Source organism: Sinohyriopsis cumingii, chromosome 18 (genome assembly GCF_028554795.1).
Source record: "Sinohyriopsis cumingii isolate HCF-2022 chromosome 18, ASM2855479v2, whole genome shotgun sequence".
Taxonomy (NCBI): domain Eukaryota; kingdom Metazoa; phylum Mollusca; class Bivalvia; order Unionida; family Unionidae; genus Sinohyriopsis; species Sinohyriopsis cumingii.
In genome coordinates, this window is record NC_142978.1 from 58,746,919 (window position 1) to 58,866,235 (window position 119,317).

General features: G+C 35.3%; 3 protein-coding genes and 1 long non-coding RNA gene across 9 annotated transcripts in view; all 4 read right to left on the reverse strand.

Annotated features, from left to right (window-relative positions):
- Positions 1-1,181: 1,181 nt before the first annotated feature.
- On the reverse strand, positions 1,182-60,712 carry LOC149776738 (CCR4-NOT transcription complex subunit 1-like). Of its 2 annotated transcripts, none has more exons than XM_089941276.1 (17): positions 60,389-60,712; positions 50,523-50,637; positions 48,034-48,210; positions 42,860-43,005; positions 39,173-39,380; positions 38,700-38,767; positions 35,122-35,359; positions 34,679-34,915; positions 33,847-34,010; positions 31,120-31,237; positions 24,168-24,269; positions 23,627-23,884; positions 21,249-21,317; positions 19,249-19,417; positions 17,518-17,650; positions 10,204-10,338; positions 1,182-6,265 (listed from the first exon to the last, which is right to left on the reverse strand). In XM_089941276.1, the coding sequence occupies exons 2-17, from the start codon at positions 50,598-50,600 to the stop codon at positions 6,115-6,117; spliced, it is 2,451 nt and encodes an 816-aa protein (XP_089797402.1). In that variant the 5' UTR covers positions 50,601-50,637; positions 60,389-60,712; the 3' UTR covers positions 1,182-6,114. The 2 variants fall into 2 exon arrangements, with proteins under 2 accessions (XP_089797402.1, XP_089797403.1); XM_089941277.1 differs by having other exon boundaries at positions 60,351-60,712.
- Positions 60,713-81,016: 20,304 nt separating this feature from the next.
- Positions 81,017-82,535, reverse strand: LOC149776739 (uncharacterized). Its single transcript, XR_016416103.1, has 2 exons — positions 81,733-82,535; positions 81,017-81,166 (listed from the first exon to the last, which is right to left on the reverse strand). It is a non-coding gene; the product is annotated as an uncharacterized LOC149776739 (long non-coding RNA).
- Positions 82,536-94,765: 12,230 nt separating this feature from the next.
- Positions 94,766-117,569, reverse strand: LOC149776740 (calcium-binding protein LPS1-alpha-like). Of its 2 annotated transcripts, none has more exons than XM_089941285.1 (4): positions 117,472-117,569; positions 112,547-112,733; positions 106,661-106,746; positions 94,766-98,807 (listed from the first exon to the last, which is right to left on the reverse strand). In XM_089941285.1, exons 2-4 carry the CDS (start codon positions 112,706-112,708, stop codon positions 98,615-98,617), a joined length of 441 nt encoding a protein of 146 aa, XP_089797411.1. In that variant the 5' UTR covers positions 112,709-112,733; positions 117,472-117,569; the 3' UTR covers positions 94,766-98,614. The 2 variants fall into 2 exon arrangements, with proteins under 2 accessions (XP_089797411.1, XP_089797410.1); XM_089941284.1 differs by lacking the exon at positions 117,472-117,569 and adding an exon at positions 117,312-117,349.
- Positions 117,570-117,762: 193 nt separating this feature from the next.
- LOC149776741 (uncharacterized) overlaps positions 117,763-119,317 on the reverse strand; it is a 94,798-nt gene continuing 93,243 nt past the window's right edge. For all 4 annotated transcript variants that reach the window (XM_089941283.1, XM_089941281.1, XM_089941282.1 and 1 more), the window contains one exon: positions 117,763-119,317. This exon is cut by the window's right edge and continues 228 nt beyond it. The gene's annotated coding sequence lies outside the window, so the exon portion shown is untranslated.

The following is a 119,317-nucleotide window of genomic DNA, read 5'->3' on the forward strand; positions in this document are numbered from 1 at the left end:
GAAAACCCAGGGAAGAACCACCGACCCACGAGAAGCTACTGGCAGGCTTTCCCACGTACCCACGCTAGCCAAGCCTTGGACTCGAACCCACGCAGACAGAGGTGAGATGGCAGTGATGCGGAACGGTGAGCGCTTTAGACCACTCGGCCACTCGGGGCCCCTTGGTTGGTTGGTTGGTAGCATGATAATGTGACTGGGTGGGACATGATGCTACATGTCTGTGGCATGATGCCCCAGTGCTAAAAATCACCATAAACAGCCACACTGCAGACATAGTAGCAATATGACTCAAATTATTAAAGCTATGTTAAAAATATGGAACATGCATGGCCTGTGGGGCACCAGTTTCATTTAAGATCAACACTCAACCTCACAATATAACTGTGTGCCAAGTTTCAGGACTTCCAACAGTAAGCTTAGGAGTAGCAATAGGCACATCTGGACAATGTTAATTGTAGCAAGTTCCAGATATGCTTTCAATCATCTGGGCCTTAAACTGTGGGACATATTAAGGCTTGTAGGTATATAAAACAATAATGCTAAAAGCTATTGAAACAGGAAGAAATTGACAACAAAAGTTAACAACTATACCACAAAACTAATGTGTACCAAGGTTCAGTGACATATCTTGAAACAGTTTTTGAGTTTACTGCAGAAACAAAAGTGAATGATGGATAGATGATGTTTTGGATTTCACTGCTCATCAACACAATAGCAATTTAAAATCTAGATTCTAAAAATGTAAATAATACAAATTGCCAAAATATGTTGTGGGATATACCATTTCAAATAATAAAGGAAACACGTACAACCAGATAAAATATTTAAAGTATGTAATATAAAGGTAATGGTAACAAATTTGAAAAATAAATGGTCAATAATTTTTTGTGTGGCAAAGCAAAATAAATAGTATATTAAGAACAAAGGTGATTGGACTAAAGGTAACCAACTCAGGCTAATCATATGTTAGGATCTGAACATGCGCCCTTTCAGTCACAAGTCCAGCATGCTTACCACTGCTCAACCATGCCACCAACTCCCAGGATGGACGAAAATAAAAAATGTAGAAAATGAAGAATTGTGAATAGGAAAAGATGCATCTTTAACCACTTGATTAACAATTGTGTTATGTGTTTAGGCTCAAATAAACAGCAACACAAGAAAGAGTGAAAACAACAAGCTTTGAAAAAATATAATAATTTATTTTCCTGGAAAAATTCTGTAAACATGAAAAAATATGAACTTACGGTTTTGATAATCAAATCCAAAAGTAATCCAAGAATAATCCATGAATAAAATTTTTGAAGTCCCAATAACAAAATGTTCTAATGAGTTCAAGTTCGCATCCCAACGAAAAATCCAAGATGGAAGACAACGATGTATGCTGTAATCTGTAGTGTTGAAGTGTACAGCTCCATGCAGAAACAAGAAATATCACTCTAGTTTTGGTAATCCAAATAAATTTTTATATGAGCTCTCTTTGCTCAGGAATTTCATATGAGTACATATATTTTCCTGGAAAAAAAAGAATTAATCCTTTGTGAATCCAAGTAATTTGAAACAACTCCAAACAGCACAACATAACAACTTCCAGTGTAAGAAAAAGCCCAACTTGTACTGAGAATATCTCTCCAAAACAAAGGTTATATCGTATTCTAAAACATAAAAAGGGGGTCAAGTGATCATGTTCCAGAACCTCATAGAAATTATGTACTTGTTAAAGATCACGTACATCCAGTGTGGCCCTGATGAAAACCAATCATTTTACTCTTAAGAAATAAAAAAAAATTACATCTTAAATCAGTAGTCCCATCATGACATTGACAACAACCGATTATTTATAAATAAAAAACTTATTTATGAGGTTGCTACTAATTTTCAATCAAGGTCAGGATCTAGATCAACACCTAGTGTTTACTAAAACAGTCATGGTCAAACTATTTTCTGGAAAAAATATTATCTCCAGTGAATAAATTTACATTACAATAGCATGTAATAAAAAGAAAAAATTAAAACTGACAAACAATTAAGTTGAACTAAATATATATTAAATCAGATATAATTAAATCAAATATACATAACAAATGTACCATGGCTTTTCATGGCAATATCATGAACAATTTTGGATTTATGGACTGGAGTAACAGCTGAATGTAACCCATTTCTACATTCCTTGCAAATTTCACTGCAAGGGACAACTAAAACTCCAACAGCCGTCTACCATGACCTAAGTTTGCATCCCAACATGTGCATGCATATCAACTTCTGTGAGAGCACACAGCTGTGGTAGCTCTGTGGTTTCCATGTTGGATTTACAATCAAGAGGAAATGGGTACAAATTATACCATGGATCAGCTACCATAGTATGTCCCTAGGTAAGGTAATTATCTGTTACTAAATACAATTCACATGTTGTCATAAAATACCAAACCAATCCAATATCAGAGCACTTGTTGTTGTTGTTGGGTTTAACGCCATTTTTCAGCACACAATAGGTTATACATGGTGGCCAGTATTAATGGTGGAGGAAGAACCCGGGAAAACCCCAGAAAGAACCACCGACCCATGAGAACCTACTGGCAAGCTTTCTTACATACCCACACTGGCCAAATCCGAGCAGACAGAGGTGAGATGGCAGTGATCCATAATGGAGAGCGCTTTAGACCACTCGGGGCCCCGAGAGCACTTGTTACAGTGTGGAAAATATTTTTTTAAAACAATCTCTAACAACAATGCTATTAGAGTATTGCTCAAGTTCTGCATTTTTGTACATGCAAGCTTGAATATAAAATTACCGTTGATCAATTATCATTTGCAGTTGATGAAATTCATTGCAGGCAATGTCTTAAAATTTTCCATGAAGAAATTATGTGCTGACTTGAGATGTACTCATTTTCTGAAAATATTACTTCCAGGAGTTGGTAGAGCTATACCCCAAAATTACCTGTAAACCCTGACCACACAAGTTAATTTGGTAGTAAAACATCAGGAAATGTCATAAAGATTGCTGGTACAACCAATCCATAACTAAACCACCAGTCGTGTCATACTATTTTCTGTTACAAACATTCCAGCTTACATTATCTGTTTAATAAAATGGACAAAAAAAAAAACTTTCATGTCTTACACCATACATTCATCAGAAGGAGCAAAACTTCCATGGTAAATAAATAAAAAGGTGTGAATAACCTTGACATAAACTACAAAACATGGATAGCAGTAACCTTATTGTATTACAAAACATCAAACTTTGTTTTACACCATCATAAAGCATCCCTACTGGATGTCACACTGTTTTGCACCATCATAATTGTCAAAAACATTCTGTCATCATATCCCTTTTGCAATTCTCAACCTTGTACCTCAAAACAACTTTTACCTATAATAATAAATGAGTTCATAAAACAAATTATATAATTAAAAGAAATAAGATACATGGCTTCTAATTCCAGTTTTGTGTCTTCTCATAATATTTTTCAAAAGGCACTCATAATGGTTCCGCTAAGCAATGGTATTATATCAAACTTGAATGACAAGCTTATTTTTCCCTTAATAATCTAACCACTATAAATCATGCTGGTACATTTTACTTTTGCAACAAAGTCTACATTATGGGAGTAAAAAGTGGGTTACTGTTTCAAGAAATGGACATACAATTTACAATTCAACTCAGCATTGTAGAAACTGCACAGGACAAAGTTATATCCCTGATGACAAGTACTGATATCTGCCACAAAACACATAATCTTCACAAAAAAGGGAGACAACTGTAATCCTTGCAAAGATTCCACTCGATTTAAACTTTAAATTACTTGTCTAATATAATTTTTTTTTTTTAAAGAACAGTGACACAGTATTTACAATACAATCATGATATACTTTGCCAAACTGCATCTACCCCTACAGTGTCCCTAGGAACAACAAAACTTTACTCATCACAGGTAAGCTGTTACATTTGTCAAAATCATGGAAACATTGACATCTACAGGTAAAATATTTATAACCAATTAAACATATATATGCAATGCAGCTGATATATTCACATTGCTATAAGATCTTATTTACACAAATTATAATACAATGTTATCAAGTTATTCGGTGGCTTTTGAACACTTTCTGATGCAAGTCAGGCCTTTTTTCTCAAGTTTAGAGCAAAGAAGAAAAACATAATAAATCACAATGAAAACTATTTTGATATCATAAATCTATAGTATATATAAACAATTCAAACAACAGTTACATGTATGAGCCATGATGCCAGCATCATGAGAAATAATGTAGGCAGTGAGCTGCACTTGTTAAAATGGAAAACAAATACTGACCAGGGTCTGACAAATTTCAAAATCACATGGCATCTTGCATTAACCATGACAGCTCCTAGTTACCAAGCTCAAATTCAGTAGCCTATTGAAAGCACTAAAAGACATGACTATTGCTTTCCCAAACAAAGATACAACTGACAACACAGAGGATTATCTCTCTGAGCACACAATTTGTTGAGCTCTATGAAAGGATTTGTGCCCATTTTTTTTCCTCAGATTTTTAAACATGAAACTTGTTTCCATATGGCATACTTAAGAAAATGTGAAATAACCTGATCTAGACTGATTTACTTGCTGTTATTTATCCATCAAATTTTTTTCTCTCAGAACAAATGAAGAAAGCACAAAACTGATCTGATATGGAAAAATGTTTGGAAATATCTAATATATATGGATTTTTCATATGCCAAATTTATTCTTCTGAAGTCTTACATGCAACTCCTGTAATGCCAAAATTATTTGGTCATCAATATTTTTATTGGTAATGAACATTATTCAATGTAGCACAAAGAAAAGTTGGTAACAATGTAAAAAGTTCACAAGGATAATCACTCTGATTTCTTGTAACCCTGTTAACAATAACATACACTCTCATGACTTTAATACATATATCCTCTCATGATAATGGGATTACATATGGCCTGATAATTAATGATATAATCCCAAATTAAATTATGAAGTACTCTGTAGGAAGATGGACAAAAAGTAAAAAATATTCTAATTCTGGTCTTATCAGACAGCACACCCATAATGAATGAATATTTCATGAAAGTTAGAGGAACTAACCTAAAAAGATGTGCGACACTCTGTAGGAAGATGGACAAAAAGTACAAAAATATTAGATTTAATAATGAAAGAATATTTCATGAAAGTTATGGGAACTAACCTAAAAAGATGTGCAACACTCTGCAGGAAGATGGACAAAAAGTACAAAATATTAAGATTTAATAATGAATGAATATTTCATGGAACTAACCTAAAAAGATGTGCGACACTCTGTAGGAAGATGGACAAAAAGTACAAAATATTTCATGAAAGTTATAGGAACTAACCTAAAAAGATGTGCAACATTTTCAAAGGATGACTCAGATCTCCCTTCATGTTGCTGCAATTCCACAACTTGTATGAAATGATTTTTAACGTAGCTTTAACAATTTTTCAGTCTTATCACTACGATGTCTGCAGTGTGCAGTTTAAAGTGATGTCTAGCACTGGGGCATCATGCTGCAGACATGTAGCATGATGTCCCACCCAGTCACATTATCCTGACACCAGGCCGACTAGTCCTAACACTAACCTCTTAATGCTGAGCACCAAGTGAGGCAGCTGTTAGTACCATTTTTGTAAGTCTATGGTATGACTCGACTGGGGATCGAACCCACAACCTCCTGCATTCAAGGCAGACACTCTAACCACTAGGCCACATGAGCCGTTGCGAAAAAATTAAATGAAAAACGTGTTTAACAGATCTAAAATACTTTTAGAAAGTGCAGGATCTCTTTTCCTGGGACAAAATAATAACTACATGCATGAACACTGAAATATCCTTCTATGTATTTTAGTAAAAATGGGACTCCTCAGAAACAGCATTAAACCAATTATTGTGACACATATGCATAACAAAAATACATTTGTTTACATTTATAAATTCTGGAAGTATATTCAAGCCCATACAATTATTTCTTAGTACAATCTCTATTACTACTTCTTTTCAATCAATGCCACTAAAACATCTAGCCAAGTCCCTTTCTATCTCAGCTGACTCTGGTTCATGTGTGTTAGGATTTAGCTCTCAATGCATTTCAACCGACTCTGGTTCATGTGTGCTAGGATTCAGCTCTTGCTGATTCTCAGGATTTGATTTGGATTGTGTAGACATTGGTTCATGCATGGTAGGATTTGATTCTTGCTCCTTGTCTAACTGTGCCACAGACTTGAACAATCTGCAACAAAAGTGGGAAATGTCAAACATTATTTGCCATACATTTAGTGTGTACATATGACAAATGCTGGAACTTCAAAGCCAAATGTTAACAAGCCTTGACAAAAACAAAGGGTTACAATTTCCCACCAGTAATGCATTAGCTTCTGAAAATGTTATGGCCGATTCTAACTGCATACAGCTTATTTGATAAAACTGATTTTTAACAAGAATTTCATGAAAGTGACATGTTCAACTGGGCAACAAGAATCTGTCAGAACCTACAAACAATTTGTAATTTTTCTAAACTCCTTTAGTTTTTCTTAATTACTGGCTACTGAAACCATCTAAGATATTCTTGAGAAACTCCAGCATAGTAAATTTGGTATCAGAATTATTTTCTTATGCCTTTGATTTAATACATTCATATAAATTTGGTACAAATTTATTGTGATGGAATCTGATAGAAAGAAGAATTGTGAACATATTTAAGATACTACCCACATGAAAAGTTTGATCAAGTCCATAATTAATTTAAAAAAAGGGAAACCTGGCACCAATGAAGATATTCTTAAGAAAATTCTTTTAATAGTTGCATGTCATCATGCACACAAGTCACTACAAAGACATGAGCCAAAACCTTGAAATCAAAAGTGCTATCAACTTGTGCATCATTCAGGTTCACTTGTATGAGTACTTATAGGTTACTGAATTTGTATGGGAAAATATGAACGAGTTTTGGGATGGAATGCTGCACGAACTTGTGAGTGCAGTATATCCTTCCAACAAAACGAGTTCATATTTTCCCATACAAATGCAGTAACCTTTTTATTATATGTTCATTTTTTTGTTCTACCTAAGGTTTAATTATATAAACAAAATACACTACAAGAAACAATGTAAATGAACGAATGCCATATTCCAAACTAAATACACAAGCGCAGATTTGTCATTACACAATGACATCATTATTAATGCGCACATAACTCTGCCCAGATAAATTTGAACTTAGCCGCATGCTCGACATAACTTTTGTCACTTGCATGGTATTTGTAAGGACCTAATCTTCCGTCTTTTATATAATGTAGCTAGCCTAAATCTGTAACATTGTATCAACGCGGAAGATGCCAAAACAGCTGGGTTTTTTTGCAGTCCACGAAACATGTTTTAGAAACAAATTTAAACAACCACAACGTAAAGAACCTCTTACGCGAGTGTATATGATTTGTTTACAAATAAAAAGTGCTGTCGTCTACATCATTGTTTGTTTACAATAGAAAGTAATTCCTTTCTTCACGTGAATGCTATATGTGTATTGTTGTGCGCGTTCAGTATCGGAGAATATTGAACGATTCTGACAATGTAAAGTTAATGGGGAAAAAAAATAAGCACATAATAATGGTCGTTATTCATAGAAGAACAATGAATAAATAAAATGCAAGCAGTAAACTATGGCTTGACCCAAATGTCAAGTAGGTCTACTTTTCAAACTTATTCAAAACAGTGGACATGCTGATGATCAGAGCTGTACCATTTCCATTCAGGATGTGTTTTAGTAAATGACACCATTCATTCAAGAGGTTTAGAGTTAAATAAGATCAGTCATATGAGGTATACACAATATTAGAAAAACAAAACAAAACAGGAAGATGGTTCTAAAAACACTGATTGGACAAAATCAGACTGATGCATAACAAGTTCCATGAAGATTTTATGTGGCTGTGAAGATGCGAGATTGATGGATGGATGGATAGACAAAATTTGTAATATACAAGTCCAGGACATGCACGTCATGCCAAAGATAAAAGCATGTCAAGCCAAGGATATGCATGTCAAGCCAAGGATATGCATGTCAAGCCAAGGATAAAAGCATGTCAAGCCAATGATATGCATGTCAAGCCAAGGATAAAAGCATGTCAAGCCCAAGCTAAGAGCACTGCTGAAAAACTTTAATCAAAAGCGCATTTCATCAAGTTATCTCAAAGGATTCAAGATATATTTTGCAAAAACACTGACAGTTGGCTTGATGGATAAGGCGTTTGAAGTATACACCCTCCCAACCTTCAATCACTGGTTTTGGTCTGATTTTTGACCAATGAAGCTAAATATATCCATAAATTCAATACCAGTATAAAGACTTCAATTAATATGTAGCAAGAAAAGGAATGCAAAAAGCAGCTTTCAAGGTAACAACTAATCAACATTTCAAGGTAGCAACTAATACAATTTCAAGGTAGCCACTAATGAAACGAAAAGCCTTCTAGGTACTGAGTATACAGAAATGCAATCAGAGCTGAAGAACTACTCAGTAACTGAAGTGTATATTACATAATGGCTTATGTAATTGTAGTGTAGATAAAGATTACTTCATGGAGTATGAAGCAACTGTAGTGTAGACAAAGATTACTTTATGGAATATGATGGAACTTTAGTGTAGTTAAAGATTACTTCATGGAGTATGATGGAACTATTGTGCAAACAAAGATTACTTCATGGAGTATGATGTAACTAGTTTCAACAAGATTACTTCATGGAGTAACATGTAATCATAGTTTAGACAAAGATTACTGAATTGAGTATCTCATAACTGTTGTGTAGACAAAGATTACAACATGGCCTATTATGTAACTGTAGTGTAGACAATGATTACTTCTTGAAGTATCACATAACTGCAGTACAAAGATTACTTCATGGTCTATCATGTAAATGTAGTGCAAACAAAGATTATTTCATGGTCTATCATGTAACTGTAGTGCAAAGGTTACTTCATGGTCTATCATGTAACTGTAGTGCAAAGATTACTTCATGGTCTATCATGTAACTGTAGTGCAAAGATTACTTCATGGTCTATCATGTAACCAGTGCAAAGATTACTTCATGGTCTATCATGTAACTGTAGTACAAAGATTACTTCACGGAGTATCATGTAACCAGTGCAAAAATTACTTCATGGTCTATCATGTAACTGCAGTGCAAAGATTACTTCATGGAGTATCATGTAACCAGTGCCAAGATTATGTCATGGTCAATCATATAACCAGTGCAAAGATTACTTCATGGTCTATCATGTAAACTGTAGTGCAAAGATTACTTCATGGAGTATCATGTAACCAGTGCAAAGATTACTTCATGGTCTATCATGTAACCAGTGCAAAGATTACTTCATGTTCTATCATGTAACTGTAGTGCAAACAAAGATTACTTCATGGTCTATCATGTAACCAGTACAATGATTACTTCATGGTCTATCATGTAACCAGTACAATGATTACTTCATGGTCTATCATGTAACTGTAGTGCAAACAAAGGTTACTTCATGTTCTATCATGTAACTGTAGTGCAAAGATTACTTCATGGAGTATCATGTAACCAGTGCAAAGATTACTTCATGGTCTATCATGTAACCAGTGCAAAGCTTACTTCAAGGAGTATCATGTAACCAGTGCAAAGATTACTTCATGGTCTATCATGTAACTGTTTTGAAGACAAGGATTACTTCATGGAGTACGATGGAACTGTTGTGTAGACAAAGATTACTTCATGGCATATGATGTAACTGTTTTGAAGACAAAGATTACTTCGTGGAGTATGATGGAACTGTTATGTAGACAAAGTTGTCATGGAGTATGATGGAACTGTTGTGTAGACAAAGATTACTTCATGAAGAATGATGGAACTGTTGTGTAAACAGATTACTTCATGGAGTATCATGTAACTGTAGTGTAGACAAAGATTACTTCATGGAGTATGATGGAACTGTAGTGTACATGGATTATCATGTAACTAGTGTAGACAAAGATTACTTCATAGCCTTTCTCACTGACAAATGACCTTTATGACACATTATGACACATTAGTCAACTTACACATTCAATAATACTGCCTAGGCCATTACTGGAAAATCTTCATTAACTTATGTAATATCACACACATATAACCTATGTATTGTTATGTACTCACTTTTCTATCTCTGGAATACAGCGGATATAGTCACGACTCCAGAACTGAAAGATGGGGTTCCTTATGAGCTTAGTGACTGTAATAAGCAGGCCCCATGGATAATGGTGATTATCAACCAGCCTCTCCAGTACTACTCTGTTAGGAAAGAATGGAGATCTTATTGAACATCATATAAAGACAGACAATCTGATTCAAATATTGACTCATGGAAACCACAATTGTATTTTCATTTCAGAACTTCATGTTATTCTGTCCAAAAACTAAAATACAGCCTCAAATTATACGATAAGTGTATTTCGACAAGTGGGAACATAACTTAAAATATCGTAACTCAATGTTGGTTATTCTATCCTAAAAGTAAAACACTCCCTAACTTTTGTTATTTACCTGGCACATTTAAATGTTATAAATAACATATGTAATTATAAACAAGACACCCAAGTGGGCATATTATTTAGCAGTAGCATAAGAATTCATACTATGTCAACTTTTAGGACATCCCGATCTAGATTCTTTCTAAAGTTGAAGGCATATTTTTTATTGTTCATTGTCAAGACCTCCATTAACCCGTTTTATCCTGAATACGACTATTGTCGTACTCTACTACGTATGTGTGTAGTGTCTCTAGAAACTGGTGTTAAACATCACAAATATTTGTGTAGTTCTTCACCAACACAGGAAATGATTAAAGCATGCATGTGCAGTGAATTTTAAAAAAAGCATGGTTGGAAATGAGATTGTTGGCTTGAAAATCGATCGATAAAATGATGGACAACAGCTTAGATATAAATAAGGTTGTTGATAGCGAGGGTAGGGGCACTTTAGCTGACTTAAATGATGGGTTAAAATTGAATCAACTTGATGAAAGAGATAAGGTGTGAAAATATTTGGTTGCAGGGAATGCAATGTCCCTGTTCATACCGAATGCCAGGGAAAACACATTACAAGGTGTATAAATGCTTAAAAGCTGATGTTTAGACAACAACTGATGTAGTATTGGCAGTTCTTGCAATGTGATGTGGACATTTTTATTCACCATAAAAGTAATATTGACATAGTGATGATGTGGGCTTCAAAATTCAGACAAAAATTGTACTGATTAATTTCCTTTATCTTACTGAAAGATTTCTAGGATTAATTTGTGACAAGTTTTCATGAGAAACTGCACGCTGAAGTACATGTTCTAGAATATGAAGTAAACAAATTGTTCCATGTGTCACGTTGTCCAATTTTTGAACTTCAAACTAGAAATATAATCTTTATTTTAATCACATGCTATTAGGAGCATTTCATTCATCTTCATGAACTAAAGATTCACTGAACATCATGGTAAGTTTTTTCTTTTTCTTTCAAGTCATATTTCAAAAACACAGTTGCGAGCATGTACACTGGTAAATAATAACAGAACATATATTACTTTGTTGCAAATTTTATTACCTTTTCAGAGAGATACATATTTTTATATACTTTAAAAAAGAAATAACAGTGTTACAATTTTTAGTAAACATGGTAAAGGTCTTCACAATTTCTGCTGCATAAGCCAATGTCAAGTTTCATCAAAGTCAGATAAAAATATCGTTTCCAAAATGGTAATAAGCTCAGCCAATCAGATGCAAGATTAATGCAGTAATATTAATGCATGTTAATCATTATCAAACATGCAAAAGATCTTGATAATATAAGCATACCGTCCAAGTTTTTATCAAATCGGATTATAAATCCATCCTCCATGGTGGTAATAAGGTCATCCAGTAATATACAACATTATCTCATTCATATATCAATGGACCTCGCTTGTTATTGAAATCAAATATCTTAATATAAACCTATATTAGATCTGATAAAACCTGGATGAGAAATATGGCTTCCAAAGCGATAAGAAGCCTGGAAAATCAGATCCAAGACAGGGATGGTCCTGGCTTTTAAAAAGTTGTCGGCACAAAAAAATCACCAACCTCAATATTTGTCGCCATTTTTCAAAAAATCTCGCCAAAACAAGTAGTGATTATTTTTTAAGTCTATTAATGCAGTAGGCAATGAAAATTGAAAAAGATGGGATATTTATTACTTTATTGACAACAAGCAATACAGCCATAATATTACAAAATAAATAGAATGTCACATGAGTATCCACTTGTTGAATGCAGTTTTAAAGTCTATTTCTTCGCATCTGTACATGCTGATTTTCATTAACTTTTCTAGAGTTGAGATGACGAGTTTATTTCTGATGTAGGTTTTTATGAGGTTCATCCTACTGAATCCATGTGACAGTGCTGACAGGTGACACCAGTAGTCTCAGCAGCCACAGATGTGCAAGTATACTCTGCACTGGATCTCACTGTCAACCGAATAAAGTCCTTAACACCTCTATACACCTTACCATTCCAGAGAACTTGAACCCTAGCATAAGCTACAAAGCCAGCCAACTCCTGCCTAACCACTGACTACCTAATCCAAATAGGGATCAAACAACTTGGTTAAAGCGCTTAAAAAACTATCGAATCCCCCTCCTCTGTGAACCCTGCATTTAATTGTATATAACAATATCTACAAATCTGGCACAAGATGATGCAGCCTCTGACCTTTGCTTAGCATCATCCCTAACTGTATGACCTTTGTTCTCAAAAGTACATAGTCAAACCTGATGAATCTAAACTTGGTTCTGCTGGAATCTCAGAAAGAAACCTAGAAATATTAATACCAGACCCTGACCTCAGAACCTCAACAGTGGAGTGGTGATGGGGATTAACCTCGGTAAAGTCATTATCAGATGTCTGATAAGCTTGACAAAGAACTGCCAAATGCCTCAGAATGTCAGCCATATAGTGTACTGTATAAACAATCTGAAACAGGTAATTGGCTTATACAGTGCAACAGCCTTGCAGACATGTCTTCCAACAAGACACTAACTAGAGTGGGAAAATGATCAACAACTGCCTGCACACTACCATCAAATCTAGGCCACCTTGTGTGGAATACCTGATGCAACCGAGTGTGAAAAGCCTCCAATTCTGACTGAACAGCCTCAAGCCTACACATATTACGGGGTTAATATGCAAAATACTTGTACATATTATTCAGTATATCTTGAAACTGACCAGATATCTAACCTCGTCAGCTGCGGCACCTGCACAAAGAGCTAACCTATGTGTAATGCAGTGAGTTGCAAGCAAACCTTTCGTAACCTCCTTCAGCCTGGTAAAAACACTATTCTTGCAACCCAACATGACTGCAGTACAATTGTTTGACACCAACCTGATTGTCCAGACTAAAACCAAACTGCTTAATTAACCTAACAACTCCGAATATACAGATTCTGCATTTGCAGCTTGAAGCTGATGAATACCCAGAAAGTGTGTAACTGGTTCAACATTGCCAGCAAACTAGTCAAGTGCCTAACATAAACAACCAAATTCTGATGTACTGAAATATCTGTGTTCTCGTCAAACATGACACTGTAAACATGAGAGTCCTTGACCTCGGTAACCATCTAGTCAACTATTACATCGGCCAATGATTGCTGAAACTCACTGGTACTTCTGTGACTGTCATGTGATGTGTGCATATCTACTTTAAGCTCTGGTAGTTGGGTGGCACACTGAAATAGAAATAATAATTAATTTTTTATGCCACAAATATTTCATTTATAATTATACTTGTTCTGATTATGTTATAATTAGCAAACATTGGCACTATCCATCGATTTCATGCGATCAGGAATTAAATGCCCTCCCTCCCTTTTATAGCTAGCTTCACAAAGTATATCTCTGTCAACCAGGAGTTCAGACATTTATTTTTGCCATGCTTTACATGCTTTGCTTGTAGTGAATTGCTTCCTAAATCCCAAGAATGATCACTGAATGCTGTATTTTTTTTTCTCAATAAGCAAACTAGCATCTCCATTCCCACCAATGAAACTTACATGAGTCAACACCTGGCATTAATGTACCATACATATATATAAGCATTAGTTACCATCATTTAAATTAAAAGAAGGAATGAAGAAACATATCACAGAGCATATATGACCCCAAGAAACTAATTCAGAACAAATGTTATTTAGTAAGCAGTGTTATATGCATATATAATAAGGTGGGATATAAAATGTGGGAAATAGTTATCACATGTATGGTAGCTTGAGACCACATTTGTTATAACAAAAAAGGGCACCGTTTATTTGTCAATCACTTGCTAGTGCCAGACCTGCCAACCCTGATGAGTCTATCTCAGTAAGGCAGTTGTTTTTTTTTCTCCATAAGATTTACCAGTTTTCAGTAAGGTGTAACAAAATATCAATAACTACTATAGTAAAACTCAAACGTTAATTTAAGTTTGACGCATCAATGATAAACATTATTTTCAACTGAAAAGTTTGTAAAATATGTGTAGACTTTATTGACCACTAGTACAGTTGCATAAAACCCTATGCAGCTCAATGGCCTGTTGCTATCTCTCAACTTGACATCATTCTTGAGAAATTCTTTTCCATTTCACATGACGATTGCAATCATATCTCCCGCCATGATACATACTCATACTGGCATGTGATCTCCAATAAACGTAATGGTGTCCTTTCCAGCTTTTATTCACAAGAATCTGAATACTCCTTTTTATTCTTCTGTGTTGATTATTAACACTTTTCTAGAAGCTTATTTTCCATTTTGTGTTCAACATGCATAACTTTCTGGATGCCATTATTAAAACTTATAATCAACAGTTTGATCATGTAGATGCTTCGCATGAAAAAATATGTGCAGTTTACAGCGTCTGGGGTGCTGCTATAAAAGTTAGTCTGGTTCCCTGACTAATTTCACTAATTTTAAGATGAAACCCAGATCAATATAAAACACAGATGAACCAATTATCTAGATTTTTCAGCAATGATCATTTTTCCATAGTTTTTGCTAGTATGCCGTAAGTCCGTATTTTAAGTGTAATTTTCATAAGACTTATGGGAAAATCGTAAGAGTTGGCAGGTGTGTAGTGCTTTCACTTGCTGTAGAACAGGCGGTCTGATTGAAGTATGCTGAAGAGGCTTGAGTTTAACCTTTAGCTTTTGTGCAGTCTGGGCACAGATGACCAGAATATGAAATGGGGGCATGTTGTGTGGTGAAAATAATGCACTCCTCTGGGAGAAACAGAGTGTCCTTTGAGAATTTCGTGTGATTCAAACTCCCAACTTGGTTTTTGAAAAGATTTTTTTGTGCATGACATATTAGGATAACTATGTTTTAACTAACTTTATTCATAATTATTTGATTTCTTTGAAAATCTTTCTGTACATTTGAAACTTCAACACAGAAGGGGCATTTTTCGTTGGAATGTATCTGGATTTATTGGAACTATTGGAATTGAAAGGACTTCTAGGAAATAGGAATTCATTCACCATGATGTAAGTTAATTCTTTCACACCTGTATTTTGAGAAATAAATTATTTTCAACCATGCAAAACTTTTTTGTTTTGCTATTTCTTGTTACATAGTTTAAGTTCCTGGAATTGTAACACATGATTGATGGCAAAAGTAAAAGATCAGTGAGCAAAATTAACATATATTACTTACCCTGATTGGATTCATGTTTGGTGACAAACTCCTTCAAAATATCACAACCAGTTGTAAACGTATTGATGACTTGTACCATGATACATATATGACAGAACATCAGCTTCAACTTTGTATCATATCTCAGCCACAGATGCCCAAGTTTCCAGCTGTCAAGAAATTTTCGGGAACTTTTGACCTGTTCATCATGCACTTGAAGCATTACTACCATCACTACATGTAGATGATGTTGGATTGTCAGGTATAGCATCAAGTTCAGTGACTGTGTTGTCTGATGAATTTGCACTAAATCAAAATGCTGTTAATTTTAACTTACTCTTAGGATGAGACGATGAACACGCAAACACATTTACCCATTATAAAGTTGCACTGTTGACAGTATATAATTGTGATTGAGATTTTTTCCATTTATACACAGTAACTGGTACTTCAAAAATTTCTCAAAACTAATTTTATTGGTACATTTAAAAAAAAAACAGAGGGATTAGACATCATTCAATTAAATGTAGCTGTTTCTGTTCGCATCTTCAGAGGTTGGTCGACTGTAGGTATAGTCCGGTAGCATGACTCAGTGTATCACAGCATACAGTACTCAGACCAGATGTCAACATAAGATGATTATGATATAATAATGCACTGTAAAGATGGGTTTGTCGATATGAACAAAGCATTGTGCATTGTGTTTCCAAGTTTGTGGCCTCCTTTCATGGTTTCTTTGAATATCTCCACTCCAAATCCATGACTGTATGTACAAATTAAACAGCCAAAAAGGTTGTCGCCCAAAAAATTCCCAGATGGTATATTCTCTCGCAAAAAAGGAAAAAAGCTCACAATTTGTAACACTGGTGAATCCCAGGGTGATCCCTGCAATATCACCTCATTATTATGTGTAAACCTCATTCATTATTGAACTTGTCCAAGATTGGGATATATTCCAAGTCTGAAGCAAATCGGCCTCAGAGTGGTAACAAGTGAGGCAATAAGCTCAATTAGTTTTTACGTTATTGAAGTTGCCTGATATCTTAATGAGACAAGAATGGTATATGGTATCCAAATGCAATCACAAATATGACCTCAGTAATGAAATCAGCCAATTAGATTCAAGATCACCTAATATGGGTGGATTTTGGTCATTACTGAATCTTTGACCAAAATTAGATCAGAAATATGGTGTTTACAGTGGTAACAGGGTTAGCCAATCAGATGCAAGATCACCTCAATAATATTCATGGACTGTGGTCATTACTGAACTTGTAAGAGATTCTGATGGTATAAACCCATATCCCATAATTCATTTCTCCTGACTCCAGCAATAAATTGTTTATGATGCACACATTATAGACACAGAATTCGATGCCATACCATCAGCTCCCTTGAGCTTCTGGCCAGGTGAGTTTAACATGTCTGCTATAAATATCATTCTGCAAATTTAATGCCATTATTTTTTTAAGAATTTGTTTTAAAACAAAACAAGTAAAAAACAATACCATGAACATAAATGATTCACTTGTAACTTTGAATTTTGATGATTTAAACTACAGTATAGCTTCAACAGTTTGAGCTTATGCCTTATACAAAATAACATTATCTCCATCCTCAATGAATTCTATAAAATGCATGTCTGACTGGTTTACCTTCTAATAATAATCCTGTCTAAATTATTTCCTCACCTTTTTGACAACTTCAAATAATAATGACTGCATTTAGATTCAGTGATACAAGAAAAATTGGCAGTAGCTTTTGGAGTACTTGCCTGGTAATTTCTTTATGGATTTCATCTTTCATGGTGGCATTAAACAAGAGCTGCAGCAGGCAGCTGAAGTAGTGTGTGTGGCTGTTTGGGTATGTCAGCTGGTTACAGATGGCAGTAAGGAACAAATAACAACCTGGGGAAAAAGTTCAAATTGTAAAGAAAATTTTAATGCACAACTACAACTGAAAGCAAAAAGATGAAGAAAAAGTAATAAGTGGCCACACATCTTTTACTTTAACAATAGTAGATGAGAAAACATACACATGAATATGTTTCCTTAGGTGTCCATGAATTTCCTTCATATATGAAATCATCAGGAAATTCTTCAATTTTAATAACTTTGGTCTAACCAGGAACTGTTCTAAATCATTAAGGAGGAATCCAAATTTCGGAAACCTGGAAATTCGTATGCATGCTAAGACAAATACTAACAGACATACTGCCATGACTGATTAGCAACAACAGGCCCAAGTGGGACTGAGACTGCTCATGTGACATCTGCTTAAGAGCAATAAGTCAAGAAGTCAAGGTCAGGAGGATGCTTTTTTTGCAATTTCTTTCAAAACTTTTACTATCGAAACATGAACTAGGAACCAATATGAAATTCTTTATGGAAAGGAACCAATCACTATAGTGGAATATGTATTGCAGTCTCTTAAATATAGCTGGCTGAGGTAGCCAAAACATTTATTGACAAGTTGCACCTGAGACGACTGTAGCTTGCAACAATATTCTGAACACAAATTAAGGGATAGTGAAGGAGAGCTGCTGAGTCACCAAATATTGTGAGTGAGGAATTTTCCCTCCTGGAATCCTTGGGATGCGGATCAAAATTTCTTATGAGTGCATGTTTGCATGAAAAAAAGAAAAGGCAATGGTATGCGCACTTGTAAATATAAGCAAACAATACACCAACAACTGGAATCCTATACAATAGTTTCACATTCTATCTGTGACAAAGCCTTCAAAGAACACTATCTTGTGTGTTAACTCAATAACCCCTGGCGCCACATTTACGTGGAAGGAGGTAGTAGCCTACTGCCACACTCTGTAGTGTCATGGTCATGTATAATAAATTAAAGTAGGTGGTGTTATAGAAAGGTAGACAGATGTAGCTCTACAATGATACCAAATAATCTGGACGTTCTAGTTGCACTACAAAATACAGAGGGAAAAACCTAATTTTTTGGACCCGATTTTTTTCCACCTGAAATTTGCTCGTGGTTGGAATCTGATTTTGTGTCTGGATATTAGACCTTTTGGTCTCAGATCTAAGGCAGACCGGTCTCAACACAGACAGGTGAACCTTTGCAAAAAGTAGGATAAGATGGGCATTTTGAATAAAGAGTGGTCTTGATACGAAAATGATGATTTGGTTAACAAAAATGTAAATTAAAAAAAGGAAGTTTATCCCTTCTGCTCATGCGCAAGTAAAATAGCCATTGAAAAACGATGTTTTTAACACATCTAGGCATTAGGTTCATGGGAAATCTCTTGGAAGTCGATGTATTAGGATGTATTCAGAAAGAGCCCACAAAATGTGTTTCCCACTTGCATTTCAGACAAACATGACAAAAACCTCCAGGGCTTAATTTGTTAAGTAAGACTTGTTACACCTATTTATAAAAAAGTACAATGAAGATTATGCCACTGATAGAAAATACCTATTTCTTACTGTATGCTAGCATTAGCATGGCAATCACAGAAAGTATTTAGCCAAGAATTACATACCCATTGAATCTAATCCATATACAAGATCTTCAAAGAGTTTCATGTTTTTGGAGTCTGCAATGTTGCTCATGCTGGGTGTCAAACTGTTGCTGTTGATGCACTCAATGGCCTGAGTTCCCACATAAAGAACAAGTGCATTGATCAGTGGAACATTGTATGGTTCATTTGACTGAAAAAAAAATTAGCATTGTCAGTGTTTTGTGAAAAAACACTACATCTGATATGCAAACTGCACTATTTTTTTTGTATTGCCTTCTCCTAAAGAAACAATACTATACTCAGACATCATTTTGGTATTCCACAAAAAAGGCTGAAATTTGGAGGTGGGAGGGTCCTCCCCCAACATAGTCTCAAGGGGCATTGCCCCCGATCTGGGTGTCCAAGTTGCCGAAAAAACCCCGGCCAAAATTGCATTTTACAATCATAAAAAACTGCTCCTGGTGCAACTTATGATCATAATATATAACAAAATCATCATTTGAAAACTAACAAACTTACCAAATATTTCAACTTGACTTGAATAACAGTATTTATGGTCACATAAATTTGTTCTCCAATACTACTGGTGCTTAAGTTATTTTATGTGCATGTCAGTGTTCACATCGTAATTAAGTCAATTTTTGCAGCAAATATTTTATACTTTTCTCTTTTCATAACAAATCTGTAAAATAAACAGCCAAGTACATCAACTATATACAAATAATCCCATACATTCACATGCCAGTCAAGCTCTTTTTGCGTCTTTGGCAAAGATTTCTTTAGCCTTCCTTTTTGACTGACTTTTTTGGCTCAATGAGGCAATCGTTTCTTTTCCTTTTCAATGAAAGCCTTTCTGCTTTCAAGCTGGTGCTTGTATTGGCAACAAGTAGTGTGCATATTCTGACAGACAGCTACATCTGTTCTCTCGTACAAGAAATCTTTCTTCTTATAGTAATTAACTGCACTTTTTCCAGATGACTTCTGAGCTTCAATTTTTCCATATGCAGCTTCTTTTGTATGTACCGTTCCAAACTCTTCCCACCACAATTAACGTAAAGCAGAGGTCACAAAATGCCAGTCCTCTAGCATTCAGTTTTCTTATAAACTGACTAACTAAATTTTCCTTGACTTTTTGCTCCAGCCATTCTCATTTCCATACATTTTTTAAACCTTTATGTAAACTTCTCATGTCATGGTCTCTCTCAACAACTCAGGATGCCATTTTTTGCAAGAATGCTTCTTCTTTCCATTGCCATCAGTTTCCATTACACGGAGAATCACTGGATGAATTTAAACTTTTGAGTCGTGGACTAAATAATATATGGAATGAATACGTTACATGGGTTGTTGCAGAATGGGACTGAACAGACCATTTTTAAAACCGGATCAGAGATGATTAAAAAAAAATGACTATATTAAGAAAAACAGGATTCAAGTCCAGAGAAAAGCGGAATTCTGCTTTAAAACAGAGAAAAATCATGTCTGTATATTATGTTGTGGTGGAATACAGGTGCCAGAGCCAAAAGTGAGGGTACTATGCCAATTGCAGGACAACATAACAGAAGTTACCAAGGATGAAAACAGAAGTCATACATGGCTGACCCATGACATGACAAACATCATTTGAATCTACACATTGTGTTTAACTCTGAATTGGCTGGACATGGCAGTGGTGCTAACCATTTGCCAGACATATTATCACCAAGTCATGGGGAAATCATACTGAACTTGATTACCGTGTAATGTATTATGCATGACATATAACCAATAAAGCGTACACACACAATCTTAACCATGATGCATATTCATAAAAAAAGCACAAAACAATTAAAGACCCTCTTGTCTGTCCTGGTTCACTAAAGAAACAAAATTTGTGATCCCAGAATTCTGGATTAAGAAAGGCAATTATCTTACAATGGGTTTCTTTTTTGGAATACAATGATAAAACAGAATAATACAAACACATTTATTTTGTAATTGTTGGATTCCAAATAATGGAGTCAAGTTACATTTATGCTCACCTTAAGGTTCCTCACAAGCATAGAAATGAAGGTTGCTGGAGATCCATTTTTCAGATAGGAATCCAAATCCTGTGAACAAGAACACCGTGTATTTTTATTCAGTTCATTTATGCCCTGCTTTTCTACCCAACCATTTACAATATTTATTGGAATTTAGATGTCTGTGTTAAAGACAATTTATAGAAGTTGGAAACAAATAAAAATTCTAGTCTGAATATACCTCCCCATTTATTTGAACCCCCTACAGATTTAAAAAAAGAAAAGCACAATTGATATAAAAGATGGACAGAATATAGTTCATCCAATGATTTATAATTTCAAACCTGATTATGACCAAGGGAACCCGAACACCATTTCATACCAAATGGACGTTTTCAGTGTAAAAGACAACCTTACTCACCAGTCATTTTCAGTTCTTGGATTTCCATTTTCAGTGAAGGTGTGGATGCAACATATATATATTTACATAGAAGGAAAACACTACATCGTCTGCTTCCTATATTTTATAATGTCAAATCAAGCAAAGGTAAAGAATAACAAAAACAAATTTGCCTTTCAAATGGATTTTGCAAGCAGTGGCAGTATAGTTTCAATGTACATGTGAATAAAGGGAAATGGATTTTACAAGCAGTGGCAGTATAGTTTCAATGTACATGTGAATAAAGGGAAATGGAGTTTACAAGCAGTGGCAGTATAGTTTCTATGTACATGTGAATAAAGGGAAATGGATTCTACAAGCAGTGGCAGTATAGTTTATATGTACATGTGAATAATGGGAAATGGATTCTACAAGCAGTGGCAGTATAGTTTCTATGTACATGTGAATAAAGGGAAATGGATTCTACAAGCAGTGGCAGTATAGTTTCTATGTACATGTGAATAATGGGAAATGGATTCTACAAGCAGTGGCAGTATAGTTTCTATGTACATGTGAATAAAGGGAAATGGATTCTACAAGCAGTAGCAGTGTAGTTTCTATGTACATGTGAATAAAGGCAAATGGATTTTGCAAGCAGTGGCAGTATAGTTTCTATGTACATGTGAATAATGGGAAATGGATTCTACAAGCAGTGGCAGTATAGTTTCTATGTACATGTGAATAAAGGGAAATGGATTCTACAAGCAGTGGCAGTATAATTTCTATGTACATGTGAATAAAGGGAAATGGATTTTACAAGCAGTGGCAGTATAGTTTCTATGTACATGTGAATAATGGGAAATGGATTCTACAAGCAGTGGCAGTATAGTTTCTATGTACATGTGAATAATGGGAAATGGATTCTACAAGCAGTGGCAGTATAGTTTCAATGTACATGTGAATAAAGGGAAATGGATTTTGCAAGCAGTGGCAGTATAGTTTCTATGTACATGTGAATAAAGGGAAATGGATTCTACAAGCAGTGGCAGTATAGTTTCTATGTACATGTGAATAAAGGGAAATGGATTCTACAAGCAGTATAGTTTCTATGTACATGTGAATAAAGGGAAATGGATTCTACAAGCAGTGGCAGTATAGTTTCTATGTACATGTGAATAAAGGGAAATGGATTCTACAAGCAGTGGCAGTATAGTTTCTATGTACATGTGAATAAAGGGAAATGGATTCTACAGGCAGTGGCAGTATAGTTTCTATGTACATGTGAATAATGGGAAATGGATTCTACAGGCAGTGGCAGTATAGTTTCTATGTACATGTGAATAAAGGGAAATGGATTCTACAAGCAGTAGCAGTATAGTTTCTATGTACATGTGAAAAAAGGGAAATAGATTTTACAAGCAGTGGCAGTATAGTTTCTATGTACATGTGAATAAAGGGAAATGGATTCTACAAGCAGTGGCAGTACATGTGAATAAAGGGATATAACTCTCAACATACTGGTAATTTACAGACTTATCCAGCAGTTACTGAATAGGAGGAACTACGTCACTGTTGTCCGGGGACAATAGATTTGCCCAGAGTATACGCAATACAGCACTGTGTTAGGATGGAAACTCAGTTAAGCCTGAGCATGCAGACCATGCCAGTGGTAGGGCCACTCTGGTCATTAGAATTTTGTTATTGAAATCAGTACCAAAAAAATGGGGATTTATACAAAAATTATAATGCTTCTTTTTATTATCAGAGTCAAACAAGAGGTTATTTTTTCACAACAGCTGTGATAATTCTCAAGTACACAGAGGTAAAAACTGCATACAGTGTGAAAAAATTGTTTAAAAAGTTGGTGGACACTTGTTTTTCAAGAAATATATAACATATTTATCAAAGAGAAAGTCTAGCTCCATTATCCTTCCCAAATGTATATTAGAGTAATATTTTTTATGTTACACAAATCATGAATATATATTCATCAGAGAGAAATGTGAATGAAGATACTTACTTTCTTGAAAGGTGCTGCCTGGATCACGTTTGCAAAGCTAGTGCTAATGGGTGGGGGGCGTGCTATTTCTGGTAGGATGTCAACCTTCAGGTCAGGTGTCAACGGATCTGGCACAGGTATGTTACGTGGAGAGGCATTCAATATTAAGTTGCGCATCTCGACACAATGTGGCAACATGGCATCACAGAATTCATAATGATATTTGCACAGAAACTCTGGGAAGTCATGAAGCAGGACTAGTAACAGTTTTAGTGTAGCCTGTGAAAAGATGATATCCAATTATAGTGCATCAACATGGTCTACTGAGATCTGATTCAATAAACCTTTTAAAAATATAAAAGCAATCAACCTGTCAATTGATTTTTTAACAGGATCAAATCTGAAGTAAATCTGGCATCCAGCTAAAAATGCTTTGAAAGGGATTCTATATGACAGCTTATCTCTGAGATCAAGGTTTAAACACATCAAACAGTAAGATCTATGTAACTATACTAATTATCTGAGAAGGAACTGCAAGAGACCCATATTTAGCAATGCTTACCTTGTGCAGCATAAGTATTGGATTTTCTGGACATATTTTGCTGAGGAATGGTGAAAGGAACTTGAAGAGATCAATTAATAACTGCGCATACATCCCCCAAATCTGAAAATGTAAATCAGATCATATCCTAAGTATTAAAAGAAATCACTAACATAATAATGAATCACGATTTTCATACAACTTGTCAGAGCTATAATAGCTGAAAAATATTAAAAGGAATTTTTTTCACTAAAACAAACAAAAGCAGTTTTTTCCCCCTGTCAATATTAGTGATAACAGGGATGCCATATATGTATTTTTTAATATTTCACCTTATAACGATCCATACTAGATCATTCTCATGTGCACTCACACACATCTCCTTTCAATATTTAGAGCAAATTTGTTGACCACAATTAAATGGAATCCCTTACTCACCTTCTGACAAAATTAATCTTGATAAATAATAATAAAAAATTCAAAAAGACCCCAAATAAGTACTTTTAAATCTAAGTTTAATTTTTTAGTTGGCCGAGGTGTGAAGAAATGGATAGGTTGGTAGACATAATTCAACACCATATCCCTGATGATCTGATAGGAAAAGGTTGCAATAAAGACAATCTATTTCCAATTCATGGAGGTTGACTGAATCAACAACATTAGCAGCAGGAAGGGTGAACAGACCACATGCTTGAAAGTCCATTTATGAAAAAATGAAAAATACAAGCACAATAACACAAAAAGTCTCTAATTAAAACCTAGAGTTTCTCTAACTGGGTTAGCTCATTTTATTACTTCATCTTTGTAGTTTATGTTTTTCAAAATTTGTATGCGTGTTTTTGTTTACCCATCAGACACTCATTTTTGGGTGTGTTTTGTATTTTTAACGTAGCTTTAAAAAATTTTCAGTCATATCGCTACGATGTCTGCAGTGTGGCAGTTTAAAGTGATGTCTTGCACTGAGGCATCATGCAGCAGACATGTAGCGTGATGTCCCACCCAGTCACATTATCCTGACACCAGGCCTACCAGTCCTAACACTGACCTCTTAATGCTGAGTGCCAAGCGAGGCAGCTGTTAGTAACATTTTTGTAAGTTTTTGGTATGACTCGGCTAAGAATCAAACCACGACCTTCCGCTTCCGAGGTGGATGCTCTAGCCACTAGGCCACCGGAGCAGTCACTCATTTTTGGTCACAACCTCCCTGCTGCTGTAGTGTGTGAGAAATTAAATCATTTTATTATATCAATAAAAAATGTGCAGGATTGTTAGAACAATTACATATAGGCACTTATGCATCATGGGGCAAATGGAGAATAAAACAAGATACTTAGCTATTCTGAATGTGCCAACATTGAAATAAAAAATATTGCCTACAAAAATAATGAAATATCAAAATTATCAACAGTACCATCTGTATATGATCCTGTCACTGGACATATGACTATTTATCTTAATGAACTGGGAGGTTCTGTTAAATCAACACTTGTGATTGAGTAATTTTGTCAGAGTGCTTCAAACTCTGTTGATATAGTTGTTTTAACACCTACACATAGACTCGCCAGAGAAATGAACAAATATTTATCACAGCTTCTTTTGGTGGAAGGGCGATACAGGGACTCCTGAACTAATGGAAAAATATATTCCAAAGATTATTATCTTGGATGAAATATGCACAGTGCTGCTAGAAACACTAAAAATATTTCTTGATTGGTTGCTTGCAAAAAATACTGCTGTAATAATAAGCGGCAATCAATGGTCAACCGCCACCTTTTCTTGGATTGTCTCCACATAAATGGATGAGGAATTTTGTAGATTATTATGAGGAAATAAATGATGATCATAGAGCACTTGATCCAGAATTAAGAGAGTTAAAGAAATTAATCAGACTACAACCAAATAAAATTCCATGTGAAATAATGCGTGAAATAATTGCAGAAATAATTTTTGGAATTTACGGAGACCAGATGATTTGACGGCTGCAAGTAGAAAGACAGTTTGTGACACATTTCAACAACAATTATTTATATTACACTGGACAACAAATTTTTACAAAAGTCATGTTACTGAAATAAAATTAGTCAATTCTTATCAATTTTTATGTGCTGAACACGAATATGACAGTCAAATTGCAAAATTGGCTCTAGTTTTTTGTAATCTGCAAGAAATTAATGTTTACATAACGAAATGCATTCCAATAGTAAAAGGTCAACTGTAATAGCCTACCTATAAAAAATCAAGTCATTGACTACATCTTAGATTTCTTCGCCTGTCTCTTGTACAGCTGTTCGGGAGCATCTCTGAGGAGTGTCCAGCAGTAGTCAGCCAGCATTGTAGTGGACCATTTTCCCTGGTATCTTTGTTCCATTGTTGCGATATCTTGATGAAAACGTTCGCCGTGTTCATCACTAACAATACCACAGTTGCTAGGAAAGAAATCCAAATGGGAATGAAGGAAGTGAATCTTTAGAGACATATTGCAGCCAAGTTTCTTATACTTCATCAACATGTCTTCTACTAGTTCCTTATAGTTTTCTGCCCTAACATTTCCGAGGAAGTTTGTAGAAACTAGGCAAAAAGCATTCCATGCTTGTTTCGCGTCACCTTCCAGCAAGTTGTTGAACCGGTCATCTTTGAAAAGCTCTCGAAGCTGAGGACCCACAAAAACTCCCTCTTTAATCTTTGCTTCGCTGAGTCGAGGGAATTTTTCATGCAGGTATCGGAATGCTGGCAAAGTCCGGTCAATGGCTTTCACGAAGTTCTTCATCAAACCTAGTTTGATGTGAAGGGGTGGTAGCAAGATTTTCTGAGCCTCAACCAGAGCTGGGTGTTGGATATTCTTCTCTCCAATGGCTACATTCTGCCTGTGAGTCCATTCCTTCCTCATGTAGTGCATTTCCCTTGCTCGGCTATCCCACTCGCATAAGAAACACATGTAATTTGTATATCCTTGCTGCAGTCCCATTAAAAGGGCAACTACCTTCAAATCACCACAGAGGTGCCAGCTGTACTTGTTATACTCAATGGAATTCAGTAGCTGCCTTAAGTTATCGTATGTCTCTTTCATGTGGACAGCATACGCTATTGGAATAGATGGAAGAATGTTTCCATTGTGCAAAAGCACAGCCTTGAGACTCAGTTTCGAAGAGTCCACAAATAGTCTCCATTCTTGTGGGTCATGAGTGATTTTTAAAGCATTCATGAGGCCCTCAATATCGGAACAGAATATCAGATTACTTTCCTTTCTGAAGAAAGGCTCCAATTGCTGGTGGCGCTTTCGATATGCAGTAATTGTGACATCTTCTTCTAGAAGATTCCATTGTTGGAGTCTTGATCCTAGCAATTCTGCCTTGTTCTTTGATAAGTCCAAATCACGAATCAGGTCATTTAGTTCTTCCTGTGTTATTCTGTGTGGGGTTGATGATGCACCACAGTGAAAATCTGGATCACTGCATGCTGATGGACCAGGAGAAGAACAGGTCGACTCACCTTTGTCTTCGTCAGATGAATCAAGAGAATATTCTGCTGGAGGTTCTGGAATAGGAAGTCCTTCACCATGTGGAACTGGTCTCAATGCAGACGGAATGTTTGGGTAGACTATTCTCGACTTCTTTCGCTTCGTTATTCCGCCGGAAAGAGGAGGAACCAAGCAGAAGTAACAGTCATTTAGGTGGTTGCTTGGCTCTCTCCACACCATTGGGACTGCAAACGGCATTGATGACCTTTTGCAATTCAACCACTGTGAAAGCTGTGTTGTACATGTAGCACAGCATATATGCGGAGCCCAAGGCTTGTCTTGGTCACCAACCTTGCATCCGAAGTAAAGATGATATGCCTTCTTCACTTGAGAATTGATACTTTTCTTCTGGTTGGCAAATGTCACTTCCCCACAAATATAGCAAAAATTGTCCGCGGTATTAACACACTTTCGAGGCATTACTGTTCTTTATTGTACGTAAATGGATAAAATAATAAGTTTTATGTAACAGTAGCTTGAACTGTCTCGCACAACGTCTAAAATATTTTAAATGCTGAACCTATCTGATTGGGCTTTATATAGTACACTGCTTACGTCAGCTTCAGCAGCCGCCTGGCATTAGTATAATAGGCCTACACATGTATAGTACACTGCTGACGTCAACTTACTTCAGCAGCCGCATGGCATTAGTATTGCATTGCATCAGAAAATGATGCAATCAGCTGTGGATGATGTGAGCATGATGGTATTATGCAATGTTACATCATTATTCCGGATGTTGCTGCAGTCCTACTGGAGAAATTTACACAGTGAAACATAGAAAATGAGGTATATGAATATCTTCAAAACGAGAGCCAATACAAATTTTTCACGGTTATATTCGTGTTCGGCACACCAAAATACTACAGATTAGGGCCTTTTCAAGTCAGTAATGATTTCACTGTTGACCAGTGTTACATAAAGAATTTTTTTCCAAATCTAACGGTTCTATTGTTATTGACCAGCAGATGTGATGACAGAATAATGAAGCTGATATTCCAGGATCATCAGAGTTACAAAATCTTGTGTTAAATGATATTGTCTTAGTTCGTGTCAGTATTGTTGAGAGCGTATTAACGATGGACAAAACTCCATGGACTCTATGATATGTTATAATGATTTATTCATCTCAAAGATTAACTATTTCTGATATTAATATTTGGATTGTTGTTGATCGGATCATATGGTCAAATTTAGTTTATCTCGCAGTGTCTTGAATCAGAAGAATATCTCAGCTGCAGAGGGTTATTATAGACTTTACGGAAAATCAAGCTCAGGAAGGCAATAGCGATGATGCAATAAGAAAAAAATTAAATACAAAGTGTGACAAAAAAAATGTTGAATTTATCATGACACTGAAACAGCAAAATAATCATTGTGCAAGCTGTAACACAGTAATGTTGTGGCAGTATTCAAATAAAAATCCAAGACAATTTACTGTAGACAGAATTAATAGTAATTTTGGTCACACATGTGAAAATGTGATGCTGACCTGTCTTGAGTGTAATCGATGTTGAGGTGCTAGTTTACAAAAGTAAATGCAGTGGTAGTTGTGAGTCTTCAGGAATTAATTGTAATTGTTCAGGTGCAAATCCAAATTGAGGAGCAGTTAAATCTAGCCTGTAGATTGCAGGTCTATCTGTGGATCTTACCATGATAAAAATTTTGTGTCGTAAGACTCCAAATAGGATCAGCTGCTCTTCAAGTTGACAAGATTCATATAAATACCTCAGTCACATTACCTAGTACTGGTTGTTTTAAGGAGTCATGTCATTGTATTCGTATATGTTTTTTTGTGATTGGTACAATGGGTTTCATAGAAATTGAAAGAGTAATTTCATTATTTAATGCAGCTATCAAACTTGGTAGTCTTGCAACCCATTCATGAGATCTCTTGTGTTTCTGAATTACTTCCTTCGCATACTGATATCCAAATAACCGCTCAGTAATTGATCAATTAAATTGTTCAACAATTGCCTGATCGCAATGAATTGCAGTATGTCCTCGTCTGATTTTGACATTATGTTTTTTTGATCAGTGATGATACTTCACCAAGAAATTCCTTGCCAGGATCAACCTTAACAACTGTGACTATCTCAAGGGTCATCCTTGATAGATTCATTGAAACGCAGATTCAAGTTCAGCTGCTGTTTTAGTTGATATTGGTTCTGCTTCTGAATGCGTATTTGCATATTTGCATGTAAGTGATTGACCAATTTTAATAGTATTGTGTGGTAAAAATAAAATATCCGCTTGATGAACTTCATTAGAAGTGCTGACATCAAAATGTGCATGCTGAATTTTTTACATGGTGGTAAATAAATTGGCCAAATTGCCAGTTGTGCTAACCAATTTGCAGCAACAGAACGTGTAATATTTGCTGCATCACAAGTGTACTAATCGCTGCTCTACCCCTCCAATATCCTCTTGGGTTATAATATATCGATTCCATTAAAATAATAATAATCAGGTGATGAATTACCGGCCCCCAATTGCAGATCTTTCCAACCAATTAGCTGATTATTCTCTGACAGATTTGTTTTTAATGAAATTTAAAAAGTGAATCAACTTCACATCTGCAATATAAATAATTATTTTAATATGCTACATCATGAACATGACATTCTTGATCAACTGCATTTATTGGATACTTTCCAGGTCTTGGTTGATCTCGTTCATCAAGTTTCAGGACCACAATAATTATATCCAGGAAGATGTTTTTCTCCTGAATACTTAGCCCATGGAGCTCCTGGTAATTTTCCTAATGAAGCAGTGATATCACCACCATTTTCCTTGACTTGCCAATATATATTTTTTGTACCACATTTGACACATTTACCAGTAAGTGCAAGCTTTTTATATTCTGTTATCATTGTTGTTAATCCACTGGTGGAGGTGGATGCTCTGCATCGAACACAATATAAATCCATATTATTTGTTATATTTGTACAACATGGATGTCACTGATTTCTCAGCAACATGAAAGCATGAGCCAGTAAAACATATTTCAGCATTACTGAATTCCATCAGAATGATAATAATAGGTCTATCAGGGTAAAAAACAAGTACTGCCGAATTTGATGAGATGGCTCAAGTGTGATAAATTATATTTAGTGGCACCATTCATAGATCAGAGATGCTACAATGTGCATAAAGATTTTAATGAAAATGCAAAATTGTTGGATGAGGATGGTAATGATATATATTATTGATTCTATCACCAATATTGATGAAGCCCCATCTGTAGATGACCGGTTTTGTGTTATTATGCTGTATTTTTCATTTTTTTGTATGAACTTTTATTTTCATAAATGGACTTAAAAGCAAGTGGTCTGTTCACACTCCCTGCTACTAAATTACTAAGATTTTGAACACAGTCCCCTTACCATGATATGAATGGTCAAATATACTATGAACAAATTTGTTTTTTTAAATCTGGGTAAAATAGGGCCATACCTTCTGTTCTGGAGTGTCAACAAGCATTCTGTCCATGAAGACCCTGTGTGACACAATCTCCAGCCAGGCAATGGCAAATCCTGGGGCAATAGTAGGATTCAAAACATGTAACAAGTTGCTGGAAAGGAAAAGGACAAATGAAGATCTACAGATCCAACAAATATAGTGTGTTATTTCTAAAAAATATGAAATAAACTATTTTGCACATGAGTTCATCAAAATATCTTGCATGTGTTCACCACAATATTATCTTGCATACAGGTTCACCAAATATCTTGCATACAAGTTCACCAAATATCTTGCATACAAGTTCACCACAATATCTTGCATAGGAGTTCACCACAATATCATCTTGCATACAAGTTCACCAAATATCTTGCATACAAGTTCACCACAATATCTTGCATAGGAGTTCACCACAATATGTTGCATATACTTCATTATAATATACTCTTGCATCAATATTTACTGCCTCAACCATGATCTAAATGATCAAAATTTCATCCTTACCCAGAAATGTCAACCCACAAGCAATCTTACCCAGAATTCTAGAACGACTTTTTCTTGTCCAGAATGGCCAACACACTTGTTTTTCTATAAATCAATACGTAACAGTAACAGTTATGGTCCAGTGAGTATAAATAAGGTATCCAGAACTTTGAATTCATCGACATTTTAGGCCACCCACCCCCAAACCATCAAGATATTTTTCATTGCAAATTATTTTATCATTGCTACCATTTTTCAGCCATCTGATTGCTTACACCAGTCTCTCATATTAGTGCTCAAGTACCTGTATCCACAAGAAGCTCTGGAATTCAGAACGTAACATTTTTACGATAATTCAGAATACTCTAGAATGATTGGCCTAACAACTTAAATAACATTAATGACACAGATCTTGCTCACTGTCAAACTTGTGTGTGAATTTGATCATACACGCATATTTTTAAGACTGAGACAAAATCGGATTATATTGCTTCCTGAGTGGTAACAAGGTGAACCAAGCCGATGCACAATTACCTCATTAAGATGCATAAATCTCACTCGTACTGAAATCTGTACAAGATACAGATGATATAAACATATTTTCCAATGGATGAAGGACACATGGCTATACCATATGCTAATGACTTACAAATTAATGTTTTCTCATAGGAGTGAATTATTTCCTCTTAATAAAACTCTGAATATTCTCCCTTAGTGTCCATTATGTAGATTTGGTTTTCTTGTAGATATTCACATACTGAAAAAGGATTCTTGTGGTTTACAATCTGAAGATGGTCTTGGTTATTAAGGTGTTGGCAAAGACCAGTCTTTCAGATACAGGAATCATTTAATGATAACAAATTTAAAGCAAAGATGAAGGATATTATCAACATTACATTGATGTCAATCACATAAAAGACCCAATGAAATGGTGTTTGCATTTATGTCATTCACTTCAAAAGACCTACTGACATGATCCTTCTGACATAGTCCTTGCATTGATGTCAATGACAATGACTTCAAAGGCCAACTAAAATAATGGTGTTAGCATTGATGTTGATGACAATGACTTCAAAAGGACAACATAAATGATGGTGTTAGCATTAATGTGAATGACAATGACTTCAAAAGAACAACAAATGATGGTGTTAGCATTGATGTCAATGACAATGACTTCAAAAGGACAACAAATGATGGTGTTAGCATTGATGTCAATGACAATGACTTCAAAAGAACAACATAAATGATGGTGTTAGCATTGATGTCAATGACAATGACTTCAAAAGGACAACATAAATGATAGTGTTAGCATTGATGTCAATGACAATGACTTCAAAAGGACAACATAAATGATGGTGTTTGCATTGATGTCAATGACAATGACTTCAAATGGACAACAAATGATGGTGTTAGCATTGATGTCAATGACAATGACTTCAAAAGGACAACATAAATGATGGTGTTAGCATTGATGTCAATGACAATGACTTCAAAAGGACAACAAATGATGGTGTTAGCATTGATGTCAATGACAATGACTTCAAAAGGACAACATAAATGATGGTGTTAGCATTGATGTCAATGACAATGACTTCAAAAGGACAACATAAATGATGGTGTTAGCATTGATGTCAATGTCAACCACATCATAAGGCCAACTAAAACGATGATTGCATCATTGTCAATCACCGCAAAAAACCATCTGAAATGATGGTCTTTGCAGTGATGTCAACCACTTCAAAAAGCCATCTGAAATGATCGTCTTTGCAGTGATGTAAACCACTTCAAAAAGCAATCTGAAATGATTGTCTTTGCAGTGATGTCAGCCACTTCAAAAACCATCTGAAATGATGGTGTATGCATTAATGTCAATCACTTAAAATGGCCATCTGAAAATGATGGTGTTTGCATTGATGTCAATCACTTAAAATGGCCATCTGAAATTATGGTGTTTGCACTGATGTCAATCACTTAAAATGGCCCAACGAAATGACTATGAACTTCAAATGGCCCATTGAAACTGATGGTCATTGATGTCAACTGATTTGCATTAATTTTTATGTAAAAAATGGTTTGACAACTTTTCATTAAAGAATTCAATAACCTTCCTGAAATTTATCATATGTGGCAATAAATACAAAGTGGATGGGAGAGAGTAAAAAACCCAGAATCTATTCAGCCATATATTATGAAAAATAAATTGACAATTTAACAAGAATTAAAAACAGAAACACATACCAGAAGGTATTAAGCACTTGGAAGTTGATGTTTTCAAGGATAGGTTCTGCCGCATTGAGTTCAATGAAAAGCTTAATGAAAATTCTGTGGTATGGCAGCTGATCGAATGCTGTCTGGATGGCCTCAAGATCTCGTAGTAACACTCCAGCTACAATACCTAGCACCTGGAAACAAAAATTTAAAACCATCAAAGCCTTAAGTTTGCTTTGGGATGAAGCAGATACTTGGTTCTGTACAAGTAAAGAACAGTTTTTTTGGCAACTTTAATAAAAAGTGTTCCCTTTTTGGCAGACTTAAATTGTAAATCAAAATCATGTAGAAAGTAATTTGACAATGGTACCAATGTGTCTAAAAGATAACAATTACTGTTTTGATACTGGTTGGAAGATGGTTATTGAATGTACTGTCAAAAAACTTCAAAGTTTATCAATGAAGATGACGTCCAAGTAAATATTGAAACAATGGCATCTTTCCTTATGCAAAATCATACCACTCATGTAACTTTACAGCAGCCTCTGCCTTGCAGAAATAGTCTGATATATATGGCTAAACTTAATATTTCATCAAGCTTGGAGAAACTATACATCCTATTTGACTAAGACTATTTTCATCAGTTTCTGCATCACGATTCAGTTGAACATAACCGCTTATGGCTCAAACCTTTAACTTTATCCTGAAAACTTTTTTAATTACAATGAGCTATTGCATTTACCTTGCAAAGGCCATCTTTATTCTTACAAAAATATATGAAATATAGAACATTATATGGATGAGTAATGTGTCTTCCCTGGATAACATAAGCATGTTTAATAATAATCACCCAAAGATGTACCTTATTCAGCAGAGTGATCTTGGTCTCAGTGTTTGTAACACCTCCTGAATGTTTGACCAGCAGAGCTAGCAGATGGGCATAAGCATCCCATACGAAGTAATATTTAGTCATGATGTTAATCGAGCTCGGGAAGTGATGAATCAATGCACTGTGACCGAAGTCCACACACAACTCTGTACACAGACGGAAAAATCGGGTAATCAGGTCGTCAGTCTGTAGTATATGAAGCTGATGTGCCTGTAAATTACACAAGAAAAAGTATTGTTAAAAACATTGGTTAGAGATCTAACATGAATCTGAATATAAAGCAATAGTGAAGATTCCACAAGCAGGAAAAATATGAGATTCAAAATCACCAGATTTCACAAAACATTAATTTTCACAAAATATATGGCTTCCATTTTCAAGATGAATTGCTTATGTCCAAAATATATGTATTATACCTGTTGCATGAATGCTGCAAAAGCCAGGCTACTTTCTCTGTCAGCATTTAGCCAGTGGAACATGTTTACCCATTCCGATAGCAGGAATTTTGTCTTTCCATGCAACCCTGGGGGGTCATCTATCCTGAGAGTCTGGTAAATACTGGATTGCATCATGGCAATGGGGTCTCCATGCACTTCATCCAGCATGCCAAATTTGCCATCAGTTTGGTGCAGGTTTTTTACAAGTGTGGAGAGGCTGCAAGGAAAGTAAAGATATTTTCTTATTAGTGAGAAATAGGAATATTTCCTGTTCAGAAATTGTGAAGAAGACTGATTGAATGATTTTTACAAAATTAAATTAGTTGAAAATTACTACTGCAAGCAATTTTACACGTTTTTGAAAAGGATTATTGTGCTGTTATTCATCAAAAATAATAAATGAAACAAAATGAAAATATGGACATCAAACATGATTTATGGGCTGCTATCATTTTACTTTTATACAGGTCAATTTCATCAATGAACTCGAAGAACAAATGTCCTCCTGAAGTTATGGTGTAAATGAAAAAGTTAATTTCCCATAGAACACTTGTAAAGTAAGGAACTTCTTGGGCAATTATATCTACAAGTTTTCATGCAAAGATTATTAAAACAATTTTAAAACAAATTAATACATATAATACATATGTGAGCTGAGTGCGAGTCATGGAACATGGTGCCATCAATAGCTTTATAACGAACAGTGGTACAAATTGAACATTATTTATTGATTATCAATGATGTTAAAATGAAAATGCTTAGATCAAATTTGTGTTGTTGTTGTTGTTCTAGGGTTTAACGCCATTTTTCAGCACAAGATAGGCTATACATGGCGGCCAGTATAACTGGTGGAGGAAGAACCCTGGAAAACCCAGGGAAGAACCACCGACCCACAATAAGCTACTGGCAGGCTTTCCCACATCAAATTTGTGTAAGGAGTGTCACATGTACACCTCTCCCTCAATAACTCATGCACAATGGGGTCTACAAACATAGGCCGCACTATAAGCATGGGTGTGAGTTACAGAGTGACCTCTACAAATTGAAAAAATTAGCGTAGCTAGAAAATCGCGGGGGTGGGGTGGTGGTATTAATGACTGAATAATTGTTAATAACATGCTTTTACTAATGAAATTGTTAGTTTTTCTGTATAGATAAATTTATTTTCAAAATGTCCAACATGAAAGATCATTCCAACTGGTTTCAACAACCATCACATGTACACGAAAACTTCTGTGTATTACATTACTTCTTTTTGTTTTGTTGATTAGTCTAGTTCCTGGAGTGTATTTAAAAATATAATGCCAAGTCTGGAGCAAAAGCTGCATGGAAATGGATTAACTGTTGATACACCACCAAACAAGATTCATTTTCTCAAAAAAGGGGCATTTATTTTGTGAGACAATCGGCTACATCGAAACTAAATATTTTTATTGTTCAGTTAGTACAGTATTGATGTTGTGATTTCATTGGAAATAATAGTGAAACTTCTTATCATCATTGATGATATATGCAAGTACCAGTTCAGGAATTCAATGAAAATCCCTTGCCCACAATGGTCTGTATCTGTGAAACCAAGCTCTTTGTTTTACAAAGTATTCACATCACTTGGCTGCCTTGCTGTCTTTGATCACAGATATGAATGAGTTGGTCAATTGATCAACTGAAGTGAGTTCACCCAAGACACAACCGGGCCCGCTAGAAGTTTAAGCTGGATTTGCATGCCTTTTAACCTTTATTTGATTCAAAAGACATAATTAAGATGATAATATAAAGGAGGCCAGATTTTAATTCAGTGCAACACTACAACAAATGCTTCCACAAGTCAGTTATGAAAACATGGTCTGCACTTATTTAGGTTCTCAGAAATGCTTGCAGACCTAGCTGTTATGGTAGATTGACACATTTTACGTTTAAATACACATTACATTTATGATGATTACACTTAAGAGGCACTAAAAGATAGAATTAAAACACAAATTTCACTTTACAAAAATGATTTGATTGGCATTTAAATATTAATGTATAGCCTACACTTGGGGTAAGTTACATTTTCACTGATCAAAGTTTCCTTGAATATCTTTAATTCCGGTGTACTAAGTAAGAATGTCGATTGGAAAGAAAATGTAACCAATTATGTTGATAATTTCAAAATGTTGATTAAAATTTCCATGTCCTATAAACTGATTTTGACCATAAAATGAGCAATATATCAACATTTCAGTTACCAGTTTTGTTCGCGATTTTCTTAACAAATTGGGGTCCACATATGACCCCACATATTAAGCGGGTTTGCGAGTTATCAGGGCACGAGTTATCGAGTGAATGGTGTATATGTGTGTCTTGTAGGCTTGACCTTTGAGCTGGGGACTTAACCACACTATGTTACAGAGTAGACTGGGTAAAGCTTGATAAAAAATAAGTAGCCAGTGATTCCCTTTACGCACATTTGTGCACCAGGGATACACACTGGAGAAAATTGATGCACACATTTTGTTGCTGTGCGTTTTTTTGACACAAAGGATTTGCATAATGCGATCAGGATATATTTAATATCCAATGCATTGGATGAGGGGTGGCACTGTGTATACTTCGAGCATAGGCATTGACTGGTTCCCCGCTTTGTTTACTCCTTGTGTAACGCTCCTCTATTTGTATAGCGGAGTGCAACACAGGGAACATTGCTTACGGATGTCAGCCTGGGTAAGAAATATTCATACCAAGTGTAATCAAAGTTGTTAAGGCTGATCAAAAAATATTGAAAATCAGTTTTTTATATGCTTGCTATGAAAGCCACAATAGACATAGTTTTGATGCATCATATCTTAGGAACACTCCTACCAACATTAACAGAGAAGCAGACTGGTTGCTAATGAAGCCATACATTGCTTGAGGACACACTTGCAATGCATATTAGCTTGGTTTTGTTGTAACAAACATTTCTACCAAGAATAATCAAAACTAGCTTAATTGTTCTGCAAAAAATTTGTTTTCCATGTGACTGCTATGGATGCCATACCATTGTTAAAATATCACGCAAGTCACAAAGATACACAATGTCCGAACAATAATTAAATGATGTCACATCTGAATTTTTACTGCCTTGTTCTAGAAAAGTCAAAAACAGATTTGTTACCAAGATGGTTCAGCTGTTTTGAGTGAAAATAGTTAATCCATGTGGATATGGAGCCACCACAGAACAATTTCTGTTGGGTTGTTTTTCTTACCAATTTTGAATGACTCAGCCATTTTAAAAACAATGGTTGCCATGGATGCTACAATGTTTGTGTGGAAGCTGTTCAGAAAATATTTTTGAAAGAATATGGGGTGAGAAACAAGCCAATCAAGTTTTTCAAAATCAGCACAGTTGTTAGGAAGAAATCTAAAAAGAGGTTTTCCATATGTTTTGGAAGTCATGCCAATATTAGAAGTCACAGAATAATACCATAAGCTCTCATAACTAGTTTAGTGAAAACAGAAACCTCTGATGTTGGCATCCCAACTGTTTTTTAAAACACAAATGATTGTATAGCAGAAAAGGAAGGAAGCACACTTACCCCTCTGGAGCTAGATCTGGTTTTGCAGCGATCAGTGTCAGGGCTTTAATAGTGGAACTTAAATCAATCTGAAATTAAGACAAGCAGACATCTGAGCATGTATTTACTTTTTTATTTAAACCCTTAGTTGTCAGAAGTAAAGTCATTGAAGTATATGTATATGGTGCTTACATGATTTACTGCCTTGTACGTAAAGGATATCATGATAAAGATTTTGCAGCTGTTCCAGTTAGAAAGCAAAGATTGTATCTCCAGATCAACCAACTCACAACAGTAGGTAAATTTAAATATAAATCTATTTTCATTTTATTTTACGTATTTTGTATCTATTCATAAGCTTATTCACAATTTTTAACACCAGTTAGGAAAATATATGTGCAACACAATGAAAGACTCTACATTCATTGACTAGATTTATACACTAAATTTGCACTGTATGGTAAATGTGTTCTTTCTACGCTCTACTAGCTTACCACAGAGACAAAACTTTCTATCCCCCTGTCGATGCAGTAGCACTGTACCAGCTCCATGGCAAAACTGACTGCCATGGAATTCTCACCACCTTCCATCAGCTGCACAAGGCCCATGTCATACTGTTTCATGTTAATCAGGTTACAGCTGACCAGAAGATCCACCAGTTCAAAATTGTACTGATCATTTTCATGATGCTCTATCACACATCTGTATATAAGAAACAGAATACATTAGTATTCACATCATCCCCATCCAGCTTGCATGCCTCTTCCAATTTTAAAATAAATGGCCTCGAGATTTCAAAATGCACTAATTGTCATTTCATTGACTGGTTTCTAATTAGTAGGATGGCTGTCACTAGAGGGTCCATGCTAGTCATATTTCATAGTCCAAATGGGACTTTCTATACTATCATGGCATCCATATTTGTGTGGGTGAGTCTGTTTTGATGAATTTGTACATCAGAGCTACAATTCTTTAAATGAATTACTGTGCATGTCATAATTTTTCCCCCTTTATATTTTTGTCAAAATATTAAAACTAGAAATGCTTGTTTTTCATCTTCCATATATGAACAGTCCAAGGATCCCACTACTCCACTAACAACTGGAATATAACTTGTGCTGGCTTCATTACAGTTTGGTTGAGTTTGGTGTAGGTAATCACAGTGACAACTAGGATAAAGATTATAAATTAATGAATAAGTTTCTACATTTTAGTATATTCTTCGGGATGGGGGGTGATTTGGATTTTTAATGTAGCTTTAACAATCTTTCAGTTGACGTCTGCAGTGTGGTAGTTCACAGTGATGTCTACCACTGGGGGCATCATGTTGCAGACATGTAGTGTGATGTCCTACCCAGTCACATTATCCTGACACCAGGCCGACCAGTCCTAACACTAACCTCATAATGCTGAGCGCCAGGCGAGGAAGCTGTTAGTACCATTTTTGTAAGTCTTTGGTATGACTTGGCTGGGTATCGAAGCCACCGGATCGGGTCTTCTTCTGGGTATTTGTCTCTAAAATAATGCGAGTGCAAGCTGACAAGGAGGCATTTGGCAAAAGTATGTAGAGTCAAACCCACTTATCTCAATCTCGATTATCTCGAGACATCATATATGTCGAGCATTTTGGTCCAGTCCTGAAAAAAATCCTTCTTCGTTATGTTGATGTTTCCCTGTTGTGCATAAGTTTCACTCCAAAGAAACATGACATTCAATGAAATGCAACTTTTAATGTCCACCTCAGAGACATTTTACAATAAATGATCCGATGTTTCCTCTATTACTGGTACCTTGTGATGGCAAGGATGGAAAAAGTGGTACAAGACCAAATTTTACTGGTACAAATGGTAATCAACGAATCTCATCAATGCATGGTTTATCACCTGCATAGAGTGGAGAAAATTATGTTGTAAACAATACTTCAGAGTAAGGAAACTGAATGAATGCATTTCTGACCTTTACATAAGCTGTGTTCAAAATGAATGTTATCACATGTCAACACCACAACAATATAGTTCATCCTACAGTGCATTGTCAATTTGATCTTATCTGCAACCTGGTTAACATCATTAAATGTAGCTAAACATACCTAATTTGTTTTACACAGAATAATTAAAATGAATTCAGTAATATTAAAGTGTTTCCATGCTTGGTGCGAGTGGAAGCCTTCAACTTCAGCATGGATAGATCACACAACTGGTAATAACCTATAAATAGAAACCTGCAAAATTCTAAATAAGCTGCCCCCCTCCCTTCAAAAATAGCCCAAACACTTGGTCATTAATTTATGTTGAAGAGTAATTAAAAGCACCAATGGTATTGTAAAAAAATCCACAGCACCCAGTATTTTTTTTAATTGAAATTGTCGATCACTGTGCCATGATTACATATTCTTCAAGACAAATGTAATGAAGAGTTAAGTGACTGATAGAATTAATATCTATGAAACATAAAGGAGTGCTTTCATTTTATCTTGAATATCAAAGTCTTGCAATCCATCAAAGAGATTAGCTGACTCTCCTTCTGGTGGTGTGTTCTTGTCAATGATCACTGATCAAAGTCGGAGGTATATGGGACTACAACTGTATGAATAGAATCAGTTGGCTTCTAACTGTATGAATGGTATAAGTTGGCTTCTAACTGTATGAATGGTATAAGTTGGCTTCTAACTGTATGAATGGTATAAGTTGGCTTCTAACTGTATGAATGGTTTAAGTTGGCTTCTAACTGTATGAATGGTATAAGTTGACTTCTAACTGTATGGATGGTATAAGTTGGCTTGATATGGAGTTAAGACAGTTAACTTGAAAGACCTGAAACACATTTTACAGTTTGTCAATACATGAATACCGACAGCCTTGTCTTTTTCTGGTATATAGACATGTTTTCATATTATCGGTAAAAACTGGCATATACTAGTGTAAAGGAACCTCTGACAATGAACAAAAATACTGATTTCCACTCACAATATTGGTCAGGTACATTCTGCTGCTAGTCACAAGTCAACTCTAACAAAAGACAATACTTTTTAAAGAAAGTACACTCCTACATGCACATGTATATAAATTGGCCTAGATTTTGGACAACTAAACAAAATCATTGTCTTGCTCAGGCTACCAAAAAGAAGACTGGGAATTAAAAAACTTTAAACCACTGGCATTGTTGCAGTGTTGTTGTTGTTGTTGTAGGGTTTAACGCCATTTTTCAGCACAAGATAGGCTATACATGGCGGCCAGTATTAATGGTGGAGGAAGAACCCGGAAAACCCCCAGAAAGAACCACCGACCCGCGAGAAGCTACTGGCAAGCTTTCTCACATAATCAAATTAGCCGAATCCGAGACTCAAACCGACGCAGATAGCGGTGAGATGGCAGTGATCCGTAATGGTGAGCGCTTTAGACCACTCGGGGCCCCTGCAGTGTTGTAAAAATGTGTGACTTGTTACTTAATCTCCAATCTTCCTTTTTCTGCCACCAGGCATGACTGAATTATTATTTTTATTGTGCATTATAATGCCTTTTCTTATATAAAAACCTCCTCATTTTTAGTTATTTCAGATGCATAAGCATTGTTCTGCAGTAGATTTGTCAACTAAATCCTGTCTTGGTTATGTCAACGATTTTTTGACACCCCAACATAATCAAGATAATTGGGTTTGACTGTAGAATATAATTCAGCCTTAAGTCCTGTGATATCATCTGTATGGGTAAGTAATCACAAGGTTTATATTTTTACCTCAAATAACTTTTTACCTTAATGCCAACATCAAAACCATTAAATGCATGTGGTTTAAATTCACAAAACTTGCTGCAGACTTGATATGGAATTAACATTCGAATATAATTTTATGATTAACTGAAGTCTACCATTTATAAAAGCACTAATTATACTTCTGGTCTTATAAAAACAGTAGTATTAACTCAAACCAAACTAGAAATTAGCAAGGCTTTCAACAATTTCTTAGAGATGATTGGACTGGGCTTTTCTAGAAATCAATGTATAGCAATAGGTCAGAAGGCATTGTGTGGATTACTGACAGTCTAGTTGCAATTCTTCTCAAAGTTTTGGATCTTTTCATTTTAAAACTGATACATGGTACATGTATGCATTCTAACTCCTCCTTCACAGTTACATTTCTGGAAAGTGCCTACAATGTTGAATGTAGGTATAAGTCAACTAACCTTGTGACCTCTCCACTGGTCCAATGAGGTCCATATATTTGCATGTCTCGCAGCGCATTTAGCACCAGCAAGTGACAATCTCTGTAGCGCTTAAACAATGCATCATCGGTCACCACGGTGTCGCTGCCCATAAATCCCTTCATTGCCTGGAATTAAAACAGCAATACATCTCCCTTCATCATCACACACATTTCATTCTGAAATTCAAATACCTTTCAAGGACAAAAATGAATTTTTAAGCATGTTGATTAAGATATGCATAGTCTGCACACTTTCACTGTATACTGATCAATATGGTTTAAAGTTGACAATACCTAAAAACAGCGGGCCCCGAGTGGCCGAGTGGTCTAAAGCGCTCTCCATCACTGATCACTGCCATCTCACCTCTGTCTGCATGGGTAAGAGTCTCGGGCTCTGCCAATGTGGATGTGTGAGAAAGCTTGCCAGTAGCTTCTCGTGGGTCAGTGGTTCTTTCCGGGGTTTTCCCTGGTTCTTCCACCATTAATACTGGCTGCCATGTATAGCCTATCTTGTGCTGCAAAACTGCGTTAAACCCCATAACAACAACAACAACCTAAAAACAGACCAATGTAACACTGGCCTTTTGACATCCATATCAATACATTATTGTATGTCCCATGATAAGCTTATTACAATATTTGGTGACAATTAATGACAACAGTAAATAGTGGTGTCAAATTCAAAAGACCAACTGCTCAAAATACAAACAAACATTTCACCACAAAAGTTAACTTCAGAAATAATGAGATGGAACAATGAGTAAACAACAGATGCATACATGCCAACCCCTGGCAAGGAAAAAGTATAATCGAAGCAGACAAAAAAAAGAGCAAACTGAGCAGAAAAAGAGTAATCCACATATAACATAAGAAAATTCAATGAGCATATGTACAAAATGATTTATATACCAGGGATCATCCTGGGCTTCGCCAATGTCGTAAATTGCGATTTTTTTTCCTTACTGGCGACAAAAATATCCCATCTGGCGATTTTTTTGGCGACATACTTTTTGGTTATTTGATTTGTACATACAATCATGGATTTGGACTGGATAAATTAAAAGGCAGAATGAAAGGAAGCCACAAACTTGACTAAGCAATGCATTGGAATCAATCTGTTACACAAACGATCCTTTGTTCTTATTGACAACCCCATCTTTACAGTGCATTGTTACATCATAATCTGCTTATGCTGACATCTGGGCTGAGTACTGTATGCTGCGACACAGTCAATCATGCTACCGCACTATACCTACAACTGACCGACTTCTGAAGACGCGAATAGAACAGATAAAATTAATTGTATGGCTAATCCTTCTGTTTTTTTTTTATACATATACGAATACAATAATTTTGCTGAACCTTCATAGAAAACTGATAAGCTTTGAAGTACCGACTACCGTGTATAAATACAAAGCAAATGGAAAAAATCTAAATCACAATTACATCTGTCGCCAGTGCAGCATTTTACTCATTGATCTTTTTCTTTTGCCATCAGTCCTGTGTTACGGCTGCAGAGACTTAAACTCCGCAACAAGAAATAGCAACAAAAAAAAACAGTTTTGCATAATTAATAATAATTATTTATTTCTCAAAATGCAGGAGTGAAAGAATCCCTAAATTGGGTGTGAATTTATGCCTATATATACGGTCCAATATTGCCAGGTGTTGACTCGTATAAGTTTCATTCGTGGGAATGGAGATCCTATTTTTCTTGTCGAGAAAATTTATACAGCATTCAGTGATCATTCTTGGGATTTAGGAAGCAATTCACTACAAGCTTTGTGAAGCTAGCCATAAAAAGGGGGGGGGGGGATGCTGAGAGATTACTGGTGTCACCTGTCAGCACTGTAGACTGTGAACGTGGATTCAGTAAGATGAACTTCATAAAAACTGACATCAGAAATAAGCTCTGTATCTCATCTCTCGAGAATTTAATGAGAATCAGCATGTACAGATGTGAAAAATTAGACTTTGAAACTGCATTCAACAAGTGGGCAGCCCTAAAATCGCGACGGATCTTCATGTAACACTTTGTAACATTTTGTTAATGCTTCTTGTAATTAAAGTATTAACTAATCCATCTTTTGTAATTTTCATTGCCTGTTACATTAATAGACTAAATTAACACTTGGAAAAATGCACACTACTTTTTTGGCGACACTTTTTTGAAAATTGGCAACAAAATATTGAGGTTGGCAATTTTTTTGGCGACATCTTTTTAAAAGCCAGGACCATCCCTGTATACCCCCTTCTGGTCTTTTATCATCAATCACTGCTTCAAATTTTCCTATATAGCACTTTGAGCATTAAAAAGCAACAGTCTCTGAGACTGCATTTCAAAACTTTTTGTACCAGCTGAGATCATCTATGTTTTGCACACCAATACAGAACCAAGTGCTTGGTTACAGAGCCTAGATCTGAATTCAGTTTTATTCTTATTAACAATACCGAACAATCTCTCACAGTCACATTAGAATGGTAAAGAACCAATATTCCTTTCATAACCTGACAAAGAAGAGGAAATATATATCTTCCAGTTATTAGATCTTTTCAATAAGGTGCCATTGCACATCAGAAAACATCTGTTTGAACAACGTAGTCATCTACTGCTAGGGGTAGTCTGTGTTGCATTTATTAGTTCTACTTTTAAAAATGAAGTTACAAGTTACCTTAGTATTGGAGTTGGCAAAAAGACAGACATGAGAATGGTCTTCCATAAAAAAAGCTGAAAAAATTGTAAGGGGGCTTTGTGGGTCCTCCTCCAATGGGGTCTCAAGAGGTAGCACTCCCGAACTGGGGGTCCAGAGGGCCCTGACCAAAAATACATTCTACACTTATAAAAACTGCTCTCGGTGCATCTTATGATCAGAAAATAAACCAAAGTAATCATTTGAAAAACCAATAATCTTACCAAAAATGTTCAAGTTCGATAATTTCACAATATTCATAGTCACGTTAATCTGTTCTCCAATACTACTGATGCTGAAGTTCTTTCATGTGCATGTCAGCGTTCAACTCGTAACTAAATCACAATAATTTCTCAATTTTTGCTGCTAATATTTATACTTTTCTCTTTTAATAACAAATAAGTAAAATAAACACCCAAGTACATCAAGCTATTACAAATAATCTCATTCATTCACTTCAATGGACACAACCTGTTGATTTGCCAGTCGAGCTCTTTTTGTGGCTTTGGCAAAGATTTCTTTAGCCTTCCTTTCTGTGAGCACTAAGTTTTTTGGCTCAATGTACAATCCGTTTCTTTTCCTTCTCAATGAGAGCCTTTATACTTTCAAGCTGGTGCTTGTATTGGCGACATGCAATGTGCACATTCTGACAGGGGGCTACATCTGTTCTCTCATGCACTTTTTTCAGATGCCTTCTGAGCTTCAATTTTTTTGCATGCAGCTTCTTTTGTGGGTGTCGTTCCAAACTCTTCCAACCATGATTACGGTAATTCAGATCTTTATTGCAGAGGTCACAAAATGCCAGTCCTCTAGCGTTCAGTTTTCTTATAAAATGATCAACTAAATTTCTGTCAACTTTTTGCTCCAGCCATTCCCATTTCCATGGTTTTGTTATACCTTTATCTAAACATTTTGTGTCATGGTCTCTCTCAACAACCCGGGATGCCATGTTTTGCAAGCATGCTTTTTCTTTCCATTGCCATCAGTTTCCATTACACGAAGATTCATTAGATGAATTTGAACCTCTTTACCAGAGTTGTGTGTTAACCAATATATGGAACAAATAATTTACAAGGGTAGTTATGGAATGGGAGTGGACAGACAGTTTTTAAAAAAACAGATCAGAGATGGTATTTAAAAAAAAGGGCTATATCAATAAAAATCTGATTCAAGTCAGGAGAAAAGTGGAATCCCACTTTAAAACAGAGAAAAATCTTGTCTGAAAATGAGCTAATTCAAGGTTTCTTTGTTTTCTCATCATGACCAATATTAAAATCCTTTCCACACAACCTGCAGTGGGCATGAAGCTGCCCTAGAATGGAATGCTGTATTGTGTAATTCATGTATTCATCTTTGAACCAGTTTTTCACCTTTTTCTAATCCATCTGTGAAATTATTTGAAAAACGTTTTAGCTCTAACACATGCATCTATTAAAATAGCCAAATACATACATACTGGTTCTGTATCAGATATGAATATGAAGAAAAAAAATGCAAGCAAAGATTAAAAATTAGAAAAATAGTCTGCTCTCTCCTAACTAAGCCATACAGCTGCTATAAGAATTAACCAAGGTCAAAACTTTTAAAGTAAAACCAGCATGTTTCTTGGAAATAGGACAGCTGCTATAAATAGAACATAATACTGTTAGGAATGTGCATGCAACGATGGACAAGCGTACTCTTAACGTCGTAGTTACCTAGAAGCAGTATTTTGTAGAATAAGGTCTGAAAGATGTTAATAAAAATAAGAAAACAAATTATTAATGTGTTTGGGAAGGGACATACCAAAAATACGTAATCCAAATACCTTTATGTGTAAGGCGTAATTTAGTGAAAAAAGTGTAATGATTATGCTAAAAGTGTAATGGTCGGCATGTATGCAGATGCATGGACTAATGTATTGCTTTTCTTACCCATGTGACAAATCTTAAAGGACAATTTACTTAGGATGCTTGTCACATTTTCCTAGTTAGAAGCACAAGAGTTTCAACACAGTAAATTAATGTAATCAACAACCCTTGAGAATAATGATAACTGTATGTGAATGAATCTTGTTGGAATGAAAGTAAATTTGTATTATTGTCAGGAAAAAAGGCAATGAATTGGTGAGAAAAATAGTGTTGAGACTAGCATGGATAAATTATGTAACCCCTTGACGGTGCTTTATTTGTTTTGGTGACAACTACCACAAAGATTTTACTTCTTATAAAGGCACCCAAGATTATATTTTTTTTATAGTAACAGCAAAATGAGGCACCATTCATATTTTTAAATTTTATGCATTTTTATACAATGTTTCTTGATTTTTTTGAGTAATACTGACAAATACATCCTCCCATAGATATTCTTCACCAACAAGTGGTCATTATTTAAATTATAAAATCAAGCAATAATAATAGCTCAGGGGTCACAACATATTCTGAACACACAATAATAATAAAAATATCCCCTCTGTTCATCATACCCTGTTTATAAGTAAAATAACAGCAGCTGTAGTCTGGAAACATCTCCTAGCAAGTAAGAAGTCCTGGAAAAGTGAGTGAAGCTGCATGTACACTGGGTCTATTCCATGGACAGTCCCTATCTGCTGCATGCACTTCTGGATCTCAACTCCAAAATCATCAAAAGTTTCTGTTATTTGCTAAAGAAAATACAAAAGTAAATGAAAAAAGTAAAACCATATTTAATGTTGGTTATACAATGTATGCTATATACTCTTCATATCATCATTATGGCATGCTGCCTTTGGTGGCAAGATATGGTCACAGAGTGGACAATACAAACTAGGTAACATATTCTGCAACTGGGTATTGAACTCGGGATCAAACTGTTATCAAACATCTTCTGTTCTCACTGTCATACACAAGGCACAATAACGACATTAAATTAGTGCCAAAAATTCCAATAGCTGATGCCCTGGGCCATTCTAATCTCAGATTGGGCCCATCCTGTATTCTAATTGAGGAATTCATCAGGCTTGTTGACAAAATCCAATTTACCTATGATGGGACAAGGCATAAACCACCAATGCATACTTTAATTAAATGGCCCACAATTGGCTGTGTAGTACCTCTGAAGACTGCAGCAGGTGAGCCCACTGCGCTAATTTGCATGAGTAAAAAAAGATCAAGTGGAACGACCCAATATAAAATAAACCAAACAAATGCTGGATGCATGTAGGCAAACAAAAGTTATTACATATGATTGCCTTGAACGAATGCTTAAGCCATCTGCAATAGAAACTTACTGATAAGCTTGTGAACAGTGGCAATGTTTCTTTGAAGTCATATTTTACCCCATATCTATAAAACAGAAAGAATGTTTATTTCAGTTATTGGAATAAACTTTATGTGTGACTGACTTTTTAAGGCAATTTAAGAAGCAAAGAAAGCAAAAGTAAATGAAAAAACTCTGGTTGAGTTTTACTTTGTTAAGCATACCAGCAAACAAAAGGAAATTTAATTCTTGGCACATATGGCAAACAACATATCAACAAACGTCAGTTATGTGTGTACTATATCTGTTGAAATAGGAGACCATCTGTATATAACATATTCGATAATGAACTGATCATTCCAATTAGTTAATTGACATGTGATTCTTAGATTGATTGTAGCCATAAAATGGACTGATTTATAGAAAATTAGCACATGCTTTCTTGATATTTGCACATTTGATTTGTGTTGACAAAGTGTTACCACCCATACTGGAGTGAGGTGCTTTACTGTAGCCAAGTCAAAAGACTGAACTCTTTTTATCCTCTGCTGAGGCTTTCATTAGTTTTTTTTTCTGTTGAATGCAGTAACATTTTTCAACTGTCAGCAAGTCTCTAGCAACACTAAAGAAACAAAATAACTTGCTGACTTCCATGCCACCAGATACATACTAAAAATGAAAAATAGGACACAATACCTAACTATCTAAGTTTAGCTCATTTTAAACTTTTCAAACCAACACAAATATATATCTTTGTATGTTGGCTTGGGCCTTTGAAGCCGGTTGTTAGATGTTAGATCTTAACACAAGGGGATATGACACCTGATGATCCGTTTGATCTAAAGACTAATTGCACAAGTATTTGTTTTGTCACATTCTTATCATAGGCATCAATACACTAATAATACTGACCATTATTAAACATTTGTAATTAATGAAGTCAATAAAACATTTGGTTATAATGAATTGATATATATACACAATCATTATATTATAATTATGACATCAAATCATTCGGAAAATCATTGACATCAATTGGTTATTGTCATAATTTTTTGTAGGCACATAATATTGTTATAAGCCTCATTTTAACTAGTTTTCCTAATGATCCTTTTGATCTAAAGGCTAATTGCATGTGCATATGCTTTGCTACCTCCCTTTCATAAGCATACCTATACGTACTTTTAATCCATTGCAATAAATCCTTCCACAATGAATTTAACTCTTAAATTTGTATTTAGAAAAAAGCTAGCAAGATAAATAATCATAAATAATATAATATAATATTAAGCTATGTTACTGGGCATGTGAAAATACTCAAAACGTAACAATCTGTATATTTTATACTCTAGTAAACATGAGATTCCACAATTCAATTAAATATGAGGTAAATTAATGCTTTGTTACACATTTTTTTTTCCCCTAGTGTGTAAGTACTTCAAATCTAAGCCATAACTTTACTGTATTAACATGAAATTTCATATTTAAATTAAATTTTTGATATCTCATTTCTTCTTTTCCCCCCAAGTTTCAAAGCATGCCAGTATATTTGTGACAGTTTAAAATTTTTAAAATCTAGTGGGAATTTTGTCCCATCTATCAATTTTGTCCATTGGATTTTGCAACTCAACCATCCATCCAGGAATAACAGGCTTCGTGATGGCCTGATGCAATCTGTAGTTGAATAAGGACCTTGATTGTTTCATGAGCCCGTACAGAGGAAACTGTGTCACTTACCTGCCGAAGCCTCTGAGTCAAGGTAGTAGAGCGGAAGCTGTTACTGGAAAAATGCTGATATGCTGCAAATAAATCCATTGAACACTGCAATCTGCTGAGGGGTCACACCACCAACCTTAATAAAAAAGAAACCACGATCATTTAAATTCCAAGACAGTTACAATCCCTGATGTTCCAAGTGATGTTTTAAATAAGGCTTGTTATGAGTGATATTCATTCAGCACAAATAAGAAGCAAACTCTATTACCTGCCTATTTCAAATAATCTTGAGAAATGTGTTATAAACTTTTTTGGCAGTACAGGTAAGACTAACTTGTAACAGTTTCTATGGAAATTCTTAATTGCTTGGCAATAATTTTAAAAAAATATTTTTATATTGGTTTAGCATCATAGAACCCTGCTAACAACATTGCTAGCCTTATGGGAAACAATTACCTAGATATTTCATAATGAAATGTTTGCAAATACTAGCAAATACTAGAAAAAATTGCAAAGATAAATTGTAAAATAATAACAATAATAATATATTTTACTATTAATCTGTAACTTTTAGCATTTTACTGATCATGTGACAAAGGATATAGTTCTCAATTTAAATGTAGTCTGAACCCCAAAGTTGAATCTGTGCAAACTGATTTCATGATTTAGCACTTATCTTTATTTTTCTGCACATTAATAATTACTATTTTCATTATGTTGATCAATATTAATTTCATTATACACTGACATTAGAGTTATATTATGTGTTTATTAACTACTTTCTAACCAAGTGTTGTAAAGGATTCCGGAACAGAGCAGAATTATTATAGAATAGTATTGTTCTATTTTTCAATGGTCACTTCATTTTTTTAATTTTTGTACATTTCTTACAACAGTCATATACTTTGTAATAAAAATATTGGGAAAGAATAACAATTCCTGGTTAAGTAACTGTAAAAAAAACATTTTGAAACTGTCCTCGCCCTGTCAATATGCTAATTGTTAACTGTTCTTACCTTGTCACTATGCTAATTGTTAACCGTCATTACACTGTCACTATGCTAATTGTTAACCGTCCTTACCTTGTCACTATGCTAATTGTTAACTCTCCTTACCTTGTCACTATGGCAATTGTTAACTGTCTTTATCCTGCCACTATGCTAATTGTAAACTGAGCTGAAGATAGTATGTCTTAGTTTTCTACTTTAACTTGTCAAATCTAAGCACATGTTGACAAGTGTGAATCTCATTACAGTTGCACTTACCATCTGTATACCATAAATTTTGTATCAGCAGTCAATATATTCTAGTACTCTGATTTTAAAACATATGTCCTTGTAAGGATTCTATGCAACAAAATAAAGCAAACATTTCTAATTGTAATTATTTTTGTAGTATACAAGTTCGTATCTTTGACCTGTCTTATTCCTTCTCTCTATATTAACCAAATTAAATATTTTATTTATATAAATCTATTATCAGCAGTAAATATTCAACATCCTCTTTTCTTGACCCAATTTAGTACCTGTAAAAGTCAATAGGATGAACAATTTTTGTCTGGATGCTTTGTTGATATTTAAAGTGCAAGAGTTTTCAACAACCAGGGCTGAATTGATTTGATAACATACAGTATATACATTTTAAAAACGTAAAACAACAAATAATATTTAACTTAATATGAGTAAATGAACAAACATGATCACGTTAACTAACTTTTAATTAGCTCCAATAGTAAAGCATGTCTCATTCATATGAATCGTCAAATTAGATGTTATGTGCATATAGTCAATGATACAGTGAAGGCACATCATGTCCACATTCAGAACAGAGACAGTGTAGGCCTAAAGTGTTTACATTCATCAGTTAATGATTAAAATCTAGTCTACATATATCAATATACCTCCAAAGATATATTTAATGTGTGTGTTTGTGTGTATCTTAGTCAAAAGACATACTGAGCAAAAGATAATGAAATATGAAATACACATTACACTTTCCCACTATTTCATGTGTTGGCCTTTCTATGGTCTTTGTAAACAATGTTGAGAACTACCAAGAATCACAAAGTACTACCAAGAAGCACTAAGAACTACCAAGAATCACAAAGTACTACCAAGAAGGACTAATAACTACCAAGAAGCACAAAATACTACCAAGAAGCAATAAGAACTACCAAGAAGCACTAATAACTACCAAGCAGCACTAAGAACTACCAAGAAGCATTAATAACTACCAAGAAGCACTAACTACCAAGAAGCATTAATAACTACCAAGAAGCACTAAGAACTACCAAGAAGCACTAACTACCAAGAAGCATTAATAACTACCAAGTAGCACTAAGAACTACCAAGAAGCACTAAGAACTACCAAGAAGCACAAAATACTACCAAGACGCACTAAGAGCTACCAAGAAGCACTAATAACTACCAAGAAGCACTAAGAACTACCAAGAAGCATTAATAACTACCAAGAAGCACTAAGAACTACCAAGAAGCACCAAGAACTACCAAGAAGCACTAAGAACTACCAAGAAGCATTAATAACTACCAAAAAGCACAAAATACTACCAAGAAGCACTAAGAACTACCAAGAAACACTAATAACTATCAAGAAGCACTAAGAACTACCAAGAAGCACAAAATACTACCAAGACGCACTAAGAACTACCAAGAAGCACTAATAACTACCAAGCAGCACTAAGAACTACCAAGAAGCATTAATAACTACCAAGAAGCACTAAGAACTACCAAGAAGCACAAAATACTACCAAGAAACACTGAGAACTACCAAGAAGCACTAAGAACTACCAAGAAGCACTGAGAACTACCAAGAAGCACTAATAACTATCAAGAAGCACTGAGAACTACCAAGAAGCACTAAGAACTACCAAGAAGCACTGACAACTACCAAGAAACACTAATAACTACCAAGAAGCACTAAGAACTACCAAGAAGCACAAAATACTACCAAGACGCACTAAGAACTACCAAGAAGCACTAATAACTACCAAGCAGCACTAAGAACTACCAAGAAGCATTAATAACTACCAAGAAGCACTGAGAACTACCAAGAAGCACTAAGAACTACCAAGAAGCACTGAGAGGCTCCAAGTGCTAGAAACTGGACACTAAGAACACTGTAAAGCATTAAACTACCCAAAGAAACATAAATGTTACTAAAATAAATCAATAAATATTGTTATCATGGTTGGTAACATACAAACATATGTTGAGCATCTTGAAAGACAACTCCATGCCTTGTTTTACTAGTTGGTGTATAAGAAATATCAAATGTAAGAAAAGCAAATGAACAGAAAGAAAAATGAAATAGGACAAAATAACCAATAAAAATACACCAACAAAATGAAAGAAAACAAAAACAGGAAAAGAAATGTGTATGACACAGTAAACAAGGAAGAAGAAAAAACCTTTAAAATATAGATACAACTGGGAATAAAACAATAATAAAAGTACTTTTTTCAAACTGTGTGCAAAGAGTTCCAATTTGACAAGACTTTCCATTTTTGTAGCACAGTCTGTTTCCTTTATTCCTATTTTTGCATAATGTTACTCTCTTTACAAAGAAAGAGCATGTATGTACTGTCAGACTTCATTACTACAAAGAACTCTAGAAAGCAAACAGTTTTAGATAAAAACACTGAAATCTTTTTCAAAGCACTTGAATTAAGCTAAAAATATTTATAGTATACCGATATAAACATCTCCTGAACAGTTATCATGGTGACTGGCTAGCATTTTAGACATTTGCATGTGAATTTTCTTCCCCTTCCTTTCTACCATATGGCGCTGATTGAGACGTGGTATATCACTATTAAGAATACTATATAGTCTGTACCATAAAAATATTTTAATAACGAGAGAATTTAGTTGCTGATAAATAATAATAATAATAATGAGGACTCTGTATAGCGCCTGCTCTACACGCTTTACAACATTAGACAACACATATAAGATAAAAAACATATATAATGATATGATTACAAACACAAGCACCATGAAATTAGAAAACATAAAAAGACAAAAAACATGCTGAGAATATTTAAGGTAGAAAATATTACTAGGTCTTTAAGTTTGTTCTTGCAGTCGAAATAAGTGAGTTTTGAGAGTACTCTTGAATGTGATCACTGTGTCTTTGTGTCTAAGTTCAGTGGGCAATTCATTCCACGTTGCTGGGCCCTGGTATGCAAAAGAATGCTGTCCATATGACTTTGCTTTCATAGTGGGAATAATGAGTATATGATTGCCAGAAGAGGAGAATAAGTACCTTGCTGGTGCATACACATGGGTGAGGTTGGATAGGTATGTTGGACTAGAGTCCAACAGTAAAATGTAGCACAGAGAACAAATGGATAGCCAGTGTAGGGTACAGAGCAGCGGGGTGGTGTGCTCTGATCGTGGTACAATCTGAGCAGCTGAACTTTTTGAAGTTTCTGGAGTAGATATTGAGATGAACCAGACAGAATTGAGTTACAATAGTCCAGTCTTGAAAGTACTATCAACACAAGTGTTTTAGTGGCATCAACTGAAAGATATTTGCGAATGGAGCTGATGCATCTCAGCTCAAAATATGCAGCCTTGCATATTTTTATGACATGTTGGTGCAACGTGAGAGTACTGTCCAGAGTAATACCTAGGTTTCATACTGATTGTGTGAATTTAATGTTGGTGTTGCTGACATTTATTGTTTGAGGTAAAGGATGTGAATGAGAAAGTTTTTGTGTTGTAATCATAATGGCCTCAGTCTTATCATCATTCATCTGCAGCTTGTTGATAAGAATCACTATACTATTTATGAGATCATGTTTCAAGACAGTCTATGCAAGTTTAATGTTGACTTTAAACCATATAAACATTTTTCCTGAACACCATTTCCCCTGTGGACATCAAGAAGGAATCTCAGTGCAATGATCACAAATTTAATAGAACAATAAAAATAGCATATTTGCTTTCAGTTTTAATTTAGTTTTGAAATTGAAATTAAAGTGTTCGGTCAAATATGTAAATTAAGCAAAATATAATTTTCTTCTTGTAGGTGTTGTTAAATAGAAGAGCTTTTGATAAATAATTTTGTACTTGGAAAATGATGCGGGGTAACAGACGTACAGTAGGCTCTTATGAGAGTCATTTACAACATTTAACATTATTCATGTTCTGTTTTATTGCTGCTGCTTCTGGTGGTGGTGGTGGTGGTGATAAGGGTGATGATTATAATGATTAATTATCTTATATTCATAGAATAATAAGCATACAATTACTCCTAAAGCACAGCCCTTTATTGAAGTACCCTTTATGTTTTTGGGGTTATTTGATGCCTCACTATGTTCTTAGTTCCCAATGTTTAGAGCCTCTTGGTTCTTCTTAGCAGTTTTTAGTGGTGTTTACCAGGATCCCTTTATTAATTTCAAAATGAGGCATATAACAATTCTGTGACCATAAAAATTCTGACAGGGTCCTACTATATACTGCTAAGCCTGACAAAGCCTCACAAAGCCAAATTAAAAAAGTGTATATATATTGTTAATTATATTGATGAATAAATTAACCAAGCCAAAAGACTAGTTTTCAACATATTTCTGAATTAAATGAACAAAAAAATGGGTGACAAAATTCAAAATCGAATAATGACAAAGAAGTAACAATGTATAACAAAATCGTATGTAAACTGTTTATTTACTTTATACAATGTTCATTTAACTTAATATTGAACGAAAATGAAATTTTTCAATATCTCCCAATCACACAAAGCCAGACAAAGTCATACAAAGCCTGACAGATCCTCACAAAGCCTGACAAATCCTCACAAAGCCTGACAGTCATAAAAGTCATGTTAGACTAAAGTATTTACATTGTAAATTATAATGACAAATAAATTAAGCAAACTGAAGGATTAGTTTTCAATAGTCATGCCAAATCAAATAACCGAATAAAATTTGGCAGCAAAGTTCAAATTTGAATAATGACAAAATCATACGTAAAATGTTTATTTGATAAATTGTACATTTGAATGATTTATGAAAGAAAATGCAATATCTGAATATGTCCTAATTATACAAAGTCTGACAAAGTCATACAAAGCCTCACAAAGCCTGACAGTCATGCAATGACACATATTAATGGAATACCATACGCTGTAAATTTGATATCAGTAAATAATTTCCAGTACTGTAAGTTAAAAAATGTTTCTATCCTTGTACTGAATAGATAAAAAAAAACAATGATCATAGACAAAGCAAACATTTTCTGTTATATTTATTGATATAATTTTTTTATATCAAAACTACATACAAATATTGTATTGTAGCTGACATCTAGTTGCCTGTTGTGATCCTTACATTTTTTTCTCCCAACACTTAACATACTTAAATATTTTATAAACTGACATGAGGCTACTTCACTGTCAAACAAAAGGAGAAAGAGTAGCATTCATAAATAACAAAATTCAACTTCCATTGGGAAGATACATGTATTTGTATAAACTTATGCTAACCGTAATTAAATATATTTAGAAAGTTACAGCATTGTAAAAATAATCAGAAGAAAATGTTGGAGAAAATGCATGATTTAATATTTAATGTAATTCACTATAGTTATATGTCTTTGCACATTTCTGCTGTGTTTAGTAGGAATGATACCTCTTGGGGATGAAACTTATTGGGAGGGACACTGTCCATAGTCAAAGAATGGAATATTAATTAGAGCTGGTAACCACGAAAACTTTTGTAAGGGGTATACCAAAACAAATTATATCCTTGCTACTACAATGTATTTGGAGAAGAAAAAATTATCTTGAGAAAAAGAAAAGAAAATATTTTAGCAAAAATGATCAAGGTCCCAAGAGACAAATAAATTGAGCTCAATAAAAAACACTGAAACTGAAATTGCGCCAAGTAACCAACAAGAATATCATTCGTCATAATGGTATACGTATAGTTTCCTTCGTACCTATTTTTAATAATAAACAGATTTGATTTTATCAGTGTTTGTGTGTCTTTGTTATTCTTTGTCAAACATCGACACAATAAGACATACTCTTTACTCAATTTATTTCCATAGTTTATCCTGGTAACTCATGAAAATACGAAACATTTCAAATACGATTTTGCTTGACTTTGTTATTACCATATCCAAATTAATTAATCTCGCTTTAATTAATGCGCAGTCTATTAATGGGGTATGTGTCTAACCAGTCTTTTGGTTTGGTTGATTTATTCATCAATCTGATATTGCAACATAAATACACCTTCCTAATATGACTTGTATTGTATTTTCTGTCCATAATCAGTCAAAAGAACAATTTATAAAATAATAGAAACATTTCAAATATAATCATGTCAAGACTTTATCAATACTTTATCATTGTTCAAATATGAACCCTGTCACCCAGTAACAATTTATGCATAATTATCTTGAAAATAGTCTTTCGTTTTGGTTAATTTATTCATCAATATAATTAACAATATAAATACACTTTTTTTAACTTCGCATGGCTTTGTCAGGCTTAGCTGTATGAAATTTTCCATATGGACTGGATATGGAATCCATATGTACTTCTTATGGAAAAGCCCATGGAATATGCAAATTAGTCCATGAAACCTGTAGATTGTCCATATGGAATTTGGCAATACATGTAGTCCATATGGAATTTGATAATAGTCCATCCCGTTGGAAATTTTCCAGGCGGATTTCAGACGTGTTTTTTAAGCACTTTTTGCCTACACCATAAAATCTGCTTCAGATTTCTATTAAACTGCCTAATGATTCTTTTATATTATTTGGAATCAATGGTAAATATTAACAATAATTTTTAAAATGGATCATAAATTTTATTTTGACATTTCAAATATAAAAAAAATTGTCCTCGTTTTCTTTCTTGCATACAAAACCTAATCCATCAAGGCATTTTCATTTCACTGAAAGTTTGGTGAGATTTCACAAATTATTCAAGCAAAACTGTCATTGGCAAGATCTTAAACATTTCACTGAAAGATTTGTGAGAGTTCAATAAAAGTTTGATCATTATGATATTTTACTGAAGTTTCAGTAGTTTTTCAGACAATTCAAAAGGTTTCAAATAAATAATGAATAAAAAATTAAACAGGACTTTATTAACCAAGGTGATATTTCAGTGTACATGAAAAAGTTATAAAAATGTGAATGATATGACATCCAAGGCAAGAGATATGGGAGTTAATAATAACAATAATAATAAAGACTTTATTTTGAGAAGGTAACTCAGTTACAATCTACCATGAGATCTTCTATCTGTAATGTACAAATTACAATATACAAAGTATATACAACATGATGTGAAGAATCTGATTTGACACTAAATAATTAAGTGAATTTAAAAATCAAAGCATCAAGTCTGGAACATATGCACAGGCATCTGTGAATACATAAACATATATAAAATATTATATATCCTGCAATTCAACTGTAAAAATGATGCAAAATTACAGAAAAGCATCCATTTGAGACACTGATTATGAAAAGAATGCTAGGAACCTGCCTTATGTCAATGTTGTACTGCAGACTTGATTTTTGATTATGGTAACATGGTCATATTGACCTGTAGGGTAACTGCGACCATGGGTGTACGTCCTGCTGCTTACAACAAAGATATGCAAATTACTTGCTGTTTTCTTTGTTTTTATTTGTCCACATGCATATGTAAATTAGTTGTTGTTGTTGTGGGGTTTAACGCCATTTTTCAGCAAACGATAGGTTATGCATGGCGGCCAGTATTATTGGTGGAGGCAGAACCTGTGAAAACCCCAGGATGAACTACCCACCCATGAGAAGCTACTGGTAAGCTTTCTCACATACCCACATTGGCCGAATTCTAGACTCAAACCCACGCAGACAGAGGTGAGATGGCAGTGATCTGTAATGGAGTGCTTTAGACCATGGGGCCCCATGTAAATTAGTAAAGATGTTTCTAGGCAATGAGGGCATTGCATGACAAAATGACATAATCACCATGTGAGTTCAGAAGTGGCATTTATAAATTTGTTTTTTTCAGGACCCTAGTCAGGCATTAATCATTCAAGATTAATTAATCATAGCTTTGTCTCACTCAGAAAGTCAAAATTGCACCAGTTGTATGACAAATAACAATAGTATGCAATGTTCTGTATAGTGGTCAGATTTACCACAGGTTATTTTTCATGAGGGAAATTCTGACCAAGAATACAAGCTTAAAGAAAATGAGGAATTATGATTCATTTGTATTGAACTTTGAAGAAAAAAATAACCAGAAATAAATATGAAATTAAAACCAAATAAATAGAAAATTAAATGTTTAATTCAAAATAAAACTAAAATGTTAATTCTCTCCAGAGTTATCTCCACAATTATCTATGTAGCAATATCGCTTTCTATCTACTATCTTTCTATCTAAAGAAAAAACAAAAACAATTTAAAGTTTTAAAATCTGTCAAGATAAACAAAATCTTTGTATTGTACAGATGAAACTTGTATATGTACTGTCCAAATATGGTGGTCAGAATTACACATATCAGAAGTCAGAATAAGCCACAACACATTCAGATTTACCCATGCGTATATAGTCATAATAAAATCATTTTACAGTATGAACTCAAATGATGGGCTTTTTGAATAATGAAACTTGTTGCAAGAAGCCCAATTGACTGCTTCTTGTATCGCAGTTAGCAACACCAACGACCACTGTGGTCGGAATATGACCAGATTACCATAATGTACAAACTATGATGCTGTTGATGTCTCTTGAATTTGTCATTGTTCCACTAACAGCCGTGACAAACGTTGATCATGATATAATTGCTAATATTTTACAATGAATTATTACCTAGAATATTTTGATATATACACAATAATACCACTCACGATATTAAAGTATGATTCTACTTGTGGGCCACAAAAACTCCGCAAAGACATGACTCTCTTTGATAGACACTGGTATCTGGCAACAATTCCCACCAGTGATCTATCTCTCCTTAAAGTCTGGCGTTACATAACTTGGTTCAATTCCTTGTCATATTTGGCACAAAAAGCAAAATGCTATTCCTGGCGTTCAGTTGTCAGATTTACAAATTGCGTTCCCATCTAATTTCCATTCAAGCTATTCTCATTGCCTCACATTTTTCAAATCGTTTTTCAAAAATGTATCCTGCTCGAAAATTGGAAACGCCATGTGTGGCAAGCATGCTCATTCCCAACAGTTTCCGTTACGCGAAAATTCATTGGGCAAGTGAAAACCTTTGACTAATCAAAAAGCTCTTTACAGCAATCATCTGTTAAATAATAAACGGAACAAATACTTATTAGAAAGCTGGTTGCGGAATAAGACCGGATAGCGTATTATTTATTTTAAAAAAGTTTCGGAGACGATATTAAATAAAGGGGTCCATATCGAGGAAAATCGAATTCAGATCACGAGAAAAGAGAAATTCGGTTTTAAAACGGAAAACAAGAAAATGTGTTTGATTGCAGTTAATTCCAATTGAAGTTAAACAAAAATTCAACAACAAAAATTTAACAAAGAAATATAAAAAGCAAAGATGTAGAAATAAGTTATTGTGGCAAGAATAAACAATAAAATTACAGATATCAGAAACATGAGATATAAATGTTGCTGAAAATCATTCAAATCATGCAAGAAATAAAATTAATTTTTATTCTATCTTATTGTTTTTATTGAAATGTCAGTGGTATTACAAACACAAAATATCACCATATTTTCACAATTTTTGACAAACTCTCAGTGAAATTTCAAGTAAGTAACATTTCAATCACAAAATTGCACTGATATTTTCTGAAATTTCTGTTAAATCTCCTAAAATACCAAAACTTTAGTGAAAAATGGACAATTGAGTGAATGTCAACAAAATTTCATTGTGACTTTGCTGAAATTTCAGTCACATTTTAGCTACGGTATGATTTTTGTAGAGCATGTTATAATAGGAAGCAAACAAAATTATTTTTCAGAGTAAATATCAAATCAACTCCAAAATCCTGGTGACCTTGGACCAGTCCAAAGATTAGTCTATGCTTATACTACCCGATATTAATATTCTGATCACATTTAAATTTTCTCTACTTTTTCAGTTATGTCTTCGTCTGTTTTTAAACATCTATTGAAATAAATTAAATAAAACTGACAAGTATATATTCATCCTTCCATATCGGCTACACTGACATGTACATGTACTCTAACTCCCTCCAATATTTCGATTTGAATCAGATAGGTTAGGTTCTTATTTCTTCACAGAGTATTTTCCATGATACTATAACACATGAGCCTGCTTTCCACATGGGGAAAAGGTACTTATGAATTAAAGTTGCAACTTTATTCCATATGGAATTTTCACTTGCTGTGTAGTACTTATTGAATTTATATGTTTTCAGTCCATATCTCTTCCATACAGATTCCTGAGGTATTCCATATGGAATCTATTTCTGTACGGTTGGTCTGCCTTAAGTCATACTGTATCTGCCTTTGTTCCATTAATTATTTGTTTTTATACTTATGTAATAAAAATTAGTATACTATTTCTTTACTAGTATCTCAATAATATAACTACTTTCTTAAAATTCATAAATGAACATTTATTAAATTGTTTTAGAAGATATATCGTTGTCGCAATATATATATATCATTATCACACTATTTAGAATGACAGCACAAAATGTCTGACATGTATGTACATAATAACCAAATGATATAAACGATTTCCTGGATGAGTTGATGTCGTAACTGAGATGTACTGATTGTATATATCTATCAATTCAATACAACCAAACGTGTCATTGACTTTAGTTAAAAACGTTAAATTCTATTCAATATTAATTATTGTTATTCCAGTCAAGGAAGTCGACAAGGGGGCATTATAGGTCCCATTTATTAACATTATATACTTAAACCTTTGTCTACTAAGACAAAAAAAACCTCATCCAATCATTTATTGTTTTATATTTAAACTTTCATTTTTAGATCAAGGTACAAGTCTGGAAAAAGAGCACAGATAATATATGGGCCATGAAACAAATGTGATAAATTTGGTTTCAAGTCTGTCATCTGGTTTTGATCCTAATCAGGTAATAACTTGTCTAATGAAATGGTTTTCTCACTATTACAGTTAATCTTAGCACAAAGCAGCAAAACATAAAGTCAAAACATTTATCTTTCAATATAAAGTTGATGATGAAAATTTATTCCGTTATTTGTGCAGTCCCTATCAGAGTCATCATAGAGAGGACTCCCTATTATCGAAAGATTAAATGTTTCAAGATCAATGGTGTCCAGTGTTTGATATATGTGTATTGCTATATTGTTATGTATGATATCTTGTGTTTCTGTTTGGACGGCATTATAAGGGATCAAATCTTTGTTCAAGTTGTATTAGTTTGGAGGGCTATCTAGAAGAAAAAAGATGGTCTGGTAGGGGCATGGCTCCTCACAAAATGCTTTCTAATTTCTTTTTTGGACAGAGAGTATAGAAGAAAAAAAACTAGTAACGCTAAAATAAATTGCACGAGTGTGTGTTCCGTGTGTGGTTTACGATCTTGTATTTGTTAGCAGTGTTTCTATGTTCCCCATTGTTGATGTGTTCGTAACGTTCTTATTTATCGACCGCCCCTTTGGGGAGATCAGGTGTGAACTGTAAGTACCTCGCGTTAGCCACGTGGCATTTGTATCACACCATCATGCACTCTTTACTCGGTTCGGTTAATACCATGTCTGTTGATGTACCTATCAGTGTTAAGTATTTTAAGAAGGTTCCACTAGATAGTAATATAATTAAAGTTAATCTTAGTTCTCGTATGGTCTGCCTCCTTGCTGAATGGAAGATATAGAGAAAACATTTTTTCAATTTAATTATAAATGCAAAATAAAAATTGGTATTTTATTGAAGTAATTTAGTGTTTTGCAGAGATGGGAATGAGACGGGTGACTCTGGGAGGGCGTGAGAGAGTGAAACCGGCCCGCGCACAGGCTGGAATCAGTCCCTAAGGGATGATAAACCAGTTCCATCCCCTACTCATCTCATATTGTATTTAAACATTATTTTAAGGGGCAGATATAATTTCATTTGGAACTGTGTCGTCTTAAGTATGTTTGCAAGTAACTTTTTATTTTATTTTAAATATGGTCATTGCATGAAGGTGATGAGGGTATAATGAAGGGGGGGGGGGGCCAAACTCGGCCCGCGCACTGGCTGGTATCACCCCCTAACGGGATGACAAACTAGAGTCCATTTCCCCGTCCATCCCCCTTAAAAGGTTATTTAATCAAAACATTTCTCTTTTCTTGGACTTTATAATATTTATAATATAAAGTCTTTTAAATCTTTGTATAATCTTCACAGATTTCATTTGTGTACAGAAGTGGCTATCTTGCACTCCTCTCTGTTTTCGTAGAAGTACTTTTATTTTGTCGCTTGCAGATGCCGTTTTGGGGCAGTGGAGGATTAAATGTTTTCTTGAACCCACACCGTGCCTACATAGATGACAATAAGGGATAAGATGGATACTATGTACATTAAAAGCCTCCTCCCCGGTCATCCAGACGTCATACAAGTATAAAAACATCATTGTTTGATTGGAGGGTGATTTAATGCCCTACCATTTCTTCTAGATTTGTTTCCAATTTAACATTGGGTTTTTAGTCTCTACAGGTATTCTAATGTTTTTCAAAAGAATTTTATTAAGTTGAAAGTAACTTTTATAATCTTGATCTATTTCCAAGAAGTCTATAATGTCTCTATATTTATATATAATGTCTCGCTCACTCTTTTGCATTTTCGTGGCGCTTTCAAACATTTGGTTAATTTGGTTTTTGTATAGATAAATTGTATATATAAAATCAAATTGTTTGCATGGATATTGAAATGTTTTTTGTAGACTTCTTAGTCTGTTAATTACATGTGATACTTGTTTGTTGCTTACGTGTGGTGATCCAAATCCACCTTCACTTTTGAGCTTATATAGCAATGTTTTGGAACATTGTGTATTTTTGTTCACATGTAAAATGGATAATTCTATCTTCCAAAGTGTTTAATGGTTTTCTCACTATAACAGTTATACTATTAGCACAATTTAACAAAAAATAAAGTAAAAACACCTACCTTTCAGTATAAAGCTGATGATTAAAATTTCCTCCCAAATGCTGAATTCAGCTGTTTACGTAAACCAGTAATAATCCAAATGTTTGATAAGAAAAGACGAATACTCTTTTTATATCCCTGGTCTAATTATTAAACAAAACATAGGTATTTGCCAAGTTTGACTCCTGAACTGAATATCTAAGGGGCCCCTCAATTACATCTGTTTTGAGAGCTTATCGAAACACCTTGGGGCAAATATACAGGATGTCACTGAGACCCTCTTCCTGAGTATCCCAAGCTACGAATTTGACAGGTATTGTGTTTTTTAATTGCAGCAAGGTGACCTGCTAAACAGCTAGGAGATCAAACACTCCGACACAAAAGGTATTTTTCCAGATTAAGTGATTTTTAATCAAGATATCTATACAAGACATGTACATGTTATGGGCATTAAAGATTTCCCCAAAAAATATACGTAATTAGGAAGTATAAACTGTTTTTTTTTTAAAGGTGTAATATCATTACTGATGATACTGATTTAGTACTATAAGTTGTAAATCTTAATACATACATTTAGTTTACATTTACTTACATTTATAGTGCTCTGTATAAGAATTACTATATTGGGTATTTTACTCCAAAGATTAAAACTATCTGGGGTTTTTTAAAAATCAGATTGGGTAGTTTGTAAACATCTCAAAACACAAACTTACCATTGCAGACTGAGTCTTAATTAGGGAGAGATTTACGATGATTTTCTGGATAAAATCAAATAGCTTAATATCAAGACTTTTGGAAAGTGTATCAAATTATATCAGAGTGAGTGTTCACACACTAATAAAGTACTATCATTTTGGACATGCACAAACATCAGGAACATCTATTTATGGCATAGTTTATATTAATTAAATGTGTAACCTGAAAACAAAGAATGTGCTTATCACAGGAGCAACAGACAATTAAAGCCTGGACTAAATGCTTAAAAGTTTGCTTTTTTTTTACATAAATGTTCCAAAAATGCATCTGAGTTTAAAGAAATTGTTTATAAATATGCAAATACACTGGTATTTGCCCTTATACAAGTACATACATGTTATTATCAGAATATGCAAAACATATACATGTTACTGTCATGAAATTTACTATTGGATCAAGACAAAATGATTTATAGGAGAGCTACTTTAAATGTATATGACTGAAAACACATGCATATACCTGCATTTAGTGATTGATCAAGTTAGGAAAATGAATGGATGGTGCTCTACTGTTTCAAAATCTATTATGTAATCATACATCTGCAAAAGTTTCTTCTTTCTTATTTATCTTTCCTTATTCTGAAAAATAATCACAAGAGATCTGAAATCAAGGTTCTCTGATACTAAATGTTGGTAATATGAACAGACAATATTTTTTTAATATGAACTGATACAAAATTTTGGTAATATGAACTGACAATATTTTAGTAATATGAACTGATACAAAATTTTGGTAATATGAACTGACAGTATGTTGGTATTATGAACTGACAATATTTTGGTAATATGAACCAAAAATTTTTGGTAATATGAACTGACAATATTTTGGTAATATGAACTGATACAAAAGTTTGGTAATATGAACTGACAGTATTTTGGTATTATGAACTGACAATATTTTGGTAATATGAACCAAAAAATTTTGGTAATATGAACTGACAATATTTTGGTAATATGAACTGACAATATTTTGGTAATATGAACTGACAATATTTTGAAGATCTAAATGGAAGCAAAATTTATTTGATCTGAATAGAAACAAAATTAAGGTGATCTGAACTGGAACAAATTTATGTAATCTGAATTGACCCATACTTTGTGATTTGAAGTGAAACAAATTTTATGTGTTCTTAATTGAAACAAAATTTGGCTGACTGAAAATTAGGTGATCTGAATTTAGATGAACAAAGTTTTATTTGAGATGACCTAAGCACACTGCTAACTAAAATGACTGCTCCCTTGTGCTTAAAAAGTCAGTCTGAATTAGTCTAAAGTACACTATCCAAAGCAGCTATTAAAATAGGGAAAATGAATTTTGCCAGATTAGACAATACCAGCTTCTGAAAGTGCAATGAATGGATTACCAAATATATAAAATGTAGAAAAAGTTATCGGCTCTTTTTTATACAATTTACCTCTGAAGTTCAGGAAGTGAAAAAGAGCAAGTGTAGCTAGCACTTTTTTGAAAGGTGCACATCTGGAGTAAGGCCAAGCTGTATACTCTATAACCCATATTACACCCATAAATAATATACCAAAATAAAGGGAATTAAAGGTTCTTCAAACTACCTAAGATATACAAGGTCTTTTATAAATAGCCAGTATAACCAGTGAGGAAAGCCAGAGAAATTCTTTTTCTTTAAAATTCTAACCCAATACAAATTACGAAACTGTAGAGCGCCACCTAAATAAACCCATATACAATATAATGCAAATTTCCTGCATTCAAATTAGCCCATATACAGCTCTGGCATTAACAATCTGCTGCCCTTGTCTTGCCTATGTTTCACTGGTGAGACAAAATCTATAAAATATTTGAAATATCGCTTTACTGGCATAAAATAATAAGGGCTGTTCTAGTAAAACATACATGAGACTAGAAGTTCACAGTACATGTATTACCAGTATATATATACCTTATAATTTTTGGGGTAGGGGCAAAAGCCCCCTGACAAGGGAATGACAAAATCTCCTTAGGAAAAATGTTTAAACAGTTAACTGCAATGATCCAAGAAGGAGTGCTTACTTGATTTCATGTGAGAAAAGGTGCAATGAAGCAGAACTGCACAATCAACAATGATGAACTGCAATTAAATGTGAGAGTAACAAAAGATATTATGTGGAAGTGCTTTTTTTCTAATAACACCTGTCTAGCGCAAACTAGTATTATGTAATATACTTTGATTTTTTAATCTATAAACACCTACATTTATTGAAACCATATGGTTTTGTATGAACGACATGCACTTTAAGACTTAATTTGTAGGAATTTGCAGGTTTAAGTGGGTATAAAAATGATTTAACAAAAGGTTTAGTATAATATGAATGTTGGATTATTATGTGCAGTAATGATTTGTAGCCTAGTGTGAGATACTTGTTGTTGTTGTTGTTGTTGTAGGGTTTAACGCCATTTTTCAGCTCACGATAGGCTATACATGGCAGCCAGTATTAATGGTGGAGGAAGAACCCAGGAAAACCCCGGAATGAACCACCGACCCATGAGAAGCTACTGGCAAGCTTTCTCACATACCCACATTAGCCGAATCCAAGACTCGAATCCATGCAGACAGTGGTGAGATGGCAGTGATCCGTAACGGAGAGCGCTTTAGACCACTCGGCCACTCGGAGCCCCCTGTGTGAGATACACAGATGGGTTCAATAAATCTGATTTATTTGTTTGATATTTATAAAAACATGCCTGTATAGCATCAAAAGAAAAAAAAAGAACAATATTTTTATTAAAATGTTTAGTAGTCATTACACATGATACACATTATATTACATACTATAAAAGCCAAATAGTACAAAGACCATTGTACATCATAGTAAATATAGGTACAATAAATAATTAAATAAAATCTCAATCAAATACTTAAACAGTTCTATAAAAATGAACAATGAAAATGCTTAATACTGTAAACATGAAATATCAGGGAGCTTTTGTCTTCACCTTGAGTGACTTTTGTCCTAGGGTCTTTTGTCCAACCCCAGTTAGGGGGCATCTGTCCTAAAGTGATTTTGTCCTGGAATTGGTATTTTTGTGGATGGTGTGTACCATTGTACTTTTTTACTGTACCGGTTTGTCAGTGGTTTCTGTCAGTATGGAATTACAGAACTTCCTGAGGAATCTTGTCGTAACTTTAATGATATTAACAGTGTTTTCATGCCAAAATAGTTCAAACATTTTTTGTTTGTTATTAAATGATTATATGTCAAAAAGTAATGGTGAATTTTGCAAATACACTGTATAATTATATTTAGGATCCTTTAGTCACATGCTTGACATGTTTCATGTCAATACCATGGGCCACTGAAATGTGATAAAACATATTTGCGCCAAATCCAACTTTCAGATTTAAGAAAAATAAATAAAACACATATCATGTTTTAATTGTTTATTAGCATATGTGAATATGCTATATATGCATTCTTTCTAAGATTAAGAATTGTCCGACGATTTACCGGAGCACACTTTTCAAGTTCACTAAATATTGTGTTGTTTGTTGTGTTTTGTATATTTAGTTTGTATTGTTTCTTAGGTTTCTTTTCTCCATGATTATGTTATGTATAACTGTATTTCAGACTTGACCCTGTCTAAAATCAAGTTCATTGTGTACTTGACCATTAATATTTGTTTTGTGGACAACAAAATCATCATCATCATCATCATCATCATCATCATCATCATCATCATCATCAATACCATAAACCAAGATGTAATTGTTGGGGCACCACAGATGACTTTACAACTATCCCTCCATCTCTCCCTGCTCTCTACTGCCCTCTGGGAACCTCCAAATCCCATGCCTGTCCACTCCATAATGTTGTCTTCCCACCTCTTTTTCTGTCTGCCTCTTCTTCTGCACCCTCGCACTGTGCCTTACAAGATTGTTTTGCCAGTCCAGATGATCTTGAGATATGACCGTACCACTTTAGTTTGTACTTTTTTTTACAGCAGTCAAGAGGTCTTCATAGGGTCCTCTTTGTTGGTTACATGGCCAATGTATGAGATGCCCAAGATCTTGTGGTAGTATCTCATTTCCAAGGTTTGAATCTTTCTTTGTAGATTTGATGTGAGTGTCCATGTTTCACAAGTTTACAGAAAAATGGATATGACAATCAAGGCATCAGCCTTATTTTGGAACCAAGAGCATAATTGGTATCTTATGATATCAGTATCAGTATCAACCTTTTTATTGCTGCTGTTGTCTGGAAAATCCTGCAAAGTAGTTCTGGTTTGGAGCCTTCATCTGTGATAAATGATCCCAAGTACTTGAGGCTTGCAACTCTTTCCAGCTTCTGCCCACTGACCTATATTTCTGCACTAATTCCACTGGGGTTGTTTGCCATCATTTTTGTTCGGTGCTAATATCCATACTGTATGTTATGGAGGTTGTGTCAGTGTGCTCAATCAAGTCAGCCAGTTTTTTTTCATCTCCTGCCTGGCCATCAATATCATCTGTGAAGTGAAAGTTGGTGATTGTTTTTCCTCTGATGTTGACAGTTCCCTTGTGGTCATGCAAGGCATCCTCCATGATCCTTTCCAGGAAAATGTTGAAGCGTGAAGGTGACATTACATAATAATACATGTAATAATAATAAAGACTTTGTATAGCGTCTAATCGTTAGAAGCTCTCAGCACTTTACAACATTAGACAACACCTATAACATACAAAAAAAAAATAATGATATTATTACAAAAAACAAACACCATGAAATTAAATAAACATAAAAACATGCTGAAAATATTTAAGGTAGGGAACATTATTAGGTCTTTAAGTTTGTTCTTGCAGTCGAAATAAGTGAGTTTTAAGAATACTCTTTGAATGGGATCACTGTGTCTTTGTGTCTAAATTCAGTGGGCAATTCATTCCATGTTGCTGGGCCCTGGTATGCAAAAGAACGCTGTCAATATGACTTCGTTTTCATAGTGGGAATAATGAGTATACGATTGACAGAAGATGAGTGTAAGTATTTTGCTGGTGTGTACACATGGGTGAGGTCAGATAGGTATGTTGGACCGGATCCGTCAGTGAAACGTATCACAGGGAACAAATTTTGTGTTTGATTGTGGATTGAATGGATAGCCAGTGTAGGGTACAGAGCGGCGTGGATGTGTGCTCTGATCATGGTACTCTAAGTCTGATCCGAGCAGCTGAACTTTTAGAAGTTTCTGAAGTAGATATTGAGATGAACCAGACAGAATTGAGTTACAATAGTCCAGTCTTGAAAGTACTAATGAACATACAAGTGTTTTAGTGGCATCAACTGAAAGATATTTGCATCTCAGCTCAAGATATGCAGCCTTGCATATGTTCATGACATGTTGATGCAACGTGAGAATACTGTCCAGAGTAACACCTAGGTTTCATACTGACTGTGAATTTAATGTTGGTGTTACTGATATTTATTGTTTGAGGTAAAGGATGTGACTGGGAAAGTCTTTATGTTGTAATCAGAATGGCCTCAGTTTTATCATCATTCATCTGCAGCTTGTTACATGTCATCCATGATTTCACATCAGAAATGCACCTCTCTGCACCTTGGATGGTAGCATCAACTTCAGTTGGGTGGCTAGATTTGTACATTTGGGTGTCATCAGCATACAATTGGTGAGACACTGGATGATGATCTATGACACTTGAGAGCGGCTGAGTGTATAGAATGAAGAGAACAGACCCAAGAACAGACCCTTGTGGAACACCCCAACGTAAGATCAACTGGGCTGGAGTGTATTCCATTTGCAGACACAATTTGTGTCCTGTTCACCAAGCAGGACTTGAACCACAGTAAGGTTGCATCATGAATGCCAACTACATGCTGGAGACAGTGAAGTAATATATCATGGTCTGTTGTGTCAAATGCTGCAGACAAATCAAGGAGGGTGAGGACTGTAATCTTTCCGCTATCCAAAGCAGAGAGAATGTCATTAATTACTTTCAGAAGAGTAGTTTCAGTACTATGGCATGGGTGATATGTAGATTGTACATGGCTAAAAAGACTATTTCAATTCAGATGAGATACAAGCTGGGATAGAGCAACCTTTTCTAAGATTTTTGATATGAATGGGAGATTAGAAACTGGGTGGTTGTTCTTTAAATCATTATGGTCGAGTGTTGGTTTCTTCAGCAAAGGCTTTACAATGACAGTTTTGAAAAATGATGGGAATTCCCCAGATGAGAGAGAGGTATTAATAACATCGGTTAGCGAAGGCAATACTGGATCTATGCACTCAGGCATCAGTGATGTTGGAATTGATCAAGTTCACATGACTTTGGTGCACTCTTCATCATGATTGTACATATACATATGTCCCTGTCTGACCCCAGCTGTTGTTCAGAACCAATCTTCTCTGCTGCCATTGATGATGACAGCACTATTGACTTTGTCATAGAAGTGCTCAACAACCCGCACCAGGTTTGAGCTGATGTTGTACTTCCTCAAGTTGCCCATAAGGCTGTATGCCATACCCTATCTAAGGCCTTTTTGAAATCTATAAAGATGTGGTATAGATTCTGCTGATGCTAAAGGTATTTCTCACAAAGGAGTCAGAGATTGAAGATTTGTTCTGTGGTACTCCTTCCTGCTAGGAAGCCTGCCTGCTCTGCAGCAATAATTTTCTCTGCTTGAGGCTTTAGTCTGTTAAAAATTATCTTCAGCATGACTTTGCTTGGGTGACTTATCAGACTGATGGTTCTGGAGTTTGAGCATAGCTGTAGGTTTCCTTTCTTGGGGAGCATGATGACCAGAGACTGAGTCCATGTGATGGGCCATATCTTATTGCAGCTTGTTGTTAGGACTTTCTTCTCCTCCTGCTTTAATGTGATCTGCTGGTATGTTGTCAAAGCTGCTGACCTTCCTTTCTTTAGTAACCTAACTGGAATTTAGTAGTAGGAAAACAAAATACATATTAGCTAATATTTTCCTATGATTATGGATTAAGTAATCAGATTATTATTAATGAAAACATTTTTATTTTAATCTGAGTCTAGGACACTGGAATTCCCCCACAGAATAACCAGTCTACTGGATGTTTACCACTTTGTATTTATTACAATTTTAGTAGCAGATTTTGTTTTGCTAACAACTTAGCATTTTCTGGAAATGAACTTTCGACCTTCATCCTGGTTCTTCTTTTGTGTCTTAGTTTTTATATAATGTTTACTTGAGAAATTATTCATTGATGCATTTAACACCTGGGACAGATTCAGCCTTATTGTTGAGTTCCATATTTCATTTCAGTGAAATTATTTATTCAAGTTATTATTCATTGGAAATGCAAAGTATTCATCTATAATATTCTCGGAAAGGAACATTAATTTGGAATTATAGACAAGAACATTTTCGGATTATATTATTGTGCTATATAAAAAGACTGTTGCCACATCATCACAATTCAGGCCATTGACACATTACCACATTCAAGACTACAGATATATTAACATATTAAATATTGGAATTTAACTTGATTTCCACAGGAATTCAGCTGGAACTTGATACATTTAGATTTGTGATAAATCTTTTAGGAATATTTGGAATTTATTTCACATTACTAAGTTTTAAAAAAAAATTCTACATCATATTCTAGGGAAATAAATTATTTGTTGAATTTTACAAAACTTAGTTCAAGACCATAGAGTCAAAACAGTTCAGCAAGTGTCATTTATGTTTGTTGGTCCTCTCTGAAAATTACCTTGCCTGGGTGTTGGCACCCTATTCAAAATTCACTGCTGATAGTATTAATAGTGTGGTTAGAAAATTGTATGCTTCAGTATCAGCACGTTCGATTTTTCTATTTGCATAAATAGTGTCACAAATGCCAGTATGATGTCTTTCACAGTATCAGCTATATTGTAAGCTTAAACATCCCACTTTAGTTACAGCTTTTTTATTGCATCTTACACAACAAGGAAAATACACACAGCAAATTAATCTACTATAAAGTGCTGACCATTCATTTGTGGGGAGGGGGGGCTGTGGTGTATTTTTGAGATAAATATTTTCTTTTGTTTTGTCTCAAGATAATTAATATTTTTCCAAATGACATGGATAGAGTATGGTGTCATTTTTGCTATAGACCAAAGCAAGCTTTTTTCTCAGCTACTGACACAGCCCCAGTAGTCTAAGTGGTCAGAGCATCTGCCTCAGATGTGGGAGGTCGCAGGTTTGAACCTTGGCCAAGTCATAATAAATACTTATAAAAAATGGTACTTGCAGCTACCTCACATCATGCTCAGCATTAAGAGGTTAGTTTTAAAACTGATCGGCCAGGTGTAAGGATAATGTGATTGGTTGGGACATGATGCTACATATCTGCGACATGATGCCTCAGTGCTAAACATTACCATAAACTGCCACACTGCAGACATCCTAGCAATACGACTAAAATTGTTAAAGCTACATTAAAATTCTAAATCACATCCACCCCCAGCTATGGACAGATGGAAATTAAACAAAAAGGTGTTAGGCCACTGGTTCAAAATATAATTACCATGAAACTTCTTCTCATCTGTGAAGAAATCTCAGAGTGTCAATTCAATTATTACAAATTAACTATCAACTCTGAAAATAACTTCTCATGAAGAAAACGTATCTGCGAAAAAGAATTTTATGGCATCAAGTATTTATTTCCCTTGGTTGTCTTGCTAACTTTGATCACATTTTTGAATGATTATCCTAATTTAAGATATTATTTTTATTTTGCATCCAACCAAAATTTTGTTAACAGTGTTCAATTGATCACATGAATTGAGTCGACCTAATATTTGACTGGGTTTGCTAACTTACGCAGGCTGCATTTGCATGCCTTTTAACTTTTCTTTTATTGCACACTATTTTTTGGACACAAAAGACTAATTATCATGGTAATTAAAGCTCAGCTTTTAATTCAGTGCAACAATACAACAAATGCTTACACAAATTAGGTATCAAAACACCATTAGCACTTATATAAACACTCTCAGACATGGCTGTTATGGTAGACTGACATATTTCACATTAGAATACAACAGGGCATGTTGTATTTATGATCATTACACTAAAATATATAACTAAAACATGCATTTCACTTGATAAAAAACTTAATTAGTATTTATTTATTATAGTGCTGCCTCAAGTAGGCATTAATGATATTTTCATTGATCAAAACTGTGTTGCATACTGTTATTTATAGTGTACCAAAAATGTTTTTTGCAAAGAAATTTAAAAAAAAAATACACGACTTCTTATTATAAGTTGATAATTTCATAATGTTAATTCAAATTTCCAGGTCATATCAACAATTTTTGATGATAAATTGAGTGATATATCAAAGTTTCATTTACCAATTATGATCATGATTTCATGTTCAACAAATGGGGTCAAATTATTGGTACTTTCTATTAAAATAAAATGGGATTCACAACTGACCATGCATTATAAACACATTTGTGAGTTATCAAGGTGTGAATTATCGGGGGAGTGGTGTATGTATTTTTAAAACTTCTTCCCAGAGAACCATGTATATTTAAATGGAATAGCCCTAATTAGGATAGCTGTTTAACATGCCCCAAACTATGCATATCAAATGGACTTCATTTAAAAAATAAACTGTTTTTCCTTTATTCAGGCTACTGATTGTTTTGGGTTTAATAAAGGCAGTATAAAATGTAAATGTATTCACTTCTGATTGTTTTGGAAGTCTGATTTCATTGCAGAACACCATACCACAGAAGATGACTTAGGCTGATGAGGGTGGTAGGATTTGAACCTACACACTTTCAGTTGTGATTCTGGCATACTATCCATTGAGCTACCATGGTTCCTATTCTCAAACAAATTTTGGTAAAAAAACAATGAAGCATGATATACAATTTCCCCCATTTTTGGAACATCGATGTCATACAAAGCAAAGATTATCCATACAAATACCTAACCACATAAATTGAGCTAAGAGCAAAGCTTAAAGTCAATGATGTGTTAAATACAAGTCATAGCAACCTACTTAAGTTGGATTCAACATGATGCATCCATAGATAATGCCACATTGCTGTTTAGTCAAAGTTTCATGATTTACTGACCAAATGCTCAATGGAAAAGGAGTCACCAAAGTGTCAAGAATAGGTTACAGTTTAAACCACTGTTGGCATTACAGCTGAACACATCAAAGTTGGATCCATTATTGAACTACAAGAACCTGTCAGTGAGGGTGCCTGAAAAATGACCTAAAGTGATGCATTAAGGTCAATGTATGATGCAGAGATGGGTAGAGAGAAGGACAGACTGAGATGAGGTTAACACTGAATGCTCCTTCCACATTTGGAGTCCCATGTGGTCAAGTGGCCTAAGGTACTTTTTCAGACCAATGCCATCTCTGTCCATATGGGTTGAAGTGTCAGACTGGCCAATGTAGGCAGAAAAATTGCCAGTAGATCCCTGTGTTTTCCAATTCTTCCTCCACCACAATATGCTGGCTGCCATCTATAGCCTGTCATGTGCTGAAACATGGCATTAAACCTTCAAACCATCCTTTCGCATTTAATGTGGATTATATAAAAAAAAATGTGTCTTTTAAAAATCAGTAAAAAAAATTGCCTCAGTGAAAAATGATAAAGGATCACACTGACCTTGACAGTAAACTTTTTTAACCAAATTTATGATGTTCTTTGCTACTCTAAGAGTAAGCCATCCACAAAGTTTAGCAACTGTAGATGGTGGATAACTCAAGTATTTTTGCAGAAACAAAATTGGCAACAGAAAGACAGATAACATAAGCTAATATACTCTGCCTTTGCAGGTGAAGTGATAAACCTCTGCCATGGATCGATACAATTTATGACAACAGCTTATGATACATTATCAATACAGTAGTCCCCCTGTTGACCCCACCCCCCGACCAGCAGCCACCCACTCCTTATGGTCAGATTCCGACGAGTTTGTGTTCAAAAGTACCCTTCATGAAAGGCCACCCAGCTAATGTGACCAGCGGCCAGCATATTAGTGCAATAATATAAAATTTACCCCTTACAAGCGGACACATTTTATTTTAATATGTATCCAGAACCAGTATTTTATTCATAACGTGTGTTAAGTAATCTGATTCCTGTTTCCCGATGTCAGGTTTTCGTTACTGAAAGAAGTGTTGACTACAGAACATGAACCACTAAGGTTAATATTATATCAAAATGCATTACAAGAAGCCACATTTATTCCACAAAGATGAGAAAGACTCAAATTTTAATCCATACAAAAGGATAAGTACATGTAATCCAATTAGCCTTACTGCTGTTTTATCATAAGATGTCTGGTTTAGTCACTCTGATAATGGTTAAGATTACAATTATTGAACAGTAGTAACAGCTGAGAAGTGGTAGTATTGATGTACAATACACAAGTCAGCGGGAAAACGGTTTGATAGCCTTTATGGCTTCCTTTAGTAAGATGTTGAGTTTGTCCACTTTGATAATTAGTGGCTATTACTATTGTCAAAATTACAAATCCTAATGACCGCGAGGTCAAATCTGTGATGTTAATGGTACATATTGAAGCCATCTTGGCTTCTCTCACTTAGTGTAAAGAAACGTATAAAAACAATAGGGTACCAGACTGCCACTAACAAATCATGTGACAAGATCACTTTCTTTTAAACAAACATGGCAATTTGTTTAAATGCAGAAAAATTGTTTTATCAGTCTTGCAGTTGGCAACATTGGAATAACTTACTACAAAAAGATCAACATGTCATCGAGGAAAAGAAAAATTCTCAGTTTAGAAAAGAAGTGAAAGTTCAACTGACTGAAAAGGGGGAGAGTTCGAGGATCCTTGCAGAAAAATTTGATGTCAGAAAGACTCAGATAAACAATATTGTAAAAGATAGGGAAGCAATTCTGCAGAAATGGGAAGGTGGAATGGATGGAGAAAGGAAGATTGTTAGAGCCAGGAGATGTTTGTATCCTGATTTGAATGACAAGGTTTTTGAATGGTTTTGCACTGTGGGTGCTAAGAAATTTCCACTCACCAGTCGAAAGATCCAAGAAAAAGCAACAATTTTGTCAATTGAGATGGGATATAGTGACTTTACTGCACATAATGGATGGTTGCACAGATTTCAAGTCCAACAAATTATTAAGTGTTCTGTCCTTATTGGAGAATCAGCTTATGTTCTTAATGAAGTTGTCGAAGATTGGAACAAAAGTCTGAATGATATATGCAAGGAATATGACAGCAAGGATATTTTTAATTGTGACGAGACTGTGTTTTTTTAAGACTGTTGCTAACAAAGTGAAGGATGATGTGATATGTAACATTATTAAAAAGACAGTTTTAAAACTATATCAATGGTTATTCATACCATTCTTTTGAAAATGATGAAACAGTTTGTTTCACATTGATTTCACTACATGCATGTGTATTTTAAATGAAAAAATTAAATGTTTTAGAATTAAATGTAGGTGTGACTTTATTCATATGTACTTACTATTCGCATTTGTCATCCCCCTCTAGAAAGGCCACCCTCATTATAAGGCCACTTCCCTCAGCCTTTCAGCTACAATAAGGGTAGCCTTATAAGAGGGGGACAACTGTACTTATATCAATGTGATGATCTTTTCATCTTTAGAATGTCTCTGAGTGGAAGAATGGTGTTGTTTTAAATGTATCAATATCCTGACTGTACTTCCAGCATCCAGATTACGTATAAACCTAGATACATCATCTTTTCATGTGCCATTCTCATCCTTCACAAGACTGCAGAACACAAGAAAAAACCCACTTCCAAACAGACAAACTGTGAGTTGTCGGTGATTTTAAATCATCATTTGAGGTCTTTTGATCAGATGCTCGTGCTTTAAAAAACATCTTGTTATCAATTTTAAGCCTTCACTTGAATTTGGAAGGCATTGTGGCGTTGTCTTCAAAACATAAGAAATAGTTTAATTTCCTCATACAAGAAAAATCCTCATTTAAGAACAAGTCTGAGTGTGGAAGTGGAGATTACTAACAACCAAATCCTTCAAAATGCATTTTCTGTTGCAAAACAACTTCCTTGGCCAGAGTCATTTCTGTCAGTAGAAAAGGAAAATAGTGACAACATTCAATCCCCAGCTACAAATGAACACAGAATGAGTGCATGTGCCTGCTACATCTGTGCTAGATGAATTCTCAATTTAGCAAATAAAAAGGCAAATAACTAATAACTATTCACAAATGCTGAAGATTAAAGTAACTTGTATAGGGGAGGTATTGTTTTACATCAATTCTTCACCTCTTCTATATGTGTATCAATATGGCAAAATTAGCAGTACATTGATATATCATTTCACCCCTACCTACCTTAAGGTGGGGCAGGAGGTCACAGGTTCAAATTCTGGCCAAGTCATACCAGACATGTAAAAATGATACTGACAGCTGCCTCGCTTGGCACTCAGCATTAAGAGGTTAATGTTAAATGCTGATTGGTGAATATGTATCTGATATTCTTCAGCGATAACAAGATTTTCAAATTGACTGCTGTGGTGGACATAATGGATGTCAAATTGCCACTATTATCATTTAGGGCCAAGCAGACATCATTTGAAGTCTTTTGGTGTAAATACAATGTCATAATGATCATCCATTCAGAGCAATGAGTAGAGACAAGAAGATTTTCAGAACAGATAAGTGGCAGCCTTTTTAAATGTACGACTGACACCATTTTCATTTAGAACCACCTAGGTATCATAAGAAGTGTACCGATGAAGATCTCATGAGATATAGGCATCCATTTTGGATGGAGTAGAGGTAACAATGTTTTCAAGATAGCCACTATGGTAGCCATGCTGAAGGTTATTCATTTTATTTAGAAACGACTAGACACCATAAGAATTCTTCTGATAAACACTCCTATGTTAAAATGACTTTCCGTTTAAAAGGAGTACCAAACACAAGAATTTCAAGATGGCCACATAGTAGAAATTAGGTCAGTAACGTTAATTTGGGATCAACACAACATGTTAATAAATCTTTTAGTACTAAGGTCATTCATTCTGGAGAAAACAAGATTTTCAAAATGGCCACTGTGGCGGCTATAATAGACCTCAAAATAGACATAATGAGAAATTATTTGGTGAAAACTCCATGTCAATATGACTTTTTGTTTAGAAGGAGTATCAATAACCCAATTTTCAAGATGACTGCTACTGTGGTCAGGTCAGCATACTAGGCCCTACTAGACATCATATGAAGTCTTTTAGTGAAAACCCCATGTAGATATGACCATCAATTCATGAAAAGAATTGATAATAAGGTTTTCAAGATGGCCACTGGTGGCCATTTTAGATGTCTGGGTAGCACCATTTTCATTTAGGACCAACTTGACCTTGATGAAAGGTGTGTGTCAAGTTTCATGGCAATTCTCCAAGTTCTATAAGATGAGCAGCAATCACAAAACTGGTGCCAATGGATGGAAGGACAATGGATGACAGACCATCATGTAAGTTCTTCTGGTCTATGACCAGCAGAGTTTAAAAGACTCAGTATAATAAATCCATTGTATGTCATGTCTCTAACACAGAGGCAGAACTGAAAAACCTAGAAAGTCACAAGCTCACAAAACGTAGGTCACTGTACCCTACATTTTCCAGTGTTGAATAGTGTCCTCTAAGATGAATAAACCCGTAAAGTTTCATGATTGTGTACACAACACTGTGGCAGAAAAATTAGCTAAGTGCAAAAACTTAACGCTAATGTTGATATTCAAAAATTGACCTCTGTATCTTACCTATGTTAAATGGGAGACAAAAAACATTATTATAAAGGACTTTAAAAAAAGGTAGGCACATACTATTTAATATATTGAGCTGAGATTTAAATGCACATATCCTTCCTAAAGCAATGTACAAAACTTTAAACACAGACTTTAGCCTGTTGCATATAAATGCATTTTCACACAGAGTTAAGTGAAGTCTTTTAGTGAAAACCCCATGTAGATATGACCATCAATTCATGAGAAGTATTGATAATACGATTTTCACCATTTTGATTTAGGACCAACTTAACTTTGATTTGAATATGTGTGTAAAGTTTCATGGCAATTCTCCAAGTACTATAAGATGAGCAGCAACCACAAAACTGGTGCCAATGGATGGAAGGACGATGGATGACAGACCATCATGTAAGTTCTTCTGGCCTATGACCAGCAGAGTTTAAAAGACTCAGTATAATAAATCCATTGTATGTCATGTCTCTAACACAGAGGCAGAACTGAAAAGCCTAGAAAGTCACAAGCTCACAAAAGTAGGTCACTGTACCCTACATTTTCCAGTGTTGAATAGTGTCCTCTAAGATAATTAAACCCATAAAGTTTCATGATTGTGTATACAACACTGTGGCAGAAAAATTAGCTAAGTGCAAAAACTTAACGCTAATGTTGCATGATATTCAAAAATTGACCTCTGTATCTTACCTATGTTAAACAGGAGACAAAAAACATTATTATAAAGGACTTTAAAAAAAGGTAGGCACATACTATTTAATATATTGAGCTGAGATTTAAATGCACATATCCTTCCTAAAGCAATGCACAAAACTTTAAACACAGACTGTAGCCTGTTGCATATAAATACATTTTCATACAGAGTTAAAAGAGTATTAAATGTAAAATAATGTTTTTCTAGACTGACTCACCCAGAGCATGGCCACTAATGTATTTTTGAGGTTGGTGGAGATAGTAATGTCCATGATAAAGTTCCTGGCAAGTGCACAAGGCCAAGATTGCTGTCAGTCTCCAAACCATGTGATGTGTAGCTCCTCAGTGTCATTTTGTTTTCCTCTGGATACAAGATCAAATCCTATATGGCAAAGTGATAATTGCTATCAGCAACACACAGAAAACAATTCAAAAAAATCTTCAGCTGAAAAATGAGATTAAAAGTCATGAAAAGTACTAAGCTAAATAAGGGACATAACTTCATAAAATTTGGCATAAACATTAAAACAAAAATTGGACCTAAATGTTAATATCAAATGTTATGTACAACAATGTTTCAATCCATGAAGTCCTTTACAAGTAATAAAGTGGAAAATGAAGGGAAAACTTGTAAGTTGAACAGGGGCCACAACTCCATAAAACCTATCTCAAGTACAAACCATGTACAAAGTTTGGTCGACAAAGATGATATAAAACAAAGATGATAGAAGACTAGTTATTGAACAGAAATAATATTTCTTCTTTCAGCAATCTTGACCTTTGATCTTACCTCAACAGTATTAGAAAGGTACTGAGCTGAAATTTAGACGCATAAAGCAATACACAAAACCTTAAACACCGACTTTAACCTGTTGTCTATAAATATAATTTCTCACACATAATTAAAATAAATTTCAACCTAAAAAATGACTTTCTAGACTAACTCACCTTGAGTGTGGCCACTAATGCATTTTTGAGGTTGGTGGAGACTGTGATGTACATAAGATCCAGGCAAGTGTACATGGTCAAGATTGCTGTCAGTCTCCAAACCATGTGATGTGTAGATGCTCACATTCTGTTTTCGTCTTGATTCAAAGTCAAGTCCTATTATGGCAAGTGATAATTACTATCAGGATTTTTTTAAATAAAGAAATCTTCAGCTGGAAAATGAGATCATAAGCCATGAAAAGTATTAACTTAAAAAAAGGGACATAACTTCATAAAATTTGGCATGAACATTAAAACAAGATTGGGCCTAAATGTTACTATCAAATGTTATATAAAATCTTGTTTCAATCAATGAAGCCCTTTAAAAGTAATAAAGTGGAAAATGATGGGCAAAGTTAAGTTGAACAGGGGCCACAACTCCATAAAACCTACCTCAAGTACAAGCCATGTACAAAGTTTGGTAGCCAAGGATGATAGAAAACTAGTTATTGAACAGAAATAATATTTCTTCTTTCAGCAACTTGGACCTTTTTATTGTCTTATCTCAATACTGATCAACTTCTCTCAGGCCCCAAATGCCAATTTTCTACAAAGTTTGATCAGTTTATATGATGGGGAAATTCAAGCATTATTCTTCATTCAGCCAGTGACCTTTGACTTGTTGACCCCCAAATGATAGGTTTCTTCATTATTTCAAGTGCAATCCATCAACAAAATAAAGTAACTGTTGATGAAAGACAACACAAATTATTACAAAAAAACATTGCTTTCAGCCACAGTGACCTTGACTAAATTTAATTAAAAAATACTTATCTGATATTATTGTTATCTCTTTTCCTTGTGCAAGTCTCCAGTCAAGGTGCAAGTCCCTAGTCAATGTGGTTATTTCCACCTCTAATTATTAATATTAAAAAAATCTTGAGCCCTGTCTAATTACTCAGACAACTTTCACATTCAGAATATTGTCCTTGTTTGACCTGGATGGGATTGAAAAGACATAAGAGCTCTCTCAGTGATGAGGAAGTAGGGTAACCATTTTTTTCTTTCATGGTCACCTTGACCTTTGACCAGAAAAACAATAGACTTCTTCATAACTGTGCCAAGTTTTGTGTCATTCAATCATTCCAATTAGGAGTAGCAATGACACTGAATTGCTAACAGACAGCAAGTGATATTCACTGTAGACAAGCCATTGAATAAGCTCTTCACAACAGACAGAAAAGGCTTAAAAAACCCATCTGTAATCTGCCTCAAGTCTGACTGGAAAATTTTGTTCAGGCTTTGTTATTGGATGGAAACTATTTTTGTTTTACTTTCAGTCAAAGACTTTTTCTAAGGGTGGGGGTGGGGGTAATCAAATAGACAAATGGCATGCAGTGATACACATATCTATCACAGACATATCCCCACTCCTCTTGGAAAATATGCCCAAGGGCAAAAGTTTCATCTATGGCCAACATTTGACCTTGCAATACAACTGTGTGCCATGTTTCATGACTTTCGACCAAATAGTTTAGAGGTAGCAATAATATTTAATTGCTAACAGACAATAAGTGCTTGTCACTGTAGACGAGGCACTGCATAAGCTTTTCTGGCCTAAGTTTCTGATCTTCAACCAACAGAGCTAAAATTTAAAACAATAGTCAGAAATATTGTGTCCCATGAAAACATTAGGCATCTAGGATTTCTTGTAGATGTCATATATAGATATTCATAAGGATTTCTTGTAGTTTTCATATTCATAAGGATTTCTTGTTGAGTTCATATATAGGCAGAAGGATTTCTTGTATATTTCATACATAGGCATTCAGAAGGATTTCTTGTAGATTTCATATATAGGCCTTGAGGATTTCTTGTAGATTTCATATATAGGCTTTCAGAAGGATTTCTTGTAGATTTCATACATAGGCATTCAGATGGATTTCTTGTAGATTTCATATACATGTATAGGCATTCATATTTACATTGAAATGGAGGCATCAAAAGTTTTGATCCAGAAATGGAAATGTGATGATGTAGAGATAAACAAATGGTCCTAAACATTATGAAATATTGAAAGATAAGAATTATAAACAGCAAAAGACTACTCTGTACTTTTGTCTTTACTTACCTATATAACCCTTTGGATGTAATGATTAACAAAAGTGTTAATTGACTTGACTAACTTTTCACTTATTAAGGGCCAGATTAAATTAAAAATCATGTTAAAGACTGATCCCATGTTGCAGAAGTGTGGCTCCTTGATCTGCCCTGGTAGTGCTTTCTGTGTCACAAAGATATATATATATATATATATATATATATATATATATATATATATATATATATATATATATATATATATATATAATGAAATAGAAAACAGAAACTGCTAGTTAACATTTTATGAAAGACTTCATTTGACCTTGACCAGAAAGGTCGATGGCAATTTGAGTGCTATTCAGCATACCTGTCAACTTTTTAAAAGCCAAGTCGGGAGATATAATAAAAAGATATGGATACGGGAACGTAAAATTGTAAGGTCTTCACATGGCGTTGTTTTAAGCGCTTGTTTCAATAAATATTGATTGATCTTCTGGGTCCAATATGCATGACAATTTCAAAATAAGTGGCAGAAGCGCCCGCGGAAACTCTTTGGAGGGGGGAGGATGAGGGGGGCACACATGCAATATTATGTAGGATTTTTCCTCTCTATGAAATGAGAATCGACAGACATAATGTAATAATTGGGAGTTATCTGCATGTAATAATAGGGAGCTATCTGCAAATAATTGGGAGATATTATAAGTCTGGGAGCTGGTAGACATAAAACGACCCCAAAAATCAGGAGATTTCTTTCCCCGGCATGAGAGTTGACAGGTATGCCATTGTGTTTATTATTGGTTATGAAGAGTTACACTGCAAATATTGGACTGACTGACTCAAAAGAGACTGATTACTCATAAAAGCAATTATTCCATGATTGAGACATTATAATACTTTATTCACTTAGACACTTTTAATGTTGATATATGTAGATATATATGTGTATGTACGTGTGTGTGTGTCTGGTTTTCAAATGCCCTTCATAATAAGGGTGCCTTTAAAACTTAATATGTTTGAATGCATGGATAATTGTACGTAATGTGTTATTTGCCCAAAACATTTATGATATAATTACTGTATACAAAGCTTGCAAAGTTTATACTGTGGGTATGTGACTATCGATTGAATCAAATAACATCTTTACTCATCAAATAATGTTGATCCTTATAAAGAAAAATATAGAAGAAACTGAAAACCCATTAAAAAAAAATTCAAATACCAACAGATTCGATTGATTAGGCTCTCTTTAAGCCATGCAATGAAAGTATTAATTTGTTAATCATGCAGACAATTAACACATGCAAGATACCATTACAATGTATCAAAAAGAATAGATTACTTGTTGAAACAGATGTTGTTGTTCCATGTACCATATCTAAGGGCTAGAATATCTTTAAGTTTTATAAATGTTTGTTGATTTATCTTTCCATTTCTAAATACAATGAATTCTGTGAAAATTTAATCTTGTGACCATGACATTTTGTCCTTTGTAAACGTTGTCTTTTCATTGAAGTATGAGAGGGAAACTAATAAATGTTGTGCTTTATGGTATAACGGTACCAACTGAGCAAGTCAAGGTGGGCGGAGCTTACGGTGTATGGAACATTGTATTCAGAATTAAAGAACAACACTAGCTGTGATTGGTGCATTATGTAAGAGTTGTACTTTCTGTTTGGCTTAAAAAAATGTTGAGCCTCTTGGCAACATGTAAGTTTGTGTTAATTTCTATCTAGATCATATTTTGTATTTTTTGTGATTTTTTAAAAATATGGTACACATGGCTGAAAATGCGCTTGTTGTGACTAGATAACTCTTACCCCTGTCTAGTTCCAGTAGAGTTATCTCTCTTAAATGCAATGAAGTACCTGGTTATGTCATTGTCAAATTGACAATCTAGCATTGTTCTATATGACAGTGTGTGACATGCATGCCCAAGTAGGACAGAAAGTATATTTATTTCACAAAACATTAGCATTGAGGTATATGGAAAAACAATTGGTACCGTGATACCTTATGAGGAGTTGTCTTCAATATAAAGATGAGTGAGGGCTACAACAGGTTTAAATGTAAAAAGTATCCATGATGATATTTGATTCACCAGCCGGCCTTCAAGGAATGTTGCAGAAAGCAAAACATTTCATTCATTAATATCCTGCTTCATATATTGTCTGTTTTATGCAGCCAGTATCGGGTTGCTTCTTTTAGCTTCATCGTTAGAATATACCAAATAAATTTTAATTTGAATTTAAACATGAGTAAAGTCTGATCTTCAGTCCCACTACCCTCAGTCAGAACATCTCTACCAATTCCAGCAAGATGAAAAAGAAACCTCTGATGTAATTTGCCACCATTCACTGAGATCTGTATTTCAGAACTACTTCTGTTCCCATTGCACAAATATGGCAGCAGATAGAGACAAAGTCACAATCAGAACATTGTTTGCGTTTTCTGTCAGAAAATTTCACGCATACCACCAGAGGTGATTCAACAAACCACTAAACTTTATGTGTATTCCTTAAAATAAATTGGTTATATTTTGACAATATCAAAATGGCCAAGCGATGTTACAAACACCACTATTATTTGGCTACAGTCATATCAGGGGACCATACCAAGGAATGTACAATTGCTGGTGCCTGGTCTAAAATGGCAAGCCAGTATTATAGACCCATAAATGCATCATTGTGTGATGAATAATAAATAGTGTGTGTGTGTGTGATTTGGATTTCTAACGTAGCTTTAACAATTTTTCATTCATATTGCTACGATGTCTTCAGTGTGGCGCCAAGCGAGGCAGCTGTTAGTACCATTTTTGTAAGTCTTTGACATGACTCGGCTGGGGATCGAACCCATGACCTCCCGCATCCGAGGCGGATGCTTTAACTACTAGGTTGAAAAAACATTGACGAAAAAGAAAGTATTATTTGTGTCGCTACAACTAAGATATGAATATGTTTTGGAATGCAGAGAAATCATTAGTAGCAGAAAAATTGGTGCCAAATCATCCTACCTCATTGCAATGCAAAGAATTCAGTAATAGTAGAACACTAAGTATAAACCATTCTACAGACATCCTAGTATGTATAAGTTGATAGTCTTCATGGATACTACAAATTCAAAACAACTTTAAAAAACTGCAAATTTATTTTGTTTAATTCAATCAGTATATTTATACTTATTTTAATATTTCAATGTCAGTGTAATTATTGCTTTTGTGTATCACCAGTTACTAAACGGTATATATTCTAAGTGAAATAAAATCTGATTGATTGAATGATTGATCAATTGATTGATTTATTAAGCATGGGATATCATCATCTGTCTGTTTCTTTCTTTCTAATATGTGCTTTGTTTTTTGGGGAGTAAAAACGTCACAGTTAAATATCTGGATAACAATTCTTATATGAATCAAAACCAAACACATTTTTAGAATTCTGTACTGCTACTAATGTGGACTTAGTACAGCACCTAAACTTTAGAAGTTCCATATATATATATATATATATATATATATATATATATATATATATATATATATATATATATATATATATATATTAGTTATGTGTTTAGGCTGGAATAAACAGTAACACAGAAAGAGTGAAAACAACAAGCTTTTTAAAATTTAGCAAATAATTTATTTTCCTGCAAAAATTCTGTAAAAATGAGAAAAAAAGAGAATTTACGGTTTCAAGGATCAAATCCAAAAATAATCTAGAATAATCCACAAATTAAATTGCAAAAGTCCTAGCAATAAATGTTCTAATAATTTCAAGTTCAAATCCTAATGGAAAAGCCAAGATGGATGCCGATGACGTTTATTGTAGTCAGTACTGTGCTTATCTACATTTCCTTGTAGAAATACAAATAATGGCACTCCGATGTTAATAGTCCAAATTAAATTTGTAAGCAATGTCTTTCCAAAATTTCTGTGTGAGCACCCCTCAAAATTTTTTCAGAGAATTTTTTGTAATCCTTTTGAAATCTAACTCATCTGATGTTGTTGTTGTTGCTGTAGGGTTTAACGCCATTTTTCAGCACACGATAGGCTATACATGGCGGCCAGTATTAATGGTGGAGAAGGAACCCGGGAAAACCCCAGAAAGAACCACCAACCCATGAGAAGCTACTGGCAAGCTTTTTCACATACCCACATTAGCTGAATCGAGACTCGAACCCACGCAGACAGAGGTGATATGTCAGCGATCCGTAACGGAGAGCGCTTTAGACCACTCGGCCACTCGGGGCCCCTAACTGATCTGAAAAAAATTATAACTCAAAATCTGGCTGCAACAAAATAACTTGACATAAGTGTAAAACGCCCAAAACTGAGAAATCACTCTCAAAGCATCTCTTTTAAAACTAACAAATGCGTAGTAATGGAAAAACCGGAATTGCGAAATCGAAAGGGGAGGGGGTCATGTGATGGTGTTTATGTCACGTACACCAAAAATGATCCTGATGACAACCAATCATTTTAAAATAAAATTGAACTTGTTTACAAAGGTGGCTACAAATTCTGAAACAAGGTCAAGATTTAAATCAACACCTGGTGTTTACGAATGGATGATTCATGTCAACTAATTTTCTGGAAAAATATCATCTCCAGTGAATAAATTTACATTATAATAGCATATAATGAATAAAAAATTTAAAACTGACAAACAATTAAATTTAAACAAATATGAATTAAATCATATATATGTAACAATATATATATATATATATATATATATATATATATATATATATATATATATATATATATATATATATATATATATATATATATATATATATATATATATATATATTTATTTATTTATTTATTTCTGTGACAATATAGTGTTGCCTGGTAAACATAGTCATGTCCATGATAAAGACAAGACCTGGCATTTTAATATTTTCATCCAGTAATGAATAATCAGACGATGGCAAATTTACTCGCATCACAGATCATCACATGATTTTTCTGATGGTTCTGCAGCTCTTGCATGAAATAGGTTCTATGTAGAAGAAAGAAGGAAAACTATATCCCTACATAAAACATATAAATACAAATGTCTCTGAGTCTTCTATTGTCACTGATTATATATATAGAGAACAGCAATATATATTCTCCCTCGTGCACTCAAACAAACAAAATTATACCGAGAAATTGTACAGAGAGAAAGAAATATATGTTTTTTGAATTAAGCTAACATGTATAATTGTGATACTCAATATTAAATGACTGAAGCTAGTAAATATCTTTGAAAGAACTTATTTCTCAAAAATACAATGCGTACAACGAATTAGCAGCTTGTGAACATGCTAGTTTCAATCTCTTACTTTTTCCAAATGATGATGATCAGCAAAATAACCTCTATACTGCAGTTGTATTCCATCATTTAGGAAACAAATCTGATTTGATATCTACAGTAAAAATTTAATAATATCTACATTCCTAACCGTACAAGGACAAATTTCCACCCATTTCTGCCATATCCTGGTAACAGCAGGTAAATACTGTTAAAAAGATAGCAACAAAAATGTCAGTGATTACTCATGAGTACTCCATTAGGAGAAACAAAAGGAACCCAATTTGTTGAAATTATTTCCTGAAACATTTGTTATGTAACAGACTTAAAAACCATTAGACTTCCATCACCCAAACAATATCTTCAATCTCTCTTTTTTAAAGTATCATAAAGTTAATAGTATTGCGATGTGGAAAACAGTATACTTATTGGACGGTCAACAGTTGTACTCCTAGCTATAAACTCCAATCAGCAGTTCTTCAGTCAAAATAAGGGTTAAGAAAAAAGAAAAGAATTTGTTTAAAAGTAGATGGCTTCAAACAACACGCAAATCACTGATTATATTGTTGATTTAGAATTCATGTATACAGAACAAAATCATCTATTGTGGAGGCAAGATAGCAAGACAAATAAATATCACCTATTTATTTCTGAACTTAATTAGGAAATGAATGAACATTGCAAAAGAAAACACCTGAAAAATTAGTAAAAATTGCATCCTACACAATAAATATAATATGGCGGTATGGATGCACACATTATGACATAATGAAGTGCATGATCTTCTTGTTTAACAGAGATGACTCATTCACAAAGTAATAATCATCATATTCACTATTTTATTCAGGCTATGTATCAGACTGTACTGCATACTTGATATTTATTACACTGCGCTGTTTGCTGCACACACACACACACACACACACACACTATTTATTATTCATCAGACAACGATGCAATAGGTGCACTTCAAATATGAAAAAGTAAAAGCGAAGTCTTATTAAATAGACTAGTGTGTTTATTTAGACTTCAGACTCGTTCAATGTTTTCGTCTAGGCCCCAGGTCAGCCATTGTCTAATTGCTACATTAATGCCCTTTTACTCATTGTATCAACATTGTCTATGTTCATAGACATAGAAGTATGTCTTGCTGTATACAGTGTCTATTTACGCCTTTTGTGTTGTTGATAGGTACCGCTTATGATATTTAATCAGTGTTGCATCACACAGGTATAATCGTGAGCATGTTGCCGGATTCTGATAACACCATATTCAAAGTCATGGTCAGTGAGCGGTTGCTGGTTGTTAAATACATGCAAGCAACTTCTACATGGAAATTCTTTCCCCTTCTGCTTGCTGTGTTGATTAAGCAACCGGGCTAAATTCTTTATTCATATGTAATGTGATACCGACTCTGAACCAATCATATCACTCAGCAACAACAAAGCAGTTTGGGTTAGTACGTGCTATCCAAACATACAAAACTTTTATCCCAAGTAAACACATTCCCAGCGATACCTGGGTTAAGTGTATACAATTTGTAAAGTGTTGATTTGGTAACATGCACGGGAGATTCGATATTGCCAAAATCAAGTTCACCCAAGTACTGATGGCATTGACGCGGATAAAATTGCCCATTTAAAACAAGTCAAAATTATTTACATCTTTTACTGACCTTGGTAGAACCGACGTTGGTGTTGGTAAGTAACTGGATCCACGAAACGGTTGATATGTCAAAAAATGTACCTCAATAATAGCTTTTGAAAATTGTTCCAGGTGTCTGTGCAGCTTTTATTTTGCGTCGTTGTACCACATCTCATTTACACTCAGAAGATTGGTGCGATCAGATTCCATCGTTATGTTAACACCCAATAAACTTGCTCTTGTAAAACTTTATTACAGCTTCACTCAATTAATTATCAAAGGATTCATTCGTGTAACTCTCCTCGTTCACTTCAGGTTCAGCAGGCGATTTACCCAACTTCAGGGATTCCATTTTTTCTTTGTAATATATCATATTATTTTTATATTTTTTTCTGCTCAATATCTTGACTAGATTAATGCTGTTCCTGCTCTTAAATCATTCCTAAGTTAATTTTTCAGTATGTTTCTAATATGTGTCGGAAAACGCATATACAATCTTTTGAGCATCTTTGATAAGTCTGTATAATGTATTCAAACGAAACGGCGATTTAAGTTTATTCTGTTAAAGTTTTCAACCGCTCCCTGGCCAAGTGGTTAGAGCGTCCGCCTCGGATGCGGGAGGTCGTGGGTTCGATCCCCGGCCGAGTCATACCAAAGACTTACAAAAATGGTACTAACAGCTGCCCGACTTGGCGCTCAGCATTAAGAGGTTAGTGTTAGGACTGGTCGGCCAGGTGTCAGGATAATGTGACTGGGTGGGACATCATGCTACATGTCTGCGGCATGATGCCCCAGTGCTAGACATCACTAAAAATGCCACATTGCAGACATCGTAGCGATATGAATGAAAAATTGTTAAAAGCTACGTTAAAATCCAAATCACAAAGCACGTTACAGTTTTCATTTTCCAATCATCAGGTAGGCTAATGACGTTTGCAGTAATCTCCTTAAATTTCTTAAAATATTTTGAGAGTCGATCTAAGAATTATTGGACATGATATATAAATACTGCGGTAATTCTTCGATAGAAAATATATTTTCTGTTAGCAAAACTATTTTGCTGCCATTAAACATGTTTCGACACTATAATAAAAAGATTTTTTCCTATCATACAAAATATTTCTTCCCACACTATGCAGTGCTCGAGGTTCAGTAGAAAAACCCAGTACCTCGTGCATAATGTTTTTGTAGCGTAGACGGATAGTTATTAGACACTGTTAATAACGTATATTTTCACCATGACTCACTTCAAAGATATATCAGAATCAGAATTTGACGCGAGTGTTGGTGGATCGAAGTAAAATAGATTTTCAGTGCTGCTCATACCCGTCTAGCGTCCCTGGTCAACAAAAAGACGATTACAAGTATAGTGTCAGGCAATCTCGGTAATTGAAGAAAACGTGTACAAAGCGAATATACCAATTATCCCGCCAATTTGTAATGATATCATGGTGTTGTTCAATAGTGCACGTTATTCCTTCAACATAAAAGAAATTGAATACATTTTTGACAACTTAGATTTTGCCACTACGATTCTTGGACTTGCCAGATACATCGATAATTACACAAGAACAGCTGGTCCAACAATAATGTTTGTCATAGATGCAACTAATAATGCAGATCATATACCGTATAAAACCCTTGTTGTTCATTCTGATTCTTTTGAGCCGTACGAAACTGCTTACACCACCGCCATGACAGGTCTCAACCAAATTTTAACCTTGGATTTGCACAGCTGGATCATAACACCTTTGTGATTCATTGAGAATTTCATGTACAATTCACCTCAGTCACAGATTTATTTTTTGTAGAGACGTTCTCAACGTATTTTGTTGATTTTTTGACGTGGTGGGGGCAAGCATACAGTCACCTTATTTCGTAAAATCAATGATAACTGTTTAATTCGGTGCACAGGAGGTGCTGCTCGTAAAGTTGAGTTGTGAACAATGACTTTATAAATGCCCGTGCTACCCGGCCCCCCCCCCCTTTACTGACAATGAGAATCATGTTTGTTATCGTCCATGCAGTAGGGAACCACATCAACATTTGCTGTGCATACGATAGATGCATACTAAGTGTTAGTAAGGGACAAAATACATGGCAAATAAGTACCCAGCATGGTTTCACTGCACCAGATTACAGTATTTGACAACTTCGGAGTGAATGAATTTTATTTGCGGTGAAATAGTCACCAGGAATTTTCCAAAGAAATTCAGCTTGACTGTACAGATACAAATGATACTGCATGTGCAATTCACAATTTGTGGTCGTACATGGATCAACATCAAAACATAGATATGGATCTGCAGTTTTCCTTACAAGATGTTCGTACACTGTACCCAACTTATTAGTTTTTTTTTTACAACATCTGGATTTGTTTAGGCAATCCGTTGTTGACGTGTTTTCATTCACCTGTAGGTGCAGCCGGTACTGCTGATCATTGATATTATGCCATCATTCTTGTTATTGGAAGATGCTTGTGGTCGAACGTGGGTCCTTAATACGCCTTTGAAAAAGTCACGATTAAACGTGTTACATATTTAAATAAATGTCCTATACAGAAGTTAAGGTTGGCTCTAGCGAAAATCAGCTGGGGGAAGAAAAAAAAACGCAATAAAAAGAATAAATATGGGGTAACACTTAAATTGTCTTCGACTAAATTAACTGGGAATACCCAAGTGTGGTTGACCCAACCACAACTCGCTCAGCTTAAAGCGACCAATCATAATAGCACCTCTGTGGTGCTAAAATTATCCAAATCAAAGATGATGCAATTGCAAATGGCTTTATTGAATATTTCCATCACTTCCATCGTTGTTAGCTGAAGCGGCTCCAGCGGTTGCAAAATCTGTGGCGTTAGGGGATATGGGAATTGCACCCGGAATGGCGCTGAAAAGGCGTTTGGTGGACGCATAGCGTCTAGTGGACCTATCAGGACTATACAAGAAGGGAAAGAGCTTTGGATTAGCAGGAACAAGTCGTCGAATACCATCTGGAAGAGCAGGGACAAAATTAACAAGCCCGCCAAGTTTTGCCCACCCACTGAATCAAGTCCCCCCATCAAGTTTTTCCCTCCTCCAAAAAAGTTCAAATGACGTCCCTGTGGAATCGGTCTTCGATTACCCAGCACAACATGCAAACGGCCACGAGCCCATTGCCCAGTCTTGATTTACTCGCGATAGTAAAACCAGTCAATAATTATTTTTGGTGTTCTTATAGGAAATGAACTTGCATTGATGGGGCCAAGAACATGTGAAACCGGCATTCCCAAGATGGGTTCAACAGCATGACCTGACAATCACTGGGTTACATCAGAGGTGACACAACCATCATTTGTATTTTGACTCCTATGGATTTACTCCATCAGTTGAAAGTGTTGAGTATTTTTCCATGAACTGTGGTCGAGAACCACTGTTTTATTCCACAGTACCAGTAAAAACTCGGTTGGATGGACCAGGATGTGGTCATCTTGCCGTTGAAGCGGTGCTAACGTTGGCGGAAAGTCCAACTTCGGAAGCACTGATTAATGTAACATTAAAGTACATTTAATATTTTAAAAAATGTCCGTTAATATCTACGGACCTTGGTCATTGCTCAGCCCGACGTGGTGCTAATCTGGATCTGAGCAGGTCTGCCGTCAAGGAGGATTTGACTGAGTATGATGGTCGTGTCTTTGTTGGTGTCGACCGAGATGAGCTTGTGCGTTCTGAAGATCAAACTGGTAAACTTAAAAGTCCAACGTTGACATTCAAGATATTATTGTCAAGTTGAAAGTGCTGTATCAAAGAACCTGGCTGACATAATGAAGATGGCGGAATCATAGACTCTGACGTGTCGGTTGCGATTATGTTCATTCTGCCAATAACGGGATAAAACAGTACGTGGATGAACAGACCACAAATGTGTTCGCAAGACAACGTATAGTAAATTCATTTATTCCATACCTAAAACTGACTAGTGAAGACAAGTTAATAATTGATAATAAAAATAACAACTTGGAGAACGAATTTTGATCGTATTTATTTATTCTGTCCGGTTATTATAGTGGATAGAATCAACTAACACCATTAATCAACAATATGCCTGCTAAATGAGTAACGAACCTGCCACCGTCTTCCAACATCTGTCACATATACAATATCAATGTCATTAACTGCTAAAGATGAAATTCAGTTCGAGGTATCTCACACCTCTCCAGCCGGGGCCCCGAGTGGCCGAGTGGTCTAAAGCGCTCACCGTTACGGATCACTGCTATCTCACCTCTGTCTGCGTGGGTTCGAGTCTAGGATTCGGCTAATGTGGGTATGTGAGAAAGCTTGCCAGTAGCTTCTCGTGGGTCGGTGGTTCTTCCCGGGGGTTTTCCGGGTTCTTCCTCCACCATTAATACTGGCCGCCATACATAGCCTATCATGTGCTGAAAAATGGCGTTAAACCCTACAACAACAACAACAACCTCTCCAGTCGGCTACTTAACCGTCTTTGGTGTCTCTGGTTAAGATTAGATTAGTCATTATTTGCGTAATCGAATCTAACCTCGGTGATTAGGTTGCGGTATTATACTAATTTGACAGCGGATGCTATAATTGATGATGATTTTGTCCCACTTGTTGACGAATATCTGCGTCAGATTGGTGTTATCAGACCCTTTATAGAATGAAATATAATTTTGTTAAGTGCCAAAAAAAAAAGAAATTGATTGTTGGAACCATACTGATGTGCCAATACCAACTAGAGGCCAGCTTGAAGTAACCGCATTATCACGTGAAATGTTCAATCGTTGACTGCCGCGAAGTGGAATTCACAGCTGTATCCAGTCCGATTACGTTCACCAACGAATAGTTTACATCAATATTGAAACTAGTTGAGACAAAGAATATCTCAGCTGTTATTCAACAAGGATGCACTTATCAGTGAAACAGTTATTAGACGAAAACGATCGTTAGAGGTTTAAAGAGGTACATGAGTAATCGGTATATTTTTAAATTTAAAAATGTGCTAGGCCACCAAAACTCACAATCAGCTGTAATTTAAATATTCCCCACGAAGCTATGTTCTATAATTGTATGACAGTTGTACCAGTAGAAAAGGTTAATTGATTTAGAAGAGTTTGTGTGCATTTGGCACATGGACGTAATGCGTCCGGAGAGGGTCTATCTTTTGTGCAATTGTACTAAGTGATTGCATTATCGCTAGAAGAACTATAATTGACCTTTAATGCTACCAACGTGAAAAAGTAATCGAATCGGAGAAACAGCTGAGATATAAAATCGCCAAGAGAACCTCGTTAGACATGAGACGGAAACAGGTATGTTTGGTAGTATATGTTTTTTTAGTTTCGTTGCTGCGGCACCAACGGTTGGTCTTGGTGTGGCAAGATTCACGAAAACAACAACCATCTTAGGTGCACCAATCGGAATTATTGTTGGGGCTATATTGATAGTAACCGATGTCTCTGGTGGTGGTAGAACATTATTTTTATACGATTACATTCACGAATATGTGTCTATTCAAAACTGCTTGCAGCGGCAAAAGGTATTCTAAGCAAGATTAGATAAGGATAAAATAATTAACGCGGCTGAATTCCAAACAGTATTGGCGGAAAAGACAAATTACCGGCAACGCCGAGTAAAATCAAGAATCGTCCGGCTGCCGATTTACAAACAATAAAACTCGCGTAAAAACAATGTGTGATAGGCGGGATTTGCTTTGCGTCAGTATGACTCTAACAGCTTTCTTGTGCCCCTTCATTTTCATGGATTATTTAATGTTAATAGTCCACAGATTGCACAATGTATGTGGCTTGCTCGTTAATATGGGAAACAGTCATAGGAGATAGAGGCTGTGACCTAGAAAGTAACAAGTCTCAAAATACCTATTTACATACTACTGTATTTCAACATGTTATGGAACTAAAATGGAAGATTACTCAAACCGACAGAAAATATTATTGCAAGAAAGATATCAACCGTGTAATTATTTTCCAAAACACCGGCCAAAATTATTCATTACAAATTACAAAAGCTGTAGAATATACAGAGATAAAAGAGAATAAAAATAAGTTTCTAACAATGCAACGAAAAGAAGCAAAACAAATATTTTGTTTAATCAATGTGTATTTGGTAAATAGCTGAAGACAAAATTGACAATTATTTAATTTTGTATTAAATATGCATAAAAGTGTAAGGTAAGGCATGACATTTTAAAGGTGAAAAGTCTGAGGTAAAGCATGTCATTTAAAAGATGAAAAAGTATATCGTAAAGCATGTCATTTGATATGTAGATCTATATTGTGTCTTATTTTTACTCCTAACTGTTGATTGTTAGAGTCGTTTTGCAAACAACATAGCCTCATGATTGGGGGTTGTACTTTCTTGTAAACATGTTTATGTGATCTTTGAACTTCGTTTAGAACTTAGAATGTATTGGAAATTAACTTTCGACCCTCAAACTTGTCACCTTATTGCGTCTAATTTTTTAAATTTTTTTTATAAAGGCACTGAAAAACATAATTCATTATTCATATCTTATAAATATGTAGTGGAATCAGTCGTTTAGTTGTGTTCAATTATTATCCGAGAGGATTTATTTCAATTATTCATTGGAATTACAAAGGGCTTATTGACTTTAGGATACAATCACTATTTTGAGATTATTGTGAAATTTATTTAAAGTCATTTTGGATTATATCATTCTGATACATAAAAATGTTGAAACATTATTACACAAAAGACTACTGTCGCATCAGCGCATTTAAGATTAGATTTCATTCGGAACAGTCCATACTTTTGGACTTGTGATACAATTTTTAGGACTCTTTGGGATTTATTTCACAATACTGTACTGTAAGTTCTTTTTAAATTTTCACTTTTTATTATAGGGACATAAATTATTTGTTGAATTCTGCAAACATTTGCTGGTATTTGCTTTTTTTTTTTTTACTGAGTTTAAGACCATAGAGTGGCAACACATTTAAGAGGTGAAAAAGACTAAGTCAACAAATGCCAATTGAAAGTTAAAAAGGCATAAGATAAGGCATATAATTTAACATAAAAGAGTTAAATGTAACGCATGAAATTTAAAACGTGAAAAGTTTAAAGTAAGGCATTCCATTTGAAAACTGAAAGGTGCAATATATATATATATATATATATATATATATATATATATATATATATATATATATATATTTGTGGCGAAGTTTGTTAAATGCATATTATGACTCAAGCAACTATATCCTTATAGTCAGCTAGCCTCACAGGAAGATGAAAGGGAAGTAACCCCTGTCCATTTTTGACTTAAAAAGTTGTTCCATGATGGCTCACTGGACGAAATACTTAATGGTTTAAGCAATGTATTTTCCTGTTTAACCCTTCTCATATTAAATGCGATTTTGAAAGGAGAGAGTTAAATTAAATAGAAAATCCCAGACATAGTTGACTGTACCAACTTAAAATAGTAATACTCATTTTGACTTTGAGTTAATTGCACATCTTGTAAATATGTCTACCACGAGCAACGTTTAATTATTTGTCCCTGTAAAAATGGCAGTGAAATATTGGAAATGATTGTCACCTCTGGCCATTCCATACTGTGTTTTTACTAGCCATATCAAGGATTTACTGCACATTGTCCATTCTTGTTATAAATGAAAGATAATGATTACATATGAATCTTTAAATATTCCTTAGGTAAGTTTCGGACCTTTCTTTTACAGAGTGCATGTGAAAAATATTGCTTGGAAATACTAAAATATAAGTGTTTTTATGTATATACTTCACTACTAATGAGTCACGTATTTACAAATATCAGGAAACATGAATCCATATCTAATGGCAAAATATATTTCAGGTAAACTAAGAACAGGCCGCCAGAAATTCGTCCAGATCGATCTTTCCATCGCCATTTATGTCGGCCTTTTGCAGAATCTTCTCAATATCCTCATCAGAATACGTCTTTGTCGCCTGGCACATTTTGGCCACTTCAGCCCGACCCATCTTCCTGGTGACCGGATTGCATAGTTTCATGAATTCTGCCTTTAAGGTCTCTCTACAATAATAATAATAATAATAATAATAATAATAATTGGAACAACTAGAGCTAGCAACAATGGGTGCATCTCTAAGGTCCCATCTCTCTCTCTCTCTCCTTCTTCTTCTTCTTCTCTCTCTCTCGTCTGCACAGAGGGACCTCAAACAAAAACGAATGCAGTTTGATATTCAAAGTCTGGAGATGGACAGTCAGGAAACATAATTTATCCAAAAAAAAAAACAAAAACAAACAAAAGATGCGTTGCACTGGAAATCCACTCATTAAAATTCTCATAAATATAAATTTAAAAGAGCACAATAACTTTCACTGAAAAGCAAAGTTAGGAAAAATAAGCAATAAGGGGCCATATCTCTTCTAAATGATAATGTGGAATAGTTTAAATTAAATTCATTTAAAGGCTTGTCTTTATAAAGCTGCATGCCAAGTATAGTTAAAATGCAGCCTATGTTAGTAAAGTTATCCAGCGGAAACCAAATTAAAGAGGACGGCAATATGGGCTATACCTCCCATAAATGACATACAATGCTGGAAACAAAGAACACTCAAGGTCTCATCAATCGAAAACCACGTACCAAACTTAGCTAAAATTTGGCAAATATTTGTGAAGTTATCTTGCGGATACCAAAGTCCGAAGGATACATATACAATGCATAGAACGGACATGAGAATTTTTCAGGCAATATTCATAGGAAATTACGTTAGAATATTTTGATTGTTTTTTTTAAGAAAGCAACATCCCATGTGAAGATGTAAAGCTAATTGTCAGGGGCTATAACTCTTTGCAAAAGCGAGTTGTTGAGACAAAACCCATAAAAGGTACATCTAAGGCTAAGAGACTATGTATACAACAAAATGCATCCGAATATGTTCAATGGCTCCCCAGTCATGTAAAACGTGAGAATAGACTGGTAGAATGTAATATCGATGGAAAAATAAGAACAATTATTTCAAATTTGAACCCGACAAGATGACTAGCCAAATAAACACATTAACATGTAATAAGCTATGCTTAATATTGTTGTGAGATTTAACGCCATTTTTCAGAACAAGATAGGCTATACAAGCGGACTAGTATAAATGGTGGAGGAAGAACCCGGGAAAACCCCAGAAAGAACCACCGACCCACGAGAATCTACTGGCAAGCATTCTCACATACCCACATCGGCTGAACCCGAGACCGGAACCCATGCAGACAGATGTGAGATGGTAGTGATCCGTAACGGTGAGCGCTTTAGACCACTCGGCCACTCGGGACACGGCAATGTTTAATACTAAATGGAATCCAGTTTTATGTACGGGTTACAGACCTGCTCTCGTTGCATTAGAATGTTTTTTGGTTCCTGAGGTACGCACGTTATAAGAATATGGTGTAATACAGATGTAATAATGAAGGAAAAGGTTAATAACTTGGCCAAAATTGGATTTAAAAGACGAAATCTTCAAAGAAAACACATCTATGTTTAACAAGTAATTCACCTGTAAAAAAAGACATAAGTAACGTGTAACGGTTACAATAATTCGTTGGTGGCAATAAGTGTGACGGGGAGGACAGCCGGACAAACTGACGCGCGGAGAAGGTGATTAGTATAGTAATGGACCACAGCATCGTCGTGTGCGGCAATAGTAATAACAATTATAATAATAATGTTTTGCATCTTAATTACATCTTCACTTATAATCAGAAAGATGAATACCTCTTCGAGACAGCAAGTAAAAATGGAATATAAATAATTATATATATATATATATATATATATATATATATATATATATATATATATATATATATATATATATATATGGGTGGATGAATAGAAGGGATGATGGGTGGCTACATGGATTGGTAGATGAACGGGTGGAGAGAGAGAGAGAGAGAGAGAGAGAGAGAGAGAGAGAGAATAATATGTGTTCATAAATTTATTAGACTTAAGAAAACGTTCCAATACGCTCCAGCAAATATTACATGCCAGAAGTTTCTAATATGTTCTGAATGCTGTACAAAACATTATTTACAAGTAACACCTTTTGGCAGTCTGATTCGCCAAGTATTTAATTCCGTGTTATGTTTGTTTTTTGGTATCGTGTTCATACACAAGGAAACTGCACCTTCAACCCCATGGCGACTTTCAAATCACCTGCCCCTCACTGAATCATTGAAAACGGTATTCAGCCGAAAATCACGTGCAGCCAAATCCGATTTGTATATTGGATGTAATAAAGCTTGGATGCTCTGCTCCAGCAGGAAGTCTGTCACGACGACGAATTTATGCGCTAGTGCGTTTTCATGGAGCAGATTGATATCTCGGGTACCAGTGCGTGGACGAGTAGTTCCGTGTTCTATGACTTTCGGGAACACTTTGGGAGCAGAAAAATGTCCCGTCACACAAACAGAGCTAGGCACAATACTGGACAACAGGGCTTTTTGGATCGAAAGATAGTGCGTATGTTATGACGAAATATAGTCTTCAAAATGTGATAGCAACACCGTCTACTGATGTTATGACGAGATGAAATCTGAAAAATGGGATCGCAACCCGTCTAATGATGTTATGACTAGTTTGTTGGCTTGAGTTCGCTTGCGAAGTTTTAGGAAGGGGGATGTCCACGTCTATTGCACGCGCGCTGGTGGCTGACGAGCCCAATACTTGACAGGCACGTCCGTCCACAGAGGCTGCAGGGAATTTCTAGGTTGTGGTGGGTACGGGTTCTCGGGATTTTCTTCGCCATCTTTTTTTCCCCAAGCTGGCCCGTCTGTTTTGTTCAAATGTGGCAGTGGTCCGGTGAACTCTACGTCACCATCTTTCACGGTCAGCAGCTTGTGATGCCGATTGGCGGTGATCGATGCCTCAGGTTGTCAGGGTCTTTTTCAAGGAGTCTTTGTATCTCTTTAGATGTGTCTCTCTATCACGATGGCCAATAGTACGATCTTTGGCAGGTGATGATCCTCCATCCTGGATTCGTTCCCTGCCCAGCGTAGCTGTATCTTAATGAGTTTAGCCTCGACGCTGGTGATCCCTGCTTATTTGAGGTCTTCAATGTTCGTGACGAAGTCACCCATGTGGATGTTGAGGATGGTGCAGAGGAAGCGTTTATGGAATCGTTCAAGGAGGCAGAGGTGGCGGCTGTAGGTGTCCCATGATTCGGCGCCATATAGGAGGGTGGTCATTACAACAGCTCTGTAGACGATGATTTTTGTCTCTCTCTTGTGACTGGGGTTGTACCACACTCGTTTACAGAGTCTGCCGAAAGCGCTGTTTGCCTTAGTCGGTCCGTTGTCTATCTCTTTGTCGATATTGGCATCAGAGGATATCACACAGCCCGGGTAGGTGAAATGATGGGGTACATTCAGCTCTGTCTAGTCAATGAAGATGCTTCGTGGCCGGTACTCTTCCTTGGGAGCAGGCTGGTGAAGTACCTCAGTTTTCTTTAGGCTGACCTCAAGACCAAAGAGCTGGCAAGCATCTGCAAAGCAGTATGTTACGCACGGTAAGGCGGCTTCCGTGAGGGCAACAATGGCGGCGTCGTCTGCAAAGAGACGTTCTCTAATAACTTTTTTAAGGTTTTCGTGTGGGTCTGAAGTCGCCTTAAGTTGAAGAGGTTGCAATTAGTACGAAATCGGATATAGATGCCATCTTCGTCATCAAGGTCTTCTGTTGCTTTTTGGAGCATCATGCTGAAGAAGATTGAGACCAATGTGGGGGTTAACACGCAGCCATTTCACGCCATTTATAATGGGAAAAGTATGTGACAAGTCGTTATTGTTTCTGACCTGACTAAGCTGGTCTTCACGTAGCCAGATGACCATGGTAAGGAACTTTGAAGGACAGCCGAGCATTTCAAGGATATGCGATAGCCCAGTTCTGCTCATCGTGTCAAATGTCTTCGACAGGTCCACAGCTGTGATGTATAGTCCTTTGTTTTGTTCTCTGCATTTCTCCCGGATCTGTCTCAGGAGGAACACCTTGTCAGTTGTGACCCTGTTAGCTCTGAAGCCTCACTGACTCTCTGGAGCATATTCTTCTGCAATGGTGGGCACCAGTCTGTTCAGCAACACTATAGCAAGGATTTTTTCCGCAATGGAGAGCAGGGTTATCCCACCGTAATTTGAGCAGTCAGACTCTACCCCCTTGTTTTTGTACAAGGTGATGATCACTGCATCTCGGAGATCTTGTGGAGGTTTCCTTCGCTCCCAGCAGCAGACAAAGAACTCATGGAGTTTGGTGTGCAATGCTGGGCCTCCTCTCTTCCAAATCTCTGGTGGGATACCATCATTTTCTGCAGCCTTTCCAGTTTTCAGCTGTTCAATGACTTTTACAGTCTCTTGCAGTGTGTATGCTTCACCGAGTTTTATCTTTTTTGGCTGTTGTGGGATGTGGTCAATAGCTGCCTCCTGGACTGTGCGGCTAGTGCTGAAGAGGGTGTGGCAGTGCTTTGACCAGCGGTTCAGGATATATTCCATGTTAGTGAGTAGCTCTTGGACATATGTACACCGTAGGAGGCTCTGTATTTGAAAGGAAGAAACGTACATTCAACGCTTCATAGAACCCCTTATAGTCACCAGTGTCAGTATACAGCTGTTTTTTTTTTCTTTCTGCAAGCTTTATCCACCATTCATGTTGTATGTCTCGGAGAATAACGGAGGTAGATCTGGCGGAAAATTAGGTTCTTCAAGTCTACACTGCAGGCTGTCTTGAAAATCTGTCTTGACGTCTGCAGACAACATGATTTAACTCGAAGCTTCCTTCTCGGGGTGCCTCCATGTTGTCTGGGCCTGGGCTTGAAGTGAAAGTCGAGCTTGCGTCGGATAATACGATGATCTGTGTGGCACTCTACACTGGGCATCAATCTGGTATGAAGGACATCTTTTATGTCCCTCTAGTGTATTATGATGTACTCGATTAGGTGCCAGTGTTTTGATATAGGATGCATCCAGGGCGTTTTCAGGCTGTCTTTCTGCTGAACACAGTGTTTGTGATGGTGAGCTGTAATTTTGCGCAAAATTCAAGAAGTAGACGCCCATTGTCATTGCAGGCACTCACGCTATGTTTCACAAGAACGGCTTTCCAGGTTGCTGAGTCCCGACCCACTCTGGCATTGAAAACTCTGAGGACGACTATTTTGTCGCTCTCTGGGACGCTCTTGAGAAATATTCGCAGGTCAGAGTAGAATTTATCCTTTTCAGAAGGGTCTGCCTGGAGTGTTGGAGCATATACACTGAATAGTGTGGAATGTTGTTGGTTCCCAAATGGGAGACGCATGGACATGATACGGTCGGTTTGACCAGTGGGAAGGTTTGTTAACTTGGTGGCGTGAGTCTCTGACCATGAAACCGATTCCTGAAAGTCGTGTTTTTAGTCTTTGGTTTTCCTGACCAGTACAGGGTGTATCCAGCGCCGAGTTCTCTCAGACTTCTTTACTCTGAAAGACGAACTTTGCTAAGTGCAGCAATGTCAACACCAAGGCGAGAGAGTTCGTGTGCGATTAAGGCAGAGCGTCGTTCTGGTCTGTTGCTGTCGGTGGAGTCTAGCATTGTTCTGATGTTCGAACAAGCCAAGTTTAGTCTTTTCCCGAGATGTGAGGCAGGTGACGCATGCCTTGTTTTTGTTATGTTTCGACCGCGTTGGAAGGAGCCCGTTGGCTCCTGCAGGACAATGGGAGGAGGGGTAAGGAGACAAGCTTTGGTTAGGCCACCTTTAATAGGTCCCTTTCCATGCGGATAAGAAGTGCTGTCTCTAGAAAAGGCTGCTTGGTCGCTCAGGCTGCTACCGGTGATGGTGTCGTCTCCGGATCAACATAAGACCGCCAAAGGCCTGAGTCGCCAACATGTAGGATTGGGACTGCGGCTTCCAGTGACATCTTTCACCTACCGTTTTTGCTCCTTTCCCATCGCTGCAGGGCTTGATAGAGTCGTATAGGTGTAGATGTAAACAGTAGATAGTAGACAGTTCCTTCATGCCTACGCAACAGAGCTTTTAGGTGGAGTGCAGTTTGCGCAAACTGGCCCCACCCTTTAAACCTTGGGTTTATCTGCAATGGCCCAGCAAGCCAGGACGGTGACAGCCAGTAGGTTTTGTATCGGAGTTTCCATCTCCTAGGCAGATGGCCAACTATGGCTGAAGACATCTGTCTTCCCTGCTATTTCGAACCAAAGCCGGTCCGCCACGGCCGCAATCCACTAATACATCTAGTGCTCCCTGGTCCCGAACAGTAGGCTGTTGATCTGTAGAGACCTTCCGCCCTAGCCGGTGACTTCACTGTATAAGTTCATACGCATAGTGATGCAGTGTTAACATCACCCCCTCAAAGTCGTTTGGCCTGCCAGCTGAAGCAGTGTACCAGGTTATGCCGGGAATGATTCCTTCTTAGAGGCAGACGTGAGAGATTTGAGAGATAGATGAGGGCCAGTGCGTCCGTCCACTCAGAGAGTACAGCTGCCAGAAAACAAAGGTACTATGGTCTGCAAAAAGGGATAGCAACCCCGTCTACTGATGTTATGACGAGATATAGTCTACAATATAATATGATACAGTTCAGTGATTAGCATATACTATGATACAGTTCAGTGACTTGCATATACTATGATACAGTTCAGTGACTTGCATATACTATGATACAGTTCAGTGATTAGCATATACTATAATACAGTTCAGTGATTAGCATATACTATGATACAGTTCAGTGATTAGCATATACTATGATACAGTTCAGTGACTTGCATATACTATGATACAGTTCAGTAACTTTCATATACTATGATACAGTTCAGTGATTAGCATATGCTATGATACAGTTCAGTAACTTGCATATACTAAGATACAGTCCAGTGAACTGCATATACTATGATACTGTTCATAGACTTGTATATACCATTATACAGTTCAGTAACTTGCATTTACTATGATACAGTTCAGTAAGCTGAAATACATCTGAGTGACCAGAAAGTAATCGTGACTGATAATTGTAAAAATACAATTAAAAAATTATACAGGTATTTAAAAATACATCTTTCAAACAATTTTGCGAATTAGATAAGTAAAAAACTATAACTGCAAACTCCATGCAAGTCATCTTTTTCAAGGATATGAGCCAATTTTCACTTATCCGGAAATTTCATTAACTCCAACGTCAGATTAAATAGAATTTAAGTGTCGCTCCCATTGTTTGGCTGACGCCTTTATGCATTCTGAGACATAGGCCATCAGACCCCTTAGTTTTATTAATAGGAAAAAATTTAATGCTATATATAATTTATTTTTTCATGGATTTCTGTATCATTCAGATAATCAAGGCATATTTTTTTAAAATTTGGAAGGTAAACGTAATTGTCATCAATAACTGAGTTTAAAGTAAAAATACCCATTTAGTAAGTCAGCCTTTCCTTTTTCATTATAAATTCAAAAAGAAATATTGTTACTTGCATTTTAAGTGGACAACAAAAATCAAATGGAGGATTTGTGTCTTTCAATGGATATTTTTTTAATTATCCGTATTATTTTTGAATGTTTTTCTTCGGAACTTGAAAAATATGCGTAAGTTTTATCCCGATATTGTTTTTCAGCATGCCTTTTATGTTATTTACTTTATTGCTCATTTGTTATTTATTTATTACAATCGTTTGAGATGCAGTGATTGAGGTCCTTAGAAATAGAGGAAACATGGATCAAAGTCAGGCTCATAATGATCTTTGGTTCTCTTTTTGCATGTAATAATGCACATGCATGTTTGAAAGAATGCACGAAAGTACTGATCTGTCTATATTACGAAAATCTGTCTCCGAAAACGTTACTTTTGCAAGCAACAGTCTCCCTCTCTCCCGTAATATATATATATACACACACACACACACCTACCTTCGGTGTGGCAGCATCATTTCTTGCAAGAACTCTTCCTTCGAGATCTGCTTGTTTCCGTCCTTGTCTAGATCGGTGAAAATTTCCTGTAAATTGTACAATTAAAGCGTTTCAATTCAAATTCCATTTCTGCTTCTTCAGTCGTGCATAGCATTTTACTGTATTGTATCATACTGAACTAATTCATTAATATCGACATTTTACTATTGGATTTGCTTCCTGAAAGGTAAAGGTTTTCCGAGGAAATTGCCTGACCATGCTGATCACAAGAAGAAACCCGTAAATTTTACTGCTTGTTTTACAACACTGATTTATTCCGGCACAGAATACTCATCTTGTATCTGATGTTGTAAAAGTTACAAATCGAACTTAAAGGGACGCGTAAAACACGTGATGCACAACATCAACCGTAGAGATCAAAGCATCAGCTTTCTTACTGGAAGGTATATTTCGTGAATTATTTCTAGCGGAAATAGAAATACGAGAAATAGCCTACTGGCTTAATAAATCAACATATACAGGGTCTTAACAGTTTAAAAGCTGCATGCTAAATTTTGTTGAAATTTATCTATATTTGGTAAAGTAATGGTGCGGAATCCAGTGTCAGGACAATAGAGAACCAAAACGATTACATATGATGTTGTGGAAATAAATAAATCAAACTACTGTAAGGTTTTATCTATATAAAGGTGCATGCTAAATGTGGTTTATATCCAAGAGTCTTTAGAAAAGTTATATTGCAGATTCCAAAGTTAGGAGGATAGGAAATCAGTGTTAATAAGTCATCCATTTGGAACAGCGTGGAACCTGAAAATCAAACTCATTCGAATAAAGCTTCATGCAGACATGGCTGAAATTCAAAAATCTTTGGTAAAGTTGTGGTCTAGTCCAGACATACTTACATCATAAAGCTTACATGTTGTGAACGTGCCTCAGATAACATCATTTTGCATGAAGCATCATTATTACAAGAAGGCAATCCACTTTGCTGTTTCCCGTGGCTTGCGAGGATCTCGAGGCATGGGACATGACATATTAGCTTGGCAACAATGTCAAGTATTGACGCTTGTAATGAGACTTTTTTTGTAAGGGGAATACTATAGCTGATATGCTCTTTGCTTGTTTTGCGATGTCATGGTACCCGTTACATACGCTGCCCGTGATACAGATCTTCATGAACGTGTCATAGAAACATTTGTTTCTAATAAGACTATGCATTTCTCAGTCAGACATACCTTTGCGATTTAATTCAAAAACAAGTTTGACATGCTGTTATATGCTGGAAAGTTTAACAAGGTGCATTTATAGCTGCACCGTATATAAAAGTGGTGCGACATTATGATACACAGTGGCAAAGCAGTATTTTTTCGTATTAAATTCTGTGTAAACTCTCTTAATTAAATCTATTTTGGTTCGGAAACACTTTTGATACATATAACCTGCAAATGGATTATTCATGCCTGAAAGAATTGTATCCATAATAGACAACTAGTCCCTAATATACTAGACAATGTAATTATCATATTTCACAGTATTTTAAACCCGATATTGTCGTTGCATGTCACAAATCATGTTCGGACGAGACCACTTGAACAGTGCAAAGTAAAGGGGGAGCCAGGAAAGACCGGTGAATAAGTAAATAAAGGGACTGACACGTATACATACAGGATCGGCGAGATAAAGTTTGTTGCAGATAGTCAAATGAGCATATGCACAGATATATAGACAGACAATCAAACACAGAGCTGGAGGAAAGGGGTGCATTCATAGATGAAACATAAAAGATGTGGAAAGATGAAGAGAGAACATCCAGATAGAAATAGAAAGTAAAACTTTATGACTAAGACGAAGAATCGTTGACGCCGGTAGAACAGTCATCAAATTAGTACAAAAAGAAAGAATATTATTATAACATTGTTAAATCATAGCCAGGTTAGGGGACACGGACCCAGTGGGTGGGGCTGGGCACGTGCCTCCCCTCCCCAAGTCATTTCACTTCCCTCCTTGGTTGCCGTGGTTAAAATTACATGTATTTAAATAAGCAATGTAATTGGTCTAAACCGTGTAATACTTATCGTAATATAGACATAATAATTATACAAATAATAATAATAATAATAATAATAATAATAAGGTGGACTTAGTACAGCGCATAACCTTTAGATAGCGCTTTACAATATTAGATAACACAAAAAAACATACAACGACAAGATTACAAAAACAAACACCATGAAATTACGGAACAAATACATTCTGACAATAATTGATGAAGTAAATTTTAAGTTTTTAAGTCTGTTTTTGTAGTCAAATGGGAGAGTTTTCAGAGCACTTATTGAATAAGATCATAGTGTCCTTGTGTTTAAGATATATTAGGAATTCATTCCACGTAGCTTGGTCCTGGTAAGCAAAAGAACTTTGTCCATATGACTTCGTTTTAACGATGGGAGCAATGAGAATGTGAATGTCAGAAGAGGAGCGTAAGTTTCTAGATGTATAGTACACATGAGTGGGTGAGATCAGATAATTATGTTAGATTGGAGCCAGTCAACGAAATGTAGCATAGTGAACAGATTTTGCGTTTGATTCTGGATCGAACGGGTAGCCATTTAAGTCTACAGAGCAGGGGGAGGTGTGTTCAGTTCTTCGTACTCTAAGGACGATTGGGCAGCCGTGTTTTGAACTTTTAGACGTTTCTGTAGTAAATACTGGGACGAACCAGATAGAAGTGAATTACACAGTCCAGTCTTGAAAGTACTAAGGAACACACACGTGTTTTAGTGGCATCAGCCGAATGAAAATTGTGAAAATTGTGACTGTAACTCTATGTGATGGCTCTGCGTCTCACCCTCGATATGTAGCCTTGCATATGTTCATTACATGTTGGTGTAATGAGAGCTTACTGTCGAGAGTGACATATAGGTTTCGTACTGACTATACATTTAATGTTAGTATTGTTGATACGTATTGTTTGTGGTAAAGGATATGAATGAGAAAGTCTTAAGGTGGTGATCAGGATGGCTTGAGTTTTATCATCAATCGTATGCACCTTGTTACATGTCATCCATGACTTCACATGGGAAATGCTCTTGTCTACGCCCTGGACGATAGCCTCCACTTCAGTGGGACAGTTAGATTTGTATGTCTGTCATCAACATGCAATTGGTGAGTCACTGGCTGTCGCTTGCTGACACTTGAGAGCGGCTGAGTGTATAGAAGGTACAAAAAACCAGGATCTAGAATAGAGCCTTGTGCAACACGAAAACATAGATCAACTGGGCAAGAATGTTTTCCATTTACGGACATAATTTGTGCTCTGTCGACTAAATACGACCTGATCCATAGTAAGGCTGAATACCAAATACGTGCTGGAGACGGTGAATTAAATGATCATGGTATACTGTGTCAAATGCCGCAAACAAGTCAAGGAGGGTGAGGACTGTGATCTTTCCACTATCCAAAGCGGAGAGAAGGCCATTAACTACTCTCAGAAGGGCAGTTTCAGTGCCATGGCAAGGCAATATTCAGACTGTACATTGCTAAAAAGACTGTTTCAATTCAGATGAGACACATGCGAGTATAGAACAATTCTTTTATAAGATTTTTGAAATAAATGAGAGGTTAGAAACAGGGCGTTGGTCCTTTAAATAATTATGGACAAAGTGTCGAATAGCGCAGTTGAAAAATGATGATCGAATGAGAGAGAAGTATTGATAACATCGGCTAGTGAAGTCAGTACTAAATATAAACACTCAAAACAACAGTGGTGTCTGAATCACGTGACTTTAGAGCGCTATTCTTCACAATTGCGTGTACCAAATCCAAAGAAACAGAACAGACTCGAATGATGATGAAAGTTGCTGTTTGTATTCTGTATCACAATTATATGGCGACGATGAATCATTTGAAATATTGTTGTCAAGATTATCTCTAATGAATTGAACATTGTAACGGAAGAAATTTGCTTGTGAACAATGAATCTGTGTGCGGAAAACCAAACTCTCTCAGCCTTGGCGTTCTCTTTGAGCAATGAGAAGCTGGTTCCTAACACTACCATACCCTTGGAGAACACTTTTAAGTTGATATTCTGCACCTGGTTGCTGGGGTATGTTTGTCAAGAAATAAATGCAAGCACTTGTCAAACTGTGCTGCTGTAGGAAGTAACAAAGTTTGCTTGGATGTCGTGCATTAGTGGGTTTTGTTTATCATAGGGAGATTTATCTTAGTAGCAAACAGAGATGGAAGGTTAGGGACTGATAGGTTGAGATGGAATATGACGCAGAGGTGATATGAGGTAAGTTCGTGGGACACAAATGAAGATCATAGAAATTTATCATCAGGTCTATGAAGAATCCAGTCTAAAATATGACCATCTTTATGGGTTGGGTAGTGAATGACTTTGAGTTGAAAATATAAATATTATATAGGAGTTTTGATGATCATAGATTTCCAGGACAATCAAATTAAAAGTTGAAATCTCCAAGAATAATCAAGTTGCCACCTATCGAATTTGTGTCTTCCAGGCGGTTATGAAACTGTCCAAAAAGAGAGATTCAGTCAACTTATTTGTTTTTTTTTTATACTTAGGAGGAGGGTCGTAGAGGCAGAAAAAATGGACTGATAATTGTTCCATTGTGAGTGAAGTTTGGACAGTTCAAACACTGTGTCAAAAATGAAAGTTGTTGTGTAGTTAAGACGGCGATTATGGAGTTCTTTGCGATGACATCAGTTCCACGTCCGCGGGAGTGGCGTGGGAACGATTTGATGGAATAACCGAAGTGTGTTAGAGCCACGCACTTTGGGTCATCGCCTGATGATTTTATTAGCCATGTTTGTGTTAGGAAAAAGACGCCAATATCCTGAACGATGATAAATTTCACTAATTCTGTTCGCCTTTGCGGTATTTCTACTGATTGGGCGTTAAAATATGTAATGCGCAGTGGTTCATCGGAATACTCAATATTTTTGGACTGCAAGATTGACGATTTAAGAGGAATTTGTATTAAGTTTTTCAAATTAACGGTCGAGTTTTCAAGTGGCTATGAATATAAATGCTAAGGGGAGAGACATTGAATTTTCTTCCTGTTCTACGCCGTCCGACTTTAAAACAATATTTTAACAAACACATAGGTCATGGAAAACGGCACCAAAATCTTGAGTAGCTGCCTCAAGCCTGTTAAGCATTAACGGCCATTTTGTTGTTGTTGTTGTAGGGTTTAACGCCATTTTTCAGCACACGATAGGCTATACATGGCGGCCAGTATTAATGGTGGAGGAAGAACCCGGGAAAACCCCGGAAAGAACCACCGACCCACGAGAAGCTACTGGCAAGCTTTCTCACATACCCACATTAGCCGAATCCTAGACAGAGGTGAGATAGCAGTGATCCGTAACGGAGAGCGCTTTAGACCACTCGGCCACTCGGGGCCCCACGGCCATTTTGAGAAAACAATCTGTGTTCTGCTTTCTATATGTATTTCTTGATCTATAAGGACCCCCCCCCCAAACTTTAAATACCCCGTCCAAGTCTTAAACCGACCATGTGGTAAATATCTGCGTGACTTTTCCATCAGAATAATATGAACGTAACATGCACATAGATGTACAGACCTATGAATATATTCAGTAGATACATTTATACGTCGAAATCGGGAAGTCTCAAGAAAAGAAAGAAGAAAAAAAAAACAGCTTGGATTTCATTCAATGGAAGAGAGTGCATCTGTGTATGGCAGGTCTACAAATGAATGATACATGTAATTGCACAAAAGAGGGGAAACATTATATTCATCAATATACTTGCCGCGGTTTTGACACATAAAAAGAACACAAAAGAGGCTAAGTGAATAGATGATCATGTTGCACATCTGATTTGTGCATTCTGAAACTTACCACGATGACGCTGTCGGGTATGCTTTGTACTTCTCCTCCCTGGTTTTTCTCGGCTAAAAATTTATGCAGTCCAGCTTTTAATTCGTGTATAGTCAAATTGCCGTCCCCATCTGCGTCAGCATAGGTCCAGAATTGCTCACATTGCTCCGGTGTCAGGGACATTTTGGATGTTTGGATAGGTAGGTCACTGCAAGGAAAGAACGCTGCATATGACTTCAGCTTAATACCTGTAACGTTACTTCTGCGTGGCTCGAATGAAGTGAATAGAAAGGGACACGTGATCCTGTCAACATGGATGTACCGATGTAGAACAACCGCTCCGGTGGCCTAGTGGTTAGAGCGTCCGCCTCGGATGCGAAAATTCGTGGGTTCTATCCCAGGCCGAGTCACACCAAAGACTTACAAAAATGGTACTAACAGCTGCCTCGCTTGGCGCTCAGCACTAAGAGGTTAGTGTTAGGACTGGTCGGCCTGGTGTCAGGATAATGTGAGTCGGTGGGACATCGTGCTACATGTCTGCGGCATGATGCCCCAGTGCTAGACATCACCATTAACTGCCACACTGCAGACATCGTACCGATATGACTAAAACATTGTTAAGGCTACGTTAAAAATCCAAATCTCTCTCTCTCTCTCTCACACACACACACACACTCACACACACACACACACACACACCGATGTAGTACAGACACTAATGCACGCTATTCATGCTACGATTAAATAACGTCTAAGTGTGGTATGGAGTCATAGAGCGGGGTGGGGGTGGGGTGGGGTGGGTGGGTGGGCAGTGATGAGAATAATTGTAAGAAAGCTGAATTTACAGCAACTTTGAAGGTCATACAAAATGTATCAAGCTGTCGTATACCGAGTTGCTTACATCATGTATGAATTATTTCACTAGAATATATCCTGATGATTACATTTTGTTTAATAGCAAAGCGTACATCATTCCTTAGTGTGGTATTTGATTTAATATGAGCCAAAATAACCAGCTAAATATTGCTTGTAATCGGTCCTGTTTATTAGGGTTTTAGAAGGTAGACAACATTACAAAATATGTGCTAAAATAAATTAGAGCAACTAAGTCTTTCCCTTTCAAACTGTTCAAAATTGATCAAAATCGTATCTACCGTGTAAATTGTTGCACACACACACACACACACACACACACACACACACACACACACATCTAGGCTATAAGCAAATCAGTTCTTCCTCTCCATGTAGAACATATTTTCACAGTTGTCAATTCCAATGTTTGATTTCAAGGTATAAATGATATTCAAGCTTGGCACGTTTAATACCTAGTTTACACATAATTGCAATGCTGTATTTTCTCTGTGATCACTTTCATAATAACTATTGCATATTAAAAGGATTAATTACTTTGCGCAACTACCGAGATTTCCCTTTTATATTCACTGCCTGCATTAATTAGCAGAGATTCTTTGATGCTACTTTCGTTCCTCACACCTTAATATCTCTCTCGGTATTTCCTACAGATCTATTCAAAGTCTTAAGTTGGCATTGAGATAACTTTGGCTATAGTTATTTCACTTTAAAAGAATTGCCATTTGGTTCCATTGTCCGAATCTCGTCTCTATGTTTTTATTTATGCATTAATTAGCGGCAATATTTTGTTCATTTGCGCTGCGTACTTTTTTCACTGTCTAACTCGTATCTCCCTCATAGGCCTATATGTACAAAGATGACAGTTGTTATCATGATCATTTTGATAATAATTGTTGCACATTTAAGGATTAGTATAGTTTGCTCGAGTGCCGGAATCTTTCTTCAGGTAGCAGTTTTCTGTTTACTTTCGCTGCACTTATTTTTCATTTACTCACACCTTCTTTATGATGTGAAAATCTGATTATGACGACTTTAATAAAAATTATTGTAAATTAACATAGTTTGTTACTCTGTTCAATCTCCGAAATCTTGTTTTTATGTTTACTTAAAGCATTCATTAGCAACATTTTCGTTTTGCACTTGCGCGTAGCACTCTTCTATTTCTACCAACGTTTCCTCACAGTTTATCGCTGATATAACGGTAGCTAACAAACATTTGTGCGGGGGTGGAAATACATGTCGCAGTATTAAGTATTTTAATTTTTATTTTCCGTTGGCTTTTGTGCATGATTATATGTTATGAATATTTAATTTGTATTGTGTTGGTAACCTTAGTCAGTAATTCAAGGTATTGGCGTACCTGAATACTCACTTTTGTTTTTTGTACTACACTATTGTATAGATATTACTTCTCTCTCTCATATATATATATATATGTATGTATGTATGTGTGTATGTATGTATGTATGTATGTATGTATGTATGTATGTGTGTGTGTATGTGTGTATGTATGTATGTATGTATGTATGTGTGTGTGTATGTGTGTATGTATGTATGTATGTGTGTGTATGTGTGTATGTATGTATGTATGTATGTATGTATTTATGTATGTGTGTGTGTATGTGTGTGTATGTATGTATGTATGTATGTATGTATGTGTGTATGTATGTATGTATGTGTGTGTATGTGTGTATGTATGTATGTGTGTATGTGTGTATGTATGTATGTATATATATATATATATATATATATATATATATATATATATATATATATATATATATATATATCTATCTGTGTGTGTGTGTGTGTTTATTTTATGGAGGTAATCATATTTACTTGAATGTGAGTTCATCACATTGGTTATCTCCGGGGAAAATCCGGTCTACCTGTCCTTTCCCCGGTAGCTAGCTAAAATTTAGGTAAACAGAACTGACCTTGTTCACATATTTGATGGAGAATTTCTTTAAGATGGCAGAGTATTTTCAGAAAATAGTTATTGCTACATAGGTCAGGTGGAGATATGAAGCTGTTAAATTAGGAAATTAATCATTCCTAATCTTTACATCAATCTTTTAGTTGTGTTCAGTTGGGAGGATTTTTTTTATTTATTTAAATTCTTCACTGGAATTGCAAAGTGGTCAATAATTTTGGACTAAATCACTATCTTGGAATTATCTTGAATTGATTCAAAGACATTTGGGATTATATCGTTGTGATACATCAAAATCATTGTCACATTAGCACATTCGAGACTACTGGCACATCAGCATGTTTAAAATATCGGAATTCATCAGGAACACCTCTGGAATTTATTCGGAATACTCAGTATTTTTGGACTTGCCATATAAATTTTTAAGTAATAGAAAAGAGCGCAAACCAACAAGTTTAGTAAAATTCAACAACTAATTTATTTCTCCAGAATACAAAGTGAACTTACATTATTGTAAATTAATCCCAAATATTCCTAAAAGTTCTATGACAGGTCCAAATCTCTGAAGTGCCTATTAAATTCCAGCGGTATTGAAACTGAATTCCGATATTTAATGTGTTGATGCATTGATGTGTCCATAGTCTCGAACGTGCTATGTGCCATTGACCTGGAATATGATGATGTGCAATAGTCTTTTGATGTATGACAATAATATAATTCAAAATATTCTTGTCGGAATTCACTATTATTCCAAATTACCGTTCCAGGACAATACTATTATTGAGCATTTTCCAGTGAATACTAATTTGAATAATCAATGAAAAACTGAATACAAGAATAAGATTAATTCTCCTTGTTAAGGAAAATGTGAGTAATTTTTCAGGTAAACAACATTATATAAAAAAATAGGACACAATAATAATCCAGTATGTAGGCCAATCTCCATTATAAAACGCTCAATGTTGCCAACACGTTTAGGAATTTCCAAGAGAAAAACTTATGTCCTAGACTCAGATTTAAAAAAGAAATGTGTACCTCCATTTTAATCCACGATGATTGGGAAATATTAGCTATGTTTGTGTTGTTTGCAACATACATGTTACTGTTTAGATAAACCATGAACTTGATTTTGGACAAGGTTTAACATAATATACAGATGTACATAAAATATAATCGTTAAGAAAAGCCAACAAATTAAATATACACAACAGTCATTCACAAAAAGTCGCAAAATTACAATTTCTACTTCTAATTTGAAACGGTTGAGAAAGCATGAAGAAATTAGCGACTTATGTATGTGTGATAAGCCTTTTCTACCTATTCAAGTTTAAAATATCGAACTATTCGAAGTAAACTTGGTTTTAAAATCTAGCTTTTTCTAGTTGTGCAATATAATCACAAACCAAGCAGCACAAAAAGAAAAAACTATAGCGGAAAATGAAATGTAATAAAGGAATGGTCAGGATGGTTTTGTTTTGATGTGTTTAGCGTCGTTTTTAATACATCACAGGCTAGATATGGCAGCCACTAAGGATTTGCGTCTCCTTCTACATTGTTTGAAACACCTTATTAACTAGTTTTCACATTGTTTTGTCATTACCAAAACTATCATCCACACAACTCATCATCATCATAATCATCATCATCATCGTCGTCGTCGTCGTCGTCATCATTGCTAGATATCTGCACAAGTAACGTTGTTAACTATGATACCTTAAGGGTATTATACTCTAAAATGGTCTTGATACCAATTGTTATCAGTTCTGCAACCTGGTAGTATCGTATATAAAACTGAAGAAGCTATCTAACACTGCAGCATGTTTTCACGCCATTTTTCTGTTCCTCGTTCCTACTTTCTGGGGCCCTCCTCAGAAGACCCAAAACTCCCTGAATGAGGACGATAGTTCAGTTCCTATGCGTTTCTTGCACATGCGTGAATCAAAGCAACTCTACTTCGCTATCAGAATGTCTTCGTACCATGTAACTGAGTCCCGCGGCATTATAAATGTATGAAAACATTTTCTCACTGATGCCCGCACGCACACACAGAAGGACAAAAGTTACCATTATGAAAAGTGAGGTACACTGAAACAAATGATAAATTTTCAAACAATAAACGCACAATGTGTAAACTTACCTCAGCTTTACAAAGCAACAGCTTGATCTGTTTTTGCCTCACTCTCTGGAGTCAATCAATATAACACCGTGTTCCATGTATGAAGCAGATTTTATATCGCTAGTAGCTGTATTTCTAATCATATATAAAAACTGAATAATCGATGCATAATTTATTTGCATACTACAGTGTTGCATTTATGCTTTTTTCCAGGTGCATATTGTAAAGGTATAAATGATAAGGTTCAGGTACATTTGCAGAATTTGAATTAGAAAATAAGTTCACCATGCCAAACATTAGAAGACAAAAACATCAATATTACATTTATTTTATTGATTACGGGTGTATGCGAAATAAGGACAACATGAAAATAACAGATATTAATTTACCTTATATCCTCCAGTAGAAAACTGGAAATAACAAACAATACATTACGTTAAGTCTACCAATAAAATACCAAAATAACAGACTTGTTATGTATTTCTACATTGTGTGTTTAGTTTTTTGTCTATGATTATATATGGTAATGGATATTTTGTCAATAGCATATTACATTGCAAATTTTGTCTATTATTATCGAATATATTTTGAGATAATTGTCACTTAAAGGTAAACATGTTTACTTACATTTCAGTACAGGACATTTGTATTCCCCATAGATAAACCTGGTCTACCTGATGTTTATCATTCTCGTTTCTAAAGTTCAAGTAAAAGACACGACCTTACTACTTAGAATATTCTAGAAATGAAATTTTGACATTTATTCTGGACATCCAATTGTGTCTTAAGTTTTAATATTAAGGTTATTTACATCAGAATTACTCACTACTATCTTAACACCTGTTGTGAAATTAGTTGTGTTAGTTCTAATTTGAGAGGATTTATTTATTGAAATTATTCGTTAGAATTACAAAGTGCCAATTGTCTTTAGGATTAAATTCCTATTTTGGAATTGTTGTGAATTCATTCAATGACATTCTGGATTATATCATTGTGATACGTCAAGACTGTTAGCACATTAGCACATTTAAGACCACTAGCACATCATCACATGCAAGATTGGAATTAATTTGGAACATTACTGGAATTGATTCGGATTACTCTATGCCTTTGGATTTGCAATATAACCGTTACGACTATTTAGGATTTAATTCAAAATACTGTAAGTTTTTTTATATTTTCACTTTGCATTCATTAGAAACAAATTATTTTTTAATTTTGCAAAACTAGGATTTAATTCAAAATACTGTAAGTTACTTTTATATTTTCACTTTGTATTCATTAGAAACAAATTATTTTTGAATTTTGCAAAACTTGTTGGTGTTTGCTTTTTCTGTTGCTAAGTTTAGAACCTTTGAATCGTATCACAGTGTACTGCATTAAGTCTACGAATATAAAACGTGAAGAGCATACAGTACATGATATTAAATTCACCAGTAAAAAAAGTTTCTTCATTAACAATAAGTTATAAGAAAAACAAAATCAACAACAAAACAGCTTTAGTTGTGGGGAAGTTTGGTGCACTGGATGCCTTTAAGGTGAATTGATCAGTGGGAAATTCAGAGCTGTTCTTGACAGGTCAAACCGTGAAAGTGATGATTTAGGGAGTGACCATGAAGAGTGCGTACTATTACTTCCTGGCAATATTACGAGTTAGTGAAATTATCTCAGTTAAGCTTTTCATCTATAAGTGATTCATTCACACCCCACCTACCAACATCCGTTGTAATGAGCCTGCTCCTCCAAGGTTGACAAAGAAACAAGTTTAACACTATGAAGCAATCACCATCCTAATTTATCTATACAGAACAGCTTATATATTATAAAATGTATTCAGTTCTTATGGCGATGGGGCAAGGGAGAGATA

What these genes read in the sequence shown, in the direction of transcription:
- LOC149776738 (XM_089941276.1), bottom strand. Translation starts at nt 50,600, where the DNA reads ATGGATTTATTTGCAGCATATCAGCATTTTTCCAGTAACAGCTTCCGC. An exon ending in TTGCAGCATTCATGCAACAG is followed by an intron (nt 34,916 to 35,121) that starts GTATAATACATA and finishes TGTAATTTACAG; the next exon opens with GCACATCAGCTTCATATACT. An exon ending in TTGACACTCCAGAACAGAAG is followed by an intron (nt 24,270 to 31,119) that starts GTATGGCCCTAT and finishes TTACATTTTCAG; the next exon opens with ATTTGGGGGATGTATGCGCA.
- LOC149776740 (XM_089941284.1), bottom strand. Translation starts at nt 117,334, where the DNA reads ATGCCGCGGGACTCAGTTACATG. An exon ending in CCGCGGGACTCAGTTACATG is followed by an intron (nt 112,734 to 117,311) that starts GTACGAAGACAT and finishes CTTTCCTTGCAG; the next exon opens with TGACCTACCTATCCAAACAT. An exon ending in TACCCGACAGCGTCATCGTG is followed by an intron (nt 106,747 to 112,546) that starts GTAAGTTTCAGA and finishes TACAATTTACAG; the next exon opens with GAAATTTTCACCGATCTAGA.